The sequence below is a fragment of the Triturus cristatus genome, chromosome 4_2 (genome assembly GCF_964204655.1).
Source record: "Triturus cristatus chromosome 4_2, aTriCri1.1, whole genome shotgun sequence".
Lineage (NCBI taxonomy): Eukaryota > Metazoa > Chordata > Amphibia > Caudata > Salamandridae > Triturus > Triturus cristatus.
Genome location: NC_140586.1, coordinates 334,834,703 through 334,978,881, shown reverse-complemented (window position 1 = coordinate 334,978,881; position 144,179 = coordinate 334,834,703). Strand labels below are relative to the sequence as shown.

Genomic DNA, 144,179 nt, shown 5'->3' with positions numbered 1-144,179 from the left:
TGCAAATCGTGTTTTTTAACAGTTTGGCATTTTGTTTGTGAATTTCACACCTTGATTTTATTTGGTGTGCTGTGATCCCCCAGTGCTTAGTAGCGCCTAGAATTCACTCCTACCCCTTCCCTGCAGCTCCAGTCCCGCTCTCGGCTGAGTATTGACGCCGAGAGCGCTGGGTGCCGGGTTTGGCGGCCATCTTGGGTCGGGCTGGGTGAGTGAGGCCATCGTCAGCGCTATAAAAGGCGCCAGGTGTTGGTAACGAGTAACTCTGACACTGTACGCACCTTTCCCTCCTGAGGCGGAAGCCGGGAGGTCTCCTGTCTTTTCTTGTTTGCAAATCGTGTTTTTTTAACAGTTTGGCATTTTGTTCGTGAATTTCACACCTTGATTTTATTTGGTGTGCTGTGATCCCCCAGCGCTTAGTAGCGCCTAGAATTCACTCCTACCCCTTCCCTGCAGCTCCAGTCCCGCTCTCAGCTGAGTATTGACGCCGAGAGCGCTGGGTGCCGGGTTTGGCGGCCATCTTGGGTCGGGCTGGGTGAGTGAGGCCATCGTCAGCGCTATAAAAGGCGCCAGGTGTTGGTAACGAGTAACTCTGACACTGTACGCACCTTTCCCTCCTGAGGCGGAAGCCGGGAGGTCTCCTGTCTTTTCTTGTTTGCAAATCGTGTTTTTTTAACAGTTTGGCATTTTGTTCGTGAATTTCACACCTTGATTTTATTTGGTGTGCTGTGATCCCCCAGCGCTTAGTAGCGCCTAGAATTCACTCCTACCCCTTCCCTGCAGCTCCAGTCCCGCTCTCAGCTGAGTATTGACGCCGAGAGCGCTGGGCGCCGGGTTTGGCGGCCATCTTGGGTCGGGCTGGGTGAGTGAGGCCATCGTCAGCGCTATAAAAACGGACAGTGATGGCTCCGCGCAGCGGACGCGACCAGTGGACGCGCCGGACCTGCGCCGGAGTCGTGCCAGAGTCCTGCCCGTCTGCGCCCGTCCGCGCACGATCGGGCTCAGGGCTCGGGGACTCTGGCACACGCACCTGCTATACCTCAGCGGATCTCCTAGGACTGAATTCTGACAGGTACACCTTATCCCCGATTGTATGTGCTACACTCAAGGAACACAACATCTTGCACATCTCTAGCTGTAAGAACTTAAGCCGCTCAACCCCTTTGAAGCTGGCTACCCTTAACACCAGGTCACTGCAGAAACACCATTTAGAGATCTTCACCCTTTTACAGGAGGAAACTATTGATATCCTGACACTCACCGAAACCTGGTTGAGTGATGCCTCTTACCCGGATATCATCGCCGCCCTTCCCAGTGGGTATGATATGGTCTGGCATAATCGACCAGAGGGGGCCCGAGGTGGGGGTGTAGCAACGATCTTTAAAAGGCAATATATGGTAACAAAGATCTTATCTGAGACCATAAATACTGTTGACTTACTGGGGATAAAAATTACCATGAGCAATTCCTGTTTAATTATTCTAACAGTATATTGCCCACCCCAAAGTACTCCCATGTTCAATGATCTCTTTTATCCAATTATATCAGACCTATGCACACGTTATAAAAATATCCTGGTAACTGGCGACTTTAATGTCCACTGGGATAAAAGCAATCAAGATCCGTCAGTCCAGAAATTACAGACCATCATGACCGCCCTCGGACTGACACAACTTGTGGAAGTTCCAACCCACATAAAAGGCCATATTTTAGATCTTATTTGGTCTTCGACACCAAAAGCGGTCATTACAAGTATCTCACCTTGTTTTTGGTCAGACCACCATCTTATCTCATATGACTTATCGCAAGATATCTGCCAGGTCAAACTAACGTTAAAAACTAAAAAAGTGCGCCAATGGAAAAAAGTGAATTCTGAGACCCTAGCCAAAACCATGCCCAAGTACATACAGAACTTTATAATCCCCTCTGATAGTACTGATCTAGATTCAAAGTACAATATGATAACAACCATTCTTAGGCAATCAATCGATGAGTTAGCTCCTGAAAAGACACAAAAAATAAAAGGTGTAGAGAAAGGAGCCCCCTGGTTCACCGAAGGTCTACGCGAACATAAAAGAAAGCTTCGCTATCTCGAAAGATGCTGGAGGAAATCTAAAAAGGATACCGATAGGGAATCATATCGAACATCGTTTCAAGTATATAAAAAGCTTATTACATCAGCCAAAAAGGATTACTATGAGATGCGTATTAACAACGCTACTAATATTCAGAGAGAGACTTTCCAAATTTTGAAAGAGCTGAGTAAGAAGGAGGAAAAGGCAGATATCCTGATTGATTGCGACACCTTTCAAGGATATTTCCTTGGAAAAGTAGCGACCATCTTGTCTGATATCAAGAAGGATAATCCAGTCCCTTACATCGAACAACTGCCCCGCCCAGACTCTTTAACTCCAATTTTTACCAGCTTTCCTTACATTGACTCTACTACTCTGAGAAAACTCGTGGCATCAATCAAATCTGGTTCCCCCGCTGACCCCTGCCCGCCTGACATCCTTCGGATGGCAATACCGCTTCTAGAAGACCAGATCTTAGACCTTTTAAACACCTCACTAGCCACTGGATCATTACCATCTACCTTTAAAGAGGCATGCGTCAGACCCTTGATAAAAAAGCCTGGAGCTGATCCAACTAGCCTGAAGAACTACAGGCCAATCTCCCAGCTGCCACTTCTGTCAAAGGTACTAGAACAGCACGTACTAAAATCCTTGTCAGCCCTCCTGGAATCTCACCATCTTCTCCAGGAGCGGCAAGCTGGTTTCCGTGCCTACCACAGCACGGAACTAGTAATGCTGTCGGTACTGGACGAGCTAAGATGCATGGCTGACAGTAAAAAACCAAGCGCCCTGATATTATTAGATCTTTCAGCTGCGTTTGATACTGTCAGCCATGCACTGCTCTTGGACAGATTGGCTAGGTTTGGGATAGGAGAGCAAGCTCTTAAATGGCTAACAGCCTTCTTAACAAGAAGGACGCAGAAGATCCAGTTGGCAGACCAGGTCTCAGATGTGGGCATGTTAGTCTGTGGGGTCCCGCAGGGGTCAGCGCTCTCGCCGCTCCTATTTAATCTTTATTTACAACCATTGATAGAGTCCCTGGCAAACATGAAGTGTAAAGTTTTCAACTATGCCGACGACACTCAGCTGTTGCTGAGTATCGATAATACATCATCGGCACAATCAATGGCCCAAGACATCCTACGATTTACAGTGAATTGGATGTCATCCAATTTGCTGAAAATCAATCCAGACAAAACGGAAGTCCTCGTCATTTCAACCTCTGCTTCCCCCTGGAGCGACTTGTTCTGGCCACAAGAACTAGGACCTACTCCAAAACCATGTCCCAATGTCAAGAGTCTTGGGATGAAAATTGATCAGGAACTCTCGATGGCCAACCAAGTATCCGCTGTAGTTGGCTCCTGTACCAATCTGATCAGGCAACTACGTAAACACGCCCCCTTGCTCTCGAGGAATATGCTGCGAACCATTGTTTCAGCCACAATAGTGTCTAGAATAGACTATGGCAATGCGCTGTATCTCGGCCTTCCAAAGAACTCCATCAACCGTCTTCAGGTTATTCTGAATGACGCAGCACGTCTGATTTTTGGAATGCCGAGGAGAACCCATGCTTCCCCTCTGCTCCACGGGCTACATTGGTTGCCCGTGGTGCAGAGAGTGGAGTTTAAAAGTATGTGTATCTGCCACAAAGCAATCCACGGACAGGCGCCAGCTTATATAAAAGAAAGGCTCGAAATATACGAACCTAAACGCGCCTTGCGATCGTCCGGATCTTTTTTGCTGTCTCGACCACGTTTCAAGTTAACAACAAAAGGAGGCAGATCTTTTTCAGTGCAGGCTCCTATCATTTGGAATAAGCTACCGGAGGTGCTTCGTAGAGAGCCCAACCTTCTCCACTTTAGGAAGTCCTTGAAGACCTTACTCTTTAAAGACTCATTCCCGCTTCAATAGTCGGTTGCTAGACCTGATATCCATATATTCTCATTCCATCTTTGTTCTGTACTTGGTCAGTAGCGCTTTGAGACCTGTCGGTGAGTTGGCGCGATACAAAACCCAGTTACAATTACAATTACAAATTGAAGTGATCATAAACGCCCTTAGGGCTAGCCCCAAACTGACATTAAGCCAGACAGTTGCAATGTCCATGAGAGGAAGGGAATGGTTGTGCAGTGTTGAACCAATGGAGGTCTGGCGAATGCAGCATCCTGGTTCCCTGGACTTCTGATCAGTGAATTTACACGGGTGTACGTACGATTTGCCAGACTTGGCCATTTCTTGGTTTGATCCTCCCTGCTTCCCAAAGTGAGACTTTCAGGCTTAGGTCACATTGCATTTTCAGAACACACACAAGTCTGCTACACATAGCTCAGCAAGATGCACTTCAAAGGGACCCAGCGGAGGATGAAAGGCAGCTTGTTGAGGGGTACAGAGTAGGGTGGTGTAATATAGAATTTCTTGACAGAGAAGGATATGTTTCGAGGTGAGTATTGGGACTGTTTGTGTTGACATAAAAGCTGTAGCTAGGTGCCAGCTGATCTCGAAATCGACCATGCTTAATACACTTGGGTGCATACTTTCAAGGAAGTGGTGGAGCACTGCGTTAGCCTCCTTGGACACCTTCCTGCACATAAACAATCAATGGCGTTTTGCTGTTTCTATGTGCGCTGCACAATGCAGCACACATGGAAACTGCAAAAACGAAGAGAATTAAAAAATGCCTCCTTGTTGCACCAGGGTAAGACCAGGTTTTCACTGGTCTTAATTTTGGCACTGCCCCATATTTACGCCACTCTTGTAAATATGGGGCAGTGTCAAAATGAATGGGTGTTGCGGTGGAACGCCCACCACAACACCCATTGCCATCCCCTTTCACGCTAATTATTTTGTGAAAGGGTGCGTTATTCACAAGGCAGCGTTAAGCCACGTTAAGTGGCTTAACGATGCCTTGAAAATAAGGCAAAGCCCATATCGCCACCAAAACGTCGGAAAAAGTAATGTTGTGGTGGAGATAGGGGCTTGTAATATGCCCCTTGGAGCTGTATCCCGCAAAGATCTTAAATCATAATTAAGGTACCTGGGTCGTGGATGAAATCCACGAAAAACATGAAATGACATAGACAAAGCTGAAAACACCTCACTCAGACTACAACAGGAATACTATATTGGATGTACTACGGCTGGCATGAAAATTACAGGACAAAATAACAAAAGCCAGCATTAGAGCAATGAGAGACTTCTCTGGCACACTATTTAATGGAGACAGAAATATTCCCTAAATCTCTAGCGCACTATAATCAACTCTTCGCAGCTGATCCCATTAGGTAGAGGAATCTTTTAGCAAAAACTGGGCTCAAGACCTTCAACACACTGAAGATAGAGTCTGGAATACTGGAATCTGACAGATCCGGATACCTCTAAATAACGCATAGTCCTTTGCTCGCTTTCATCAAACCCTATGCATCCTGAGCCATCACTCCTTTCGAGAAATGTCTCTCTATGAAAGGGTTGACATGAAATTGGTTTCCAACATCTATTATTTCCTGAAGAATGCCTTAAAGCCAGACAAATCCCCAGGTCAGCGTGTGTGGAAGGAGGAACTGGAGTGAGTTTTTACCCAGCGGAAATTGGAAGACATATTCTACAGAACAGCCTCCACAGCCAGAATAGTGATAGGGTGGAAAACCGCAGTGAACCTCATACTCTATGGGTACAACACTCCTGTAAGACTGCACCGGTGGGACAGCCCAAGAACCACTGGCTGCAGGAAGCGATGAGGTGGTGAAAGTATCTTAAACCATGTCCTAAGGGATTGCCTGAGACTGCAAATGTTGTGGACAGAAATTCTCAATTTAATTGATGACATATTTAATAGAGCCATTCCTGGATTTCCAGTCTTTACTTTTGTTAGGGCTACTGAACCCTCAAACTTAGGCAAACAAAATGCCGGAGTGCGGTGTTACGCCAAAATTGGTAATGCCCCTCTCCAACATTTTTAAAACGCAGGGACGTACTGTATTTATAAAATATATGGCGCACCCCGTGTGTTTCCCATAGCGCTGGCACTTATAAAGTTGCCTAGCGCCAGCACAGCTAGCCTTGAGCCATGGTGCAAGGGCACCTGCACTGCAGGGGGGATTGTTTCTGTGGAGGAAAGGACATCTTCCTGCACCTAAACAATCTTGAAAGGCGATATGCTCTTCCCATATGTACTGCAGAATGTGGCATACAGGGAAAGAGGAAAGAACGAGGAGAACTTAATAATTTCTCCTTGTATCGCCAGTCTAAGACCAGGTATTCCCTGGTGTTAGTTTTGTGCGCTGCCCCAGTGCTGTAAATATGAGGTAGCATCAAAAAGCAATGGGTGTTGATTCGGAGCGCACACTGCAATACCTATTGCACGCCCCTTTCACGCTAAGTGAAGCGTAAAAAGGGGCCTTATATACAAGGCGGCGTTAAGCCAAGTTATGTGGCTTAATGCTGCTTTGTAAATAAGGAGAAGAGGATATCGCCCGCAGAACGTAGCTACAAGTGACATTCTGGTGGCGATAACCCCTTGTAAATATGCCCCTTAGGCTCTAAGTTAACCCTGAGGGAAACATAATCCATGACATTTTGCACAGCAAAACAGGTGACCAGCGCTAGCAGGGGGAGAAAGATATCCCCAATAGGAAACACTAGTTCTTTCATATCTGGGAACTTCTGGGAAAGGAAAAATTAACAATGGCTTTGGAATAGGAAAATTCAGTATCGACTGTGTGCCATTTCTAAAACATCTGTCCTCAGACGTTAGACAGCTTTATGTCTCTAACCAATGTGTTACTGCATATGTGTCATAAAACAAGATTTCTGAGTGTGCCGTCAAGTATAAATATCCTCCAGGTAGGGACAGGAGATACAAATGTGTGCTCAATTTAATGGGTGTGTGTTGTCCCATACTTTAAGGACATAGGCCCACCGGCATTAACTGAGAACTATGATAAAGAAGTGTAAAGAAAATGATTGGTAGGTAATCAAAGCATCTAAATAAATTCCGGGTGACAATGCAGATTATTTCGGCTCAGTCTGTGGTAATACTCAGTCTCTATTTCCTGAGGCAAGCATGCTTTCTCACCCGACCCTGTATTCTCACAGTATTGAGTTGGTGCCTAAAAGTGAATACACACTGGCAGCTGAACAGGGAACAGAATAGTGTGGTGGCTATCTTAAAGATAGTGAGATGATGCGAGGAGCTACAATTAGAGATCAGTATCTTTAAAGATGGTGAAATGATGCGAGGAGCTACAATTAGAGATCAGTATCTTAAAGATGGTGAAATGATGCGAGGAGCTACAATTAGAGATCAGTATCTTAAAGATGGTGAGATGATGCGAGGAGCTACAATTAGAGATCAGTATCTTAAAGATGGTGAGATGATGCGAGGAGCTACAATTAGAGATCAGTATCTTAAAGATGGTGAGACGATTCGAGGAGCTACAATTAGAGATCAGTATCTTAAAGATGGTGAGATGATGCGAGGAGCTACAATTGGAGAACAGTGGGCACTATTATACCTCATGGATCCAGAACACAGTTTAGTGAATGACAGAAAAAACAGTAAAAAGGGTCAATGTTGGTGAAGCCACCATACACTCTCAGAATAAATATCTCCATGGCTGATATTGGGGCCGCAATACAGTTATCACTCAGCAAGGGAACATTTGTATTGTGATCCATTCCACATACAATCGGTTATCAAAAGAACCTCCAACTTGTCATAAACAGGTGCAAGCAAATCAGTTAGAGTTCAGCACTCCAAGCAAATCATTTGTTCTGACTCAATTTCAAATACCCTTTGCTTTGAAGACATTTTAGGTCTAAAAATTCTTCCACCAAAGATGTATGGAAAACATGCAAGGCTTCTAACTTGTCCATTTTTGCCACAAGAGGACTTGTTGAAGTAATGTACCACATTAGGCTGATTTGATATATTTCCAAAAACGTTCTCAGTAACAGATAATTAATTGACACGCAAAATAGCAGAGGTGACTGCATTAACCTAAATTCTGCACAGTATTTCACGAATTATTTAACTAAAAGTTATAAAGTGCCTTATACCCTAAGGTTTCATGGCACTGCTCCAGGTCATATAATGGCCTAAAAAGTAAAACAGAGGAGAACATAAGAAAAGGGAAGGAAAACAAAGAAAGAAGATAGGGGCATATTATCAAGCATGGCGCTAAAATTATCGCCGCTTTAGCGGCAGAAAACTGCCGCTAAAGCAGCGATAATGGGCTTGATAATATGCCGCAGAGAATTCCCATAGAAGCTCATGTTGACACCAGAACATGGGCTTCTATGGGAATTCTCAAGGGCATATTATCAAGCCCATTATCGCTGCTTTAGCAGCAGTTTTCTACCGCTAATGCGGCGATAATTTTAACGCCTCTTCTTGATAATATGCCCCATAGAAGGAGGTGTAAATGTGTTCCACAGAACATTTATGACCAGAGCTTAAGGGTATGTATGAGGCAACTCTGAGTTCCAGGGGCCAAACATAAGCTGCAATAAAGCAGGAATTACACTTGTGATGTAACTGATCCCGTACCCCCATCGCCTAGCCCCTCCCCCCACATTCAGAACTTGTAATGTATAATTTGTGATTGTGCCCACCGCTTTGTCGAATATGGAGTCCAAGTACACATTTCTGTCTCATTTGCAAAGAACTTAGGGCCTAATTATGATTTTCGGCGGTGTGGGAGCGAGCGGTACACCACCACAGCTGTCCAGCACTGCCGAAAGTCACTGTTATCTGCCCGCCAGATTAAAAGTTTAAAGTGGTCTGCTGGGCAGGCAGCGTTGGTGGTCCTGCAGCAGTGCTTTAGAAAACAGGCACCCCAATGTGACCGCACAACAAGGTTCCTACACAGCATGGATTTGAAAGTCCATGTGGTGCAGGAACTGGGGTGCATGCACACAGGGGGGCACATAATGTGCCCCCCTGCATGCATCCCCATGCAGAGGAGGCACACTTTGTTTCCTCTCTGCCACTGTGTTCATGGAGTAAGAACCTCCATGACACTGCCGGCGGAGAAGAAACCCATAATATGCTTGGCGGGATCGCAGCAGTCCTGCCAAGCATATTGCGGCCTCAAGACCGCCACAACACCGCCACGGGAATGCGTATCCCTGGCTGTGTCGGGGCCAAGGTGGTGTGACCATTAGAGTCGTAATACGTCGGTCGGACCTCCGGTTCGGTGGTGGCTGGACCGCCACTGCAAGTCAGGCCGCCAGACTCATAATCAGGCCCTTAGAGTGCAGAAACATGAGTTCTTGAAGAAATAGCAGAGCAACAACTGAATCTCTTGAAATTAGCCATACCCAATTTTTTCGACTCATTGAGATTTATTTTCCCATATTAGAGTCAGTGGACTCAATTCTCCGGAAGTATATTGCTCCACCTGAAGCTGATAGATGCAGTTTCATTGACCCCTCTGGACTTATGAGACCTCCTAATGTTTCCTGGGTTGTCATAGGCTACCTCCTGTCTAGACAATTCTGGACCAGGCAGCAGGTCATGGCAACCTCTCACTTCACCCTCATGCGACAACCATCGTTGCAATTCTGCTTTTCTGCAGCAGTGTCAGGCATCAGAGAGGCTGGTACTCCTTGTTCTTTTGTTTGTTTACACAACCCGAAACAAGAGAAAAGGTTTCACAAAACCCAAACTTCCTTTCAGCTTTTGCTGTCGAGCACATAAGCTTTAGCAATGAAGAGTGGCTTCTGACACTGGGGTCAGGCATTTTATATTCTAATGGAACTACGTCACCATAAAATGAGAAACCAATCTCCACTGGTATAACACTCTACTTCCAGGGCACAGCAGACTCTGCGCATTTTTTAAATTATATTTTTCTATAGCACTGACAGCACATAGTCCAGGAGGATGTTAGAGGGCTTTGCATAGAATATATGAACGTGAGACATTTGCAAATGTACTTTTTGCGAAGAGTCAAAGCCATGAGTTGGGTGCATGCAATGGTATTTTTGCAATATAGAAGCAGGTTAGGAGTGCAGGGCAATAAGCAAGCTTATTTACATGTTTACAGTTACAGAGGTGTTTGCAGTAGCCATTAGATGAGTTTCTATTGAGCTGAGAGCATTTTGTACTTATAGTGGTAGTTGTTATTTATGCCAGGGGAAGGCTAAGTACTTGTCAGTAGGTGACCATCATTTTCAAAAGTTGGTGATATTTCCAGCGGTTTGTGAAGGATGTGAAAGATGGTGCATCTCTGATGCTAAGAGTGGACCAGATTTCAAACCAATATTTTCTGCCTTCGCCACAGCACCCCCAGTACCGAGGACATCAGCTACAGCGATTTTGCTGAATAATTTCCCGGAATCTACGTTTTTACACCGAATCTTGTGAATTGTCCAGGTGAAAAACTCTGGACCTGTGGTATTACCATGGATCTTGTAATCCAGATGAAAGCCATCACACTACTACCCGCCTTGATATTAACAGGGCACTCATAAGAGGCCTTTAAAGGGACGTAATTTCACATCTTCTGAGCACACCCCCCAATAAATGTGGGTTTGTAGGGAGTGTTTTTTTGGAACAAACTATCTGCCTGACACCCCACTTGAAGCGAAAAGTGCTACGCAAACAAATGATGGACGGAATACTGAATAAATCATGCATTTAACCCCATTCAAGGATCTGGGATAAATCCATTGTTTTTTGCTCACCATGCCACCCCAGTTTAGAACTAGCCATAGGCAAATCAGTCTTGACCCTGTTCCTCATGGATACAGTCCAGCCCGGACTGCCAAACCAGGCCTTCCCTGGACCGGAAACAAGAATCCTGGGACCAGAAACCGGAGTATTTCCCTCATCAGCCAGGCTAACTTGAATCGTCAGGAATAGAAAAGAAGTAGCTCTGGTTTGATATTCCGTTTCTCTTGTAGGATCACAAATGTTGTACCTGTGGTCCACGTGATCCTTCTCTCTCTAATCACTAGTGTGCACAACTCCCTCAGCAATAAACAGGAGAAATGGACAGGTCTTTACAACACAAATACCATAATGCCATAACACCTTACCAAAAGGATCACGGGAATACATGGTGTAAATGAGAGCTCCCCTAAACCCCTGCTTTTCACCCCTTGCCACTTCTTTGTGTAGCTTGTTAAACCCAAAGGGCAGAAGCTGCTGTTAGTGTTGGGGAAACATTCTGTGAAAACCAGGAATGGGAAAAATATGTCCACGGTAGATACTGTCTCCAGTTCATGGTCAAAGGCCTCAACCTCTGTGCTGTAGGTACAGAGATGGAGGTCACTTGACCACGTCCATACTCACTTTGAGCAGGACATTGCCACAAATCGTGCCTGTCTGCCCCTAGTAGGCGCAGCGGACAGAAGAAATGGTCCAGACCCTCCACTTTGTGCATACTGAAGTTAACCACTGGCCCAGCCCTGTACCCACTCGCCTCAGTACATAAGTGGCACAGTGCATGACTTAGGGCCTTGTTCTCTGTGTGTAACGTAAGAAGCATAGCACTAGCCATCCCCTGTGTATATTACCCTGTATGAAGCGCAGATATCTTTGCCTGTGTCATGTTGCCTATTATTTGTGACATAATGAGCAGTGCATTGGGGTTTAATGGTGGTGAAGCTAAGCATGATTGGCAAATTACAATGTTTTAGGGTTTACATTGTAACCATACCATCTCTTTAACTGAAAAAGTTTCATAGACTTCATTAAGGGTGGGCAGAACTCACGGAATTTCATGCAGCGGAGTTTCACTCTGCAGAATTCCACAGAGTTATTTAAAAACTCTGCGAGATTCTGCAGAGTTCCGCCAATGGTCTCGCTGCTCGCACTGCAATTTAGCATCGGCAGCATGAGGAGCGCTAAAAAATCAGTGCAAACCGCACCATGCATTGTGCAAGAGCACGCGCCCATTAGTTGATTTTGCTGCCGCTCAAGTAGAAAATCTACTCGAGCAGCAGCAAGTCTACTCAAACGGCACCCTTTGACTACGGCTGCCCGTGTTAAAAAATCAAACCAAGGGACGCCAAATCTCACTCCCGCTCGCTCTCACCAGCTCGCATTTCCTGGAGTCTCACAGGAGAAATATTCCGCCACAGGGCAAATGGCTGAATTTTGATAGAACTCCACATTAAAGAGTAACGCGAAGTGACCAAAACTCCGCCAATTCCATGGATGGAACTAAACATTCCACCCACCCCTAGTTTTTATAATGAAGCCTAGTGTGCAGTCTCAGTGGAAAACTGTAATGTCCATTTCATGGCACGTTGGGCCTTAATTGGCATTGGACAAAAAGTGGAGTATGTCTTGTCAGCCCTATGTAGAGTTCAAAAGATCTTTTTGCACTCTAAATAAAGTAAGCAGGACATGAAACTCTATGTGGCAGGCATTCGACATCTACCAAACTCTTAACTAATGCCCTATTTACTCGTTTGTCAAAAATCCGAATAGACTTTATTTGACTATAAAATGTAGTTATAAAAGAACAACATTAAAAACATATTCAAAAGTTAAAGATTAAAAAAGCATCGATTTATGGCATTTGAGTACTGATTTTAAGAAAGAGCCAACTGCAATACATGCATTATTCCTTTTTAACATCTGTAAAAAAATACAGAGCTTGTCTGCATTGAGTAAAATTATACAGATTCAACAAAGGCATTAAAGAAAATTTAGAAAAACCAGAATCAAATTTACAAAAAAATACAAAGTACAAAAGTGTTTTTGCCGATTGAAAATCAATAGGGCATGTGCAAATACTTGAGTTATTGCATTGGCCCAGAAGAAAACAAATCTGAGAGAGAATTATCCCAGTCCTAAAACGACTTAAGAGGCCCTTTCCCAATGCCCTGTCACTTTAAACAAATAAGGTCCAGTCCCCTGGTTGTTTGTATCATAACATATTGCCTTACAATATTTCTCAGCATAACCTCCCTCTATCTGTCGGTACGTTTTTTTATCCAAGAATGGCAGCATCACCCTCAATTTATCTTTTTTGCAAATGGTGGAAGGTTTGGTGAATGGATGAGGTCTTTCCAGGTTATCAAAGGCTGCCCTAAAATGAGAAATCCAAGTTACAGTATGGCTCTTGTTGCTTAAGCAATCACTAATAACATATCGGTTAAAATTCACATGCGAGTTGGACCATATAAAAAGCCAACAGTGCCAGCCCCGCTGCAATGGCAGAGCATCATTGCCCCCCTGGCTCGCCAGCAGCTGAAAAATAAAACAATTTTTTATTTTTCAGCTGCTAGCTGAGAAAGGGGTGGGGCAGGGCCATGGGAGGGTAGGAGGAGTGGTTGTGCACTTTTAAGTGCGCATGTCAGTTTAAACAGATCACCTTCAAGCACAAGCTACCAAACAATATCAATAATAAACTTTAAGATGTAACAGTTGTCTTCGTCTTTATTTATTCTGTTTATTTTAATTCTCTTGTTAGAATGTTAAAATCTTTTAGTCTCATAAGCCAACATGTGTTTCGTCGCTCATAGGGAAATATCCAGTGACTTCCTCAGGGCTATATTCCCTTCCAAGTTTCCTTGAGATCAGTTGTAATTCCGTCCCGCTCTACTTCCATGATAGGCATGTACTATTCCTTTTCATTGACTCGGTATAGGTCAGTTAAAAATTATTAGCTTTGTCGGTCCATCATTGACTTGTTCCATATGTAAGGTTTTTCATTTAGGTTTGACCCAATCCGGTACGGTGTGTAAGGCTCGGAGTGACCCTCAGCGAGTACGCTGTCCCCCGACCCATGAATAATGTCCGGCTAAACTGACATGCACACTTAGGTTTCTCCAACCCAGCTTTATTGCACAGCCGGGTTGGAGAACCAGCACAGGCTCCCTGTGACTGAGCGAGCGTTAATCCAGCCTGCTCAAGCCAAACCAGCCTGCTCAAGCCAATCCCCACGATGCTCCCATGCTTGAGAGCAGTGCAGGGATTGGATAGGAAGTCCTTGATGCTGTCCCAGAGAGTGCTGGGACTAGGAACTGGATGCAGAGGAGCGCAAGGCAGCCAGCAGCAACATGTAAGTTTTAAAAAAAAAATTTTTATTTTTAAACCCCCTCGCCGCTTGTTCCCCCCACGCCCCCGCCCTGCTTAACCCCTCCGCCCATCCCACCACTCTTTATCTTTGTCGGCTGCCACTGAAAGCCAAAGCCTCAATGGGGCAAGTTTAATTGAATCATCTGTACACAAGAGGCCCGGTTACTCATGGCGTTTAAAACTAGGACAAGAGGGGGGGAAGGGATAAAAGACGAAGGCAGCATCAATTCTCTTCCATCTGGAGGGGGCACGTATTGGGGTATCCCAAACACCAGCACCATAAAATGCTGCTGGCATGCATATATTTCCAACAATAGTGCAAGAGGCTCACTTCCAATCAATGATGATAGATTGAACAAATCGCCCACAGACTGTCGAAATTTCTGGCACCTAATAGAAATATTATAGTTTCAGGAATTTGGTGACTCAAAAGCAATCTCCAGCTACGGAAATTGGGAAGCCTTAAGAAGTATGTTGACAATAATAAAGAAGGCATACATTTTAAGGCTACGTGAGCCACAGCCCATTGGTTGAGATTTACTGAAATTAGGGCCCGATTAGGATGGCGGGCAGACTTACGTCGTCCCGCTACCCTATCAGGGATCGGGACCGCTCGACAGGCTGTCGGCGGTCCCGCAGTAGGCATTACGATGCGACTGCCACCACGGCGGTCGCAATGCATATATTTTGCATTGCGGCGGGTGCTGCTGGCTGCAGCACCAGCCGCAATGCAAAAAAGGGACACTGTACATATCCCGGCACTATGTGGCATTGTAGGCATTACAGACCGTCAGCCTGCTGGATTAGTGTTGGACAGTCTTTCCGCCCCTGACCGTCTGCACGCCATCCTAATGTGGCGGACAGTATTCTATACTGCGAAAGTCGGTGGGATCACCACCGACGGGCTGTTGGTGGTGGTCCCACTGTTATCGTAATCGGGCCCTACGTTTCTAAATCCTGCTCGGACATGAAGTTTGAGAAAGCATTCACTTGCAGCTCTAGACTCTGCGTGTGAGAGCCAATAGAACAACATTGTCAAAATATAGTAAAGCTCGGACCAGAAAAGATTGGATTAAGGGCACACCCAAACCACACTGCACCAGGTACTTGTTCAAATTATTTATTTATAAAATAAACAAAATGGATGTCCGGATGCAATCTTGGCGACCGCCTCTCTGTAATCTAAAGGGGACAGAATTCTCTTCATTGGGGACAATGCACACTCTGGCCTCCAGATCCATATAAAACACTGCTAGAAAACGCACCAAAGTAACATCTAGATCCAGCTCTAGAAGGGTTTGTTGAGCTTTGATCAATTAACTTGATCAAAGGCACAGGGGTGGTCCATGAAGGCCAGGTACAAGGGGCAACGCTTAGCTATATTGTATTTGCCCAGAATTAGATGGAGGTTCTAGTATTGCTCCTAAGAGCCTAGGGCCTCTTGTATATAGTTACTAATACACCTAGGTGTTACGCTACACTTTTTTGCTATTCACTGTTTGAGTGTAGGGTTGCACCTAGGTATAGACTTAGGTGTCTCCATCCCACAAACCAACAGGTAAATCCTTTTACAACAGGATTTATGAATGTTAAATTATTACCAATTTGCATATGTACTTTGAAATCTCTGCCACTTTAGTGAACATTTCTCTATTGGAAAGTATAAAGAAAGTATTAAAGTTTATATATTTTTTTAAATATGTAAAGTATAAATGTTGGTGCAGAATACTCCGTGGCAAACACAATTGAATGCCCTGTCTTCCAAAGCCTCGGTCCGACAGCCTCATTTAGAGATGGGCAGACTTTCAGTTTTCTGTCACCGGAGCTCCTGTTGACTCTGTTGACTCAATACTTCCTCCGATGCCCAACGGAGTATGGCCGGTTGGAGGGAGGACAGTATTGCACACCTCCCATTTAGCGTGGTTAAAAACAGATTAGATGTAGGCTGAAATAGAGGTCAGCGCTAGACAGTATATCAGTCCAACGGGTAATATAGTAGTAGGACTGTTGCCCTGTATGGTGTTATATACGATACAGAGGCGACTAGTCACTATAGTTCACTGTGGGGATACACCACTTATTAATGTGTCCTGTTGTGCCCCGACGCTTCAGAAATCACCACTGATTCATGCTAACTAGGATTTATGAGTCACTTCGAAGGCTGTTTTCCATTTGTTTTGTCTATTGAAAACCTATATATGATTGGTATAACCTACCTTCCTTTCTTTACAGGTAGTACCAGACTATGACAGGTATTTTAGTCATGAGATACTGACTCGCTTTAAACCTGTTTTCACTGAGAATATTAATATCATTAAGTTCTCTCCTTTTGTAGATAGTTTTTTAGGTCCTGAAGAATCGCGAGTGTAATAGCTCTATGCGAGAAACATGTTAAACATCAAATACTAATATAGATCACTCCTACACGAGACATTATACTCTGTTGAGTGCTACACACATGTTTTTAATCAGGGAAGGAGGCCCTCAGAATAAAACTAAATTCCTAGCTGGCACTTTCAACCCTGTTTTATAGCACATATTCACATCTACATTAATTAGGCCCCCATACCCGCACTTCACCACACGGCAGTTGGATTGAAGATCTCCGACAAAGTGCCCCTTTTTAAGGGAGCCCGTTAGGCATTGCACCGCCGGCCCGACGAGGAGCAGCCCATATGATGAAGCATGACACCTGAAAGGGTGTGTGAGGGTATTATTATCCAACAAATGGATGACCAACTATATACTCATTCTGTATTCAGTTGTATCCAGCCTTCTTGATGACTCCTCCTTTCTTGTCTTGAGGAACAGCAGGTATACTCCTTCTTGTTAGTCTGCTCTTCAATTTTGCCTTCCTGCCTTGCTCTTGGATATTTGTCACTGTTCTTAGGTTCCTTTCTAGTGCTTGTTCTTTCATTCGTTCTCTAATTTTTCCCTTTTGTATGGTTAGTCCTATGGTTAAGTTCCAGACTCTTCGGCCTGTGCTAGTTCACATACAGAAGTTTTCTTGCTGCTGCTGAACCTTTTACTCCACTTAGGGTCATATTTACAAGGCGCCAGCGCCGCAATAGTGTCAATTCTTTTTACGCAGCAGTGGCGCAATCAGTGCTCCACACTGCTCCATATTTACAAACTGATGCATTGGACCCAATGCGTCAGATTGAAGAGGCCTGCGTCACATTATACCTGCGCCAGGTATAATATATGCAGGGTATGCGTTCCCTCCATAAAAGTCATGTAGAAGTGACGCAGTGAAATTTACAACTTTTCACTGCGTCACTCTACAACCTGACTGCATTTAAAATTCTTAGACCTTCTCATACCAGGCGTAATGATTGACCCCGGATTTTTAACATGGGACTCACCTCTGTGTTCTGACGCATTGCTGGAGTTGCATCAGTCTTACGACCAACTCCAGCAATGCGTCATTTTAGCGCCAAAAGATGCGTCAGAATTTCATTGAGACAAGGAGCACTGTATTGTAAATACAGCGCTTCCATGGCGTCATTAGGGCATTTGTGGCAGGTGCAAGAAATCTGACGCATCGATGCTGAAGCATCAGTTCTTGTAAATATGCCCTTAGTGTCTAGTTGGTTGTACTGTGTTGTCCTCGCCTGTGTAAAAGTGTGTTTTTTTATGTTCAGAGGTTGGCTCTTGGATTCCACGCCAGACCCTTTGTCTTATGTTATATGTAGTCTTAGGCGCTCTACTTGCGGCAGTGCGATATTGCTATTTTCATCGGAATCTCCACTGTGTCTCTATCTGGACTCAAAGGGGTTTATCTCATGTATATAAGTAAAATCCATCTTTGAGTCTTATGGTCCAGGCACAGAATCACTTCTGCTGCCTCCTTTATATGAGGCTTGTAGCGTGACTATCTGTAAAACAAAAAACTACACAGAGATTTTGACATTTCCTATTGATGTTGGAAGTTCTGAGTCTGAACTGTGTATCACCCTATTTGTCTATTATTGGTTCCATTGCCTGTTTGTACACATTAGGACACTAGGGTTGTCTTGTCTTCTCTTTCCTGCTCCTAAACCTGTTTCATATCCCATTTGTGCCTATTTTTGCCTGACTCTCAGCTTTCAAGCCAGATATTTCATGCCCTCCCAGGCCCCATAACATCGACATCCAATCACGGCTCATGGACTCAAGCTTAGCTTCCGGCATAGGCCCAGAGTGCACACAAGATTTCATGGATGCTAGGCCAAAAGAAAGTAAGGATACCAGATTTACTAGTAGTTGGGTAACTTAGTACCCGGGTGCACGTTTATCTATCATGCAGGGGACATTCCCATCCCAACCAGGGGCCGTATTATGCATTGTGATTGTTTGCACCCGGTGTACCTTTTAAAAGGTCGCCGGGCGCAAACAATCACAATGTGCCCTATTATGATATACGTGCTGCCCCCAGGGCAGCGCATTCATGTGAAAACACGGAGCAGCTGCTCCATGTTTTCACAGTGCAGGCGGCACCCACCTGCACTCTTACAGGGTAATAGAGATCCCCTTGCAGGCAGTTGCAGTCAGTGACTTTGCCCGCCTGTGAAGGGATGTCTGGGGGGATCCATAGGACCCCGTTTACCCTCTGCAGAGGGCTGCTCTCAGGAGGCGCACGGACAGTGTGCCACCTTTTAAATGGCATACTGTCAGTGCGCCTCCTGAATGCTCCTTTGACTCTGCACCCGCTTCTGTAATACGGCACGGAGGCAGAGTCAAAGGAATTCCCTCATTTGCATAGGGCACGCCCCTATGCAAATGAAGGAACACTCTATGAAGATGGCGCTGGCGCTTTAAGTGCGCCAGCGCTATCGGGATTATAGAAGGGGTTACAAAAGCTTCTGCGCCCCCTTCTATAATACCAAAGTGCCCCAGAGGCGCGCAAAGTGGGTGCAAACGCCCGTTGCGCTCGCGGGACACTTATCGTAATACGGCCCCTGGTGGTAATAGAAAATGCTTCAGTGGATTCTCTTACAGATTTAGCATTCTCTCCAGAAATCAAAGAATTCTCCTTTACCACCCAACTCTAAAACTGAGCCATGTCTCCGCTGACATGGCAAGCTACTGAAACAAATGCATTAGAAAAGATCCGCTGACCCCTCACTAACATTTTTTCCACTTCTTCCATTAGACATCAATACCCAGACGAGAGTTGTCAATGCACAACAAACTTAAAAGTTAAAACCTGATCACCACTTCAGGCACCAGTTATCAATCATTCAGTGCTGTCATTATCAGGTTATTCAACTCTCGTCTTAATTACCAGCCACAAAGAGGAAGACTAGAGACATTTCTCCTGTTTGGCACCAAAAGGCCAGCAAGTAGTGAAACCACTCAGTTCTTGGGCATTGCGAAACTACTGTATGGTGGTGTGCCCTGTTTTAAAAACCCTTCCAAATAAAATAAATGTAAGAAAAGGGCACTCTGTTTATGAAAAACCCTAGGTTCTTTTAGAATCAAATAGCTTGAAGACAACTGTGCGGGGAGTTTGAGATATGAGTAAAAGAACGCCCGCACTCGCACCCTGACGTCTGTCCCTTTTTCCCACCCCATTGACACCAGTCTGAGACTTCAATCTTCTAAAGAAATTTTCCATCACAACGTTCGAGTTTTGTTTGAAATTACTTACAGGTGCAGTGCATTGATGTTTCCTCCTAAACTTTCAGGTTTCAAACCCTACAGGGACTATGATAGGCAAATGTCCATCAGAGATCTTCATGATATCTGTTTGTGATGCCGGGTCAGGGCTTGTGCCTGCCGCCGAAGTATACACTACAAGGCCAAGGACTGATAAGCCAAGCACTTTATGGCTCGGGCTGGGGTCGATCATCGAGCCAAATGTAAGTCTAAGCACAGGGCGAGGTCGCCAGAGTCACCACCTTCGTTGTTGAAATCATCCAGGAAGAAGCACAAGAAGAAGCAACACCATGGCACTGAGTCGTGCCAGTCTTTGCAAGATAAGTCTCCACGTTCTTCCCCTCAGTGGCGTAACAAGCTGCTGTGCCGCCCGTGGTGGTCCCTGCGTTTACTGCCCGGCTGCCGAGTGTAAGAGCAGAGGTGGTTGGGTGCTGGCACTTCCCGCGACGGCAGCAGGTTAGAGCGGGGCGCTGCCCCCAAAGCATGTGCCACCCAAGGGGGCCGCCCCTCCGCACCCTCTTCCCCTGCCTTTTAAGACTCTTCTTCAGAATCAGAGCTGGTTGAGCTTCCTACACAGTAGACCCTGCGCCTCCAGCTCCTTTGGACCCCACACCAGTCAAAGACCCGTTGACACTTGGGACACAGATTCCCCCAAACTGTTTGGCAATACCTGACTTCCCAGCCCGTGAACAGACCCTGCCACATTCTTAAACACCATGGGCCTTATTTATGACAGAGGAACAGTGCGGTGCCGCAAGCCATTTGGCTGCGCCGAGCTGCGTTACTTTGGAAGCAAAGGGATGCGTCATATCTTCAACGATATGACAGATCCCTTTAATCTCCACTGAGCTGGTGCACAATTGGCAGCCATGCATCGATGCAGGCACTCTTGCACCATGGTTCAAGGGTGTCTTTGTTTTAGGGGTGTGCAGGAAGGGGCACCTTCCTGCACAAAAACAATCATGAGAGGTGATTTCCTCTTTATATGTGTGCTGCAGATTGCAGCACGCTTAGGAAGAGGAAAAAACTAGGAGAAATTAAAACATTTCTCCTCGTTGTGCCTCGCTACGCCCCCCCTGGGGAGGCATAGCATTCTGACACATTCCCAGGTTTACGAAAGGTTGTAAATCTAGAAATGTGGCAGAAGCCATGGGTACTGCGTGGGAACACCCACAACACCACCCATGGCACACCCCTTTCCCGTAAAGTGCTGCGTGAAAAGGGGCCATATTTACAAGGACACAAAAAGCCATGTGTCCTTGTAAATATGGAGCAGCAGATTGCTCCACCATTGCGTCACAAAGAGTAATGCGCCGGCAGCGCAAGGGGCTTGTAAATAAGCCCACATGTTTGATATTTTGCATCATATGCTCCACCATCATTTGCACTGTTCCACCTGCTGCCCCCAATAACGTTGGGGTTGACATCGATGTCCACCTAGCTTCAACTTCATCAGCATGTCTGACATTGCCACTTCCTAGCAGCATCACCCTTGGCGCCAGTTCAACCTTCCCCACCGCTACTGACCTCGCCAGTACAATTTTCTACCTTGGATCCTTTGCCACTAATGGAAGAAACCCCTTGGCAAAACAGATAAAAAAGGGAAACACAGTGTCTTATAGAAGAGAGATGCTATTTTTGGGAGATTCTGACCCCATAAAAGAACAGTCACAGCACTGATCAAAACAGTAATGGACAATCTAGCACCATGGACCCAGACTTCACGGCACTGAAGGACGCAAGTGGCCTCTATACTTAGCATGATTGGGAACTCTACTTCCCGACTGCCCTCCTTACACCGGAGGTCTCATCTTACCATAAAGGCTGCCAAAGCTCTTGACCGTCAACTCTTACAGCAGAAACCAAAGCCAATCTTCTCATTGAAGTTCTACACCCAACAGCTCGTGATGTAGAACCACTGCTACCCTTAATGAAGTTCTCGGAGAGTCCACACTCGCAGTGTGGGAGAAGCTCACTACTTCTTCTGCGCTAAATAGAGTAGTGGCAAAGAGATATAGATGAGCACCAGGTGATCCAGCATTCCTCTCCATGTCTAGGATTCCTGCTAAAAAAAACTAGCACCAGAAGCCTTCCACACTATGCCCTCGGACAGAGAGTCCATGAAATTTGAGCAAATTGCAAAAATCTTTCTCAGCCAGCTGTATGGCCCTCAAGTCCTGTAATGCAACTTGTTTGATGGGGTGTTACACTCACACACTATGAGCTATGGCATAATTGATGATCCCGAACTTGTCTGACCAACTTCAGCCCCACTTCATGGGGTTAGTGAGGGATGGAAAAAGATCCGCAAAGCAGGTCATCCAATCAGTCTGGATATGGCAGACTCAGTGGCATAAGCCATGGGCACATCGATATACCTGAGCTACCGCGCATGGCTCAGAAATGTGGGAATTTCCCAAGATGTACAATCTACTCTAATGGATCTTCCTTTTGATGGGTCACGCTTCTTCTACACAAAACTGTACTTAGCTCTTCAAAGATTTATTGAAAGCAAGGACACAACCCGACCACTGAACCTACAGACTCAACAGCTACAGGATTATCAGAAATTGCAGAGATTTCAAGGCTTATCTAAAGGTTTCTGTTTTTGAGGCAGCAAGTCTAAATTTCACAATACAACCGCAACAAGCCATCCTGTTGGACGGCCAATATTGGAGATATGTGCCATTCCTTGCTTCTCCAATCCCTCTCTTCCTTTTTCTCCTCTCCTGCTACTGCAGGGAAACAGCCCTAGTTCTCTCTTGTTGGAACACAGGGGGCCGGTTGAAGAACAGATATCCTCCTTTCCATAGGTCTTGAGGGCCAACCTTTGCAGACCAATGGATCTTACAGATTGTGAAAATGGGGTATGCCCTACCCTCCCAGCAGGCCCCCACTACCATCCCCCAGCTTTGCTCCAACATCCCCCAGCAGACCATCTTCTGATCCTTCAGCAGGAGGTAGAGATCTTCCTACTACAACAAGGGGTGGTGGAACTGGTGCCAGAGGTGCCTGACCTGCTAGGTTAGTTTGTTGTACCTTCATGCTCTAGAAATGTTGGTCCCGGGGGGAAGGGCACCCTGACATGCTCAGTTTAGAAAAGTCTCATGTATTTTATCTAGAGCAGGTTTAAATCTTATTTTGTTTATTAGAGGTTATGCTTTGAAACATAATCTACATTGGTCTATGTATAATGTTCTTCCAAGAATCTAATTTTGTGTTGCCACTTTCATGCTTGCTATATAGTGGGGGTCTCACTATGCTGAAGATTTCCAGCGTTGATGCAAAAGACTTAAATATGCCAGTCATGTAAACGGCAATCTTAAACATGCTACACAATAAGGGGGGTGGGGGTGGCAACGTTTGTCCTTTTCAAGAAATCTACCTTCTTGAGAAAGACAAGATCCATCTTCAATCCAAGTGGTATCCTAGAAGGTTCTTCTCTGTGCCATCTAAAAAAGGAGTGGCCATACTGCTAGCATCTAGTAACACTTGCAAAGTGCTTGCCATCATTTCACATAATGCAGGCACTCGCTAACACTAAATATTCCGTGGAGCCTTGCAATTTACACAATCTCTATTCTATACATGTCCAGCTGACACAGGAGAAAGCCCTTAAGACCTTCATTAAAGATATATTAGAGCGAGCAGAAGGGGAGCTGATTATCAAAGGGAAATTGAAGTGGTCATAGACGCCCTTAGGGCTAGCCCCAAACTGACATTAAGCCAGACAGTTGCAATGTCCATGAGAGGAAGGTAATGGTTGTGCAATGTTGAACCAATGGAGGTCTGGTGAATGCAGCATCCTGGTTCCCTGGACTTCTGATCAGTGAATTTACACGGGTGTACGTACGATTTGCCAGACTTGGCCATTTTCTTCCTCCCTGCTTCCCAAAGTGAGACTTTCAGGCTTAGGTCACATTGCATTTTCACAACACACACAAGTCTGGTACACATAGCTCAGCAAGATGCACTTCAAAGGGACCCAGCGGAGGATGAAAGGCAGCTTGTTGAGGGGTACAGAGTAGGGTGGTGTAATATAGAATTTCTTGACAGAGAAGGATGTTTCGAGGTGAGTATTGGGACTATTTGTGTTGACATAAAAGCTGTAGCTAGGGGCCAGCTGATCTCGAAATCGACCATGCTTAATACACTTGGGTGCATACTTTCAAGGAAGTGGTGGAGCACTGCGTTAGCCCCCTTGGACACCTTCCTGCACATAAACAATCAATAGCGTTTTGCTGTTTCTATGTGCGCTGCACAATGCAAAAACGAAGAGAATTAAAAAATGCCTCCTTGTTGCACCAGGGTAAGGCCAGGTTTTCCCTGGTCTTAATTTTGGCACTGCCCCATATTTACGCCACTCTTGTAAATATGGGGCAGTGTCAAAATGAATGGGTGTTGCGGTGGAACGCCCACCACAACACCCATTGCTATCCCCTTTCACGCTAATTATTTTGTGAAAGGGTGCGTTATTGACAAGGCAGCGTTAAGCCACGTTAAGTGGCTTAACGTTGCCTTGAAACTAAGGCAAAGCCCATATCGCCACCAAAACGTCGGAAAAAGTAACATTGTGGTGGCGATAGGGGCTTGTAATATGCCCCTTGGAGCTGTATCCCGCCAAAACCTTAAATCATAATTAAGGTACCTGGGTCATGGATGAAATCCACGAAAAACATGAAATCACATAGACAAAGCTGAAAACACCTCACTCAGACTACAACAGAAATACTATAGTGGATTTACGACTGGCATGAAAATTACAGGACAAAATAACAAAAGCCAGCATTAGAGCAATGAGAGACTTCTCTGGCACACTACTTAATGGAGACAGAAATATTCCCTAAATCTCTAGCACACTATAATCAACACTTCGCAGCTGATCCCATTAGGTAGAGGAATCTTTTAGCAAAAACTGGGCTCAAGACCTTCAACACACTGAAGATAGAGCCTGGAATTCTGGAATCTGACAGATCCGGATACCTCCAAATAACGCATAGTCCTTTGCTCGCTTTCATCAAACCCTATGCATCCTGAGCCATCACTCCTTTCGAGAAATGTCTCTCTATGAAAGGGTTGACATGAAATTGGTTTCCAACATATATTATTTCCTGATGAATGCCTTAAAGCCAGACAAATCCCCAGGTCAGCGTGTGTGGGAGGAGGAACTGGAGTGAGTTTTTACCCAGCGGAAATGGGAAGACATATTCTACAGAACAGCCTCCACAGCCAGAATAGTGATAGGGTGAGAAACCGCAGTGAACCTCGTACTCTATGGGTACAACACTCCTGTAAGACTGCACCGGTGGGACAGCCCAAGAACCAGTGGCTGCAGGAAGCGATAAGGTGGTGAAAGTATCTTAAACCATGTCCTAAGGGATTGCCTGAGACTGCAAATGTTGTGGACAGAAATTCTCAATGTAATTGATGACATATTTAATAGAGCCATTCCTGGATTTCCAGTCTTTACTTTTGTTAGGGCTACTGAACCCTCAAACTTAGGCAAACAAAATGCCGGAGTGCGGTGTTACGCCAAAATTGGTAATGCCCCTCTCCAACATTTTTAAAACGCAGGGACGTACTGTATTTATAAAATATATGGCGCACCCCGTGTGTTTCCCATAGCGCTGGCACTTATAAAGTTGCCTAGCGCCAGCACAGCTAGCCTTGAGCTATGGTGCAAGGGTACCTGCACTGCAGGGGGGATTGTTTCTGTGGAGGAAAGGACATCTTCCTGCATATAAACAATCTTGAAAGGCGATATGCTCTTCCCATATGTACTGCAGAATGTGGCATACAGGGAAAGAGGAAAGAACGAGGAGAACTTAATAATTTCTCCTAGTATCGCCAGTCTAAGACCAGGTATTCCCTGGTGTTAGTTTTGTTCGCTGCCCCAGTGCTGTAAATATGAGGCAGCATCAAAAAGCAATGGGTGTTGATTCGGAGCGCACACTGCAATACCTATTGCACGCCCCTTTCATGCTAAGTGAAGCGTAAAAAGGGGCCTTATATACAAGGCGGCGTTAAGCCAAGTTATGTGGCTTAATGCTGCTTTGTAAATAAGGAGAAGAGGATATCGCCCGCAGAACGTAGCTACAAGTGACATTCTGGTGGCGATAACCCCTTGTAAATATGCCCCTTAGTCTCTAAGTTAACCCTGAGGGAAACATAATCCATGACATTTTGCACAGCAAAACAGGTGACCAGCGCTAGCAGGGGGAGAAAGATATCCCCAATAGGAAACACTAGTTCTTTTATATCTGGGAACTTCTGGGAAAGGAAAAATTAACAATGGCTTTGGAATAGGAAAATTCAGTATCGACTGTGTGCCATTTCTAAAACATCTGTCCTCAGACGTTAGACAGCTTTATGTCTCTAACCAATGTGTTACTGCATATGTGTCATAAAACAAGATTTCTGAGTGTGCCGTCAAGTATAAATATCCTCCAGGTAGGGACAGGAGATACAAATGTGTGCTCAATTTAATGGGCGTGTGTTGTCCCATACTTTAAGGACATAGGCCCACCGGCATTAACTGAGAACTATGATAAAGAAGTGTAAAGAAAATGATTGGTAGGTAATCAAAGCATCTAAATGAATTCCAGGTAACAATGCAGATTATTTCGGCTCAGTCTGTGGTAATACTCAGTCTCTATTTCCTGAGGCAAGCATGCTTTCTCACCTGACCCTGTATTCTCACAGTATTGAGTTGGTGCCTAAAAGTGAATACACACTGGCAGCTGAACAGGGATCAGAATAGTGTGGTGGCTATCTTAAAGATGGTGAAATGATGCGAAGAGCTACAATTAGAGATCAGTATCCTAAAGATGGTGAGATGATGCGAGGAGCTACAATTAGAGATCAGTATCTTAAAGATGGTGAGATGATGCGAGGAGCTACAATTAGAGATCAGTATCCTAAAGATGGTGAGATGATGCGAGGAGCTACAATTAGAGATCAGTATCTTAAAGATGGTGAGATGATGGGAGGAGCTACAATTAGAGATCAGTATCTTAAAGATGGTGAGATGATGCGAGGAGCTACAATTAGAGATCAGTATCCTAAAGATGGTGAGATGATGCGAGGAGCTACAATTAGAGATCAGTATCCTAAAGATGGTGAGATGATGCGAGGAGCTACAATTAGAGATCAGTATCTTAAAGATGGTGAGATGATGCTAGGAGCTACAATTAGAGATCAGTATCTTAAAGATGGTGAGATGATGCGAGGAGCTACAATTAGAGATCAGTATCTTAAAGATGGTGAGATGATGGGAGGAGCTACAATTAGAGATCAGTATCTTAAAGATGGTGAGATGATGCGAGGAGCTGCAATTAGAGATCAGTATCCTAAAGATGGTGAAATGATGCGAGGAGCTACAATTAGATATCAGTATCTTAAAGATGGTGAGATGATGCGAGGAGCTACAATTAGAGATCAGTATCTTAAAGACGGTGAGATGATGCGAGGAGCTACAATTGGAGAACAGTGGGCACTATTATACCTCATGGATCCAGAACACAGTTTAGTGAATGACAGAAAAAACTGTAAAAAGGGTGAATGTTGGTGAAGCCACCATACACTCTCAGAATAAATATCTCCATGGCTGATATTGGGTCCGCAATACAGTTATCACTCAGCAAGGGAACATTTGTATTGTGATCCATTGCACATACAATCGGTTATCAAAAGAACCTCCAACTTGTCATAAACAGGTGCAAGCAAATCAGTTAGAGTTCAGCACTCCAAGCAAATCATTTGTACTGACTCAATTTCAAATACCCTTTGCTGTGAAGACATTTTAGGTCTAAAAACATGCAAGGCTTCTAACTTGTCCATTTTTGCCACATTAGCCCTATGGTCTTTGGGAAGGTGGATAGTTCACCAAGAGGACTTGTTGAAGTAATGTACCACATTAGGCTGATTTGATATATTTCCAAAAACTTTCTCAGTAACAGATAATTAATTGACACGCAAAATAGCAGAGGTGACTGCATTAACCAAAATTCTGCACAGTATTTCACGAATTATTTAACTAAAAGTTATAAAGTGCCTTATACCCAAAGGTTTCATGGCACTGCTCCAGGTCATATAATGGCCTAAAAAGTAAAACAGAGGACAGAATAAGAAAAGGGAAGGAGAACAAAGAAAGAAGATAGGGGCATATTATCAAGCACGGCGCTAAAATTATCGCCGCTTTAGATAATGGGCTTGATAATATGCCGCAGAGAATTCCCATAGAAGCTCATGTTGACACCAGAACATGGGCTTCTATGGGAATTCTCAAGGGCAGTTTTAGCGGCAGTTTTCTACCGCTAATACGGCGATAATTTTAACGCCTCTTCTTGATAATATGCCCCATAGAAGGAGGTGTAAATGTGTTCCACAGAACATTTATGACCAGAGCTTAAGGGTATGTATGAGTCGACTCTGAGTTCCAGGGGCCAAACATAAGCTGCAATAAAGGAGGAATTACACTTGTGATGTAACTGATCCCGTACCCCCATCGCCTAGCCCCTCCCCCCACATTCAGAACTTGTAATGTATAATTTGTGATTGTGCCCACCGCTTTGTCGAATATGGAGTCCAAGTACACATTTCTGTCTCATTTGTAAAGAACTTAGGGCCTAATTATGATTTTCGGCGGTGTGGGAGCGAGCGGTACACCACCACAGCTGTCCTGCACTGCTGAAAGTCACTGCTACCTGCCCGCCAGATTAAAAGTTTAAAGTGGTCTGCTGGGCAGGCAGCGTTGGTGGTCCTGCAGCAGTGCTTTAGAAAACAGGCCCCCCAATGTGACCGCACAACAAGGTTCCTACACAGCATGGATTTGAAAGTCCATGTGGTGCAGTGACTGGGGTGCATGCACACAGGGGGGCACATAATGTGCCCCCCTGCATGCATCCCCATGCAGAGGAGGCACACTTTGTTTCCTCTCTGCCACTGTGTTCATGGAGTAAGAACCTCCATGACACTGCCGGCGGAGAAGAAACCCATAATATGCTTGGCGGGATCGCAGCAGTCCTGCCAAGCATATTGCGGCCTCAAGACCGCCACAACACCGCCACAACACCGCCACGGGAATGCGTATCCCTGGCTGTTGTGTCAGGGCCAAGGTGGTGTGACCATTAGAGTCGTAATACGTCGTTCGGACCTCCGGTTCGGTGGTGGCTGGACCGCCACTGCGAGTCAGGCCGCCAGACTCGTAATCAGGCCCTTAGAGTGCAGAAACATGAGTTCTTGTAGAAATAGCAGAGCAACAACTAAATCTCTTGAAATTAGCCATACCCAATTTTTTCGACTCATTGAGATTTATTTTCCCATGTTAGAGTCAGTGGACTCAATTCTCCGGAAGTATATTGCTCCACCTGAAGCTGATGGATGCAGTTTCATTGACCCTTCTGGACTTATGAGACCTCCTAATGTTTCCTGGGTTGTCATAGGCTACCTCCTGTCTAGACAATTCTGCACCAGGCAGCAGGTCATGGCAACCTCCCACTTCACCCTCACGCGACAACCATCGTTGCAATTCTGCTTTTCTGCAGCAGTGTCAGGCATCAGAGAGGCTGGTACTCCTTGTTCTTTTGTTTGTTTACACAACCCGAAACAAGAGAAAAGGTTTCACAAAACCCAAACTTCCTTTCAGCTTTTGCTGTCGAGCACATAAGCTTTAGCAATGAAGAGTGGCTTCTGACACTGGGGTCAGGCATTTTATATTCTAATGGAACTACGTGACCATAAAATGAGAAACCAATCTCCACTGGTATAACACTCTACTTCCAGGGCACAGCAGACTCTGCGCATTTTTTAAATTATATTTTTCTATAGCACTGACAGCACATAGTCCAGGAGGATGTTAGAGGGCTTTGCATAGAATATATGAACGTGAGACATTTGCAAATGTACTTTTTGCGAAGAGTCAAAGCCATGAGTTGGGTGCATGCACTGGTATTTTTGCAATATAGAAGCAGGTTAGGAGTGCAGGGCAATAAGCAAGCTTATTTACATGTTTACAGTTACAGAGGTGTTTGCAGTAGCCATTAGATGAGTTTCTATTGAGCTGAGAGCATTTTGTACTTATAGTGGTAGTTGTTATTTATGCCAGGGGAAGGCTAAGTACTTGTAAGTAGGTGACCATCATTTTCAAAAGTTGGTGATATTTCCAGCGGTTTGTGAAGGATGTGAAAGATGGTGCATCTCTGATGCTAAGAGTGGACCAGATTTCAAACCAATATTTTCTGCCTTCGCCACAGCACCCCCAGTACCGAGGACATCAGCTACAGCGATGTTGCTGAATAATTTCCCGGAATCTACGTTTTTACACCGAATCTTGTGAATTGTCCAGGTGAAAAACTCTGGACCTGTGGTATTACCATGGGTCTTGTAATCCAGATGAAAGCCATCACACTACTACCCGCCTTGATATTAACAGGGCACTCATAAGAGGCCTTTAAAGGGACGTAATTTCACATCTTCAGAGCACACCCCCCAATAAATTTGGGTTTGTAGGGAGTGTTTTTTTGGAAAAAACTATCTGCCTGACACCCCACTTGAAGCGAAAAGTGCTACGCAAACAAATGATGGACGGAATACTGAATAAATCATGCATTTAACCCCATTCAAGGATCTGGGATAAATCCATTGTTTTTTGCTCACCATGCCACCCCAGTTTAGAACTAGCCATAGGCAAATCAGTCTTGACCCTGTTCCTCATGGATACAGTCCAGCCCGGACTGCCAAACCAGGCCTTCCCTGGACCGGAAACAAGAATCCTGGGACCAGAAACCGGAGTATTTCCCTCATCAGCCAGGCTAACTTGAATCGTCAGGAATAGAAAAGAAGTAGCTCTGGTTTGATATTCCGTTTCTCTTGTAGGATCACAAATGTTGTACCTGTGGTCCACGTGATCCTTCTCTCTCTAATCACTAGTGTGCACAACTCCCTCAGCAATAAACAGGAGAAATGGACAGGTCTTTACAACACAAATACCATAATGCCATAACACCTTACCAAAAGGATCACGGGAATACATGGTGTAAATGAGAGCTCCCCTAAACCCCTGCTTTTCACCCCTTGCCACTTCTTTGTGTAGCTTGTTAAACCCAAAGGGCAGAAGCTGCTGTTAGTGTTGGGGAAACATTCTGTGAAAACCAGGAATGGGAAAAATATGTCCACGGTAGATACTGTCTCCAGTTCATGGTCAAAGGCCTCAACCTCTGTGCTGTGGGTACAGAGATGGAGGTCACTTGACCACGTCCATACTCACTTTGCGCAGGACATTGCCACAAATCATGCCTGTCTGCCCCTAGTAGGCGCAGCGGACAGAAGAAATGGTCCAGACCCTCCACTTTGTGCATACTGAAGTTAACCACTGGCCCAGCCCTGTACCCACTCGCCTCAGTACATAAGTGGCACAGTGCATGACTTAGGGCCTTGTTCTCTGTGTGTAACGTAAGAAGCATAGCACTAGCCATCCCCTGTGTATATTACCCTGTATGAAGCGCAGATATCTTTGCCTGTGTCATGTTGCCTATTATTTGTGACATAATGAGCAGTGCATTGGGGTTTAATGGTGGTGAAGCTAAGCATGATTGGCAAATTACAATGTTTTAGGGTTTACATTGTAACCATACCATCTCTTTAACTGAAAAAGTTTCATAGACTTCATTAAGGGTGGGCAGAACTCACGGAATTTCATTCAGCGGAGTTTCACTCTGCAGAATTCCACAGAGTTATTTAAAAACTCTGCGAGATTCTGCAGAGTTCCGCCAATGGTCTCGCTGCTCGCACTGCAATTTAGCATCGGCAGCATGAGGAGTGCTAAAAAATCAGTGCAAACCGCACCATGCATTGTGCAAGAGCACGCGCCCATTAGTTGATTTTGCTGCCGCTCAAGTAGAAAATCTACTCGAGCAGCAGCAAGTCTACTCAAACGGCACCCTTTGACTACGGCTGCCCGTGTTAAAAAATCAAACCAAGGGACGCCAAATCTCACTCCCGCTCGCTCTCACCAGCTCGCATTTCCTGGAGTCTCACAGGACAAAAATTCCGCCACAGGGCAAATGGCTGAATTTTGCTAGAACTCCACATTAAAGAGTAACGCGAAGTGACCAAAACTCCGCCAATTCCATGGATGGAACTAAACATTCCACCCACCCCTAGTTTTTATAATGAAGCCTAGTGTGCAGTCTCAGTGGAAAACTGTAATGTCCATTTCATGGCACGTTGGGCCTTAATTGGCATTGGACAAAAAGTGGAGTATGTCTTGTCAGCCCTATGTAGAGTTCAAAGGATCTTTTTGCACTCTAAATAAAGTAAGCAGGACATGAAACTCTATGTGGCAGGCATTCGACATCTACCAAACTCTAACTAATGCCCTATTTACTCGTTTGTCAGAAATCCGAATAGACTTTATTTGACTATAAAATGTAGTTATAAAAGAACAACATTAAAAACATATTCAAAAGTTAAAGATTAAAAAAGCATCGATTTATGGCATTTGAGTACTGATTTTAAGAAAGAGCCAACTGCAATACATGCATTATTCCTTTTTAACATCTGTAAAAAAATACAGAGCTTGTCTGCATTGAGTAAAATTATACAGATTCAACAAAGGCATTAAAGAAAATTTAGAAAAACCAGAATCAAATTTACAAAAAAATACAAAGTACAAAAGTGTTTTTGCCGATTGAAAATCAAAAGGGCATGTGCAAATACTTGAGTTATTGCATTGGCCCAGAAGAAAACAAATCTGAGAGAGAATTATCCCAGTCCTAAAACGACTTAAGAGGCCCTTTCCCAATGCCCTGTCACTTTAAACAAATAAGGTCCAGTCCCCTGGTTGTTTGTATCATAACATATTGCCTTACAATATTTCTCAGCATAACCTCCCTCTATCTGTCGGTACGTTTTTTTATCCAAGAATGGCAGCATCACCCTCAATTTATCTTTTTTGCAAATGGTGGAAGGTTTGGTGAATGGATGAGGTCTTTCCAGGTTATCAAAGGCTGCCCTAAAATGAGAAATCCAAGTTACAGTATGGCTCTTGTTGCTTAAGCAATCACTAATAACATATCGGTTAAAATTCACATGCGAGTTGGACCATATAAAAAGCCAACAGTGCCAGCCCCGCTGCAATGGCAGAGCATCATTGCCCCCCTGGCTCGCCAGCAGCTGAAAAATAAAACAATTTTTTATTTTTCAGCTGCTAGCTGAGAAAGGGGTGGGGCAGGGCCATGGGAGGGTAGGAGGAGTGGTTGTGCACTTTTAAGTGCGCATGTCAGTTTAAACAGATCACCTTCAAGCACAAGCTACCAAACAATATCAATAATAAACTTTAAGATGTAACAGTTGTCTTCGTCTTTATTTATTCTGTTTATTTTAATTCTCTTGTTAGAATGTTAAAATCTTTTAGTCTCATAAGCCAACATGTGTTTCGTCGCTCATAGGGAAATATCCAGTGACTTCCTCAGGGCTATATTCCCTTCCAAGTTTCCTTGAGATCAGTTGTAATTCCGTCCCGCTCTACTTCCATGATAGGCATGTACTATTCCTTTTCATTGACTCGGTATAGGTCAGTTAAAAATTATTAGCTTTGTCGGTCCATCATTGACTTGTTCCATATGTAAGGTTTTTCATTTAGGTTTGACCCAATCCGGTACGGTGTGTAAGGCTCGGAGTGACCCTCAGCGAGTACGCTGTCCCCCGACCCATGAATAATGTCCGGCTAAACTGACATGCACACTTAGGTTTCTCCAACCCAGCTTTATTGCACAGCCGGGTTGGAGAACCAGCACAGGCTCCCTGTGACTGAGCGAGCGTTAATCCAGCCTGCTCAAGCCAAACCAGCCTGCTCAAGCCAATCCCCACGATGCTCCCATGCTTGAGAGCAGTGCAGGGATTGGATAGGAAGTCCTTGATGCTGTCCCAGAGAGTGCTGGGACTAGGAACTGGATGCAGAGGAGCGCAAGGCAGCCAGCAGCAACATGTAAGTTTTTTAAATTTTTTTTTTATTTTTAAACCCCCTCGCCGCTTGTTCCCCCCACGCCCCCGCCCTGCTTAACCCCTCCGCCCATCCCACCACTCTTTATCTTTGTCGGCTGCCACTGAAAGCCAAAGCCTCAATGGGGCAAGTTTAATTGAATCATCTGTACACAAGAGGCCCGGTTACTCATGGCGTTTAAAACTAGGACAAGAGGGGGGGAAGGGATAAAAGACGAAGGCAGCATCAATTCTCTTCCATCTGGAGGGGGCACGTATTGGGGTATCCCAAACACCAGCACCATAAAATGCTGCTGGCATGCATATATTTCCAACAATAGTGCAAGAGGCTCACTTCCAATCAATGATGATAGATTGAACAAATCGCCCACAGACTGTCGAAATTTCTGGCACCTAATAGAAATATTATAGTTTCAGGAATTTGGTGACTCAAAAGCAATCTCCAGCTACGGAAATTGGGAAGCCTTAAGAAGTATGTTGACAATAATAAAGAAGGCATACATTTTAAGGCTACGTGAGCCACAGCCCATTGGTTGAGATTTACTGAAATTAGGGCCCGATTAGGATGGCGGGCAGACTTACGTCGTCCCGCTACCCTATCAGGGATCGGGACCGCTCGACAGGCTGTCGGCAGTCCCGCAGTAGGCATTACGATGCGACTGCCACCACGGCGGTCGCAATGCATATATTTTGCATTGCGGCGGGTGCTGCTGGCTGCAGCACCAGCCGCAATGCAAAAAAGGGACACTGTACATATCCCGGCACTATGTGGCATTGTAGGCATTACAGACCGTCAGCCTGCTGGATTAGTGTTGGACAGTCTTTCCGCCCCTGACCGTCTGCACGCCATCCTAATGTGGCGGACAGTATTCTATACTGCGAAAGTCGGTGGGATCACCACCGACGGGCTGTTGGTGGTGGTCCCACTGTTATCGTAATCGGGCCCTACGTTTCTAAATCCTGCTCGGACATGAAGTTTGAGAAAGCATTCACTTGCAGCTCTAGACTCTGCGTGTGAGAGCCAATAGAACAACATTGTCAAAATATAGTAAAGCTCGGACCAGAAAAGATTGGATTAAGGGCACACCCAAACCACACTGCACCAGGTACTTGTTCAAATTATTTATTTATAAAATAAACAAAATGGATGTCCGGATGCAATCTTGGCGACCGCCTCTCTGTAATCTAAAGGGGACAGAATTCTCTTCATTGGGGACAATGCACACTCTGGCCTCCAGATCCATATAAAACACTGCTAGAAAACGCACCAAAGTAACATCTAGATCCAGCTCTAGAAGGGTTTGTTGAGCTTTGATCAATTAACTTGATCAAAGGCACAGGGGTGGTCCATGAAGGCCAGGTACAAGGGGCAACGCTTAGCTATATTGTATTTGCCCAGAATTAGATGGAGGTTCTAGTATTGCTCCTAAGAGCCTAGGGCCTCTTGTATATAGTTACTAATACACCTAGGTGTTACGCTACACTTTTTTGCTATTCACTGTTTGAGTGTAGGGTTGCACCTAGGTATAGACTTAGGTGTCTCCATCCCACAAACCAACAGGTAAATCCTTTTTCAACAGGATTTATGAATGTTAAATTATTACCAATTTGCATATGTACTTTGAAATCTCTGCCACTTTAGTGAACATTTCTCTATTGGAAAGTATAAAGAAAGTATTAAAGTTTATATATTTTTTTAAATATGTAAAGTATAAATGTTGGTGCAGAATACTCCGTGGCAAACACAATTGAATGCCCTGTCTTCCAAAGCCTCGGTCCGACAGCCTCATTTAGAGATGGGCAGACTTTCAGTTTTCTGTCACCGGAGCTCCTGTTGACTCTGTTGACTCAATACTTCCTCCGATGCCCAACGGAGTATGGCCGGTTGGAGGGAGGACAGTATTGCACACCTCCCATTTAGCGTGGATGGTGTAATATCTGTTTTCCTGTCCACCAAGGATAGGAAAAAAACTAAATAACCCCCTCACCCAGGGAGAAAACTCCCAGGGTTTGGAGATCATGATTTGATGTTTTTAAAAATAAAAATAAAAATCCAACTAAAATATAAAAACTAATGGCGGCAGTAACCCAAACGTTTATTAAACTTAAAGAAATTGGTGTGATGGCTGTTCCCTTCAATGTTCAGTGGTGACTATTGGCCCGGCAGTCATCTCTAAATTTGGAATGTGGTAATCTGTCAAGATGGCGGAAGCAATGCACTCCTCCACCCTTAAACGCTGTACTGCACTAAATCAGGCCCTAGGTGATCTTATGGTTGCAAGTTCTACAAGTTCTGCAGTTCACAAAATCACGGGTTTTGTAAGTAGGGGTGTACCTTAGGGACTGAAGTTTGGTGCGGTGTGAATCTCAAATTTCCCAACTAAAAAAGCAGTGAGTTGCAGGGCGGAGGGGTGAGAAGACTAAGGGGTACAGAACTCATGAAAGTCAGTGCACCATACGGGCTGTTTTTTTAAATCGGATACACCGTTGTTTTAATCTAATAAATATTTTTTTTAATTGTGCTGTCAAATGAATTTATAAGTCCAAAATGTGTTTCATATTTTGTTGGTGGGATAACCCAATGCCTTCCTGGAAACTGTTGAGCTGTCTTTCTATGGTTGCCCAGTGGAATAAGGGGCTGATATTAAAAGGTTTTTCAGGGTTGCTTTTAGTTCACAGTCCAGCTCTACAATGTTAAGCATAAAAATACCAGAAGTGTTTGGGTTCTTTTGACCTGCTGTCTCATTTCCTGCCTCCCTCCTGCCTCCCCCCCAAAAAAGCAGAAATGTTGTGCTCCTACATCCCATAATATATTGACAATCTCTGTTCAATTTACTAAGGTAAATTTAAGACCAAATATGTATGCCTGTATCCACGTAAGGATACCTCGGGAGAGATTTACTAAGATTTTACGCTGTGTTTGCATCACAAAAGTGGCACAAACCGGCGCAAAATCTTTTTTTCCAATTTACTTTCCAGCACTTCATTTGTTTAGCATGAAAGTATTGCGAAGCAGCACATAGCACTGCTTTGCATTACTCAGCGCCAAGGGGATGTAGCATGGGTGTTGCATGGGCTTTCCCATGCAACCACCCAAGGTTTCTGATGCTAAGCCCTATTTACTAAATAAAGTAGACAGGGTTCAGCATCAGAAAACTGTGCCCTTTTGAAGTAGGCGTAAGAAAGGAGAAATGCTTTAATTTCTCCTTCCTTTTCTGACTTTGTATGTGTGCTGCACTTTACAGCACACGTACAAAGAGGGAAAGGGGTTAAAGTTAGTCTACAGGTTCTACAATCAGTAGTGTAGGCAATATAGGCTGCTCTAGTATAGTATTATCCTCAAAATATCCAGGTATAGAATAATGCTCAAAATTGACATGACCCCACTACTGAGAAGTCACATATAAAAGAAAACAAGTTTCTCACAATACAAATGACAGAGTCAAGGAGCACCACAATCCGTACTATTCAATAGTAAAGTACAGTCAAATTATTCTCAATATATATAATTTCCGCAAATTATGAAGATATGAGTCTCGAAAGTTCTTGTATTGAATTTTTTTCTCTTTATTTTCTTAATCAGGTGCAAGAATACATGCAACAGCCCAGCCAATGCGTTTTGTCCTATGCAGACTTCATCTGGGTTGGTGTTCCAGTTAATCCAATATAAGGGGAGCAATCCTCCCAGTATGACTTATCAGCAGAGAGCGCTGGGAATCCCCCGTAGCATCTTGTGAGTCAAAAGGAATCAATGCTTGGAAAATTAATTCTTCCCAAAAAGCAATAATACAGCGCTCCTTACGTAGCGTATCCCAAATGCACGCTGGGAAAAACCCCTGTGGTGTGATAAGTCGAAAGGATATTGACTATAGATTCATATCTGCTAAGTATTAGCATCGTAGTTACCCTGCCATCAGTCTATCCGTAAGTCAAGGTTATACTTCCAGTACAAAACCTATGCTAGACTCACCGAGACACCCTTGCACTATGGCCCCTCGTGTTCACTACTGCATAATTGTGCATCACAACTTCATGCACAAATGAGTTACTAAACTCTGTTCAAGAAGTGTGGAGTGGGAGGATCAACTATGATTTGCATTGAGAGTTTATGAAAGCCCATCAACGTGTGAGTTATTGAGCATTCTAAAATTCCTATCTGACTCATACCCTCTTTTGAAATTGTCGCTGATTTGCTCCAGCAAAGTGCTTGAGCAAATGCTCTTCCAGAGTGGGAAAGGTAATGGTATACCCTAAAACCCTGTGGGGTGCAGGAGCAGCGATTTCTCCAAACAGAAAAAATATTTTCCTTGTGGAAAGAAAAATACATCTCCAAATCAACCTTTCCCAGTGACAAAACGTATCGTTTGTACAACCTGCTATTTGGAAATGGTAAAATCCAAAACTGCCACAAAACTAAAATGCCACATAGCATTGCCAGTCGCAAGACTGGAAAACTGAGACTGAAACAGCTTTCCTAGTCTAGTACTGTCAATGTTTGTGAATTCCAAAATGTAGTCAATCTGCAGCTGTTCGTATGAGTGCTTCTAGTGTTCTGCTTCTTTCTTCGTGAATCAGGCTGTACATATCTTTAAGTTCCTGATCCAAAAATGGACAACCTCAAACTTTCTCGTAATGAAATGAGAACAATGAGAAAAGCCAACAGGCACCGCAGTTCAGACTCAGTGCACCTAGACCAAACTACCAATCCAAGAATGGACTTATTTGAAGGGGTGTCACTCCCCCACATCAAAAGCTACCCATGATATCAATGTACAAAAGTCAATTTTGCAAGTTCTAAAAGCCTTTTCGATTCAGAAAATTGCTTAAGAGACTCATTGTGACTGGCAAATCGGAGCCAGTGTGAAAGGGACATCCTCTTTCTATTTGTGAGTCACAATACTACACATCAATTGCTATCATAACCGACTGAAAGGAGGTCCACACTGGACTTAGGGTTGTAAACAATAAGTAAAATAGAAGCTGTCATTTGTTAAAAGTCTTCGGAAGAAAGTAGAGAATGGTCCAAAGGACAACTGCATGCAGCACCAATTTCTTTCCTTGCACATAAAATGTTTTTAAGTAGGCGCTTGCATTTTAAGATGTTAGCGATTATTATGTCGATTATTATGTCGATAATGAGATACTCTATTGTACGTACTTTAAAAATGGCATGCGAAGTGATCAAATTCCTCTTACCAAAATTAGAAAGGACTGGCGGATCAGATGTTTCATGAATTACTGTCCTGGTTTTTACTATGTTTCGATAAACTTGATTTTTTTTTCAACTTTCTTATTCGAAACACTTGTTGGCCTTGTTTAAGTTGTACATGAAGATTACTTCATAACTGAAGAACTACTTTGAAATAAAGATTATCACAACTTCTTTGAAAGATAAAATCAGGTCTTTATTGTACATTAAACTGGAAGGAAAGGACAATTCATGTCAAGCATTATTTAATCTTTTCACTTAAACCTCAAGCACTGTGTGTATGTTTTCAAATAGTATCCCTTGTCCCTTGAAGTGACAATATCTGCTTTAAGAAAATGTGCACATGTAAAGAATACAGCTACAGGGATAGGGGTCTGTTGTCCCATGCAGGCCACCATCTCTATGTTCTCAGGTATTTGTAGAGCATCACCAAATTTTTCCCGACTGATTTATATTGATGAGGCAGAGGGTTTTGTGATCTCCAGAGAATGCATATTTCACAGTGTGATTGATTAATGCATCCCTTGCAACACAAAACAAAGTCTAAGTCACAAACCAGTCAGTGAGCCAACTGCAACCCTAAGTTAAAGAGATGGACCTGACAAATCATGTCCTTTATTTTATATTATTGGATCATCATACAAACCTTGTTCTGCTAAACAACTTAATTCATAGAACTGGAGCCCGGTGACAATGTTCAAGTCTAAAGACAAGGAAATACCAACGCGATTCCTGGTTAACCTGTGGTAAATGTTTCAACACTGTGGTGACCCTGGAGAGAAAGATTTGATTCAGGAGGTAAGACTCTCTAAAGCAGCAGCACAAGCCCTGTTGCAAACATTGATGTAAGGCAGAGAACTCTTTTAGAGATAAGAATGAACCGAGATGGCCAAAAATTATTGTAACCAAAAGGGGAAGTGGTGGCGGAAAGATTTAGGAAGAAGGTGTGGGTTGTAGGCAATGTCTTGTAAACAAAGGGGGAGTTGTTTATTGCATGTGGGTGTGGATGACACAATGACTGGTGACCCATGAGGCTGCAGAATTGTCCAGGAGAGAAGAATGCATACATTTTTGGATGGGTAGATCATATCCAGAATGTATTCATGATCATTTGAGAGATAAGAGCAAAATTGGGACTTCCCTTTATATTTATATAAACGTTCTTGCATATTACGTTTTAGCAAAAGCCATGCCTTCTTATCCCAAGCCAATAAGTCCAGAAGTGAATGAATGAATAAATTAATTTAATAACTGTTTGATTAATTAAAATCATAACAGTAAAATGAAAAAATAACATTGTTAGAACAGTTCCCCCTTGCCCCCTTCCCCCCTTCAATGTATTTATCCTTATAGTCATCCTTTGGCCCTTAAACGCATTTGAGCAAATTCCCAGAATTACTTAGAATTGTTTGTTAAATATCATTAATAAAAACTGAGACTTTAAAATCTGGTTTGGAGAATTGACCTTTGAATAAGAAGGATGGACCCCACTTAGTGCCTGGCGGGGGCCACCCTACAGCCTTCAATGTTTTGTAAAATGTGTCATGCCAACAATGAGAACTGGTCATTAGTCTGTCACAGGAGTGACATCACCTTGTAACGCCTCATTTATGGTGATCCTGATTGAGTGTGTGAATTTCCCCAGTCTTGCTAGATTTCTTGTCATTGATTTGGTGGAGCACAGGGCTGAGGCCATTCTGCAGGTCCTTACCCCATTTGCAATGAGTATCGGTCGAAGAAGGCGCTGATGTTCACTATTCCGTTTGGGGCAACGGCACAGGAGTTGCAGCCAGGATTCTCTGTAAAAGGAATATAGCCTACACTCTGTGTTTTCCCCCTTACATGTCCATGCTGGATTGAAGTCAGTGATGGGTAGTGTGATAAGTCTCATGTGGAGAATTTTCTTACCGACTTGTATCGTCAATGCCTCACGTAGATAGGGTTGAGCTTTTCCCAGAATGTAGGATTTATCCAATGGCTCTGTGAACGAGCTATGGCAGAGGGCTTCTATGTCTTGAGCGAACGATGTTTCCCAAACCTGCTTATTCACCACTTTTTTCTAGACGAAAAGAGGAATTTCAGGTAGTTGTAAGCTTGCTGCCTCAATCCTCATGGTGGTTATGGCCTGGCCAAGGGTGGCATGCCAGGCTGAACCTGCCTCCTCAAAAACAGACCTTAGCTGATATCTGAGTGAGTCTGCTGGTGCTCTCAAGGTCCTGATGTATAGCTTTATCAGGTCCCCCTGGCCTGCCAAGTCCGGCCTCCCAAGGCCCTGATATCCTTGCTGACTGCGGGATGGGCAACACTGATTTATATGCTTTGGCTTGGATTGTATTTAAGAACTTGTCCAGCGCTCCAGGAAAAGCCAGATGACCATAACAGATGGCAATTAGCAATTTTTCTTTTAAGATGATCAGCATCGGCTGGCCGATGGACTTAGCGGGCGTGGCTCAGTTGTCTTAATAGATGAATGACGTTGTTGTCCTTAGAGTTAAGATGTTTTCATTGAATGTTTGAGTTGGCCATTTCTGAGAGCCAGACCTCAAGGTAATTGTAGGCTGGTGCTTTGCAGAGCAGCTCCCAGGTCTGTGGTATAAAGGTTAAACAGGAAGAGGGCTAGCACACAGCCCTGTTTGAGCCTGTTTGTAAGAATTTTAGAGGTCACTGTGTTGGCTCTTGTTTTGACCCAAACCCAGGTGTCTTCGTTTAGTGATGTTATTGCTTTTAGTAGTTTGGACGGAATTCCCCAACTGCTTAGTTTCCACCATAACCTTCTGCAATCCTCTTTATCAAAGGCTGTATGTAATCGATGAAGCAGCAGAAAAATGGGAAAATATTTTTCTTTACCGCCTGTGTTGATAAGTGAGAGAACGCTATGATGTTGTCCATAGTTGAATAATGTGACCTGAAGCCTGATTGGTGGAAGGGAATGATGCCTTTTTCTTGTGCCTATGACTCCAGATACTTCAGGAGAAGTTGAGTGTAGGCCTTTGCCTCAAGATCAAGAAGGGCAACAAGCCTACAGTTTGATACCTTAGAGCGGTTGATAGGGAAAAGTATGGAGCCCCTCCAGGAATCCGGGATCCTTGCTGTTGAAAAGATGTTATTAAAGAGCGGGGTTGAAATTGCTGCCCAGAAATCCAGCGCAGTTTTAAATACTTGTGCTGGTAACCCATTTGGCCCTGGGGCTCCTTAGTTCCTCATTTTCGTGGTGCTCCTAATAACCACATCAGCTTTTATTGGTGTGGACCTGTGGTACCCCTCTTCCAAGCTGTTCGATTCTGTGGGACCTTTGTCAAGAGGGGCAGTCAAGTGCTGTTGTTTTGCGTTATTTAACCCGCAATGTCCCACTCCCTGATTCTTTGCTTCTACGGGGCCTGTGTCAAAAGAGACATTTGAGTATAGTTGTATTACGTGGTTTGACCAATCATGCTCCTCCACCCTGTTCTCTCGTGATAGTCCTCGATTGCTCAGCAGATTAATGTGCCACCACAGCCCAGAGTGGTTCTATTCTTTCAGCAGGTAGAACACTTTGAAAAAACAACAGTTGATGGACAGAATGCAGAACAATGTCATACATTCACCCCAGTACAGAGATCTGGGCCTAAATCCATCGTTTTTTTGCTCACCATGCCATTCCAGTTTGAACCCAGCCATATGCAAATCAGTCTTGACCCTGTGACTCATGGGAACAGTCCAGCCCGAACTGCCAAGCCAGGTCCTCCCTGGACTGGAAACAAGCATCCTAGGACCGGTTTCGGGGTTTCACCCCTCTTCAGCCAGGATAGCTTGATTCCAGTGGCATGGAGAGCACGGGACTCACGTCTGAGCATACCCGTCCCACTCGGGGTGACAATCAGTTGATGAATATGGTTTGGCAGTTCGGGCTGGACTCTTCCCATGAGGCACAGGGTCAAGACTGATTTGCATATGGCCATGTCTGAACTGGGGTGGCGTGGCGAGCAAAATAACGATGGATTGAACCCAGATCTGTGACTGGGGGTGAATGTTTTGCCAATGTGCAACATTCCGTCCATCATCTTGTGTGTTTTGCTGTTCGCCCTATGTGGGAAGGTTATGCCCAGACGTGGGTCCTGTTCTCACTACGCCACTGGAGTCAAGCTATCCTGGCTGAAGAGGGGTGAAACCCCGAAACCGGTCCTAGGATCCTTGATTCCGGTCCAGGGAAGACATGGCTTGGCAGTTGGGGCTGGACTGTTCCCATGAGGCACAGGGTCAAGACTGATTTGCATATGGCCATGTCTGAACTGGAGTGGCGTGGCGAGCAAAATAACGATGGATTAAACCCAGATCTGTGACTGGGGGTGAATGTTTTGCCAACGTGCAACATTCCATTCATCATTTTGTGTGTTTTGCTGGTAGAACACTTTGAGCCATTCCTTTTCCTTGTGCTCCCAAACTTTCTTTTTGCAAGTTGACCTCAAAGCTGTGATGGAAAGGCCCTCAGTTGGTAAGCCCCCTCTTTTCTTGGCTTCCAAGGCCTTTTGTAGGGCACATTTGCATTTAAGTCTGTCCTTTGAGAGGCGTGCAATTCCAGAATTCAGCAGGGGCTTAATGCTCGAGCACTGTTGTCGTATATTTCTCAGATTTCGTTGGAGATCCCCTACGGTATTTTCCCAGTCTTTTATTTATGATGCTTGAATTGGTGGGGTTGTACCTTTCTACTTTAATTCCCGCCATGCTCGCAACCTGTCTCCAAGTTTTACGGACCATTTTATCCTTGGGAGCACCTTATGCATTTCTTCTCCTCTCGTCTCTCCTATTGGATGGAAAGTGGTTGCTGTCGGTACTCCAAGTTGAATCATGGCCCTCAAGGGCCTGTGATCACTTCGGCCCCATCTTCGACTTTAAAGTCTGTCAGTCTGTCTGCGATGGTTTCACTGACAATAAAATAGTCAATTGTCGAGACATTCCGGAAAGTTGGTTTTGGCACCAGGATGTAGAGCATGCTTCTTTAGTGTATGAGTTGAGCATAACTTGTATTTGTTAAAAAGATTGAAAAGGGGTTCTGCCCAACCCCTGCACCTTAGAGTGGTTTTCATTTTAACTAAGTCTCCCGCTGTGATCGCATTGATGGGATTTATGTTTGCTTAGGAGTTTGTCTAATGAATATGTCAGGGCATCCATAGAATCTTTCATGGTAGTCTGTGCTGGATTGATATAGCAATTTATTAGCAAAAGGCTAAGGGGTTGAGAGTTTAAATTCAAGTCTTTAATCATTAAGGCTTGAGTCTCTGGTGTTTTTGATTGAATTTGTGAAGCCACTAATCTGCAAGAATGCTTTAGGAAAATGGATGGCTGACCAAAGATGTTCCATTTGGTAGCTGCTACGTAGTGCTCATAATACCCTGCCAGGGGGGTGCTGGACAAGGAACATGTATCCTGAAAGCATTATATGTTACCCTAGGTTAGAAATTCCTGCGTTTCTTTTCCCTTAACAATCTTTCTGATCCCTGCAATGTACCAAGAGATTATTAAGAGTTTTTGCTGGGGCGGGTGTGCATCCCATTCCTCCTTCCAGCTGAGCTGGTTGCCAATTTGTTAGGAATAGTACTGCTGCATCTTTGTACTCCTGTTTGGTCTATGGCGACGTGACTTGAATGTATGACACGTTGATTGTTGTAACATGTGACCCTGATGCTAATTGGAGCATTAAGGCCGGTCTGACTACTGCAACGGGCTATGTAGTTGTTGGTCCCATGCAGGACAGACCCAGCCCCGTTGTCTCCTTTGTTCTCAGTGAGGACATGCGGATATTTCAATTGTCGGGGTGATGTAGCTTAGTTTCATCTGGATTCAGACATTGCTTTATTTTTGTGTTTCAGACAGACTGCATTTAAAATGACACGCATATTTTGGTGCAAGTGAAAAACACATGGCAAATGAAACATAAAATGAGGCCTAGTCAAATGCTTATTAAAAGTGGCACTTTGGTGCATTCACAGTGAAAGACACGAAATGAGGCCTGGTAAATGCTTTCAGTCTGAAATGCTTGTGCTGAATTAACATGTGTTTTTGCAGTGTAGAGAAAACTCGTGATTTCAGTGGCCTCTTTAGCTTTGAAAATAATCATGGAATGTGTTCTCTCTTCCCAGCTCCTTTTCCTTGTAATCTACACGCCCTGTTCCGTCTTAAGAGACTTTGGCTTTGTTGCATATTTAGACAATGCATATTCAGTTCATAACACATCTTTTTATAATGTGTATTAATTAATGCACCAACACTACACGTGGGGCTAAAGCATTTTGCATGAAAAAGCTATCTAAAACATTAGAGCATGTTGCTTTAAGTATGAAATAACTGCTTGTGCTTTGAAAATGTATTTACACTGGTGCATGTTTATGCTATGTTGTACATTGCACATTTTTGCATGTTGTGCACAAATAATAGAAAAGCTGCTTTAAATGAATAGCTTTTGCTAGGTAATAACTAATACAGGGTACTAGTTTGGGGTAGGTAAACAGAATGGGTTTTTATTTCGTAAATTAACCCCTTCAGTGCCCGCCCCTTTCCCCGCCCTGTGCCGGCCGTTGCATTAGCGGGCGGGGTTTATGACGAGCTGGTCTCGTCATGGGCACAGCGCAACCGCGGCCCATGACGAGACCAGCTCGTCATGGGCATTGAAGAGGTTAATACTCTTTTTGTGTTTGTTTTGTTTTTGGGCCTACGTTAAAATGGCTGCCTGTGAATTCAGCAAGGCTGTGAATTGTATTGAATGAGAGACGCATGCACAAAACCAGCTACATACTGCCAAGTGCCTCAAGTGAAGACCTAGTTCAAGGCCACCATGAACTGTACATTCTTGTTATCATTGCAAATGCACCAGTGTTTGTGGAATGGGTCCTTCCTGCGTGCAATGTGACAGGAAGGAGGAAATGGACTGAAACATTTTTTCCTAGTAAATGTTGCTAAAACATATAATTGTATTAAGCATTAACGCTTCCTTTGTTAAAACCGGTATGGTTTGGAATTTGCAATGAGAACAGGATGGTGAGACACTCATGTCATCGATGCTAACCATTCACAGTGCGAGTTTTACTAAAACTGCCACATTATTAGTGTAGTCAGCCAAGAATTAGAGTATAAATAATGACCACTTTGGAGGCATGTTGGCATTAGGAGAGAGGAGAGGAAGCAGATGAGGCCAGACATCATATGGGTTAGGTACGTGAACGTCGTGGGTGCAGCCTGGGAGGAGATTGCGTCCAAGGAGAGACAGAAGGAGGTGGGGGCCTTTGCTCATATTTTTCAGAGAGTTCTTGCACATCATATTTTTGGCAGGTCAGATCACATTCCTCTGTGGTCTGTGAAGGAGGGGCCTTTTCAGGAGCAGCCTCTCTCTGTGAAGCACAGAGACGCAGATGAACAAGACCAGGGCAGAGTATGCTGCTGATAGAAAGGGTTTAGATATAAATGCTAATACTCTAAGTTTATGCTTTGACTAATTATCTAGTTTGGAAAAGATTTATTTGTCTTATGCATTTATTTCTCTTCATGGGAGATTTTTACCAATTATTAAATATTGATTAGCCTTGCAAACTCACTCTTGAGTTATAATTTTCCTAAAACTCTTTAAAGAGTTCTGACTGACATAGAATTAGGGGTTTTCCCTCCTGTATGCAACCTATAATATGTTTGTATTAATTCTATTTTTCCTATTTTCAATTTCTGTAACCCTCATTGATATTTCACTAAAGGAATAAAGGGTCAGAGAACTTTAACTTGTAACTAGAAAATAAAACCCTTTAAAAATACTCACAACTCTCTTTATTGGCTTAAATATTATTTGCATTTTTGATTTTTCATCTTTATGTAAAGTCTCCTGAAGGTAAAATACAGTGGCAAGGGTCCAGTACCTTTACAGCGGTAAATGAGAGGTAAATGAGGTTTTGCATTGAGAAATTACCGTGAAATTACCGCTGGATCAGGACCTGGGCATCTATACCCCACTCGGCGAGCTGTTGTCATTCACCCAGTACCGCTTGTTGGAGTCTCTTTTGCCTTAATCCCACCAGGCTTGAATCACCATGAGTGTCCCCCTGAAGTTTCCTTAATCTGACCCATTCTAGGTCTTCTGATTGGATTTTTCCAGTGAGGCAACATGTTGAAATAGGCGGAGGATGTTGCTCCTATTCAGGATATCGTGCCGTCCTGTGATGTGATATTTAGGAGTGAGTACCATCTCATAGATGTTTGTAATTGCCTCCGAGGTTGGTGCTTCTCCTGTTCCGAGATCTTGGTCTTCTAGGCTTGGCACAGAGCTTAGGCTAGCTGAGTGATTCAGAATGCAGCGTTGTTGGTTGCCTGTTTTCCTTCCCAGTGTACTTGGCACTCTTGTCTACTTCTCTGTTCCTGGCTGAGGTTGCGATGGTACATCAGTATTTATCAGTAAAGTTTCTGCTGTTACCTGGGTGTTGATGTCCACCATTACGGGGCGTATTCCCCCTGCTGTTTTGGGACTTGGAGTAATGCTTGGTCTGGCAAGGGACAGGGAATCCTGTACGTAGTTATGAATTATTGGAGCTGCCGGCCCTTGATTTTGTCCCTCTGACGAGCCCGGTGAAACACCCAACTTGACCACCCATTTCACTGTGAATATTGGATAAAGCTGTCTGTCTTTAAATTTGGTTTGTGAGAGGGGTTAGTTTGTAATCAGTGGTTGTAGTTGTCTACTTTCTGCTTTGGACTTTTTAAATTGTTCTCTCATCTTTTTCTTTGCTCTCCATGATAGGGGAGCGTCTGGCATGGCTGGTGAACGTAGGGCTCCTGAAACTTGGCTGTTCCTTATGGGCACATTCCTTTCACTGTTATTGGCCCTGAGTTAGCCGAATGTGACATCAAGCCCTTGCACGGGGCTCCCAAGCCCTAGCACAAGGTCATTTTCTGGTCCATCATTTGATTGCGGTCTTGGTAAGGCTGCTTCCTTCTCGCTTGGAGCCAGACAATAGTTACTTGGTACTGTCAGTTGTACTGTGTGTCAGCATATCCCTTCTCCCTCTGTCTATCTCTACTATATCCCTTAAGACCGTCGGCAGGAAAGCCCACTTGTCAATGATTGTTGCGTAAGAGCATTAGCAAGGTTTGGTGTCCAAGTTCTTGACAATCTTACCTTCCAGAAGTCCGGAAGTGGCTGACATCTGCCATAGTGATCAGTGATGCTCCCATACCCAGCTAGTTATCGACCAAATGTTCTGCTCTTCTAGGTGCAGAGCAAACAAAAAACAACAAATGAATTCACTGCATTTTGGGATGCAAAGCACTCTAAAATATGCCAGAGTATCAACATGCCACATTGTCCAAAGACGATACTGCATTTCCTTGGACAAAGGAACTGGCAATCATTCTGTGGAATGTAACAGTGTTTGATTGGATATCAGAACCAACAATCCCTATGAGAAATGTGACACAGGATTTGATTCAGTATCAGAACTGGCAATCAATATGAGAAATATGTCACAAGGTTTGATTGAGCATTGGAAACTGAAATTCAGTATTGGAAATGAGACAAAGAGCTGTATTGTATTGCATCTCTATAGCACTTTTATAGGCTGTTTTATAAAACAGCTTATTAGGGCCTATTGCCTGGGTTGATGGGGCAGGCTATGCTGGGATCAGCGCTGGGACACTTTTTGAGTAGCTGTGCACTTCAGAAATGTATGATTGATTGATTGACACCTCCTAACAAGATGCTGAAGAGCATTAGCAGATGTGAAGCCCTCTACACATGGAGGAGTTGTTGCTTGGAATATAGAGGAATTGTAGTGTGGGCTATGTGGAAAGATATTTGCTGTAATGCGTACTCGACCAGTGTGGCACTTTTATTCTTACTTAAGTCACTGTGCACAAGAGCACTGAGGAAAGATCTTTACATTTGTTTATCTTTGTGCCTGCCTAAAGGTGTCTCAGCAGACTCCACTCAGGAGCAACAGTGTTCCAGCCCATGGCAGCATGAACTGGATGGAGGCAGTCATGCAGAGTATCTCTATAGCCCCCAGCCCTTTGGTGTGATAGGTGGGGATCTCATAGGCATGCTCTGGATGCAGGCAGTTTTGAAAGATGATCTATACAGAACCCTTCCCCTCTGGGAGTGAAAGGTGAGAATCCCACAGGCATGCACTGGATAAAGATGGTCTGGTGAGTGACCTCAACAGTCCATCAAGGTGGGACATTGGAGCAATCCACAGACATCTACTTGATGTTGGCAGGAATAACAAAATTACCTAAGCCGTCCATAAAAGAGAGATGAGGTGTAAACCACCAGCATGCTCAGGAAAACTGCTGCCCTTGTATATGGTCTTTCGAGACTAGCCAGGAGTGAGAGAGGACCAATCCACTACCATACGCTACTTCCAGGCACCCAGGATAAATGGTTTGAAGAGTTAATCTAGGACTGAGGGAGAATTAACCCAAAAGCAGGTTCAGGAGAAACACAGCTATAGTAAATGCTCTTGAGAAACTACCCAGAAGTCACAGAGGAAGAACATCTAGGCATGCGCTGGTTGCGGTCAGTCAGGTCACGAAGTTCAAGGTGAGGCATACAGGCCCATAAACAAATAAACAAATGAAACTAAGCAACCTAGGAAGAAAGAAACATATGCAACTTGGTAAAATTTAAGGAGGCCATTGTGCAACCTGGGGGCAACAAGACAGGGTGCACCTCTATTGGTAGCAGGCTAGCAGGATAATGCTGTGGAAGACATATAGGGCCTTATTTATGAGGCGTTGCAACAGTTTTGCACTGCTCTTGCATCACTTTTTGTGATGCATCTGTGGCTTAAAACTTGCTCCCTGTTGCGCTCTATTTACAAAGTGACACATCGAAGCAGATGCATCACTTTGTAAACCCCTGCGCTACATTATACCTGCGTCTAGGAGACAAATGCATCAAATCTTATGCCTGGGGGGACGCAGTGCTATATAACTAGCCCTCCCCCCTGCATTGCTGGAGTTATGTCATGCTTGTGACACAACTCCAGCAATGCATAATTTTTGTGCTGACAGATACGTCAGTAAAACTGACGCATCTGTCATTCCTTGCGACGTGATGCGTCATACAGTAAATATGACAAATCCATCATGTTGCAAGTAGGGCACACTGAAAAGTGACGCATCGCTGTTTTCACGTAGCGATGCGTCATTTTTCATAAATGAGGACCACAGTCCGTAGATTAGGTAAACGGCCCAAAGAAGCCACAGAAAGATGCTCTTAAACATTCAACCCTTTACTTGAACACTCACGCTGCTCTGCCTGAGCCTGAGAAAAGATGGAGGGTTACAAGCCAAAGTGAGCAGATAGAGGACAGCTGAACTATACTGGGGGGAGGACTCAGGTAGTTTCATTGGGAGAGGGAAGGGAAAGTGGTGAAAAGGGCATACCCTAAGGCTGATGGTCCTGGCGGTAAACATAAATAAAATACGAGGGCACTTAAATAGCTGAAATATCTACAAAAACAGAAAGACACAGGAAATGCATCAGAACCTAAATACCACACCCAGTTTGTTTCCTTTTTAGGTCTCACTACAGACAGCTTTAGCTGCCTAAGAAGACCTTTTGCCCCACTACACACTCTGTGCCACACAATAAATTTACCACATACGCCAAACCAAACACAACCACATATTCCCAGAAAGAGGAAATTGGTCAGTCCTCTTGATCAACAGGTTTGGGTGAGCCGCTTTTAATCATTGGCTGAATGGGCTGTCCATTGGAGTGTGAGTCAGCACACATCTCATGAATGTTTCCAAGTGAAAAATGTAACACCTTTGCTTCTGCTTCCAGGTGCTCATGTCAAATTCAGAGCAGCCTGGCTGCTCTTCGTTAGTAAGGTTTGCCTCTTGCTGCTTCACCTGGTGTAAGCTAAGAGGTTAGGTGCAGATATCGGCACGCATCCTCTCTGACCAAGGAGAGCGCAGAGCAGCTTGGGTGATGCTCAGTTCATCACAAGTCCAGATGACGTCACTACTTGCCAAGCTGCAGTGAAAAGAAGTGGCTGCAAACATGGGAAACGCAGGCAAGAAGTAGGAAGTTGACTTTGCTGAATATTACATGCGTGAGTGTCCATTCGCGCTCATTTAGTATTAAATATCCTTACAACTTCAGGTGGCAAGACCGGGGGAAGTGGTACATAGGGTGAGATCTGTCCAGACCTCACCCTGTGCAGCCTGCATCATCAGCGTTGGAACAGCTCCTGCTGGACCTCGATGTAAGAAGTTGTAGAGGCTTGTATTATACCTACTAGGAGGTGCATCTTATCACTGACCCCACCATAACTGATTTTTCTATGAAAACAAATTCAATAAACTATGTCCTGCTTTGAAGAAGTAGCATCACACAGGACTAAACCGACAGCACGACGGGCCCTGCTAATGGTAGGCTGTGCTCTATACAAATAACAATTTTCCAATATGAGCTATAGGCACTGTGAACAATTCCAAACATACATGTCATTCTAAGTACTTAGTAAGCCGGTTCCAAGCAAGCTCCCAGTAAAGCAGCCACAGCAATGGGCTGTTGTCGCTTCGTCTTGTCAAGAATACTTTGGAAAATGTTGGCAAATTAGCTAATTTTTCATACAACTTCCATGTAAACTGACTAAAATCCATTGGTGTTGCAGACAATTCATATAATCTTGTCTTGCTATGTCACATGGCGTAATGTCTCAATTTGTTCATAGTATCTTTTCAGTTGTACATTTGCTTCCTTTCATTCCACGTCCTGACCTTTCCAAGTACATTCTTACTTGTATTATATTACTAACTACCTTTTTAGAAACTAGCAGGTGGCCTGTCAACCTGCTATGTTGGGAAAGGCCCTGCGTCCACCTTGTGGAAGATTGTTCGCCATATCTTGAGATCTCCACCTATCTGTTTGGGATCTCACTGACTGCAGTGCTTCTGTCAGTGATTGCGTTTCTTAGATCTCACAATCTCAAGCAGAGCAAAGCAGATCTACCAGGCTGATACGGGATGTGTCAGACCTGTTAGCTTTAGGGTGGTATTCCCCCAAACATTTTTGCCTTCTTACCACCAATTTTGCTGAAATAGTTTTTGTTGGCCATAAGACTCTGTCTTTACCACTGCTAACCAGTGCTAAAGTGTTTGTGCTCACACCACTAAAAATGGTTTGATTGGCCTATACCTAATTGCATATTTAATTTACCTGTAGGGCCCTTCTAGAGTGGTATATCATATACCGAGGGACTGTAAATTAAACACTACTAGTGAGCCTGCAGCAATCATTGTGCCACCCACCAGGATAGCACTCTAAATGTTGTCCCAGGCCTGCCATTGCAGCCTGAATGTAGTGTCACACTGCAATATCAACTTGGCATTTAAAACCTTTGCCAAGCCTTAAACTCTCATTATATTACATATAGGTGTCACCCCTAAACTAGGTCCTAGGTAGCCCATAGGGCGCAGGTTGCTTTGTAATTAAGAGGTAGGACATGTACTTTTAAGTTTTACATGTCCTGGTAGTGAAAAACTCCCAAATTCGTTGTTCAATACTTTGACTCCTACCCCTCGCATAGGATAACATTGGTGATTCCTTATTACATCTAATATGCTGTAATTCCTATTCGGGAGAAGGTAGATCTGTCATGTTTACTACCTATGGAATTGTGATCATAAATCCTATTTAATGGCAAAGTTGAGTTTATCATTACAATTTAGTAAATGCCATTTTTAGAAAGTTGCCATTTCCCTGCTCTTAGCCCTGTAGGCCTGTAGTGTGTCTCTGACACACATCTGGGGAGGTTGGCAGCTGGGCTTTGAGTATTTCCCCAGACAGCTGACCAAGTTAGGAGCTTAGGTGAACTTGATGGGCCATCCTGGGAGGATGGGACAGAGGAGCTGGGCACAACCTCACACTTACACCTGAATAGGATATATCATCACTTAAGTATCAGCTTTAAAAACAGTTGGCAGATGCAATCGTGTGGCCCTCCAGAAATCCACTTGAGTGTTTTGAAAAGGTAAAATATTTTAAATAAAGCCTTTTTGTTAAACAAATTAACATGTGTTTTTAAAAATATATGGTAAGCACACCTGGAGTCGTGTATTCAATGACCCAGGAGACTTACTGTGTTTTTTAATGTTGCAATGTGACTGCTGCACTCCCTGCAGCCGTCCACACCCTTGGTGGTTCACCTGCCCCTTTTAGGGGCACAACCAGACTCCTAAAAATATTTTAAAGAAGTCCTTGCAGGGCATTATGATGCACTCCTGAGCTGGAGCTGTAAATTTGAAATGAATGGCTACTCCGCTCATTTCACATTCACTTATGACTTTTTTTTATTTATTTGGGAAGTGGTGCAAGTGTCTATATCTCCCGAGACTTCTATAGGCCCTGGGGACCCGCTGACTAATATTTTTGGGGCTGGGAGGTATGTGGCTCCTCTTCCAGAGTCGTTTATAAGCCTGGGGCTGATTGCTAGTTTTTTAGTAAAGAGGAGGGGACATGGGGTACCCTCCCCTACCACTTAAAGCCCGTGGGATCCCATCCCCTGGTGGATTTTGTGGGGAGGAGAGTATGGGCCCCTCCCTCGGGCCTAAGCATTTTTGGCGGGGGGGCCTCTCCCCTTGCCATCCTCTGGCTGCAAGGACCCTAACCCCTGGACCGATGGTGTCCAGGTGACCTCCAACCCCGGGATACTGCAGTTCCATGCCTGTAAGAGCGTGGGAAGGAAAAACCTAAACTTCCCAGAGTCAAATGTTTGCAATTCCAGCACTGCTTACCCCAACGACATATTCACCCACTTTGGTCCACAGCCCCCATTAGTAGTTTTAAACTGGTCCATCAGTCTGGTGTGACATGAAGTCCTACTGGCAGCACTGGGGCATTCGGTAGCGACAGAGAACTGCTTTTTCCTACCTCACACAGGCATGACAGCCATAAAGGCGTCATCACACTGAGCAAGGGTTGGCGCGAGCCCATTCTATTGTGTAAAAGGCCTGTCCTGGGCCTCGCGCTCAGCAAGATTTAGCAACGCACGCGGAGCTTTCCTCTGAAACGCCGGAGTTGGGCAAGTGTTGGTCAGCTTGAGGCAAGTCCAGTCCTGTGGAAATCACCCGCCTTCTCCTTTCTTCAGAAGTTTTTCATAACAGGACTTCCGCAGAGCGACGGGAAACGGTTGCATATTGAAATGGCTGGGGGCGGATTTCCCTGTAAAGAGGATTAATATACTCACCTACAATTGATACTGACGACTTGTGTAGCGCACACTGTACGATGTGCTGTCTCTTGGCGCTCAAATAGAATGAGTTATTTATTCTTGGACGATGGATGTGTCCTAGCAACCTCTGAAGGATGAAAAGCCGAGCAGCCCTACTGGTTGCAAACAAGTTCCGCAGCGGTCACTTGACCCGCTAGTCTATCTCAGGAGCGTGATGAGATGTAGCAGCGGCGTGCAATGTCTGTTCAGATTAAAACCCCGGCAGCTGATTGGTCGGAGCTCGCTCCTTAGTCAGTGCTGGTGCCAAGTACGAAGATGGCCTTCTTCAGTGTCACCTAATAACATTCGAAGTCGGGGTGCCCCCAGACTGCGCTGCTGGTTATACTGGAGGGGGCTCACTTACTCTGTTAGTGTACTCATGTGAGGGTCGCTTCCTCGGTTTGAGTTAACGGAGCTGGCCCAGTCCATGTTGGTGTAAGAATGCAAGATTCTCATTGTCTGTGTTGGTAAGAATGTTTAGTGTCAGACTATGATAGTAGTTCCCTCAGTCCATGTTAGAATCAGACTCCCAAGAGAGCTCCCTCCGATTGTGTGAGAGTCAGACCTCAAATGACTCTCCAAAGAGAGTTCCCTCAGTCTGTTTGTGTTAGTGTTAGACTGTGAAGGGTGCTCTCTCATTCGGTGTTAGAGTCAGACTCCAAAGAGATCTCCCTGAGTTTGTATCAGTGTCAGAGTGTGAGGGAAGATCCCTCCCTCTTTTCTAGAGTCAGCCCCTGAAAAGCTCAGTCAGTGTCAAAATTCAGGCACCACTGATAGTTACCCAGTAAAGAGAAGTCCCTCACTCAATCTGTTCATCTGAAACTGTGAGTAGTTCTCACTCATTCGACTTCCATTATATTTCCTATTTGCAGCCTATGTTTTTATTACTGTAATAAAATATTGGTTTAAAATTAAATATGTAACAAACAAATCAATTGAAAGGGTATCTAAACGCGAATCGTGGTATACATTTATTTGGGAATGGGAAGATGAAGTAATGTAACTCAGTGAAATGTAACATGTCTGTTTTTTAAGCAGCCCATGTCCGTTAAAGGGGCAGACGGTGCTTTAAAAATCTGTTTTTCCTTTGGGGGTGCATGGAGTGACCCCTAGACCACTGCATGCCCCCACCCGCTTCCAGACACTATTCCCAAAGGGGAAGCTGCCCCACAGGGGCAGCTCTGCTCACTCCCTCATCAGCTCAAGCCCTTATTTGTTGACATTTATATGTCTATATGTTTTGATGTGTGATGTAAATTTCCCTGTGTTGACAAAGCTGCCTCAAAGCCCTGAGTGTGTTTGTACGGGTAGGTAGGTACTCTGGGGCATAGTATCAAGCACGGCGTTAAAATTATCGCCGCTTTAATGGCAGAAAACTGCCGCTAAAGCAGCGATAATGGGCTTGATAATATGCCGGAGAGAATTCCAATAGAAGCCCATGTTGACACCAGATTTAACGCCGTTTCTTGATAATAGGCCCCTCTGTTGCTTACAGTCCAAGACTTGGCACCTTCTTGACTGTTATGTCTCAGAGGTGCAAACATGGTAAAGACAAGACACCTCACTAACCATCAGCTGTGCGGCAATCCAGGCTTCCGGTCCTACAAGCTGCAGCAGTCTTTTACGGGGGTTAATGTGTAATGCCTTTCAAAACCCTTCTCTCTTGATATCAGGGATCTCTTAGAGGCGTGCTAAAATGCGAGATTCTCAAATCTATAAATCCTGGAATTACAGAGTGGCTTTATTCCCAATTCTTGACGTCCAATCGATTCTGTGTGCTCTGTGCTAAGGGTCGATGAGGGTTTTACCTCAGGCTCCCTCTGTTTTTAAGGCTTTGAACCAACCCAGCTGCTGAGTTCTGCAGGTTGTTTTTTCTGTTCCTTCCATGGGCCTACAGAAGTCGAGTTTAGGATTAAGGAAGGTAATAGGTCCATCGTTTGTTAGCTTTGAAGAGTGGTATTCATTTTCCTAACAGCATGGGATGACAATGAGCCTCATTGGTTACCTGATTTAATTTGAGTTTTATTTATGGAAATGGGGCAAGTACCAGCCCTACATTTCATCCTCATGCACTTCTCGTTTCATTATGCCTTCGACGTGGGCCTTGCACCCATGCGCTCTCCATTCCTGATCATTGGCAGCCTTGACCATATCCGCTTTATGATTTGTAAAAAATAAATAAATCATAAGGGCAGATGTCCAACGCTTTTCTGCCACCAATGCTGTCACATGCCGAGGTACCAAGCACCATGTTTGCTTTGGTTTGATTCCACCCATTTCATCTCCCATCCACCATCAGCCACATCCTGTCTCTTTATATGTTTCTTGCAGACTTTTTTCGTCTGTTTTACACCTTTTCGCTGTTTTTCTCTTCTTTCTTCTTGCTACATTTTCTGTATTTCTCGCTCTTGAACTCAAAACTACATTTTGTTCACCAAAAACGAGTGCCCGTGTCTTCCACCTGCAACCACTGGCACAAAGGAAGTCCAAGCATGGCTGCCTTTCATCTGGGGTTTGTGTAAACTAAAGCCTGCATAAGCCTCTTCTGGTAACTCCCCTATGAGATTCAGGGATGACCTGACCATACCGGACTGAGAGAGAATCCAGGTAGGCTGCGGATCAGGGGGCTGGCTTTAGGAATGTATGACAGAGGCATCGTCACCCATCTAGCCTGATGGACAACCCTAAGTGAACAAGCATCATTTTCTTGTAGGTACGAATACCCTTTGCCCTCTCAAATTCTCCTGGAGATGTGGGACTCACTTGCTACACTCACTTGGTACAATGTGGGGTTAGTATGAACCCATTTTCCGGGGCTGCTTTTAGCTTCAAATCCAACACTGATAATATTGCAGAAAGCAAGTTCTTCATTAGAAAAATATGGGGCTAAAGCGTATTAACTATGTTAAGCAAATAACTGGTTTATTGCCCTTCACCTCGTCTTTTTATCTCTTCAAACTCCATCCTGCTGCTTTTCAGATCAGGATTTAATTGAACTCAATAACCAGTAAAAGGTTTGGTCACCTTCAGGGCCAATTTATTGGCGATTTTTTACACACAGCACAAGAATATAAATCAAACCGATCACACAGTAGTACAGTAAACAGACGTAGGTTACAGAGGTTGGACACTTCCTGCTGATTTTTAGGTCTCGCCTAGGCAGAGCATGCGCTGCTCTGCGAGGCATGCTGTTTTCAGGTAGGGACTTGAAGCTCTGCCCACTCTCCGCCCATATTTTTCATTGGCTTGTGTCGTTGTCCTTGGCAAATGCTGGCTCCTGATTTGTTAATAGGCTTGCTAGTCCCTTCTTAGTACCGCTTTGTCTCATTTTGTAACCTCCCATGGTGACACCCCCTGTTACATGTGCTGTTTCTCAGTAGGCTTTAATTACAGTCTCCGAGCACTATTTTCTCAAATAGCGTTGTCCTGCCTGCAACGCTCTCTCCTAATGCTTTTTAAAAAATGTATTGCACAATGCAATAGGTCTTGCATTTGTGAGAGTTTAAGCTATTGGCATTGTAAATGACAATGCCTTTTATTTATCTGTTTTAAAAACAACACATAAATAAAAGGCATTGTCATTTACAATGCCAATAGCACAAACTCTCGTAAATGCGAGACCTATTGCATTACAAATACTTGTTTTTACAGTAACTTACTAGGAATTCAGCTCTTTTGCCCTCAGTGGGATCCAGGCCATGCGGTAATCCTGTTGTGTACTGCTTCAATGCTGTCTTGCTTTACTTGACACCGGGATACAACATACAGGATCTGGACAGCCCTCCACGCACAGGATCCACCATCCTATCAATTTCCCTCTATTAGCAGTACAAAACAAGGCAAGAACACAGAGCCCATACTTCCCATGTCACAAATAAATGAACGAATCCCCACGGCAGGAGTGATTACTACACATTTGAGATTGGCTGAGTTGCACTTTAAGGCCTTGTTTAAATACAACGATTTAGTGCTGTGTATGTAGTAATATTACAGGATGATTGATAATGTCATAAATATTGTATTGATTTTTAACTTAACTTATACAATAAAATCTTACCTATCTAACATTTGAGAGTGTCTGTGGTAGGAGTAAATGAAAAGGTCCCCTCTCACAAAACTGAATGCATCATGGGGTAGGAAAAAATGAAAAAACATCACACCCCTTCTTACAGTGATGATCACATCCCCATCTGAGGGTTACTATGTGACAGATCAACGGAAGAACCCCCATCTGACATGGATGAGTGGAACATGTGAGGTTTCCTTTCCTAGGAGTAAATTAAACACATTCCTCTCCGCGCTGTGAAAAAAGGAACACACATCATCAACTCCATCTCACAGAGCTGAGTACCTCAGTATCTTTAGTTTACTATTTCACAAGTAAATGAATGAGTTGGATGAGTAGAACAGCTGAGGAGTTCCATGCTAGGAACAACTGAATGAGCCACCTCACAGGAATGAGTTCATCCTCATCTGAATCTTCCTTGGCTGGAGATACATTAAAAACATATATCTCAGAGGCCTGCGTACATGATAGTCTGAGGTCTCATTTGCTAGGGTTAAATAAACAGAGAGCCCTACTCTCTCAAGGATGAGTACATATTTGCTAGTAATACATATCCCTTCCCACGGCCCCCGAACATGCACAGGGCTGAATATGGCATCGCTGGCACTTCCAATCCTTAATTTTTGTCGGTGGTTGCAAGGGGAAAGGAATAGGCATTCATTTTTGGGGACCAGGGTTTATTTTTTTATCATCAGACTTTGCTCCAGGGCCAGGGAGAGAAAAGCAGGAAAGGGAGAACAAAAGAGAAACATGGGAAACAATGACAAAGGAAGAAACCAGGGATTAGGAAGAGCGTGAAATAAAGTTATATGAATTGGGGGTGGTGTTAGAAAGAGCACAGGGTGGATTGAAGACTAGGTAGCCCAGACATTCAGCAAACCCAGAATTAGGCATCCCTAATGTCGACCTCCTGAGAAAAATCAGGCCTCTGCACTTGTTTATTTTTTACAAATTAAACACTGCCCCATTCCATATGTAGGAAATATATGAATGTGCACCCCAGACAGGACTGAGCACACATTCACCTGTTGTTCTCTATGGCAGAGTCAGATAAAACAGCAGGCGTTTCACTGACTCAGCATCACATTCAAGAACCGAGGTATTGTGTCCCCTGTCTTTTAGGGATCAGGGAACCACCTAAGAAACAAGATGAAGAGATTCGATGCATGCAATATCCTTCCTGCAAGGGGTTGGGTATACTCATTCAAAAAGTATCATGGCCCTGATGAGATAACAAAATGCCGCCCCCCCCCACCCCCGGAAGAACCGCCTCACACCAGACACTTATATAATTTTTTCCTGCTTTGTTAAAGACAGATTTTTATAAATATTTTATAAATACTAATGCAGAACAAGAATATAGTGTTCCACAATAGTGCAACACTGTACCGAGGGATTGTTAAAACCATGCTTTAAGAAGGTGCAATATTTTGTAATTTAAAGAATTCTTTCAGTTTTGTGAATAAGGGAACATCTTAAATCTGCACCCATGATGAATGGTACTTCTACTATGGCCGATTTAAAGTTTTCTTTGTGAATCGCCCAAAGACCGAAAGACCAGAAAAGATGTCTTGTTAATCGTCTCTCTAGTGTTTGACTTGCACAAGATAGGAGTAATACTGCAGGAATTCGCTTTTCTTTTAACTGGCTTGGGTAAAAATATTTCTGGGCATAAAAGCAACTTAAATGAGGATCCTCATTAGTGCCTTTAACCCGCTATTTCATAGAGCACACGGCATAGGATACCTTTGAACTGTATTCCTCCATTCTTCCTTCTGTACCTTTCCCACCTATTGTGCCCTCCCCAGCATTCAACCTCTTCCTTTCACTCTCTTTGATTTGCCATGCCTTGTCCAGTTGGTTAGTACTTTTATGTAAGACTTTGCATTGCATTTATTGTTATCTGTATAGAGCATCAATACCTTTGGTGACCATGCAATATATAAATCTGTAAAATAAATAAATAATAAACTACTGATCTTGAGGGAGGTATGAGAACCCTCTGGTTTCTTGGTCCATCAGGCCTCTTGATTTATGGTGCGTTCTGTGGAATAGAGCGATGTGTCTTGCACCCCTACGTTCGGAGAAGGAGTGAAAGCCTCTTGGCTCCTGCCCAGCAATATTTCTGGATTGAGACATGAAGCTCTGTATTTGGTTGAAAGGCTCTTGTTGGTGCTGTTGCTCGCTTTAGCACCATGGATTGTGGGGTAATATAAGATATTTGCTGTTACTCACAACATCCCTGGATTAAGGGGTAAAGTGCTGGATTATACAATGAGGGTAAAGCACTCTTGTGTGGGACTCCAGACTATCACCCCTCGTGCACATCGACTTCACAAAACCTTAACAAACTTTGAGGGTTCCATTAAGCAACACAGTCATATACAACATACACTACACATAGGAAGCGTATTGGTATGCTAGTCACAAACTCTCAGAAAAAGACACAGTTGGGATGGTGTGAAGACTCCCCCAAGAATGTTTAGGTGTGATAGGGTGTGGACCCCTACAAATGGCAGTCTCAGGAAATAATGCTGATCCCCCCTCAAAAGGCAACTTCAGGAAAGTGAACAGACCCCAGAAGTGGCGCCATTTGATGTGGTGCAAACGAAAGAACAGGGGGGAATATTTACAATCCCTCACTGCCAGCGGAGCATCATTTTTTTTACGCTCTTGTGTTGCAAGTGCCGTTTTCCATATTTAGCCGCTTTGTGTCGTTTAACGCCACCTTGTAAATATGCCCCTTTCTGCCGCAGTCCTCTACGACAAAGGGGCGCGCAATGGGTGTTGCTGCGGGCGTATCACCGCAACACCCATTGCTTTTTGACGTAGCCCCAGATTTACAAGGCTGAGGCAGCGTCAAAAACTAACGCCATGGAATACCAGCCGTAAGAATGGCGATACGAGGAGAAATTATTAATTTCTCCTTGTTTTTTGCTCTATCCATGTGTGCTGCATTCTAAAGCCCATGTAGAAGGTGCAAATTGCCATTATTGATTGTTTATATGCAGGAAGGGGTCCCTTTCTGCACATAAATAATCGTCCCTGCTGCGCAGGCACCCTTGCAACATAGCAGCATGGTGCCTGCTCTGGCACCAGGCAGTTTTTTTGTGCCAGCGCTAGGGAAAATACAGGGGTGCACCGTGTTATTGTGTATACGGTGGATCCCTACATTTTGAAAATGTCGGAGCGCGGCGCTGCCAAATTTGGCACAGCTCCGAGCCCTGACATTTTATTGTAAATATGCCCAGGGTGTGAACTCCTCAAAATGGGGCATGGAGGTAAGAATGCAACTGCTGGAAAAGGTGTGGACTGATGCAGGAGGCACACCCACCAGAAGAGACATTTAATTGGAGGGGAGTGACGGCCCACCTGTCACTTTTATATGATGTCATTTGATTGACAGCATGAATACCCTTATTGTGGTATATTTTCCAGGCCTGTTGGTGGGGGCATTTTGTCTGGGTCATAGTATTTGGCTGCTTTTGCTCTGGACTGAGCCAGGTGTGTCATAGTGGGAAATGGGGCTGCAAGGTTGACCTAAAGTACATCAGCCCACTGACATCTTGTAACATGACTGAGATGCCCTCACAGAGCAGTAGTTTGTTCCATTGCTCAAGACCTGGCTCTTCGATGGAACTCAGTGAACCTGCAGGAGCTGCGGACCCCCCCCCCCCTCCCCCCCCCCGCACCCCCTTCCTCAGCGCCTTGAGACCCGTTCCGGGTGAGTAGGTCGCGCTTTACAAACCCCACGATTGGTTGACTGATTGCTCGAACCACCTTTGAATCTGACCTGTGTAATCTTCACCCGTTCTCTTTCATAAGAAATAGGTTCACCGATTTTGCTACAAATAAAATTAAAACAAAAATATACAATGATCGCATTCAAGACAGAAACAACAATCTGCCTCTTAACTTGTAATGCAGAGTTGTGACGTGGCTGACGTCTGATTATTTCGTCTCCATAGCGACAAGAAACTAAGGCACACGCTGAACTTTATAAACATTGTTATACAGTTTATTTTTCATTTTGGCGTCGCTGCCAAAATGAACTTGTTAGGTCTGGCATATGGACAGCTTTATTCATATTTGCCTTTCTCGTAATAAAAGTTTTTTATAAATAAATACACATAAATAAATACATTGGTAAAGGGCTTTGGACAAGCCTCTTTGTCCATTGGTCTGTTCAACTGTTCATAACACTGTGCTTTCGCCCACTGCAGCATATAGCATGGGGCAATGATACAACCCACTTCAGCCACTGGTGCTCTTGCACTAGAGTGATAGCAATCCCCTGATCACAGGTGCACATCCGCCTACAAAGAAGGCCACCAAAGTCCTAGGGTTGGTGGTTTGGAAATGCTCTTTTGCCCATGCTTTATTCTTTTTGATTTTTTTAGCTGCCCTTTTGTATTGAAACAATGACGTCAGGTTATAGTAATTTATCACCAATTGTACGTTTTCTCTGTGCCATTTAGAATCTTTTTTATTTTATGATATGTATAGTGGCGGTCGGCACGGATGAGGGCTGGTGAGCGGGGGTGAAAGGGGATAAATAAATAAATAAACGTACCTCCTCGCTGCATCCTCCTCACTGCGTCCTCCTTGTCACGTCTCTCCTCCTAGTCCCTCCAGCCAGAACATGGAACCAATCACAACGCAGCAATGCAGCTTTGTAATTGGTCTGAGCACCGTGGTTCAGCGTTCAGACAGGGAATGGGAGCCTGGGTATGTTCTCCACCCAGGCTGTAATTCAGCCTGGGTGGAGAACATGCACAGTGTGCATAAAAGTTTGGTCGGCCCGAGACAGCCGGCAAAACATGCATGCGCACTTAGTGAGTGAAAAACTGTTCTCCCCTCCCCTGCTCTGTCAGCAGAGCAGCCCCGCTCCACAGGGCAAAGCTGCCGCGCCTGCAATAGGAAATAATTAAATGATAATAACATTGAGTTACTATAATTTTACTTTTCCTTACATTGTTGAAAAGCAGTGGGGTGACGCTCCTATGCTTTGACGGAAGATCCGCCTCTGGATATGTATAATACTATACCTACCTACTATACCTCTGCCTGTTTGGAGGTTACTGTACAGTCCTATTAAAATTCTGTGATAGATATATTTTTTAGGTTTCGCCTGCGTTGGTGGATGCGCTCTCGTTCGTGAGAGATATTGTGTTGTACAAGGGGCTTGTGCCCACCCGTTGTTCATTGTCACTCTCATTTGGTGCCTTCTAAATTGGCAGTGTGAGCCGGCTTGACATCTTCTTTCGGTAGGTGGACAAACCTAGGGGCATATCAGCAAGCTAGCGATAGAAAATTATCGCCGCTTTAGCGTCCGTTTTCAGACCAAAAGCTGCGATAATTTCATCGCTTAATCAGCAGGGTCACGCTAACGCGTGATTCCTTGCTTTAGCTCCCTTTCCCATAACGCCCACCTTTGCATCTCTAATGAGATGCAAAGTGGGCGTTCCGTCTCAAAATAACTGGAGAAATGTCGCTAACTGACATTTCTCCAATTATCAAGGGAATCGCTAACAGGCATAGCGATAAGAAAAGTAGCGCTAACCACAGTTAACGCTACTTTCCTTACGCCTACTTTCACCCTGACTTAGCCATTATATCCAATGTAAGGTGGATATAATGGCTAAATATGCCCTGCCTTATCAGCAAGCTAACGCCAATATGTGTGAGATTATCGCTGGATTTCCAGCGATAATCTCACCTTTGGCTGTTAGCGCGAGGAATTTTATCGCTTTTGAGATAAGCGTTGATGATAGCACGCTCTCTCAGCGATAAAATTCCACGATAGCTGGCGATAATTATCCTAGTGCTAAGTGCACTTAGCGATAATTATCGCCGGCCCTTGCTGATATGCTCCAAGTATTGATTGTTTGACATGGATTGTGGTCTTTCTACCGCTGGCGCTGAGATTGAAGTAGTATTTTTTAAACTTTTCTTGCTTCTTCATCTCCCAACCCCTGTTTGAGTGCTTCTTCCCCATCCCACCTCCTTTTTTGCTTCTTTCCCTCCAGCCCTGTCCGCATTGTTACTTCCTCTCCAATCCAACCCTTTTTTTATTCATTTCCCACCCACCTACATCAGATTTCTTATTACACTCCCACACACCCCGTCAGTGTTTCTTATTCAATGTCTGTGTTTCTTATTCTCCAACCCTGTTGGACTTGGACCTTCTGGCAGGTTCACCCCTAAACTTTTTGCTTTTATTGGTGACCTGGTGATTTTTGGTTTCTGCGCACTTTCCCTGTGTCCCAGAGTAAAGTGTGTGTGCACTCTGAGTGCATTTGGTGAGATAGCCCTGCCCTCCCATAGGAATGCATGGGGAATGTATGTGTCCCTGGTAGTTCCTGATGCGTGGGGTGTGCAGGCTCGAGTTTGGTATGTGCGGATTCGTGTGATCGAATGCTTCGCAATGATGTATAATGCGTGATTATGTCATGTGCGGAAGTGCCACTTCTAGGAGTTGGCATATTAGGATAAAATGTGCAGTGGCTGCCTGTCGCGTGATTGGCTGGCTGAGGTCATGTGACGGGCTAGGGAATCCCCAGAGTCAGGAGGAGTCACCCAGTGGTGAATAGGGAGATCAGCAGCTAGATGGGTGGGAGGAGTACACCTGGGTCCTGAATAGGGCTGGGTTTCCCCACACAATGCTGGCTCCGCCCCCTGTGGTGCGACTGATGACCCTGGCCTGCACTCTGAATAGGGAGAGGGGCTGAGCAAAACAAAGTGCTCAGGAACCACTTGTAATTGGTTCGCCCCTTCCCTGCACCTTGAGACAAAGAAAAGCTATGTATAAAAATGGGGCTGTGTCCCCACAGAATCTGTTCTCTTCCAGGATCCTATCTGAGGGGGGCTGCTGCTGGAGGCCAGGAGGAACCGCCACTTGGGACTGCCTTCCTGCCCTGGAGGGCCCAGTGAGCTGGCCCCTGGCCCAGCCTTGCCCCCCTGCCTACCTTCCTAAAAACTTTGCTGGACTTTGTGCTTATTCATCCCTAAAGCGCCTGGGAGCTTTTATTGGCCTTTAGCGCTGAGAGCGCTTTCACTTTTTATCCCTAGCGCTAGGAGCGCTTTATTTCTGGAAGCCGGTGCACACCTGGCATTTGCAGCGTGTAGGCTGTGCTGATCCTGAAGTCCCCTGGCAGGTGCCCACCCTGCCAGGGACATTGCCGTGTTCGTTGGCGGGTGCCCACCCCGCTTATTTCCGTGTATTTTATCTGTAAACGACTGGCGGGAGCCTACCCCGCGTTATTGCCGCCTCAGGGAATAACTTTGCTCGCTGGCGGGTGCTTACCCTGCTTATTAAGGAAATTGATATCCCTAGCGGGTGCCCACCCCGCCAGGGACCTTGCTGTTTTTCTTATTGGCTCGAGCGGGAGCCTACCCCGCTTAATTAATTATTTTTCACTCCGGGAGCCCACCCCGCATTGCCGCGGTACTGAGGAGCTCACCGCCGCTGCCTGCGGCGACCCGGAAGCAAAAAGAAGTCACGCCTGGTGGTGGGCGGGACATTGACGCTGCGCTCTGGTTGGTGGAAGCGGACGGGAGCCTACCCCGCGCTTCCCGGACGAGAGAGAGGAAAGCCGCGTTGTGATCCAGGGAAGCGGACGGGAGCCTACCCCGTGCTTCCCCGAAGAGGAGAGAAGGACGAGAAGCAGCGCCGTGACTGCCCCAGTCCGCCGCGAGAGAAGTGCTGCTGGAGTGTTGCCGGTCCCGTGGAGCAGACGGCTGGAGAGCGGAGGCGACGCGGAGTCCCCTGAGAGCAGCCCGGTAAGTGCGAAGGGCTGGGGGACTCCGCGCATGTGTTGGGGGTGCCTGTCTGTGTCCTTGAGCCCGTGAGGCTCCAACGTACTCGGGGCATTCTGGTGTGCAGAGCCCCGTGGCTCCAACGTCGGGGGGTGATTGTTAGTTGCCCAGGCCCCAGAGAGGGGGCCCCTACCTACTTGTACCGGCGCATTGTTTGTTTAGAGCGCTGGTGCGCTCCAACGTTAAGGGGGCAGATTGCTGAGCACAGAGGTCGCTCCAACGACGGGGCAGATTATTGTTCCAGAGCCCAGAGAGGCTCCAAGGGCGACAGATTGGGTTTAAAAGGCACAGTGGTGCCCTGGCTCATTTCTCTAGCTGCCCAGCACTTAGTGGGCAGCTGCAACGTTTAGGTTGTGGCCTTTACGCTTTTGGCTTGTGCAGCTGGCGCAGCCTTGCTGGACATAGGGCGTCCTAGCCCCGACAAGGCCAGTTGGCCTAGGGACTGCCACAGGTGGTGGCTAATGTGAATTTCGCGCTATTGTTCCTAACCTGCACCTCTGAATGTGTTTTTATGCGTCATGTGCCTTGTGTTTACACCTCTGAATGTGCTTTTATGCGTCATGTGTAATGTGCTTTTACCCCTACAGGTATTGTGATACTTAGGTGGTTGTTTTCTCCTAGTACAGGTGGTGCTAGTGAGGTCCTGATTCCCTGCGTAATATTTTCCTAAGGTGGTTAGGGTTGCGTAGGTGGTACTTACCTGTTACCAGTAGTTACTGGTTGTGTGCTACATGTGTAATTTTGTGCTACAGTAATTTCATATCCTATGTTCTAAGTGCTAATTTCTACAAAGTGCTAATTCCTGACAGTGGTCCATGTGGCCCTGTCCCCTGTACATATAATCCCTTGTAAATTCTGCCCGTGCTTGTTGGCACATTGTGAAGTGTGTGTTTTTATCTAATGTGTTTTGGTATAATACAAAGGCTATTTTTATATAAGACCTTGTGTGGAGTTTCTTTTGTGGTGAGCCCTGGGTGTTGTTGCTGGGTGCGACAGACGACGGACAGGGTTAAGGTAAGTAATTAAATAAATAAAACAATTTACCTTACGCACGCTGCATTGCCAACTCGGCGATGCAGCGAGCGTAAGGTAAATGGCATTATTTATTTCGGGGCATATTATCAAGCACGGCGTTAAAATTATCGGCGCTTTAGCGGCAGAAAACTGCTGCTAAAGCGGCGATAATGGGATTGATAATATGCCACAGAGAATTCCAATAGAAGCCCATGTTGACACCAGAACATGGGCTTCTATGGGAAATCTCTGCGGCATATTAACAAGCCCATTATCGCCGCTTTAGCGGCAGTTTTCTGTCGCTAAAGCGGCGATAATTTTAACTCCGTTTCTTGATAATATGCACCTTAATTACTTACCTTAATCCTGTCTGTCGTATGTCGGATTCTACTACCCCCCCACCCTGCCCCTCCCCTGCCCCGCCCCACCGCCCGCAGCACTCCCACGGCAAGCCACCAGCCACTGTGCTATACTGTTACTATTTGGCAAGTTGTTAGTCATTTCTAGCCATTTTACCTGGTGTATTCACACCTGATTTTTCCAGGTAGATATGTGCTTAGAAATATGGGCCACTTGCAATCAAGCTTTTGATGACAACAGGATAGGTCGGCCTGAATGGGAGTCCCGCCCCCTTGTATGGAGCACTCAGTGGGTGCAAAACTGCATCACAAACATTATCTGTCAAGCACTGAGATTAAGGCCCAAAATATGTTCTTGCTCCAATGTGTTCTTTTCTCCACTACCACATAAGGTATTAAAGTATAGAATTCTTTGGATTGCAATCTATTACTATAATTTTTTTTTTTTTAGTATTGAATTATTAAAGGATTTAAGCCAAAGCCTTCCATTGTCATCCTTGGCTGCTGGTATAATGAGATGATGGAGCATGGGTGATCCACACCCCTGGATGAGCTAAGGTGCTGGTGCAGTCATGCAGTGTGGTGTTGAAGCACTCCATGTACTTGTGTTCTTGGTGATGAGTTTTCCTGAGTTTGAACCTCTCATAGTCCGGATTGAGCTGTGGATTGAAGTGAGCCTCAAATGCCTTCCTGCTCTTCCTCACCTCCAGTGCCGGAGAGGTTTTTAAATAGCTTGGGAGAAAAAGTATTTGGCATAGTCTGAGTTTCACATCATTGTATGTTGGTTTGGACGGTTTAAAGTGATTGTCCAATTGAGCCTTCAACTGTGCCAGCGTGGCATTGCCAGGGTTGCCACCTTTCCCAGAGAGAAATACCGACCATTTGTTCACATTTTAAATTTCTGAAAAGGCCCGGACATGATATTTAAACAAAACTCTAAATAAAATTGTTTGGCCATCTGTCTTTGTTTACTTTATCAGTCACAGGTCATGGAGGAAGATCTGAAACACATTCAAGTGTTTTCTTCTTATAAGTACTGTTCTGTTTAAAGTATGTACGTATGTACTGATAAGAGGAAAGAATACTGGCCTTAGGTGATTTTCCTAATTTTTGTACCGGCTGGATATTAAAATACTTTTCATGCCACTAAAACGGTCAGGTGCCAACCCTAGTTTATTGCTGCTACTGGCGCGATCAGTTAATTGAATGGCGTTAGAGGAGACCCTGGGGCAGATTTACAAGCCCCTTGCGCCACTTTGTGTCATTTTTAACATAGGAAAAGTGACGCAAAAGTGGCGCAAGGGGCTTGTAAATAAGCCCCTCTGTGTCTTCCACATGATAGACAGTGGTCCTATTCTCCACACCGCCTGCGACACGCGGCAGCACTTGGGCCTGGCCTGCTGCCGGACCATCATTCGCATTTTGTACATTATCACCCTTGGTGGTCTGCCCTTAGCATGGTGCACGGTGTATGGTCCTGGGCTGTTTACCGTGTGCAGAGCTGACCTTCAAGGGTTGCCCTAGGTGGCTAGCCGTGGACTGGAGCTGTCTAGGGGGTCGATTGGTGTTCTTTCGAGGAAGGGTCTCAGATGTGGTGCTCCCAAACCCCCCTAACCTCAAGATTCAGATGATGGCGTACATACTGGCAGTACCTGCGCTGGTGTTCTTCCCTTCAGTCGCAGTCCGATGTTTGGTTGAACCTGTTTCCTTTGTAAAATTAACCCTTTTGCCCTTCTATCTCGGTGTGTGCTTCATAAGAGGGTGCTTCAATAGTGCTGATTCCACCCTGTGTTGCCAATTATCTCCTGTGGGGAATGGCAAGGGCGTAGCTTGGTCAGTATGATTGGGGGGAAGGGGGGCTTCAGATTTCCCAACAATCACACCGGGACAACTTGGTAAAACCCATTATATGAGAAGCTGGACATGAGGGGGGCTTAAGGGGCAGTCGAAAGAGAGAGGAGTGTGGATTGTTAGGGGTACTTAAAACACTTTTTACCAAACTAATTAACATTTTTTAAAGCCTTCAATGCATAGACGAGAGAGTTTGTGTGTTTTGTCAGTGTGGGTATGCAAAAATCTCTGGTGAAATCCGACTGACTCTTTACATTGCCCTACTGAAAGCGCTTGTTCCCAACTATTTACTACAGAATACATTTTTGGGGGAGTGTAACACCCCAAACACCCCCCTGGAGCTATGCCCCTGACCAAGGCGTAGAGATCCTCGTGGTGGTAGGTTGGGGCATAGCTACGGTGCTTACGTGACAGAGACTATCTGTAGGCAACTGCCAGCGTCATCAGCGGTGGTTGTGGTGTGTGGGTGGTGACTTGTAGGAATTCCACAGCAGCTTTCACTGAGCCTCAGGTATGGGCTATACCTAAGATCTCATTCACTGTACCAAGTACTGAACTTCCAAGACAAAAACAATGAACATTTCAAGGAGAAATCTTTAAAAAAATATGTAGGGTCTTATTTATGAGAAGAGAAGTATCGCTTCGTAAAAACAGTGATGCGTCACTTCTCAGTGCACCCTCCTTGCGACATAATGGATGCGTCATATTTACTGTATGATGCATCATGTCACTAGGAATGACAGATGCGTCAGTATTAGTGACGTATCTGTCAGCGCAAACCTGACGCATTGCTGGAGTTGTGTTGAAAACGTGATGCAACTCCAGCAGTGCAGGGGGAATGCTATGATTATAGCACTGCGTCAGCCTTACGCCTGCTATGAGGCAGGCGTATGGATTTGACACCATGGCGTCCTAGTAGTGATGCACTGAAATCTTATAGATTTCAATGCACCACTTCTACGAGGCTTTTTGCGGGGGAACGCCCACCCTGCATACATTATACCTGGCGCATGTATAATGTGGCACAGGGATTTACAAAGTGACACATCTGCCTAGATGCATCACTTTGTAAATATGGCGCAACATGGTGCATTTTTTACATCGCCGGTGCTTCACAAAAAGTAACGCAAGGGTTCATAAATAAGCCCCGTAATGGTTTGCATTGTGCCAAGTGCCACAGTTTTGCATTGCAGCTTCAAAGTTCTGTAAAGTAGAAGTGATATTTTTACCCAAATAAATAGCAATAATGTTAATACTGGGACAGTCATTAGGGATTTGCAGTCACCAACATCTCTGTAACAGGTGCATTAAACCACTGAATTATGGTACTGTAATTACAATATATGATCTGCATACAGGCCCACTGGAATTGTGCGATTTGGCAGCCGTAGCGCTTTCTGCATAATTATGGATTTTCTCTATTTGCCACATAATCCATCATCTGCTACAGAATCTGCAGATTATTACAAAAAATATATTTCTAGCTCAAATTGATCAAGATTTACTAAAACGCTGCTACATGTGTTATACCACTGCGCAATGCTCTTCTCAAGGGCTGACTGGGTTCCCTTTAAGTTGCTTATTATTGTATTTAGGTGTCAAACTGGTAAAGATTTACCCAGACTTTTAACATGCAAAAATGACACAATAATTAATTAATTCTATCATAGAAAGTGAAGCATTACTCTGCATAACTTGCCTTTCCTTGCCACATAATTCGGCCCACCCCTGTCGTATAATTCCAGTGGCCCTGTTGGCCTGTCTGTAAATTACAACAATATCTCTGTAGTTTTATTCGCAGTGCAACTAACTCTAGTTAATGTGCATTAACTCACTGACCTCTCTCGGTAGTGACCTTGGGGTGTGGAATAAACAAACGAACCAATGCAAGGGGCGAGAAGTACTGTCAGCAAGGCACGCCATTGGACGTCATTCTGAGACGAGGCAGCAGTTCCCGCCTTCCTCGTTCACCAACCAGTCTTTCTTCCTCCCCTGCCTACGGACGTCTCTATAGCAACCGTCATAAACAGAGGCTACTGCTTTCTGCATGGTCCGAGGAAAGGGGGAAACTCAGCAGGCAACTTTAAAACGTGCATGCAGCACAGACCAGCAGAGGCTCACAACTCGAAAAGTTGTACAGACGTGGTCACCAGACTTTGCTGTCCAGCCCCTTAACCCGGCGATACACTTGCCCATCGGAGAGCAACTCACCCCATCAAAAGGCGCTAGATAGGTGAGTGTGAAACTTGCCCCGAGGAAAGAAGCACACACCCTCCAAAAGGCGCTAGATAGGTGAGGGATACGTATTTTGAGGCCTTTTACAAAGTGCCACTGCTGTTCAGTGCCGAAATAGTTCATCAGGGTCTTGAAAACGTACTGGTTTACACGCCCCATGGGTTAATCTGCGTAGATTGCTTCCCAGGATTTCCCGGCCAATGAGACACTTAATTTGTGCCGGTGCTTGGAGGTGGTGGGCACCGCACTTCTATTTGAGGATAACCACTTATTTTTCATCATTAGACTTTGATCTAGAGCAAGAGTGAGAAAGACAGAATAGGATTCAAGGAGGATGGACAGAAAGATAGGCAACACTGTGCAACTGAGACACTAGGTGTGAACTGGCACTGTCAAAACCAATAGGTCTGGCCTTGTGAAGCTCTTGGGATGGTAAATTTTTATTGCAAAGCATGCGCCACAAAAATAAAAAGAAGACATCAAGAAAACATGCCTTCCACTAAATGCAGCAGCCATATGCATTCAGTAAAAAAAGTTAATTTAATAAAAAAATAACCATTGTAAGAAGAACATTATATGTGCTTAGTAGGAGACTGTATTACTTAAAAGAGGTATAGCAACCCATTTGCGCTTTAATGCCCATCACAGGAAAATAAGATTTTGATTGCTCAAAGAAAACATTCCATTGGCTTTGAACTACTGTAACCTGAATACGTAGCTTAAAAACACAGGGATGACTAAAATATAAAAGCGGAGAGAATAGAAAGAAAACAAAATTGCCAAAGTCAAATGTTGACACACCAGCCTGACACAATAGGTCACTTCCCTATAGACAGAAGTACATGAGTGAGCACCATAAACGGTCAGTCACTGTGCAAGAGAGCCCGCTTCTGGCTGATGTGGTCTGGGGTTGAAAAAGGTTGGGCAACATTTTTATTAACCTGAAGTAATCAAAGTCATTTTGGTAATTACACATTACTGGTTTGACACACAGTTACTAAAAATTATGCAATTACGCCTGTTCACGAAATGATGGGTAATTTGCCACAAAAATCCTTCTGAAAGAGCACAGGATCAACAAACTTGGCAAAAGTGAGCTGCTGCTTGCTGCTGGTGTTTGTGTTCTGTTGCATTTACTGCTATTTTCTTTGCACAAACTGCATCCTCAGATTCATTTTGTACATTAGGGTGTTTTTTTGCGCTAAGAAAATATAGCTAAATGCTCGGGAACGTTCCTTGCGTAATTCTGTGTAAACTTTTGTAATTTTGTTATAATTTCTCATCATTACACTACAGCAAACTACTGCATCTATCATATATATATATATATATATATATATATATATATATATATATATATATATATTCCAAAAGAAGTGCCCGAAAGGCGAAGACACCACACACGTCGTTTGTTTGGCCTTTTATTAGTAGACTGCAGCAACACAGAAACGCCCTTCCAGCATGGCATCCTCGCCAAACGCGTTTCGGGTTACAATTCCCCTTGTCAATGGCTTAGAGGAAACAGCAATCTTTATTTGTTCGCATTCGTGATTTGAAATGTCAATCCCGCCCCACTGGGCGTGTGCTGCCACTGCACCTTGGTCTTTGTAGTTCAGGTAAGTTATAATATCCATAGTTGGTGCTGCTGTTAGTTCTCTTTTATGCTTTTTTAGAAAATTTCTTACGATTACTGTCAGATGCGAGACTCAGCTGCTGCTTCACTTATGTCATACCAATACAGCCACGGCGTTCCATCGCACCCAAAGATTACGGGCGCAGGATCTGCTCTTTCTGCAGCGGGGCGTCTTCTCGGCCAGGGCAGGCCGTTGCAGATTCCAAAAGAAAGTGCCCGAAAGGCGAAGACACCACACACGTCGTTTGTTTGGCCTTTTATTAGTAGACTGCAGCAACACAGAAACGCCCTTCCAGTATGGCATCCTCGCCAAATGCGTTTCGGGTTACAATTCCCTTTGTCAATGGCTTAGAGGAAACAGCAATCTTTATTTGTTCACATTCGTGATTTGAAATGTCAATCCCGCCCCACTGGGCGTGTGCTGCCACTGCACCTTGGTCTTTGTATATATATTTAATGGCTGGGTGCATGGGTTCGAAATAAATTAACTGCACCATACCTGGGTTCGCTGTGTCTTTGTTAGAGGAAAAGAACGATAAAGAGACATATATATATATATATATATATATATATATATATTATCTACTGGCGGTCGCCAGTAGATAGTTATAGTTAGGACCGTGTTTCCATAGGAAATCCGCAACATTCTATTTGGAATAACTTTGGCGCCGGTTGACGAATCCTCGCGAATTTTTCAAAACTAATGGGGCGCTACGCTCCGCTCCTACCCTGAAAGTCTCGGGGGGATTCGTCAAGCGGGGGCTGAGAAAAAAGGGGGGTCCCAAAACGCGTTTTCCCCATGCATTTTCCCATAGGACCTTTAGTCCGAGCTACAGCCCGAACGGCTGAACAGAATTACTTGAAATTGGGCAGAGAGGTAGTCCTCAGGTCAGGGATGTGCCTTTTGCAGGTCTGGTGTAAATCTGTTCAGTAGGTCCTGAGAAAATAGCATTTAAATCAATATATATATCTGTAAGCGCGCTCCGTGCGCTTACGGTAAGCTTACCGTACGCGTACGGTGCCGTGCGCGAGCTCAATTCTGATTGGTGGTTACATGACTGTAAACATTCGAATCGGTCGAAATCAGAAAGTATCGGCCGCCATTTTCTGTCTCTCGCACTGAAAAACAAAGGTTGATAACATGAAAAGGGGGCAACGAATAGAGTTGCAGACCCCCTAGCGTTCGTCAGGGGGTTCACGAAGGACCAAAAATATGAAAAATAAATGTAATAATTTAAAAAAAAAATCGCGGAGTGCGCGTACGGTAAGCTTACCATACGCATACGGTAAAAAAAAATAAAAAATAAAAAAAGAATTAACAATCACATTTAATATATAAATCTAAGGACCCCCAAGGGAGAAAAAAACAATTGATATTTTGTAAAAAATGGCGAGGCGTGCACGGTACGAAATGCGCAACGTGGGCGCTCGGTGCGCGAAGCGCACTGAGTGCCCACAGCGCGCGCACGGTGCGTGAAGCGCACCGTGCGCGCAAAAATTCAAAATAAATACATAACTTAGCATTTAAAAAACCGTACAAATTCACTGAAAAAACCATAGGTTTCACACACGTTATAGTTAGGAATTAGCATTTAAAAAACCTTGCAAATTCACTTAAAAAACCATAGGTTTCACACAAGTTATAGTTAGCTGTACATTTCACTTGTAAAAAACCAATGAAATTCCACGTTATAGTTAGATCAGGTAACTATAACTTGCGCGACCGCAATGCACAATGTGTCATTTCAGATGTCATCATTGATGTCATGAGTGATGTCACTGACCATGTCATAAGTGATGTAATATGTGACGTCATCAGCAGTTTATTGTGGGCGCGCAAGTTATAGTTACCTGATCTAACTATAACGTGGAATTTCATTGGTTTTTTACGAGTGAAATGTACAGCTAACTATAACTTGTGTGAAACCTATGGTTTTTTAAGTGATATATATATATATATATATATAAAATTACCTACTGGCGGTCCCCAGTAGGTAGTTATAGTTAGGACCTCGTTTCTATTCAAAAAGCGTTTTTTCTTTTCCCAATAACTTTGGCGTCCGTTGGCGAATCTTCGCGAAATATTCAAAACTGGTGAAGCGCGGGATTTGGGACCCCAACGCAAATTTCGCTGAAATTATTTTTAAAAAAATCTTTTTTTGGCCCTGGGGGGTCCTTCTGGGACCCCCCTGAGCAGGCCTAGGGGGTCAGGGTGTTTCTACCCTGCCCCCTTTTCTTGTTTTTCATTTTTTTTCACTGTTTTCTTGTGACTCGGTTCTACCGAGTCATAAGATGACTGCCAACACTTCCTGGTTTGGAGTGTTGGCAGCCATTGAGAATGAAACTCATGCTCGGGTCGGTTCGCGAACCCACCCCGCCCACAGATATCGATATTTTTCTTTTTCTAATTTCTCAGGAACTACTGAACGGATTTACACAATTTAACGAAAAGGGATCTTTCTGAACCAAGACCTACCTTTTTGCCCAATTTGGTGTAATTCCATTCAGCAGTTCGGGCTGTAGCTTTGTCTAAAGTTTCCTATGGAAAATTACATGGGGAAAACGCACTTTAGGACCCACCTTTTTTCTCGGCCCCCACTTGACGAATCACCTTGAAACTTTCAAGACAGTAGCTGACCGGAGCGCCCCACTAGTTTTGAATATTTCGCGAAGATTCGCCAACGGACGCCAAAGTTATTGGGAAAAGAAAAAACGCTTTTTGAATAGAAACGAGGTCCTAACTATAACTACCTACTGGGGACCGCCAGTAGGTAATTTTATATATATATATATATATATATATATATCACTTAAAAAACCATAGGTTTCACACAAGTTATAGTTAGCTGTACATTTCACTTGTAAAAAACCAATGAAATTCCACGTTATAGTTAGATCAGGTAACTATAACTTGCGCGACCGCAATGCACAATGTGTCATTTCAGATGTCATCATTGATGTCATGAGTGATGTCACTGACCATGTCATAAGTGATGTAATATGTGACGTCATCAGCAGTTTATTGTGGGCGCGCAAGTTATAGTTACCTGATCTAACTATAACGTGGAATTTCATTGGTTTCTTACGAGTGAAATGTACAGCTAACTATAACTTGTGTGAAACCTATGGTTTTTTAAGTGATATATATATATATATATATATATTCACTGAAAAAACCATAGGTTTCACACATGTTATAGTTAGCGGAAATTTTACTGATAAAAAACCAGTGAAATTCCCCCGTTATAGTTAGCGCAGGCAACTATAACTCACGCGACCGCAATCCTCTGCTGATGCTAATACTGTATTTAGACACTTATTTGCCCATGTCTTCTTCCATACATTTTTAGCTATACATATATTACAAATATTTTTTTTTCATAAAGACACATATGTCATCAGCAGAAGATTGCAGTCGCGTGAGTTATAGTTGCCTGCGCTAACTATAACGGGGGAATTTCACTGGTTTTTTATCAGTAAAATTTCCGCTAACTATAACGTGTGAAACCTATGGTTTTTTCAGTGAATTTGCAAGGTTTTTTAAATGCTAATTCCTAACTATAACGTGTGTGAAACCTATGGTTTTTTCAGTGAATTAGTACGGTTTTTTAAATGCTAAGTTTTTTTCCCTTATAATAAGCCCTGTACATTTGGTGGCCTTCGGCCACCAAAAGCACAGGGGGTGGGGTAAGTGTGGATAGTGTTTTTTGCCCTTAACATAAGCCCTGTACATTTGGTGGCCTTCGGCCACCAAAAGCACAGGGGGTGGGGTAACTGTGGATAGTGTTTTTTTTATTTTTATTTTTTTACCGTACGCTTACGGTAAGCGTACGGTAAGCGTACCCCGCGAAATTGCCGAAAAAAAAATAAAACCGTTTTTGCACTTGGGGGATGTTTGGGGACTCCCTCAACATGACTATGTGGGAGGGAGTTGTCAAAACAGCCCCTTTACATGTTTTTGGGCTTGATATTTTAAAAATCACTCTCAGTGCGAGAGACAAAATGGCGGCCGCCGCTTCCTGGTTTCGGCCGATTCGAATGTTTACTAAGATCTAAGAGCCAATCAGAATCGCGCTCGCGCACGCCACCGTACGCTTACCGTAAGCGTACGGTAAGCGTACCGTAAGCTGGCTCAGATATATATATTGATTTAAAGGCTATTTTCTCAGAATCTACTGAACAGATTTACACCAAACCTACAAAAGGCACTTCCTTGACCTAGGGACTACCTCTCTGCCAAATTTTGAGTAATTCTGTTCAGCCGTTCGGGCTGTAGCTCGTTCTAAAGGTCCTATGGAAAAATGCATGGGAAAAACGCGTTTTGGGACCCCCCTTTTATCTCAGCCCCCGCTTGACGGATCCCCCCGAGACTTTCAGGGTAGGAGCGGAGCGTAGCGCCCCACCTATTTTGAAAAATTTGCGAGGATTCGTCGACCGGCGCCAAAGTTATTCAAAATAGAATGTTGAGGTTTTCCTATGGAAACGTGGTCCTAACTATAACTACCTACTGGCTATCGCCAGTAGGTAATATATATATATATATATATATATATATATATAAAATTACCTACTGGCGGTCCCCAGTAGGTAGTTATAGTTAGGACCTCGTCGTTTCTATTCAAAAAGCGTTTTTTCTTTTCCCAATAACTTTGGCGTCCGTTGGCGAATCTTCACGAAATATTCAAAACTAGTGGGGCGCTCCGGTCAGCTACTGTCTTGAAAGTTTCAAGGTGATTCGTCAAGTGGGGGCCGAGAAAAAAGGTGGGTCCTAAAGTGCGTTTTCCCCATGTAATTTTCCATAGGAAACTTTAGACAAAGCTACAGCCCGAACTGCTGAATGGAATTACACCAAATTGGGCAAAAAGGTAGGTCTTGGTTCAGAAAGATCCCTTTTCGTTAAATTGTGTAAATCCGTTCAGTAGTTCCTGAGAAATTAGAAAAAGAAAAATATCGATATCTGTGGGCGGGGTGGGTTCGCGAACCGACCCGAGCATGAGTTTCATTCTCAATGGCTGCCAACACTCCAAACCAGGAAGTGTTGGCAGTCATCTTATGACTCGGTAGAACCGAGTCACAAGAAAACAGTGAAAAAAAATGAAAAACAAGAAAAGGGGGCAGGGTAGAAACACCCTGACCCCCTAGGCCTGCTCAGGGGGGTCCCAGAAGGACCCCCCAGGGCCAAAAAAAGATTTTTTTTTAAATAATTTCAGCGAAATTTGCGTTGGGGTCCCAAATCCCGCGCTTCATTTTAATGAAGCCCCCGGGTGGGCCAGGTCCTGGGGGCATTGTGAAAAAATAATAGCGGGCCCCCCACAGCCCTGGGGAGCACCACCTACCATGCTCATGCTCATTATGTGCGGGGGGCACACGGCCCCCCTGCAGCCCTGGGGACCGCCACCTCCCCGGGGCTTTTTTTTTAACAAATAATGCGTGGGGGGGTCATGCCCTGGGGGATGGTGTCAGGGCCCAAAAAATGGGAAAGGAAGGGGGGCCACACAGCCCCCCTTCTGAAAAAAAAAAAAGCTGGCATTGTGCCGGAGGCCCCCCTCCCTGCAACACTCTGCAAACGCGCCCCCTGGTGCGTTGTAAGTTGGGGAATTAATTACCCTTGAATACTGAGGGTCCCTGAGGGCCAACTAGCCCACCAGAAACCTCCAGTATGCGCCAGGTAGTTGCGTTGCAGAGAGGTGTCCAAGGCCTCGCCCCTTTTTACACCACTCTGCAAAGCAGCTCTGTGGCGCTTACTGGAGGTACATGGTGGGCTAGTTGCCACCCAGGGACCCTCAGGTCTCAAGGGGACTTAATCCCCCAATTTACAACTCGCCAGGGGGCGTGTTTGCACAGTGGTACAGGGAGGGAGGGGGCCTGATATTACAAGTGTGCAAACACACCCCCTGGCGCGTTGTAAATTGGGGGATTAAGTCCCCTTGAATCCTGAGAATCCCTGGGGACCAACTAGCCCACCAGGTACCTCCAGTAAGCGCCACAGAGCTGCGTTGCAGAGAGGTGGTCCGAGGCCACACCACTTTTTACACCTCTCTGCAACGCAGCTCTGTGGTGCTTACTGGAGGTACCTGGTGGGCTAGATGGCCCCCAGGGACCCTCAGGATTCAAGGGGACTTAATCCCCCAAATTAAAACGCACCAGAGGGCACATTGGCACAGTGGTGCAGGGAGTGGGCGGGGCCTCATATTACAAGTGTGCAAACACACCCCCTGGCGCATTGTAAATTGGGGATTAAGCCCCTTGAATCCTGAGTGTCCCTCGGGGCCAACTAGCCCACCAGGTACCTCCAATAAGCGCCACAGAGCTGCGTTGCAGAGAGGTGGTCCGAGGCCATGCCCCTTTTTACACCTCTCTGCATCCGAGTGATGTCATCAGTGATGTCACTGACCATGTCATGAATGATGTAATGTGTAACGTCATCTGCAGTGCATTGCGGGGGCGCGAGTTATAGTTAGCTGAACTAACTATAATGGTGGAATTTCTATGGTTTTGTCCGAGTGAAATGTTCAACTAACTTTAACGTCCCTGAAACCTATGTTTTTTTCAGTGAAGATACATATATAAACACACTCAAAACTGCAAGCGTGTACACAACACAACATACATACATTAAAAAGCATTTGTTTTACTTATCTCTGCTGCCAGGGAAAGTCATATTCCAGCTAGTTGTACTCCATTTTTATTAAATTAATAGCAAATGATGTAATACTATTCACTATTAGTACAATAATCCCCGGCCCCCCCAGACATACACATACCGTGCACAACACAAGAGCCACAAAAAGCGCATGATAACGCACATTGCCAAAATAAATCACACATGTGTGGCCAGAAGAACGAGAAACAGTCACACAGCACTGAAGTAACAACCAAAAACGTTATTGAAATACAACACAAAACACCAATGCGGAAGACTCCTGTCGGGTCTGTCAGGGACAATCTCGACGTCACAGCCTGGAAAATAAAGCACAAAATCAGGATGTGAGTCATGCGCACATCAAAGGAGTGAGACACAGAGAAACAGAGAAGGAAAGAAAGCCAGAGAGAGAAAGAGAGGGAAGGAAAGGAAGGCAGAGAGAGAGAAGGGAGGGAGAGTGAGAGAGAAGGAAAGGAAGGGAGAGAGAGAGAGAGAGACACCGCCGCCCCTGCGCACCCAGGCCCCACTGTTCACCTGCTGCCACCGGTGTGTCCACCAGTGGGCACACCTCGTGCCGTGCAAGCTCCAGGCCCCGGTCCCGCCACCATATCATGGTCCACATCATGCAGACCCGCCACGCTGCCCAGTAGGTCCCACACATGACGTTGAGTTCTGAGTCATCGATGGCGGAGACCACATCAGTGCACACGTCATCATCACAGGCTGCACACCCGCTCAGCTATTTCAGTGCCACTAACCCTGTGCAACGCCAGTCAGCGCCACGTGGTGGTAGATCCGTGATGGCCACAAGGCTTCGGGTGCCACTGACCCTGTGCAACCCCAGTCAGTGCCACGTGGTGGTAGGCCCGTGACGGCCGAAAAGCTTCGGGTGCCACTGACCCTGTGCGCAACAACTTATGGGCCCTTTATGATTGAGAACCGTGGAGCATTTGTCATACAGACACCACCGGCAGAGGGGAATGTGAAGTTGTTGGTCCCTTATATTGGCGGGGTCACATCACCTGTGACGCCTGTGCCGGATGGGTGTGGTGTGCGTGCAAATCTGTCCTGAGGGAGTGGCCGTGACATGCTGACAACTAGACCAGTGACCTGCACACCATCAGCGAGTACGCCTGCGACAGGTAGCTATGTGGGCACCCCCTCGGAGCATGAGCGGAGTGGTCTGGCCTGGTAAACGCTGGACCAGCGCAGGGCTCTGGGCGTGGTTCAATCCATGTCCGGACAAGGAAGTGACTAATGCGTGTGTCCCTGTTGTAGTGTCCATTGCACCCGGAACACAATAGGCAATGTAGCACACTGTGACTGGCATCTCACTAGATGAGCATCATTGACGTAAGGGGAATCATTGTCCCTACATTCATCCACACATTCATACATGAATGATGAAAGACATGACACAGCAGTGCGTTACTGGATGTTTATTGCACATCCAGTGGAGTTTTGCAACTGGAGTGGTACAGGGACATGCCAAGCACACTTCACAATATGGGCCCGTGGAGGGCCAGCCAGAGTCCATCCGGAGATGACAAGTACTGCGGAAGAGGAAGGGTACAATCCGCAGTCTGGTCGCCGTGTCATTGGTCATCAAACAGGATATGGAAGTCCATGTCGCAGTCCAAGGTGAGTGCAGCGGAGTGTATCGGGGTCAGTGCAAGGTCATTGGGCCATGTGCGGCACCAAGGAGAAACAGGCCAGGTGGCGGAAATGAATGCTGGTGCCTCCTTCTGAACTCAAACCCATCCATGTCCTCGTCCTCGGATGTGTGCTCTGCCCCACCTGTGGGTGTTGCAGTACCGGCTGCGGCACTGTCTGCCACTGACACATCAGGGGCCGGAGGAGGATTGTCGACCACACTGTGTGGCAGTGACACACCAGGGGGCGGAGATGTGGATGGTGTGGGGGCAGCAGCATTCATCAGTGCCACGCCTTGTGGCAGCAATGCCATGATGAGGATCTGCAGGGCATGGTAGATTCCAGCTACATTTCGCTGATGTGCAGCAGTGGCTGCCATCTTTTTCGCCTCCATCCGCACCATGTCCTCCATGAGCCTTCGCATGTGTGCCAGCTTATGGCTGGGATAGCTGGAGCCACTCTGAGCGGACAGGTGTTCTTCTCTCCGCGTCATGACTCCAGCGATGTCAGTCAGAGCTCATTGGAGGCCATGAAGCGGGCCGTGGGTGTCCGTTAGGGACTGGAGCTGGTCCCTGGTGGGACCTAGACACCCATGGATGGCGTCCAGTTTGGTAGCCATGATGTCGAACCCCACCCACACCTGCTCAGCCATCTCCCTCTGACACTCCAGCACATGGCGTTGGAAGGCCATGTGTTGTTCCTGGGGTCTTGAGAGACTGCCGGGCTGTGGGTGCCTCCTGCTGGGTGGTTTGGGTAGTGGGTGGGGTCTCCTCGATGCAGCTGGGCTTCCCTGATCCTGGAGGTGAGTTGCAGATGATGTCAATGATGTCTTTGAGGGCTTGGGTGTCGATGTTGGGGGTGTCCTCCTCGTCATCAGTGAAGGGTGGCTGGGACTGCTCTGCAGTAGGTGTTGACGGTGCCCCTGCAATGTGAAGGGGAGATGGTGTATTACAATGTGCCCACATGTATGTAGCCGCATGGTACATGTTGACATTCAGACAGCATGGCATTGTACATTGTGACATTCTGTAGCACAGGGCCATGACCCAGAGTCATTGTGGGTGTGCACTGTGCTCTGCTTGATTGTGCATGTAGGTCATTGTGGCCACCTCCACCTGTCCCCCCAGTAACTGGTGGTCACTCACCCTGTTGCGGTTGTGTTGTGTCCTGTCGAGCAGTGTCCGGTCCCCCGACTCCGGCCACAGTCTCCACACTAATAACTGTCGACACCAGCTCCTCCATGTCATCCAGCACGAGCTGTGGCGCTGGGCTCCCACCTCCAGTCTGCATTGCTGCCTTCTGGTTGGCTGCAAGTTTATCCTTGGTCTTGTGCTTGATGTCAATCCATCGCCTCTTGGCCTCGTCCATTGACCTCTTGTGCTCTCCGACGGCATTCACCTTGTCCACGATGTCCCACCATATTCCATTTTTGGTGCCCAATGACACGTTGGAGTTGACGAACAGTTGTTGATGGTGTTCCATCACCTCCGTGACTAGGATTCTGTTTTCCTGCGGACTGAACTTTGTCTTCCTCTTCTTCTTGTCCTTGCCCTTCCCAGTCCTCGAGGTCCCAGGCTGGTCGTCCGGGGTGCTTGTGGGGTTGCGCTCATCCTCTGTGCCTGCTCCGGCTGCCTCCATGGTGCTTGGGTGTTGGTCAGTTTGTGTTTTGTGTGTTTTTTGTACTTTTATAGTGATTTTTCCCACCTGCCATGTGTGTATTGCAGGCCTGGCGCTGCTTATCGCTGATTTCCTCACCGCGCTTTGGCCCATCGCATGTTTTTTCGCGTTGAGGTTTGTGTTTTTATCTCCGTTGAGGTGGTTGTATCACGGACATTGGCCGCAGTTTCGGCAGACTATCGCATGGTACTGCCTTGTTGTGAATTCTATGTTGACACAGGCTTATTTTACCGCGATAGGCTGTGATATGTAAATTTGTGTTAGCATTTTTTTGTGATGTTTAGCACACGTTCTTGTGTATATCCCCCAGTGTGTATTATGTCAAATTCTAAATGTAAAACACCATTTTAAGTAGATTAAAAATATATTTTAATATGAGATTTATTTCTACTACATCGATACAATAGAGTAGCTCCTTATTTCCAGAGCGAAGCTTTTGTGCGCCTTCCAGTTTCTCACCTCCAGCCCTTGTATGACACGATAATACACATGCTGCAGGTTTGACACCATGAGCCTACCCATTGTTGCACCCTCTCCAAAATCAGAGGCCCTCACCTGAAAATATTGGTGGGTCCAGAGCTCCAGTGTCCCACAGACCTTGGAGCCTGTGAATGCAATCCAGGAAATCGGAACACCCCATGCCCTGGTTTGGCAGTAAAAAGCAACCACTAATTGGGGGGAAGCAGGCCCCTCACTCCTCTAGGTCCTGGTACCACTTTACCTGATGCACCATTGACAGTTACAATTCTGTTAAAAAATTAATTAAATGCATAGTTCTTTAGAGCCAGGCTGTAGAAAGACTGCAGAATAACATGCTTGACAGCTCCATGCACTCTTAAGAATGTCAACATCGTAGTCGTTGACTAGCTCGTCCAATCTTACGGGCATCCCTGATTGGAATGTATTGGCACTTGGACCCAAATTCTGAAAGTCGTCACAGAATGCAGCACAGCAGCCAACAATTCTGCATTATGTGACAGGGGGGGGGAGAAGGAGAGTGCCACATTCACAGAGACATAGCTCTCTCCTCCCCTCTCCCTAGCGCTGGCGCTGATTTCAGCTGCCGTGCGCCAGGCACACACCTTAGCGCCATAGTGTTAGGGTGCATGCCTGAGTCTACCATAGGTTTTGTGCAGGACGGGTACCCTCCATTTACAAAATACTATGGCTAGACACACTTTAAAGCTTTTCCTACTTTGTATGTGTGCTGCACTCTGCAGCACACATGTAAAGTCAGAAAAATAGGAGACATGAAAAATATCTCCTTTAATTGCCTGCTTTCCAGTAGCGTTAATCTTTATCGCTAAACCCTGTATACTCATGTAGTAGATAGGTTTTTGTGTCAAACAGCGTGGGTGGTTGCATGGGAACATGGAAAGGGGCACTATTATATCGCCCTGCAGGCACAAAACAGGAGTTCTCACAAACACTAATGGACTTTATTGCACCCTATGCCTTGGCTTCTGCGAAGTTTCTCCTACTGGGTGACTTTAACTATCATGGCGAAAACCACAACGATCCAGGTGTGATCCAACTCTTCCAACCCTACACATAAGGCTGGACACATGTTGGACCTTATTTTTACCAATAGGAATGAAGTCTCTTGTGATTCTCCTCTTCTGTTCCAGGTTACAACGCAACTGGAAAAAAGTTACCCCTGCCGTTTTCATAGAGGCCGGCTTTGTTTCCCTGCCCATTTCTCACTGAGACGTGGACACAGCTTTGTCTGCTTTTCATGACTCCTTGACCAGTGTTTTTGACTGGTTTACACCCTTTAAAAAATGCTTTCCGTCTCTGTCAGGACAAAGTAGACTATCGTTCCATGCTTAGAGTCTAGCATAACACCATAAGAGCAGAGTGGATATGCTATCTGGCTTGTACAATCGCCAATGCCGGTAATTCCACCAAAGAGCTATATAAAGTTTTAAGTAGCTTCAGGATGTGCCTTTACAATCATGGCCTCACAAGAGCTGTGCAATGAATTAGCTGTTTTCTTTGAAAACGAAATTGAGCTAATCTATAGTAACTTCCCTGTGATTTCCCGAGTCTTCCAAGAATCAGTTTGATCTTACTATTCCACACCCTTTAGCCACGGGTAACCTGTGTGACTTTGAACCCTGCATGGAAGCCCAGATGTTGGACTCACTTCTCCATATGAAGTTGGGTTCTCTGCTGGACCTTTGTCCGCCCAAGACAACAGCCAGCCGAGCAGTATGCCTGGCTTTTATGGTTACAGACTTATTCAACCTTTCGCTCTCCACGGCTAAAGTGCCTGGGGAGTGGAAGGCTGCCTCTGTGTCTTCTGTACTCAAAACTTCCACTGCTGATCCAACAGTTCTCTCCAACTACAGACCTATCTCACTATTACCCGTCCTTGCAAAAACATTAGAAAGGTATATTAATAAACAACTTTCTGCCTTTCTTGAAGCTAATCGTGTCCTGGATACCTCACAGTTGGGTTTCCGAGAGTTCCACAGCACGGAGATTACGCTATTAGCTGTGTCTGATAATATCAGGCTCTCTCTTGATGTGGGAATTCCAGTCATGTTGGTGCTGTTGGACCTATCAGCAGTGTGCTACATGGTCTCCCATTCTATTCTTACCCCCAGGCTGCACAAGGCAGGGCTATATGACAGGGCGCTACACTGGCTCATGGACCTCCTTGTCCATAAAACACAACAAGTTTGCCTGAACTCTTTTGAGTCGCAACTGATGCATATGGACAAGGGGGTCCCCCAGGGATCGAGTCTGAGCTCCACTTTGTTTAATATCTAAATGGCGCCTTAAGCCAGAATCGTTAGAACCTGTGGTGTAGGCATTATGTCATAGGCGGATGACACGCAACTTCTGCTCTCCTTCGGCCCTGATCCAGACACGGTAAAGAGCAAATTCTCAAACTGCATGTTGCTGTCTGGATGAAGAACATCTGCCTCCACTTAAACAGCGACAAGATGAAAATCATGCTGTTAGGCAAGGGTGCCGAGATATGGTCAACCAATTGGTGGCCAGCACACTTGGGAATGGCCTCTGCACCGAAGCAGGTGGTAAAAAATCTGGCAATGAGGCTAGATCAATCTCTCTCCATGAAAGATCATATCAGCTCTACCTGTGACATATGCTTCGCTACCTTGAGGCTGTTAAAAAAAATTCCCTGCCTTGGCTTCCCGATACGGCTAGGAAAACTCTGGTCCAGGCTCTTATCACCAGCTGCCTGGACTATGGGAACGCTTTGCTGACTTCGGTAAATGATACGCTGCTGGCAAAACTGCAGGTGGTCCAGAATACCACAGCGCTATTAATCTGTAACCTCCCTTCACGCGCGCCTTCTGCTCCGCTCCTCAGAAAGCTGCATTGGCTGCCTGTTAGGAAGCATGTCATCTTTAAACTTTGCTGCTTGACACACAAAGCCCTCTTTAAGTTAAGGTCAGTGTACCTTCCATCCTTTCCAAAACCTTATCACCTGTCTAGATGCTAGAGACCATCGGACAAGTGGTTCTTGGTGATTACTCGCATCAGTACCTCAAGATATGGGGGCAGATCATTATCCTACAGTGTTCCATATCATTGGAACAAGCTTCCTTTTGGCCTTCACTCCAACCTGATTTGACTTCTTTCAAGAAGGGGCTAAAGACCTGGCTATTTTAGATCGTCCTTTTCCCCTTTGTGCAGCGCAGCACCGAGATGCTCTTTCTGGAGTGATTTGTGCACGATACCAAGTGTCCAAATACATAAATAAATAAATGTATCACCCATGTAACGACCCCTTGATGCAAAGGAATTCAAAACTGCGTTTCGCACTGCTTTGCATTACTTTTCCATACAAAAAAGGCTAATACTAATTAGCATTGGTTTGTTAATTTACAAAAAGGTTTAGCGTTAAAAAAGTAAAGCTAACCCGATGCTTATCCTTTGTGAATCTGTGCCTTAATGTAAACCATTCTCAATCGCAAAATCTGCCCAGTAAACTTATCCGTCTCCTGTTTTATTTTCATCTTTTCTTCTTCTGACGGTGTCTGTCTCCATCACTCCAGCAAGGAGTGCTTTCCTCTTTTTTCTTCTGATGGTGTCTACCTCTATCACTCCAGCAAGCAGTGCTTTTCATACTGGGATTTTATGTCCCCGCGGCTCGGTGTAGTGATTTCTTCAATAATGCATCACCAGGGACACATGGCTCCACGCACAGATCTTCAGTTTAGACCAGGGTTGGATTGGTAGTGCGGGCATTGGGCAATGCCAGAGGGGCCGGTGTCCAGTTCCAGCTGTGGGCTGCTTTTTTGAGCAGTCTGGGGGCGGTTTGGGTAGTTTCTGCATTGTTTGGATACCGCCAGCGGCCCAGTGGGTGCCTGAGTGCCTTTCTGGAGGCAAATGGGAGTCCATTACCTCCCTTTTATCAAGAGGCAGAGGTGTCACTCCCTTTCTCTCGCTGGGCCGGCCCATTAATATATGCATATTGAGCGTTGTCAGGGGGCCTGAGCAGAAGTGGCCTCACTTGCTTTCAGGTGTGTTTCACCAGTGTAAACTAATCTGTGCACTTTTTTACCCTCCCCACTTTTTAAATACATTTTAGTAGTGTTTTGTGGAAAGACAATATGCAAATGTGGGCCACTTTTTTAACGTGCCTGGGCTGCTTTTGAATCCCATTCCAACCCTGGTTTAGATGGGCGCCGTCAAATTCCACTTCCATTTCAAATTACCTGGCTGTGTCTCATGATTGCTGCATGACCAGTGGCATAACAGTAGCCCCCGCTCCAGGGGACCCCCTTCGGCACTGTGCATGGGCTGAGAGCTTCTAATTGGGTCTGGAGCATGGGGGCCCCCTCAGATGCACTTTGCATGGGGGTCCCCTCAAGTTTCATCATACCACTGTGCTTGATATGGTGTGAAGGGGCAGGCCTGAGTTGCTGTGCTGCTTTGCATGAGAGAGCAGGACAGAGCAGTATCTACTAATGTATGGCACTGCTGCTCCCTTCCCTAGTGCTGATGTACTTTGTTGCTGTGTTGTACCACACACACCCCTTGCAACATAATACAACGGTGTCCACCTGAGTCTAGCATAGTATTTCTTACTGGAACTGTATACTTCCAGTACAAAATACTATGCATAGACTTACTTTAAAACTGTTCTCACTTTTCTCCTTTGCGCCTTCCTCAAGGAAGCTGATTTTTTGGGCACAAAGCCCTGTCTACAAACGTTAATAGATACGTTTTTGTGTAAAAAAAAAAAAATTTAAAAAAATGGGTGGTGGCATGGAAACACCATTGTATGGTTATTGTTTTGTCCTGCAACATTTGTGTAGTGCTTACTAACCGTACGTGGGGAGCTAAACTGCTTGCATACATGGATAAAACGCTACACTGTGTAGGGTGTTTGGTTGGAATTGTGCTGCCTTTGTTTTTAGGTCTCGCCTAGCTTGCAAAGCGAGGGTGGAAGCTCCACCCACACTTCTTATTGGTGCGCCTGCCAAATCCGTGCTTTCTATTGGGAGGAAAGCATGTTTGGTTCCCTCCCTGTCTTTGTTCGGCGTGCCTGCCCGGACAGGGCATGTGCATGCACCCGGACAGGCGAGGTGCACATACGGCTTGCGGCGTTTCAACACAGCGCACGCATGGCGCGCTTTCACTTTCCCTCCCTCGTGCGAACAGGAGATGTGCACGCTCACGGTGCGCACTTGCTGCAAAGGGGTCTGTGCCGTTTGTAAATTTTCACAAACATTTTTTGAGGTCTCGCTGAGCCCAGCGCATTCGCTGGCTCGGAGAGACATTTTGGAGGTGAGTTTTCAAAGTGCTGCTGGCTGGTTGGCCTAGTGCTTGCGTTCACGCGTGAACGCCAGCCTTCAGCAGCACTTTGAAAACTCGTGCTTTAGTGCGTCATCGCGATCACTTTCGCTTTCAGAGCAATCGTGATGACTTTCGCTTTTACGGCCGCGCGGCGTTACTTTTACTGCCGCGCGGCGTTACTTTTACTGCCGCGCGGCCAATGCTTGTCTCTCTTTGCCATCGCCCTTCTCTCCGATTTTGCTTCCAAGCCTTCCCTCTCTATACCAATCTCTTTCCTCACTTCATCCTTTCATTGCCCCTTTCCCTCTCTCCCCCATGTGCTTTTCCAGAATTATTTCCCCTCCTGACTTTCCTTTTTCCTTCTCTTCTCTCCCTCAGTAATCATCTCGCAATTAATTCTTAAACTCTGCCAAATTAGAAGGTTGCCTCAGGCCGGTTCTTGGTCGCCAGGGTTTCACTTTCAGAAAACAAACCTATACATTTTCACAATGGTGGCAGTGTGAGCAATGGAAACGAACTAATTTCTGACTTATCTGTGCGGTCGTGCATCGTGAGCAGAAGGCACCGGAGTTCTTGATAGGAACCTTCAGTGACCCAGACACTTACTTTCTCGCAACCCAGAGAGGCAATTAAATTCATAATATGCATTGTTCAAAATAGTGCTTCGCATTCCCTTTACACCACTGTGGTGTCACGAGAACTATATAACGGAACGTTCTGCACCCCCAGGCAAAGATGGAGCAAATCCAGAATCTCCACCCTACAGAAAAGGAATGGAGCAAACATGGGTTGCCCCAAACGTAAGCTGGAATACATTACATAAGGTTTTGCATCGAGAAAAAAGGGAGCCGAGTGTTAATCCATTTTTCCTGTCCACTTTCCATAAACATTGGAGCACATAAACATGTATCCACATTCAAATGGGAGAGAGAGCAGACTGTAATACTCGTTATTGACAGTGCCCCACGGATGACAAAAGTACTGTGCGAGGCGCTACATGACAAACGAATTATGAATCAGTTTCACGCGAAATCAGTTTTCATTATTTAGCTATGCCTAAGCAGCTAAAAAAGAGCAACATATGTATGTTTAATTATTTACCAAAAGTTATTCATGGGCCGTGCCTTCCTTGATATAAACTCTATCCCACAACTACAGTGTTGTGCCACATTTTTGGAATGTTTAACCATCCCTTTCTGCCAGTTTGCCGTTGTGCAGATTTGTTCACGTAAAACTTCGGACTAAAACGTGTTTTTGGTTCAGTCCTCGTTACAAAAGCAACACAAAATATGGGGCAAATAAGTTGCTGTGACGTTTTAGAAGTCACCTACCCATCGATCACAGGGGTCGTAGCCATTATTCTTAGCGCCTGGTCTCGGAAGCCGTCTGCATTAATGAACTTAAGGAAGGCGCAGAAGACAAGGAGGCCGCGCGGCATCATCTCCCCTCAGGACGGGCAGTTAGTTGATGCGATGGGCCCGGACATGGCGTAGGCCGTAGAGTGTCACCTCACCTGCCCCGGTCGGCGCGCGCTGCTTCTCTGGCACCTGGGCTACAGGTCTGTCACCCTCGACAGCATGGAGGTGATGCCTCAGCTGAGCAGGGGCAGTTAATATGCCACTATCTAGGCGGAAGCATTGCTTCATCGTGACACTTTTATTAACTACAAATACACACTGGAGAATGATTTCCTTGAAGTGGGCGGAGCTTTGGACGTGTGGCCCCACCTGAGCGTCACACCTACCCCTCCTCAGCAGCGGAAACAAATACATCTGTGCCTGGCCCCAATGATACCTGCAATTTGAAAATCCTACGTTCTCTCCCGGTTTTTGCCCTATCTTGTTTAGCTCACTAAAAAAGCAAGCATTGGTAAATGCATTAGGTTTCGCCTATGTGAATAATAATAAGTTGTTTTTTGTTGTAAGTTGTAGCTTGCTGAGTAGTTGTACTATATCAACTATAGAAAGTTTGTGGAAGTGTTATGTCCTGTTTATGTACAAAAAAGTCACTATATCGTGCTGTTACTAGTGGAATAGTGTGGGTAAGTAATAGCAAAATGTTGAAAAATGAAATGAAAAAGAGGAATAATAGAATGAATTGATGTAATAGCAATATTATGTGTTACGAGGAGTTCTGACAACTTTTGACTTTTGGGCCATGTGCCATTGAACATGCTACACCATTCAAATCATGATCCCATTGTCTGCAAGGTAACTGCACTTGTGACCGCCTGTTTAGTGGTAACATTTAGCAATTTTAGGTGTTTAGTGGGGTGCCTAGAGCTTTTGCTCCTGGTGTCACTGCTCCTGCTGCACTATTGAAATCATGACCCTGTTATATGTAAGGTAACTGCACTTGTGACTGGCTGTTTTGTTTTAAATTTTAGCAAAAATCTGGGTTTAGTGGGGTGCCTGAAGCTTTTAGCCCTGGTGCCACTGAACCTGCTGCAACATTCAAATCAAGTCCCTTTTAACTGCAAGGTAACTGCAATTGTGACTGCCTGTTTAGTATTCAAATATAGCAATATTATGTGTTTAGAGGAGTTCTGACAACTTTTGACCCCAGTGCCACTGCACCTGATGCACAATTAAAATCCTGACCCTGTTGTCTGCAAGGCAACTGCTCTTGTGACTTCCTGTTTAGTTTTGAATTTTAGCAATAATCAGAGTTTAGTGGGGTCCCTAGAGGTTTTGGCCCCGGTGCCACTGCACCTGCTTCACCATTCAAATCAAGGTAACTGCAATTGTGACTGCCTGTTTAGTAGTCAAATATAGCAATCTTATGTGTTTAAAGGGGTTCTGACAACTTTTGGCCCCGGTGCCACTGCACCTGCTGCACCATTCAAATCAAGTCCCTTTTAACTGCAAGGTAGCTGCACTTGTGGCTGTCTGTTTAGTAGTAAAATATTGTATTGTATTCTATTGTAATTGCATTTATATAGCGCTTACTTTAGCATATGTCTTGTATATGAACGCTATTTTTAACCTGCAATGTTTATTACAATATTTAGAATTTGATGATAACGACCAAATAGATTAAGTCGGAAAAATCATCTGATAATGCCTACAAAGTGTGAAGAAAAGTACTGAGGCATGAATAGGAATTTCTCCAAACCTTCTAAGGCTAAATCATTTGCTTTACACAACTAAGTAATAAACATTGGTATAGCCAATAGGTCTCGCTTTTGGGACCTTTTAAGTATTCAGTTATGCAGCACAATATCCTTGGTGCAATAACATTAACTCTTGCATGTCTAAAAACTTATAAGGTCCCAAAGGCGAGACCTATTGGCTATGCCAATGCTTGTCTTCCGTGTGTCCAGAACTGTGTTCTTGTCACAAAAATATTCCAATCCTCCTGATTCTAGTGCTGCAGGGCGTGTCCGATGCTAACCCCCATTAGGACGCGACACTCATGCCCACCCTGTAACGTGCCTCTGCCAGGAAGCGTGAGTCTGCCAGTAACAGGATGACACGTACCTGACCCGCCGGCCCCCTAATGGACGTCTTACCAATATCTAGACACGCTAACTGGCCTAGGGGCTTCTTTAAGAGCAGATACACTTTAATTAACATTGGAGATCAGTGATGGGCGCGCGCCCGGCTGTGCGTGTCTTCAGCCACTACTGCTAAGTGAAATGAAAGAAAGAGTAAACCTGGAGTGCACCGTCCAAGCCTCTCCCAGGAGACCTGCGGGGTTTCTGCAATGACGAAATGGACGTTATCAATGTGACATTGACTGCTATTGCATTTGGAGCCAGGCCCTCGTTTGATTTAATGTTCTGCCTTTTATAGATTGGTCTTGCAGTAATTAAGTATAGGTTATTCATGGTAAACGACTATGCCTTGTGCAGAGATTGATTAGCATTGACAACCAAGCAGGCACTGGAGTAAAATGTGGGGGTTGCCTTCCTATAATGGAGAACCCCTTGGTGTGCAGTTGTTAGATCTCGCCTGGCGTAGACTGCGCAGACATAAGCAGTCTCGCTGGCGAGATTTAATGAGTTACGGTAGATTTCTCTAGTGGGCTTTAAGCCCCGCCCCTCTTTTCCATTGGCTGGCATCACCGTTTATGCTAAACGGTGGCCAGCCATTGGAAAAGAGCGTCTAGTGACGTACACTTTTCTCTTTTAGAGCCGTCCCAGTTGGAGTGGCTGCCCGGACTTACTGCTGGCGTAAAAGTTTTTTTTATTTTTATGGGGCCAAACACATGGCCCCATAAAGATAAGAAACCTTTGGGACGGCTCTAAAAGAGAAAAGTGTAAATTGCGAAGGACAGCGTCGCACACATGAGCCTTGTTTTATTTTAGCGAAAAAGCTTCTGCATGTGGCGTTTTCCTTCCCATATCACAATTCAAAGTTCCACATTAGAAGTTGTCTTATTTTAGCTGCTGCTGAGTCCGCTATCGTAAACATCCCTGGATTGCGCGTCTCTTTTCTCGCGAGAGGTCCTCCGAGCTATGTGAATTCTCTGGGCGGAAGTTCTTTGTCTTTCCGGCGGCGGCCCCCTGCTTCTTCGCACTCCGTATCCCAATTCCTAGGTACGCTGCGGCGAACCACGGACTACCCAGCATGGCGAGCACCCTGCCCCAACTGATCCGCGGCAGACAACGCAGCCCTCCCCGGGGCCCCCATGTGAGTCACTATTGTGTGCTGGTGGGCGGAGGAGGGATGGCGAAAGGGTGGGGGCTGTGGAACCGGTCTGTGGCACTGGACGAGGGGGCGGGTCTGCCACGTCTGTTTGGGATCACGCCGATGGGCACCATGGCTTCTAACGTGAAAAACTAGACCACATATTTGCCTGGCCCCATTGTTAAACAAGCATTAAAAATGCAATAGGTCTCGCCTTTTATTAAGTTAAAGCCATTTGTTTTGCGATATAATACCATTAGCAAAGCAAATGGCTTTAACTCAATAAAAGGCGAGACCTATTGCATTTTCAATGCTTGTTTTGCTATACCAATAGTATAGTATGGACGGGCGTCTTCTAGCCGTGAACAAACCGGGGCTGTCTTCCAATATAAAATTCTATATGTGCCCGAGTTGCAGTAGTCTCGCGTGATGGGTCAAAGTTGAAGATTCTGGACCTACTGGATCTAATGTGCAAGAATTTAAGCTCAAGGGCTGACCATTCTACATTTTATCCTCGATATTCCCGACCTACACGATGTATAGGTAAATAATTCCTACAGCTACTGTTCATATTGAGTGCATGTATGTATCATGTTGTCAGTTTAGACTCTGTAGTGTAGACAGTCACCCGGACAACTTAGCAGAGGAGTTCCAGTGATTCTGCATAGAGCTATGTCTTTTGAAGTCTTCAGATAGACATTACAGACACTTGAAATTCTTTGCACTTTAAGAAGTGAGCGTGTGCCCTTATCTGTGTGTCATGCAACATGTGGCAAACTGAATCTTTTCAAATATCTGAGGTGTCTAAATTTAAATCGGTATTTTAGTGTCACGTCGCCAATTAATGCAATAGGAAACAAGCACTTGCAATGCAGTAGGTCCCGCATTTACGCGAGTTTAAGCTATTGTCAGTGGAAATGAGAATGCCTTTTATTTATGTTTTAAAAACCAAAACATAAATAAAAGGCATTGTCATTTACAATGCCAATAGCTCAAACTCACGTAAATGCGAGAACTATTGCATTGTAAATGCTTGTTATTCTGTGTGGAAAGCGTTGTACCACTTGTGGCATGCCCCCTTGACGTAGTGCAAAGTAGCTCATAGTGCTACTTTGTGTTGCTTTTAGGCACAGTTTGCACTGGAAAGTAAATTCCAAAACAACACTTTGTACCTGTTTGAGTCACTTTTTTTGCACTGGCTCGAAGTGTTGAAAAATCTACCCCAAAATGATGGTTTTCTCAGATTTCCTTTGTCTTTAAGTCAGTGGCCAATGAAAGAGGCTACAGTGGCCTCTCCTGGGCAATACACGTCATTACATGAACCTAGTTTTGTACTTCACCCCCTCTGCAGTTCTCTTTAGTCCTTTCAGCCTTCAAATCTGGATTCAGCTCCATCATGTGTCTTTCTGTACCTGCTAAATTGTGCATGGGATAAGGTGTTTTTTCAAATCTACGGGCAAGATTTATCACACATTGCATTGGATTCGAGAAGGGCATTAAATGTCACAGTGCCATATTTACTCTGCGATGTGAGCCTAAGTCGTTGGCCACTTTTACACGAATATACTTCGGGGCAGATTTACAAGCCCCTGCACCACTTTTGCGTCACTTTTAACATGGGAAAAGTGACGCACAAGTGGTGCAAGGGGCTTGTAAATCTGCCCATGTGTGTGGTTCTGCGCTACGGTGCAAATGCGAGGGAGCGAAGCATCATATGAGATTTGCACCCATGAATGAATGATTACAGTCTTATATAGCGCATAGCTACCCGGAGGCATCCCAGTGCTTAACTCAACTAGATCTTGGAGAAATCAGGCAAACAGGAAGGTTTTTAACCTCTTCCTGAACCTGAGATGGTTAGCTTCCATTCTGATAGAGTCGGGGAGATTGTTCCAAAGGGTGGCGGCTTGGAGGGAGAAGCGCCTGCCTCCTATTCGCACTCTCCTGGTTCTAGGAATTGCAATCAGCTTTTTATTATCAGACCTTAGAGCTCGTCCTGGTAGAAATAAATGGAACATAGATTGAATCAGGGAAGGTCCTATTTTATTAATAGCTTTATGGACCGTAGTCAGCGCTTTAAACTGTACTCTTTGCTGGACAGGCAGCCAGTGTAGTTGACGCAGTGCTGGCTTAGCAGAGGTCCAGCGAGGAATATTCAGCAGCATTCGGGCCGCGCAGTTCTGTACCCATGGCATATCCTCCAAAAGAAACATCTACACACAGAAAATCACCCAAGTGTTTACTCATGTAATGTGTCATTTCGTAGCAATTACACATATTACGCATGGGAAAATCACACAATTTTAGAGTTAGAATTCCATGCAAAGTTCGGTTGTGCTACTGTGTGACTTAAGTTGATCTGACACGGCGAAGAATCCCAGAGGTGGTTGTGGTGTTCCCTCTCTGTGGGCCCACTTTGTATACATTATCAGGCATTTGGTGCTGGGCAACCAAAGCCATTTAGCACAAAAAATTCTGTCAACGTTTGGTGCAGAATTAATTTTAGCCCATTTGTTTGTAAGTACTGCTGTCTGTGCCACATTGTGCAAGTGTCCAAAGTGAATCTGGCCTCGTGTTTTTTTAGGTCTCGTCTGAGCCAGCGCATGCGCTGGTCTGGCGAGACATTTAGTGAATGGGCTTCAGAAATCCGACCACAAGCTTTTGCTTGTGACCTAAAGCTTGCAGTTATGCACGTGCACAGACGCCATCTGGCTGCGCCCTCTGGCTTTCCTCTCTCGCTCGCGGGCACCCTTACACTCGCGGGACGCTGCAGCTGCTTTCACTTTTGCCGCCGCGCGCGGGCACCAGGCTTAGTGCTTTCACCTGATATTGTCCGATTACATTACATTAGGCCACACCCGCTTGCCTGTCCCACATAATTATATTGCAAACTTGAACCAAGGGCATTATAGTGCTTGACACGGAAATCAGCTCCCCTTACACAACAGTTTTCAAGCACAGTGTAACAACGCAATCTGCACGGAATCACAAGATGCTGCGCCTGAGCCGAGATTCTAACCTAGTTACCCAGTTCTAACATCCGCAGCCCTAGCCGCAACGGGTGTGATATTCGGAGATTTGTCATAAGAAGAAGCACTCCCTGAGCTGTGAATACGTGGTGCTTTCACCTGATATTGTCCGATTACATTACATTAGGCCACACCCGCTTGCCTGTCCCATATAATTATAGCGCAAACTTGAACCAAGGGCATTATAGCGCTTCACACGGAAATCAGCTCCCCTTACACAACAGTTTTTAAGCACAGTGTACCGAAGCGATTTGCACGGAATCACAAGATGCTGTGCCTGAGCTGAGATTCTAACCTAGTTACCCAGTTCCAACATCCGCAGCCCTAGCCGCAATGGGTGTGATATTAGGAGATTTGTCATAAGAAGAAACACTCCCTGAGCTGTGCATACGTAGTGCTTTCACCTGATATTGTCCGATTACATTACATTAGGCCACACCCGCTTGCCTGTCCCGCATAATCATAGCGCAAACTTGAACCAAGGGCAGTATAGCGCTTCACACGGAAATCAGCTCCCCTTACACAACAGTTTTTAAGCACAGTGTAACAAAGCAATTTGTACGGAATCACAAAATGCTGCGCCTGAGCCGAGATTCTAACCTAGTTACCCAGTTCTAACATCCGCAGCCCTAGCCGCAACGGGTGTGATATTAGGAGATTTGTCATAAGAAGAAGCACTCCCTGAGTTGTGAATACGTAGTGCTTTCACCTGATATTGTCCGATTACATAACATTAGGCCACACCCGCTTGCCTGTCTCGTATAATTATAGCGCAAACTTGAACCAAGGGCATTATAGCGCTTCACACCGAAATCAGCTCCCCTTACAGAACAGTTTTTAAGCACAGTGTAACAAACTCAGCGCCACCACAGCATCACTCAGCACCGCCATAGCCTCACTCAGCACCACCACAGCATCACTCAGCACTACCACAGCATCACTCGGGGCCACCACAGCATTACTCAGCACCACCACAGCATCACTCAGCACCACCACAGCATCACTCAGCACCACATCAGTATCACTCAGCATCGCCTTTGCACTAGTACACCACCACATCATCATCACTCAGCAAGACCTGAGTATCATTCAGCATCACATCAGCATCGTCTCCGCACCAGTCGTCACCACCACCACCACCACCTCAGCATTCCTCAGCACCACCTCAGCCTGCTCTCGGAATCTGGCATCTGTTGATTCTCCCCTAGCGTCTGGCCGCTGCTAGTGTTATAATACAGGTACTAGTTCCCAACCTTCACCCTCCGATTGTTTATGCCCCCTCAAAAAAAAGCTTTAACAAACAACCATTGGAATAGGCAGAAAAAAGTTGCCAGCATTGCAAGAACAAAAGAAAACTGAGGACATTTTTTATTGTAAATACATTTTTTTAATATGGTCGTTCAGTTGTACATAATGCCTTCTTGGTCATATACAAGGTAACAAAAATGCTTCTGACACTTTTTAATTAAAACTTTTCAGCAAGCTGCACAGCAGCCACACTTCTCTACAGCACAGCTTAAAGACATTGGCAAAGTCAATAGCTCTGGCTAAACACTTATAAGGCCCCAAAGGCGAGACCTATTGGCTATGCCAATGCTTGTCTTGGTTTGAGTTGTATCTACGTCATCTATTTGTCATATTCACACCTGAGGCACTGTGGGTGACATGTCTGGTTTGTGCCAACACTGCCTGATGTTCACAGCTGGAAGAGTGTATGTTTATAGTATAACCTATGAGGGAATCGTTGAGCGACATGCATTAAGACTCGAATAGTGCTCTAGTCTTGCCAGTGCAAACCTGGTGCTGTCTACGTCAGTGAAGCAGAAAAGAGTGAGGTTGAAAGGATAAGGCTTTTTCTTTGGTTTGTTCGTGGAGTATTTAACAGGGGGCAGGGGGCAGGGGGAAGTTCAGCATTGATGACGGATGCAGGTGACAATCAGACAGCGGGGACCGCACAGGTAAATATTGCTGTGTAACACTTAAGTTGGTTAAGGAGTTTCCTGAATCATGCTGGAGGGGAGGGGTGCTGCAGAGTTTGGCCGCCTGTACAGAAAAGGCAGCCACATGGACAACAGACTTTATGAACCCGTAAATGGTCAGAAGTGGTGCCCATCTTGAGGTGGGGATCGATTTTGATTCGAATTTGGGATGCTGGAAATTGTAATGGCCCATTCCAAAAGTTGGATGGCTGATGGCTGGAAGAGCAGGAGGAGTTCTGCTAATTAGATCGATGTCTGCATATAACAGAAAGTTTAATAGTGGATTGATGAGCAGGTTCTCCTAGCTGTTCTCTGTTGACATGTTTCGACCACTCCGTTTATTCCAGGGTCTCATCAGGACTGTACTGGGTCCACTTGTAAGTGGACCTCCTGCGCTACTATCTCTGTGACTCTTATAATGGGGTAATTACATTAATATTTGGACTTTGATCATTGCCTCTACTCTAAAATTATTGCTGGTGCCCAGATTAGCTATTCTCTTGCTCTTAACACTCGCACACCTTTTTTCTTTAGCACTTTGCACTTTCTAAACCGTACTGTTGGGTATAGTTAATATGATTACACTTTCCTGTGCATGAAAATAACCTTGTTGTAGTGTTTATGAATATATTTTATACTAATGGAGATATTTAAGAGAGCATTGCATCACATTTGCACCACGCAAAGTGGTACATGTACATGGCAAGGCTCTGAGTCAGATTTATGAAGCCACACAAAGCCATATTGCGTGGCCTTGAGTGGCCTCCTCAATCGTGAGTAAGAAAACGCTGTGCAAATCATGGTGTTGCCTTACTCTGCGCAAGGGAAGCTTTCCATGGATGTTGCGGTGGGTGTTCCCTCGCAACTCCCATGGGTTTTGATGCATTCCCAGATTTACAGGGACTTGTAAACCTGGGAATGCGTCAAAATCTTACGCCTTCCCAGGGCAGGTGTAATGAGGAGAAATGACTATTTCTCCTCGTTTTTTCCTCTTTCTGTATGTGCTGCATTCTGCAGCACACATAGGAGGAGGAAAACTCCACTAAGGATTGTTTCCATGCAGAAAGGGGCCACTTCCTGCATTTAAACAATCCTGCCTACACCTCAGGCACCCTTGCACCATGGTGCAAGGGTGCCTGCATTAGTGCTACGTTCCTGAAACGGCGCTAGCGCAAAGGGAAAGGACAGAAATGCACTGTGTTGGATAAATACGGTGCATTTCTGCCCTTTCACTTTAATGTAGGGTAGCGCAGCAAGGTGACTTCCTGCTGTGCCCTACCCCAAATCCCCATAAATGAGGCCCTAAGGCCCTTATTTTTGGGGATTTGGCATAGGGCAGCGCAGCAAGTCAACTTGCTGCGTTGCCCTACGTCAAAGTGAAAGGGCAGGAATGCACCATATTCATGCAATACAGTGCATTCTTGTCCTTTCTCCCTGCACTGGCTCCATTTTGGCTGCCTAGCACCAACGCAGACACCCTTGGTGCAAGGGTGCCCGTGTTGTCAGCAGGATTGTTTTTGTTCAGGAAGGGGCACCTTCCTGCACATCAACTATCCTAAGAGGCATTTTCCTCTTTCTATGTGTACTGCAGAATGCAGCACACATAGAAAGAGGAAGTAACTAGGAAAAATAAAGATATTTCCCCTTGTTACACCTCACCTTGAGAGGCATAAGGATTTGGCACTTCCCCAACGCAACACCCATGGAACGTCTCCCAAGTGCATAGTAAGGCAATGTAGCGATTTGCGCTGCCTTGCCATACTCCATATCTATGATACCATCCATTTGCATGGCCTCATAGATATGATTTAGTAATCTGCGCCACTGGAGCGTCACAAACAGTGACACTCTTGAGGCGCAGCAGGCTCGGAAATATGCCCCTAAGTGTATAGCTATGCCTGTGTGAACACAGGATGCCACGAAACATGAAAATTAGAATTTAGTAGTTAAAATGATTTACAAAAGCGTTGTGGTGTACATTGATTGTATGATGTGGGAGAAATGACTATTCTGTTTTTTTAATAGGCATTGAGATTGAATATTATAGCCCAGTAGGGGTATTTTCTTTTTCAGGCTGTATTTTTAACACCTTCAATTGCTCCCTGTAATTGATGGCTGGTGTGATTTTTAACGCCTGTTGTTCCTTGTAGTTGATGGCTTATGTGATTTTTAACAGCTTCTGTTGTTCCCTGTAGTTGATGGCTGATGTGATTTTTAACAGCTTAATTTTTTCCCTGTAGGTGATGGCTGGTGTGATTTTTAACACCTTCTGTTGCTTCCTGTAGTTGATGGCTTGTGTGATTTTTAGCAGCTTCTTTCCTTCCCTCAGATATGGCTCCTAACAGTTTACTTTCTTCTGCTGTAGATGATGGAGGTTACAGTGGTTGTGGTCAGCGCTGACAGCAGGGAAGGACAGAGCGTTGCCAGTGCCCTGGTCCAGGACGGAGGGTTCAAAGTGAGGGCTGCTTTCCGGGACCTCTCCTCTCCAGAGGCCATTAAGCTGAGTGCATCTGGGGTGGACACAGTGCAGTTTGACCCAGAAGATGGCTCCAGCGTGGATGCAGCCTTGAGAGGCATGAGCTGCAGTGTTATTATCACTACCACAGACTTCCAGGAGTCTGACCCTTTGAAGGTGAGATACCACAGCCGGGGGATGTCGGTCATTCAGAGACTTCTCAAGTTTACCTGTTGCACTATGGGCTTGAGCGGCAGGTTCTAAGCAGTGGCGTAGCTAGACCTTTGGCCATCCATGGCGGTGCCTGCATTTGCTGCCCCTCGCCAGATGCAGGTAAGAATGGGAGCTCCTGGCGATCCCTGCTTTGCTGCCCAGCAACTGCTGCAGGTAAAGAGTGGGCGCTGCACCCAAAACTCTGGTCCCCCCCACCCTTTGCTATGCCATTGGTTCTAAGCCCTGTTAGAATCCGGCTGGCTTCATGTAATAATCATGATACACACAGATGGTAAGTGGATTATTAGTAGGGGCAAATGTATATCTGCCACTGGCAATAAGGACACTAACACAGTATAGGGCTCAGAAAAGGTCTTAGAAAACTATTCCTATGCTCAACCCTTGGTAGCTTGGCTGCGAGCAGGCAGGCTTATCTTCAAAGACAGGAATGTAAAGCATTTAAAAACATTATTTCAGTAAATAATTAAGACCTAATGCAACATGTACATCCAACAGCAATTTATAAAAATAGGACATATTTTTCTCCTTAAAATGACACCAAAACGACAAAAATCCAGTCAAAGTTTCAGCCCAACCACGATGGAGCCCTGGGCGGCTACCCCTCACGGTAGATCTTGGTCACAGTTTTTACCTTCTGACTTAGAAACTTTTCTGGAGCTTTTCTTCCCGGGGTCTCTCGAAGCTCTCAGCCAGTCCGGATTCGGTGAGGGTTTGCCGGATTGCCTTGCGATGATCTCCCGGTCCAACTTCTGGAAGTCCGATATCTGGAGCGTTCCAGTGGAGCAAACCAAGGATCCAGGCCGACACGTGGTTGAAGGCAGGCGGCTTGGCATCTGCAGTTACTCCCAGTCACCTTTTCTTCATTCGGACTTAGAAACTTTTACTGAGCTTTTTCTCGAGGGACCCCTTGATGCTCTTCACCAGGCCGGATTCGGTGAGGGTTCCTCGGCCTTGAATTTCTTCTACTCCCGGTCAAACCCCGGAAGTGGGACCTACTGAGCTTTTCAGCGGGACAAACCTGGACGGCAGGCTAGCTCGCAGTTGAAGGCAGGCACCTTGGCTGGCCAGGTTGAGCCAGTCCCCTTATAGAGCTTTTTTCCAAAGTTGCTTCAAAGTTCTCCAAACTTCTGGAACATCTTCCTGAAGTTCCCCAAAGGGCCCCAAAGTGTCTCAAGCGCACTCCATGGGTCTGGAAGCTCCAAGATGGGCCTTCAAAGTTGAGGACTTCAGTTCCCACAATCCACTTGGACAAAACCATTACAAATCCACTGGTAGTTCTCCAGGTTGAGGATTCTTGGTGGTGATGTTCCAGGTGAGCTCTGTTAACCTGTAGCTTGCAGGGAGTCCATTCTTAAGTCCTTTTACAGCAAAGTAATCCCCAGGCTGTAGTTGCAGATGGTGCAATCTTCAGAGTGCAGGCCTTTAGAAACGAACATCAAACTTCCAGCATGGCCGTCTTGCTTTCTTAGGTGTCAAGCAGCAGATCTGAGGGGCTCTACCCTTCTCAGATACTTATTCCAATTTCTCTAGGTCAGGCAGAAGGTCACTCTTGTCCAATGGGCTTCAGGGTTACACCCAAAGGTCTGACCACTTCCTGCAGAGTGTGGCACTATTTTGTCCCAGAGTGCACCAATTCTTCCAAATTCATAATGGCTGATTTTCCAGCAGGGAGAAAAGAGCTGGCTAAACACATCCCTTGGATGGCTGATCTCCATAGTGTCTCCCCCTTGCATCTGCTCATTCCTTCCTTAATCCTATCATCTGGCTGGGGTTCAAGAGGGTAAGGTTGTAAATGACACTGGGGTCCTCCCCTTCCCTTGAAGTCCATTGTTTACGACTTCTCCCCCTGCTCTGGCATTCCTGTGCAACAGGACACTGCCCTCCCAGCAGAGCTGTTCAACCTCAGGGGCTCTTTATCACCTCTTCAAAGAAGCCTGGCTAATCCCCTTAACTCTAACCAATTCAGGACAGACCACTGGAAGGCTGAATTCGGACTTACAAACAAGAAAATCATATAACTTCTTGTATATACATTTTAGGAGAAGTTCAACAATATCATATTGTTGGATTTATTAATAACATTCTGGGAAGTTTTTGAATGGTACTTGTAACTTTCTCCTATCAAGAGTTATCAGTTAATAACTTTCTCCATTGTTAACCTATGTGGCAGGGGGTTTGCAATGGGAAAAATGACTTGGGCCATTTTTCCAGCACCAGCGCTTATAAAAACATATGTTATTAGTACTCTGCCTAGATCTACAGGACCCCCAGTCCTGGTATACCTAGGGGAGACTTTAGAGGTTCTTAATATGCAGAAATATTACAGATCCTCCCTACACAGTGCTCCTACCACCAAAGTCGATTTTGGGCAGCACTTTATCACAATGTGGGGAGTGAAATGTGTAATTTCACTTCCCCCAGAGCATATAAAACTCCTTTTATAGAGGTCTACTTTATAGATACCTGGCCTCCCACTCATGGGACACCTAGGGGGGACCCTGGAGGTACTTAATATGCCCAAACATTGTAGGTTAACCATTTTAAGTGCTCCAAACACAAAAGTCGAGTTTGGGCACAATTTACTTTTTAAAGGCAGTCCAGCATCACAGGGCTACTTTTAAACTGACCTCAGGCCCGGCAGTGCACACAAGCAAGTGCAGAAAAGGGCTGCTGACCTCTAAACTACCATGCCCTATTATATACGAGAGACTGAGAGGTAGTTTCAATCCCCCTGCCCTATTATGCACTTGGGCCCTATCGGGTAGGTCATGCCAATCACAGGGTTACCCCAACCCTTAGTGTACTCTAGTGTATGTATGTGCTTTCACTGTATTCTAAGTGGTTTTCAGCACAGCACTGGCCCTGGGCCTGGTTAGGCAGAGCCCTGGGTCAGTCACCACCAGTACCAGTCAGCAAAAAGTTGGGGGATGCCCAGGGCACAAGGTGACTTTCCAACACACACGAAATGCCCCCTACAACTAGCTTTCAAATGGAGAACCCAATTGCAGATGCTGAAAATAGAAGAAAACCTCCCATCACTTAATCTCTGCTGGTCTTTGTTAATCCCTACTATTCTCTGATGTGTTTTTCCTCCGCAGCCAGGGGACTTCTCTGTTGGACTTGCCTAGAGTTCAGCTCATAGTGGGCTCATGAGAAGTAGCTAACATAATATAACCTAACACAGAAGGCAGTGCCAGCCCACACACACAGAGCCTGTAACTCTTGAAACATGGTTCAGTCCCAGACTTGAGCCTGAAATCTTTCAACAGAGTTAGCATAATTACATATATCCCTTTAGGACCCTCATGCAGTCAAGGAAGGATGCTCCTATAGCCTCTTCACGCACATCCCTTCCACGTAAGAGTCCAAGTAATAGACCCTCACACAATTCCCAACAGTGCAAGCTGTATGCCTCAAAAGACCATTAAATCCAAACTCGAGCTTTCAACAAACAATCACATACTCCACAAGGGGCATATACCCATCAAATACCAACTCAGGAGGTCAGAAGAGATCCTCACATACCACCTGTGGACTTACACACAGCCCTTCAACAGACATGCACACTGCTCACAACCATCATCTAGCCTCACCACCCACAACATAGTTGCCAATTGATGCTAAACTTTGCTCTGACAGACACAAGGATTGGATAGTTAACACTTCCACTACTGCTCCTACCTTGAGATAAACAGCAATCTCCTCTGCCCTAATGGACATATTGACCTAGCCACAACTGCCACACCCTGGGCTGGCCTTTAGCGTGGGTGAGCTGGGCCCAGGCCTTGGGCGCCAATTTTCTGAGGGGCGCTTGGAGCTGTGTGCATAAAGGATATGCCAACAGTGGCGCCATTCTCATTTTGATCCAGCCTTGTCTGTGTCCCTGCCTGTTTTCGGTCTGATTTGCCAGTTTAAAGTGGTTTTAGTCCGTCATTATCATACGGAGGGCGATGTATTTTACACCCCTTTAGCCCCCTTCCTTCCCCTCACTTCACCCTCTGACCCATGCTGGCACATATAAACAAAAACATCATCTGCATTGGGCAGCTAATCTATTGGTGATTTAGGTCAGCTGGGGGAACTGGGGGTGGTCCGGGGATGTTTGTGTTCAGGGGCCAGTGCCTGCTCATCCAGGTACTGGCCTGTGAATGCAAAAGGGACCCCCTTCTGCCTCATTTAATTCACCATAAGTAGCAAAGCACTCCTAGAATGGGCACACATTTCTGCAGTGGACAGAAGGAGAATTTTGTGCATGTGCAACATATTTCTGTTGAACCAAGCTTTCCTGCCTCTGTGCCTCCTAGACCTAAGTCCTGCAAAATTTCAGTTTGTTTTTTTAACCTTTTACTCACACACTAAAGGCCTCTGGGCTGTTGCCCCCTGCAGTGCTTTAAGTGGGATCAAAAAGGTGGGGTGGGGTCTCTAGAAGGGGTGTGACCAAGATGAGTAACTAAGTATCTTCCCTAAAAGGTGTGGCCTATGTGCTTAAGGGTGTGGCCTAAAAACATGTAAATTAAAATTCTGTGCTTCACACAGCATACAACCTGATCAATATTTGGCTTCCACTCTTGAGTTTTCTGTATTGCATCCAAACATATAACACTACAAATGGGCAGATGCCTAAAATCAGTCTGACGTATTGCTTTTACCAGTGCTTGTTAGAAGTATCAAAAAAAAATATTGAATTTTGAATAAGTGCGTTTGATAAGGTTTTAAATATGAAAATACAAGGCTGTGAATTAAACTACACAAAGGGCTATGTAAGGGGTAGAGGTCTTAGGAGTGTTTTTCAATCAATCCTGTTCACGTTACTTTTCATTATAGGGGCCGAGTACAATGCCAGATGGACCCGAGTCCGTCTGGCATCGTTCTGGAACTGGAAGCGAACGACCTCTAGTCATGGTTTCCAGCCCAGGAATTAGGATATGATTGCAATGCTATACTTTGCTATGAGAGTATGCATTCAGAACAGAATGCATACTCTCATAGCAAAGAGCTGAGGTGCAGTTCATCCCTGCACCCGGTGGCAGGCACCTCAAATACTTTTCATTCAGAAATCGCTGAACATAATTTAAAAAGAAAAAGGAAGTGTCAAAACGTAAAACAAAAGGCTTGCCTAGGCCAAATTTACTTTCTACAGCTCTCCAAGCTGAAATATGGCCAAGCCACTTGGTCCTCTGCACTAGCCCAGGGAGCAGATGAGAGAAAGCACATTTTTAGTCTTGCTAAGTACACCTTCTTCCTCAAACGCTAGCTGAGTGAGTGCATCACCCAGTCTCTTTCCCAGCATGATAAAAGCATTTGTGTGCCAAGGCCTGTTCATTCATGCAATATGTTGAATGCAGGAGATAAAACAACCCTTAAAGTCTGCTCTGTAGCCATACCTCTGCAAAAAATATACCTGTTGCTTTGCTTCTACAGACAAGCTTGGAGAAATAGGAATTAGTAGCAACATCACAGCCCAGGGTGGGGGAGTGGCTATTTAGGAGGGATCAACAACACACAAGAGAGAGGCAGAAAACACATGTACACTGATGAGGTGATGAACGAAAACGTAGTTCCCTGAATGTGAGCAGTGGAAGGATACACCAATTCAAAAGGATGGTAAAGAAGATGTGCATTAGAACTTATTCAAGTAGAAGAAGGAAAACCATTGAATAAGAAGCAAGTAAATGAGGGTGACAAAAAAGCCAACCAATGATTAGCAAGAGACAGGTTTTCAGTATAATCCTCAAAAGGTCTTTCACAACCAGGGAGACCTAAAAAGTGTCCTTAGTACCCCATGTTGCTCTCCCCAGAACAACATATTAAGTATACAGAACCATCAGTCATCCATGAATGTATTCCAACTATATTAGTAAGAATTCAAGTCTCACTGAAGTTTGTTCTATGCTTAATATTATGTTTAAGGTGCATCTTCAACGAACATTAATAGCCAGATTACATACTCTTGCTCCCCAGAGTAACAGCTCTTCCCTGCTTGCAGAAGCACTTCGATCTTTAGGCAAAGTAAGGTATTTGTGCTTGAATGTAAACCCACCTTGCACCTCCGTCTGTCCTTCTCTGGACGCCTTTCCCTACTGGATGCTGTGCCAAGGGCATTGTATCAGTTGAGAAACAGAGAGGGATATGGGAGAGTCCCTGTGGCTAAAGGGAGTGGGTAGGGTGGCAAGAAAAATTCTGCAAGTGCTTCATTGGTATCTCATTTTCAGGCGATGAGATCTCTTTTGCTCTAAGGCTATGTAGCCTCCCTATATCTCACCTTCTAATTCCTCTCAACCCTGGAACAGGCACTGTGCTTCCCTGACCTCCTGCTATCAAGAAAAGATTTGAAGACTCACCTCTTTAAAGACCACTACATCAAATGCATTAACTGTACACAACCTAACTTCCTCTCCTAACGCTTGTTAACTTTATGCTTGTCTTTGACCGTGTACCGCGCTCCACTGCCTTTTAGCCAGGTTTACGTATAGAAATGTCATATACATACATACATCACTGATCTCAGGAGAATGAATAGAACCTCCCAATCAATATGCAATGCCTTCTAGCTATATCTCAAGATTTCATCTCTATACAGCAGTCAAAAGCTAAAAATCTGTCTTTCCAATAAAGTTGGTTTGTAGTCTTCTCTGGAAAACTGAACCCCAGTAAAACACCACCCTACACCTTCCCACAAAAATGTGGAAAGGAAGCAACTTGATATCATTTCAATCTTAGGTTAATCTGTCAAGTCCTAGCCTTCACTGTGAGCAATAATCTGTTCATAAATGTCGAGGGTAAACTATTTCTCTAGTAGTCTTCGCTAGCAGGCCTATTAACCCTCTGCACTACCTTGTGATGAGTCAGTACTGCCACTAGACAAAACCCGATCTCTCTACAGAAGGAACATTATTCACAAGAGTTTTCTTGACATTTTTATTGTTGCCTGAAAACTGTCTGACACACAAGGAACTCTGCAGCGGATGTTTTTAAACCCATAAGATATTTCTAAAGACAGCGCCCTTCCCCAGGTGAGCTCCAGGTGCGGCTGCATCGGTTCCAGAGCGCTAGAGCCAGTCTTACCGCCAATTTCAGATGACTTGCAGAGCTCCCAATCATTAGCTAATTGTCAGTCATGTACTCGCCATCTAAATGGCCACCTCATCAAGGAATCTTATAGCGGAATCAAAGGCAGTCTGTGGCGTGGCTTGAGTATTGAAAATACGAAGAATAAAACAGATTTTGGATGTCCTCCACAAATACTTTATACCACATGTAGGAAGCTGGCTCATTATGTGATATACTACAAACAAAGAGAGGAGGTAGAGGCTAGGTTTATCCTCCTTAAAGATATGTATCACACAATAATCAAAAGATTTGAAGAAAACCTGCCCAGGGATTCGGTGTGTAGGATACAGCGTGGTTCAACTGTAACCGCTCAATAGGAAAAAACCTTTTTCCTTGAGACCCCTCACCCACCAGGGTTGCTTGGTGGCATGCTTCATCATTGGGGTTCATCCCAATCCTCTACAGATCGAGGCATGCTGCGACTTGTTGATTACGCATGAGCACTTATTGGTGTGTTAAATAATAATGAAAGTAGGGGGGAGTGGAAAAATTGGAGTTTAAAATACCTGACTCGTTGGACCAATATTTTATTCCTGTCTCTAGTCGGTAAGGTTAAAATCAGGGGTTATGACTGAAAGACACTGGCCTTAATGAGTCCGTTGTTTCAGTGATAAGCTGTCAACATGTTTCGAACCGTTCCCCTATTGGCTCTTCCTCAGGACTAAAAGGGAACCTAGTTCCATTAGTACCACTCCTCTATATCCGCTAATAAGGATACACTAGGTCGCATGCAATGCTCATGCACTTAAATATACATACGGTTACTTTTGAATCATCCCGTATCTGAAATGACAAAAGAAAGTTATTTAAAAACACTGGCTCATAAGCCAAGCTGATCAACCCAATTACAATGGAAAACCATTGATATGCAACACCTCTATCATGTGTGTGCTTCATAAAGTACACCAAGTGGTCCTGCATTGGTTGTGAGAAAATCTCACCCGTGAGGTGAGGCTTTGTGAAACAAAACAAGACAACACATTTAATTTAATTTAATTTAATTGTGGGTTTATATAGCGCTAGAATCGACTCCCGGAGGAGTATCTCCGCGCTTCGACCGCTGGGGAACCCGTCCTGGCTCACCCTGAGAGATGGTCCCTAATGGGTATCTCTAAGGTGTGACCAAGCATCCCCGGCGGTCTGGGGGGGCCGTTGTGAAAATGAGGCAAGCTAATGCCCAGAGTTGCCGAGTGTGGTCCCTGACTGGAGTAGGCACCGAGGCGAGAATTATCGAGCCCGCTGACCCTGGTCCACGACCCTGCTGCGTCGGGAATCGAACCCTGGTCCCGGGCCGTCCTCTGCTTACGGGTCTGCCGCCTCTAACCAGTGAGACACACCTCTCCAACATGTAATGAATTGTACATCCAATTTACATACTTTTAAAGGTGCTACACTAGCATCATGGTCTATCCAGGGGCGAGGAGCCTGTAGTCAAACCCTATTGAAAAGAAGGAAGTATATCCTAACCTTGTTAGATATGATGTTGGGTATAAACTGGGTAAAGAATTGCTAATCGTGGTCATCACAGAGTGCGTCCCACAATGCTCCCCCCGTAACTTACTGCATCAAGGCCAACCTCGGTTCAATCACCTACAGGATTCCCTGGAGACCGCATCTTAGCGGTGTGTGTCTCTGGCTCCTATTATTGACTCAGCTCATGCTGGGATGGCGTGTGCGTACCGGAGAAACAGTGTAAAGACTAGACCGCTTTGCATTTCCAAAATTTCAGCAGAAATCGGATATATCGTGTAAAGAGTCCAGGGGTTCCCTTATGAGTGTACAGGGCTTGCTAAGCAATCCCAAAGTGCTCTGTTAGGGGGTTGTGTGGTCGAGCAACGTTCGGCATAACACAAAGGAGTGCAAGACATCTGCAAATACACACAATGATCAATAAATGACACATACGACTCAAGGACGAGATGCACACCAATTTATAAAAATAGAAAGTATCTTTACATATGTTTAGGCATCAGAGAAAAATCGTTCAGGTATGTTCTTAAATGTAAATTCTTTTAAACTTTAAAAAGTTCTGCAATGTTATCCTGTGGAAGGAAATATACGTTCTGCAAACAGGCATAGTATAGCGGCTTACAATCTCCAGGAGTTAAGGTGAGTGGTGGGCAAGGTCCATGGCAGCACCAGCAGTGCATCACCAGCAGCACAAGGGCGGCCATGTGCAGGGTGCAGAGTGCAAACCAGCTTTGGGAGCCCAATGTATTTCAATGGAGATCAGTCACTGTGGAAAGAGGCTGCAGGCTCTGGCCAGGATGCCAGTGAGGCTGAACAGCAAGGTGGCTCAGGCCTTGTGATGCACAGAGACGGGGAGACACCTTTGGTCCTCTTCTCCAAGACCCATAGGCGACGGGTGCAAAGGTGTCCTTAGGCATCTGGTTTTTCCTTACCGGAGCAGTTAGGGCTGAGGGGGGCCTGCATGCAGAGGCTGCAGGTGATGTCAGGGAGTCCAGGAGGGGTGAAACCACGATGTACTCGAGGTCTGGAGGACTGGGGCACCTTGTTGACACCATTGGCCCACTTCAACTCAGGCCTGAGGCGACGGGGGCAGTGGTTGCTTCAGATGTCGAATTTGGCAGTTAGGTCCCACAGTCTTTTCTTTTGGAGTTTCTGCAGGATTCAGGGAACAGTTCTGCTGTTCTTCAGGAGGTCTTGTTTGTTATAGAAGGCAGGCAGTCCTTCCTGGTTTTGGAAGCACACAGCTGCAGGACGAGTCACCTTTGGCACAGGTTGAACAGAGGGTGGCAGACAGAACAGCAGGGCTCGCGTCTAGTCAGGTGCTCTCTTCAGTCTTTTGCTTTTACGGCTCTTTGTCTCCTTCTTCTTCATAGGTCCTCAGGATCTGCTTCTCCCCTAAATTCTGAATTTAGAGGCATTAGGGGAGTGTAGGGTAGTAGCCAATGGGCTACTGACCCTTGGGGTCACTACGCCCTCTATATAACCCCTTTCTGTGGGAAGTGGGCATAACCCTGTCCCAGAATTTCTAAGTATGCCCTCACAAGGATATTTACTTCAGAAAAATCGTGTCCACCGTGCTTTAGCCCTAAGCTTAGGGGTGGTACTACCCTGGAGGTGGCCCGCCTACCTGACTAGCTCAATATCCCACTTGTCCAGGGGCCAAGGGGGCTCTGGACGGGGGGGGGGTGGCTTCCTCTCCAGTGAGGGGAGCTAGATTTGCATTCCAAAGGTGGCAGCTCTTAGAAGCTTGCTGACCCAGAGAGGCTAATTCACAGGTCATCCTATCGGAGGGGGTGTGACACCCTCTTCACTGACAGGCTTTTGTTCTGGGTCTCCTTAGAGCAAAGGCTCTCACCCTAGGATATCAGAACAGTTTCTCAGGTGGCAGCCTGACAAAAACCAGCCAGCAAGTACAACAGAGGCTGGTGTGTTTCCAGGGGACCTCTCTAATATGCCTTATGGGTGCATGTGTTAGTAAATACTACACTGGTATCATTGTGGTTTTACCAATATTAGATGTTTGATACCAAACATCCCTATTGTCAGTGAAACCATCTTGTAGCTGGGGAACTAGTTTTCTCTAGTGTCCAGCTCATGTCTTAAAATGGCTTCCCTGGTCACTTGTACTGGCAGTAATAGGACTGGCCAGCACAGGGGCATATCTGCTCATGCAGGTATTTCCTCACATGTAATATTCAGCATCCTGCCTTAGGGCTGTCAGGCCTGCAGTAGAGGCGACTTACAAATATGACATGCAGTGTGGGGGACATGGCACACAGGGATGTGTGACATGTCATGTTTTCACTTTTGTCTGCACCAGGTCACAACTTGCAATGGCAGTCGTGCATGTGCTTGGTGAGGGGTCCCTTAGGGTGGCAAAATTTGTGCTGCTGCCCTCGAGGACCCTCTTTATTACCTCAAGCCCTAGGCACCGGGGTACCATTTACTAGGGACCTACAGAGGGTGCTAAAGGTTTTGTCAATTGGGGGAACAATTGTACATTTTTAGGGAAAGAACACTGGTACTGGGGACCTGGTTAGCAGGAACCCAGTTCACTTCAATCAAAGTTGAATCAAATACCAGGCAAAAAGTGTGGGGCACTGCAACAAAAACCCAGTTTCCTACATCACAAAATACCTTCCTGCATATGAACAATCACTACAGGCGATTTTCTGTTTGTGTGTGCTGCAAAATTCAGCACACAGAAAAACCGCAAAAAAGAGGAGAAATTAATCATTTTTTTCCTCGTTGCGCTAGGTTAAGAACAGGTTTTCCCTGGTTTTATCTTTGGCGCAGCCCCATATTTACGCCACCCTTGTAAATGAGGGCAGCGTATAAAGCAATGGATGTTGCGGCGGAACGCCCACCGCAACACCCATTGCCTTCCACTTTCACGCTAAGTGCTGCATGAAAAAGGGCCTTATTTACAAGGCGATGTTAAGCCACGTTAAGTGGCTTAGCACTGCCTTGTAAATAAGGCGAAGGGCATATCGCCATCAGAACGACATACAAAGTGACGTTCCGGTGACGATAAGCCCTTGTAAATATACCCCAAAGTATCTGAAGGGCATGTCTGGATGAGGGGTCTTTTGAGCTGCAGTGTGTGCTACAATGCTCTTTGAAAGGCTGGGCTTCACGTACACCATATGGACCAGTCTGACCTAATTGTTTGAGTTGCAGCAGTATTTTCTTGGAGAAGATGGCAGCCAGTAATCCTAATGAAGTAAAAAAAAAAAAAAAAAAAAAACTGCCAGTGAAAGAGGCGGAACAGCGTGGGCTCCTCTGGGAGGGCAAGCCAACCCGCATTTCGACCAACAAACTACCAAGAGGATAGTATGACGGAGGAATAGGACTCCCAGATGTTAAAAAATACTATTGGGCATCACAACTAGCAGCCATCAACCAATGTATATATCGGCCACAAGATGACCCGGGATCCCAGATGGATAGGTGGCTCCTTCCAAACGGAAACTTTGCAAGAATACTCTACTCTAACCCTAATAAGGTGCTGTTAACAGGCCCAACAGCACATGCATCCAAATATGGCATGCAGCCAATAAAAGCTTGGGATGGGCAGGGAAGATCACACTGGCAACCCCTCTCTGGGACTCAGAATGATTGGGCACCCTACGCAATACCAGGGGCTCTGACCGTTGGGATTTGATAGGCATTTCCTGGGTGGGGAACTTGTGGAAAAAGGGGGATGTTATTCCCTTCGCACAGTTGCAAATGGAATTTGAAATGGCAGAAAAAGAGAAATTTAGATATTTACAGATAAGACACGCCCTGCTGGCGGCTATCCCGAAAGGAACGTCGCTCCATGAACTCTCCCCACTCGAAAACAAAATCCTTGCTGAACATATGCCAAACAGAGCCATCTCCCTGACATACCAGAAACTAATAAACAATATGCTCGAACCCCTCCTACAGTTCCGTGCACATTGGGAACAAGATGTTGCGGACCTAGAGGATGAAGAGTGGCAAGGAGCCTTGGCATCCCCCGAAGAAGTTGCGAATTCCTCCAGGCGTAGATTGGTGCAACTAAAAGTCCTGTACAAAACATACCTATCTAGCCCAGTATTGGTGAAAATGGGATACAGAGACGACCCGGGTGTGGTAGACAGTGTGGACGAGAGGGCACATTCATTAATATCATCTGGGAATATCCACACATTAACAGATACTGGTCAGCATTAACTCAATGCATGGAGGAAGTTATGGGGTCAAAATTTGAACCTGGGCCTGTTTAATGTATGGGGCCCATGGACCTAAATAGCAAAGAGAATATGGGTGACGTTGGGAATGTGTATAGCAAAACGTAACATCGCCAGACTGTGGGCTGCGTGGGAGGCACCAACAACCACTGCATGGAAGAGGGACATGGACTGGTGCATGCTAATGGAACTTTCAATATATGAACCACGGGGCTGTCCCAGAAAGTGGTCACAAATATGATTGTAGAGGGGGTATTTGGGAGCCTCCGAGGGGGGGGAACAATGCCATATCACCTCACAAGAAGAGTAAACCGGGCTGGTGTTGTAATAACAAACATAGAATGTTAGACCCCAATAGAATGATGCATGTCTCACTTAATAGTACCATTCAATGTACTGACTTGCTATCTGTTTGTAAAGTGCTGAAGCTGTCATCAAAATGCCAGTGAAAAACCAGACCGTACACAAGCTTATCTACCCTGCTCAGGGTTGTGCAAACTTTTAATAAGAAGTTGGAATATTGTGAAAACGCCCACACAAAGTGATCAGCAAGAAGTGTGTTAGTGTTTCAGTTTCCCCGCGTAGCTCCCAAGATAAACGTATCTGTTGATTGGTCTCTGTACTTTACCTGTCCAAGGAATTGTAATCACAGTTACAGGTTTAATTCTATCTTAACTGCAATTTTTGCATAAAACTAAGGCCCTTCCTAAAAACTATTTTCTTGTTCCCAGAGCGAGATTCGTCGTGGGTACGCTCTGGCAGACGGGTGCAAGCGGCAGGGAGTCCAGCACGTGGTGTTCCTTGCTCAGCACCACGTGCACCGGAAGTACGGCCTACCCGCCAGACACATGGATGCCAAAGCCAGCGTCAACGACTACATGAACGAGATCTCCCTTCCCAAGACCGAGGTCATCCTGCCGTATTACTTCGAGGACCTTGTCGCTGCATTGAGGCCGTCGGCAGGTGGCCACAACACATATAAACTAGGTGAGAGACAGCCATGACAGAAGGGAACAGAAAGGGACGAGGAAGGAAATGGTAAATCACAAGCACCACAGCTGTTCTTCTGGTACCCTCTTACTGACGGCTGTGTGGACCCACGCGCAAAGCTTGCCCTTTGACGACCTGCAGCACCATGTCTAGTACTGGACATCCAAGTGGCTCATACAATCCCCTTGAAGCAAGGTCTGCAGATCCCCTGTCATTCCACCACTGAGACACACACAGAGCTGTGCCAAGTAGGGTTGCCACCTTGCCAGATTTCTAGTGGCACCAACGGTATTTTAAAGTCCTGACTGGTCCAAAAATAAGCAAAATCGCCTAAAGACGGTATTTTTAGCCCTCATCTGTACATATTTTAAACACCAAATCTAAACAGAAAGCGCTTTCAAATGTGTTTTGGAGCTGCATTAACAATCCCTGATTAATAATCAAAGTAAACAAAGGCAGAAAAGTCATGCTACAAACATACAAGCGATTTTCTTGAAAGTACTGTCTGGGCTTTTGAAACCTCATAAAACAACAACAAATGGGTGCTATTTTTCCCTTAGAAAGGTGGCAACCCTAGTGCCAAGTCACCTTACCCGGAGCACACATGCCTTTTCCTGTGCTAAAATCAGGGTCACTGAAATTAGGCGTATCTGTGACTGCACGGTTTTCACATACTCAAGCAGTTGCCACATAGTCTACCATCAGCTGCGTAATTGGGTGTTAAAGTGACAAAACAGCAAAACAACACCGCCAAAGAACGTGGACATATTTGAATCTACCCTGCCCCATAATTTGGTCCTCACTTGCCTCATAATTCCTGGGGCTGTGACTAAATGCCGCACACAACTTTGCAAATGCTCCCCAAGCCTGACCACCGACTCTCGCCATTCTATTTATGTGACCCACACAGAGAACCTCAGTCCTGGTTTTCATTGTTTCATACAACTAGCAAACCACACATGCCTGGGAGTAGTTCGCAGAGTTTTGCTAGGCAGAACTCCGTAAAGTTACAAAAATCTCTGCAAAGTTCAGTGAGTGACGGAGTGCAGTGCGAACTGCAGTTTGGGCTGGTATTCCTGCCGCTCGGGTAGAAATTCTACCAGAGCGGCAACGGGGAATAAACTCCGCTGCACATCGCAAAGGGGAGTTTTCCGCACTCCGTGAAGTGCAGAAAACTCCACAAACAGAGCCAAGTTCATCGCCCAGGCTTATGCTGAGCTGTGAACAATTAACTACAGCCAGTCCTTTATGTGTCAGCATTTCTTTAAGCCATTGCTGAAATCTCTAGCAGCAGGAATTACCACTAGAAGCGGCAAGCAACACCAAAAGCATGTACTAGCAGCAAAACAAGTGTCCATAGTCATATATTTCAGTTTAAACTTTTGAAAACTTGGCATGTCTAGACGTGAATGGATGAATGGGTAAATTAATTGATCCCTCTTAAAAAATGTGAGCTTATCCGTTCTCCGTCTCCCCCTGCAGCACTCCCCATGGGAGACACCGCTATGGATGGGATCAGCGTAGCCCAAGTAGGCCCGGCCATCGCGTCCATCTTGAAGAACCCTCGCCGGTGGACCGGGAAGAGCTGCTCCCTCTCTGCAGAGCGCCTGACGATCAAGGAGTACGCCATCAGGTTATCACAACTACTGCACCCGGCACAGTTCCAGGATGATAGGGTGAGTGCAGGGCTGCAAACCAGGGGCTAAATGTATCAACACTTGTGACCAGTGTAAAGTCACCAAAAGGGATGCATAGTGTTGATTTGGGATTCTTTTTCCAGCGCAAAAACTTGCACATGGGCGTTGTCAAACAGCCACCCATGCTTTTTTGATGCATTATCTGATACACAGCCTTATTTACTTACATCTATGGACAGGGCTATACGCCTAAAAATGGACACCTTTGAGGAAAACGCAAAGTTGGAGAAAAAAAATTATATTCTCTTATATTTTCTAATTTTGCACGTGTACTGTACTGTATAGCACAAATACAAAGTTTGTACTGGAATGGTACTCATTCAAAACAAAACATACGCTACAAATGACTCACACACCTTTGCACGGTGGAACAAGGGTGTGTGCGTGGTGGACAGCAAGAAAGTGTGGCAGCGCTGGGGACGACAGAAGCAGCACCATATCTCATACATCTTTTACTATTCAAATCTCCCAAACAGGCATTTCTAAACCCTTACCTCTGACTCTTTCCCCTCCACCTCCCCTTACTCATCCCAGACCCCCTCCTACTGCTATGAACTAAAAAAAAAATAGAGTCTAGACCTTTGCCTCTTATGTCCCTCCACTATTCCTTTTCAATACAAAAAACAGAATATCATGTCCACCACTCAAATCAATTTTATATTTCCCTATACTAAATTCCCTTTACTCATCCAAACCCCCTCCTACGGCTATAAACTCCCCCAGAAAAACAAGAAATCTAGACCCCTCTCTCTTTTATCCCTCAATTATTTCTCCTCAATCCAACTAACAGACTAACATGCCCCCACTCAAATTAATTGCATATTTCCCTATACTAATTCCCACTATTTCTGTTTGGGTTCCGGAGTAGCGGGCTACTCAACAAAAGGTGCTTCAACACCTCATCGGGGTAGCAAACGTAATATAACTGCAAACCTTTTCCCTCTTCTGTCCCTCCACTATCCTTCTCAATCCAAATAACAGACTAACATATCCATACATTTCAGTGAATTTCATTGTTTTTTCTATGATGTTCTTAATTTCCTACTTTGGCTGCGAGGGTTGGCCAGAACGCCTGGTCAGTGCCAAACCTCACTGCACACAATCTTCAGCCTGCACAATGGTGGCTGGATGCAGGGCCTGGCCTGCTGTCATGCACAGCATCTAACCTCTTCTTCACAAGGCCTCTGGCCATGTGCAGTAGTGTTTGGCCGCAGGGCCTGACAACAGGACAGGCCGTACTTCCAATTCACTGCAGGTGGCCAGCCTCCATTGTGTATAAAGGTTGGCCGATAGACCTTTGTCTTTTGCCCGATTTCTTTTTGTTTCTAAATCTTTTTTTATAATTTTTGGATCCTAATTTTGTACCGCAAACTCAGGGCAAGAATCATGACCAGGTACGGCGAATCCAGGGACCGCCTTTTTGAACTATGTCTCACCCTCCTAGGTTTCACTCTTCTGAATCCATGACAAGAAACCCCATATGTTGATACATGGGTTGCTGAAGCTTTCCCTGAGTTTGCGGTATTCAGGCATGAGGCTTGCCCTGTTTGTGGATGCTTTTCAGGGCTTCGCGGTACCAGACACCCAAATGTAACAGTCATTGGCTGCCATTTTACGTGTCGGTTTTCTGAGGACCTGAAAAAGCATATATAGACCTTGCATGGTTTTTATTTTTATTTAAATCAAAAGACCTCCCTACCCCCTTCAAATCCCCCTCCATGGCCAGGGAGAGACAGGATGTGCTCACCAAATTCTTTTATAAGGATCAAGAGGGTTGTATTCTCTCCCTTCTTTCTAACCCAAAATACTCTTCCACCCTCCAAGGGTTTTATGACAGGGCACACATGGCTAACCCACATGTGCCTCTACTACGCGGTCCCAACAACGAAGGTGTCTAATAATGTATTCCTTTACAACACATGCCTTTACTATGCATGCCTTTACCATGCAATTTCGTGGTAAAGGCATGACTAGTAAAGGGCAATGTGGTAAAGATCACCCCCTGAGCCCTAAAATTGACCGATCCCCCTGAGCCCTAAAAACTACCCCGCCCGAGTCCTAAACTCTACTCCGAGCCCCTCTAAAGCCCTAACTACTACCCCCATCCCCCCAGAACTCTAAACACTACCCCAATCCCCAAGCCCTAAACACTACCCTGACCCCCCGAGCCCTAAACACTACCCGACTCCCGAGCCCTAAACACTACGGACCCCTGAGCCCTTAACACTACCCCGAACCTGCGCGTACCGTAAACACTACCCGACCCCCCCCCTTCAGCCCTAAACACTATCCCGACTCCCCTGAGGCCTAAACACTACCCGACCCTCCTGAGCTCTAAAAACTAGTGGTTTATGGTGAGTGTAGTCATTTAATGAGTCTATGTCCCTTGCACAACCCTGTACACACATTGAACAGAAGCGTAGCTCATCTAAGCTATGTAGATATGGCTATGATGTGTCAAAAGTTATTAACTGTAGTGTGGGATGTACCAACTGCTGCGCGTAAAGTGCAATTCACAAGGCTGTTTTAAAACATGTTTATATGCATGGATACTAATAAGGCATGTGACCTCATGCATTAAACGTAGCCAACTGAAAGGGCTTCAGCCTGATAAGGGCAATATGCAATTAATTGGACTGCAAAGCGCATTTGGGTAAAAGTCAGAACTGGCAGAAAGTGTAAATTGCTCGAGAGAAGGCCATTTGGCAACTACTACCTCACCTACAAACACAAGCCATGCAAAATATAAACCGTGATTCTCAATGACATTTCCCCACCCACAGACAGAGGGTATTTCAAGTATTCACAAATTTTTATTTTCTTAAACTGAACCTGCAAACGTCAATGTATTGTTTTTATCCTGCCACGCATGCACTGGATCACTACAGTCAAAGGGGTGTAGCTGAGCCAAATTTGGCAGCACCCACTCCGACATTTTCAAAACGCAGGGATGCACCGTATTCACAAGAATACAGTGCACCCCTGTCTTTTCCCTAGCGCTGGCTCTAACTTTAGCTGCCTAGTGCCAACACAGGCACCCTCACACCATAGTGCATAGGTGCTTGTGTTGTAGGGAATGATTGTTTATGTGCAGGAAGGTCTCCCTTCCTGCACATGAACAATCCATAATGGCAAAATTGTTAGTTCTATGTGCAGCACACATAGAAGCAGCAAGTCGTCATTATTTCATGATAGTTTCTGTACAGGAAGGGACATCTTCCTGTACATATGGAGAAGGGCATATCGCCACCAGAAAATTGCTTAAAGTGACGTTTTAGCGGCAATATCCTCTTGAAAAAATGCCCAAGAGTGTGTAGTCACCCCATCTACTTGGCCCAATAATCTTATCAGCAGCTACAACGCAGTTCTGGAACACTCGATTCCTGGTTGGGTAAGAGATCCTCTTCTCAGGTGCTTATGTAACCATGCCAGTGTGTCAGCAGGGCACTGATGGCTGTTTTGACCAATGGAGCATGTAGGCCTCTGCTGCGGCCACCGCTCTGCATCACCATCAGACATTGGAATTCCCAAGAAGGTGCTGTGCTGTGGTCTGGGTCTGACCTACCTGACGGTCACTCTGGCACTGTTTTTCAGTCTGACTGAGCCATCGGCCCATGCTCGGAAGCTCCAGACCAAAGTTCAATATCTCTGCACACAAGCCAGATTCCTGCAAAGTCCTTGGTGTTGGACGTATCTTACAACTCACGCTTGTACGTACTTTAACGCAAATCAGTGGCCATAGGAGGCTGCCTGGTCAGCGTGAGCAGCCCACGTAATAGCACAGTCCAGTCAGGGCTCAACCTGCTGCATTATAACTTACAAGGCCTTCAATTGGTTGGTTGCTCCGAGGAGGGTGTCACTGACTGACAGCTAGGTGAAGAGAGTAGAGCCATCCACCACAACACAGGAGAAAAAAGAGATAATCCGCTTAGCTTTTAGTTCATCTGGTGTGCATGACAAATTAGCGATCATAGCTTAATGAGGGGAGTTGAGTTAAATTGCGTTACCCTAACATGAGATGCGTGGCACTTGGCAGTGCTGCGTGTCTCATCCTCCTCCCCCAGTGCAGGAGAGGGGGCATTTGTTACTGCATCTGCCATGGCATGGGTTGAAAGAAAATAGATATTCTGGAAACCTCACAGAAATCCAATACATGTTTAAAACCAAAAATGTAGCTGGAGCAAAAATATCCTAATATTCAGGGCCTTACTTATGAGGTTTTGCAACACTTTTACGCTGCCGTTGTGTCACTTTTTGTGACGCACCAGCGGTGTATAAAATGTGCTATGTTGCGCCATATTTACAAAGTAGTATAACCGTGAGGGAAAGACCCAATATACCCTTGAGGGCTTGGGCAAGTTTAAATGAAAAAGTAATGTGCCAACAAGGGATTTTGTTTGAAGAAATTATATCTTTTTTTTAATTTTAGAAAATTAATTTGAAAATGAGTTCAGAACTGATACTCAACAACACATTATTTGACTGAATTGATCAAATATGTAAAACACACACGGGGTATCTATTTCGTGAAGAAATCACAGATCTTTTTATATATACAATCAATAAAAAGGAGTACAAATAGAAAATTACAGCATATAATAAACTCATATATTGAAAGATTGTAATATGGTAGCTTGTTTGTGAATCTCTTATCGAGACCTACCCGATCTTAGTTGGATGAAGATATTCCTTCCAGATATCTATGAAGGGATAATAGAACACTGCAAGGCAGTACTATGAGTGTGGTACTCTTGTGCGTCAAAAGGAGGAGACTATCCTTCCTGGTTTAAGGTTCTTTATTGGGAACTCTGTGATGACACTGGAAAGACAACATAATATCAGTCTAAGTTGTCAGAAAAAATCAATGTCGTAGTGTCAGAGGTTTGGCAAAGCATTAGCATAATAAAGTCGGGGTAGTCGGACACTATCGCAGAGGGGTCTAGGACAATGATTCCAAGCATGGCTAGTTATTTCCCATTGTTGTTTGGGCATTCGCTCGAGGGAAATTACTTTGCACAATATCTTATTCTGCTCAATAAGGACTTAAACACGATGGTCAAGGAAACAGGTTCTGAGACGAAATTCGTCAATCATGCCACAATGTTTCTAATTTTGAACGAAACGGGGACGTTTTTTGATAATTAATCCCAGTTACCCACTACATATCCAGTTTGGTAGTGTTCGAATTTAACTATTACCAGAGGGGAAAAAAAACAACAAAAAAAACAAGGGAAACCACAGCTTTTCAAGACGTTATTTAAACAAAAGCGGCCCATTGTGGGAAGGGAACACGTCGAGTGTTACTTACATTTCTATCCGAGAAGAAACGAATTCAACACCCGTCCGCAGGCAGGAACCCGAACAAAAGTTCAAGATTCGTGGCGTTTATTTAAAGGGCATTGGCAGGCTACCAGCCAGCTGTTTTCAATTAGGAGGAGGGGTCAAAGCGCGAGTTTGCTGAAACGAAGCGGACATCTTGGAAAGTCCACTTTAAAGGTTAACTTCCACGTTCAAAAGAGTAGTGTACTAACCGGAGGTTGAACACATTACAATTTGTGACCCTAATGTAGTAATCTCGTTGCACCGCTAGTTTCTATGATTTCCGGTGTCGAGATCTTGGGTGCAGGGATGTTTTCTAACTTGGCGGCCATGTTGGAATGGTAGAATACATAGACTTTCGTATTCTATGTGTGTGATGGTAAAGTTAATTTCATGGCCAAGGGAGATGGAATGAGATTTTAGTAACATTCCAGTGGTCGATTAAATACTAATTCATGAACTTTGTGAACAAACTAATTAGCTTCTATAGTATGCCTACAAGTGGCTAGAATGGTAGCTTTAGTTCGTATCAATACAGAAGACAGTTACAAGATGTAAATCAATAAAATCACAGTTAACACATCATATTGGTTTCACTTGTTGGTACATATAACATTAGGAGTTTAGAGTTGTCGTTATACAGTGTATTTTCAAGAAGCACTACATCATACAATCATAGAATTCCCTTGTCGTAGTTTAGGTCGACTTTTGGCTACTTCAACAACATTTTGAGCATCAATGCATGGCATGTGATACAATATAATCTCATAGTGCACATTTGGTAATACAATTTTACACAAATCAAGATTTTATTCAATAGAAAAAGATGCATGTTTCGGAAATACAGGCAATTTCTTAACTGAAATAATTCAAAATCAAGTAAGGCATGCCAAAGTATGCCATTCAGTCGCTGTGTTTAAACCCTGTTTAATATTATCAGTTTTACAGATCCATTGATTTTCTTTGATCGTGAGTGTACGATCGACGTTGGACTGTCTGATCGTGGGTCTCACCACTTCTATCACCCACCACAGCATCTCTTTTTCTGTATGTCCCAGACGTGTGTAATGATCAACAAGTGGGGCATTCTCAACTTTACATCTAATTCTAGACTGATGTTGTACAATGCGACTTTTTGCCATTTGTGTTGTTTTGCCTATGTAATTCAAACCACACGGGCATTGGATACAATAAACAACATTTTTGGTGTTACAGTTAGAAAAAGATTTTGACCACACCTTTTTTCCATTTAGGTCAAATGATTTAAGGTTAGTAGTGCTTGAGCATGCTGCACAATTGCTGCACTTATAATGCCCAACCAAAGGTACAATTTGTTTCATGTTGTCAATTAAATGTTGCTGTGGCATTTTATACGCATGGACTAATCGATCTTTAAGATTTGTGCCCCTCTTAAACGAAAATAATGGTTCTTCTGACAATTCAGGAAGGGATGCTAGGAGGGTCCAGTGTTTTTTCACGATTTTTTGGATTTTATTTGTGGCGGTCCCAAAGGTGGTGACACATGCCAGCATGGATTCTGTCATCTTATGTTTAACTTCTAGCAAAGCATTCCGATCATTGTACCACGCTCTCTTTAAAGATTTTTTGAGTAACTTATTGGGGTACCCTCGTGAATGCAGTTTTTCTTTGAGTTTCTTTGCTTCAAAGAAGTAGTCCTCTCTTTTGGAGCAGTTCCTCCGGAGACGGAGGAACTGTCCAAAGGGAAGACCATCCTTTAACGACTGTGGATGGTGGCTCTCATATTTTAAAAGAGTATTACGTGCTGTTGGCTTAGTAAACAAGGTAGTATAGAGTGTGTTGTCTTCACCTACCTTGATCGAGATATCAAGAAAGTTCATGCATTGATTGTCAGAGTCAAGTGTGAATTGTAGATTCGGGTTTCTGGAGTTGATCCAGCTATGAAATTCAGTAAGAAGTTGTTTGTTGCCCTTCCAAATTAGGAAGACATCATCTATGTATCGCAGCCAACATGTGATGTTAGCTGCAAATGGATTAGACAAATCATAGATGTATCTCTGTTCGAAGTCTGAAACATAGATATTCAGCAAACTCGCGCTTTGACCCCTCCTCCTAATTGAAAACAGCTGGCTGGTAGCCTGCCAATGACCTTTAAATAAACGCCGCGAATCTTGAACTTTTGTTCGGGTTCCTGCCTGCGGACGGGTGTTGAATTCGTTTCTTCTCGGATAGAAATGTAAGTAACACTCGACGTGTTCCCTTCCCACAATGGGCCGCTTTTGTTTAAATAACGTCTTGACAAGCTGTGGTTTCCCTTGTTTGTTTTTGGGTTTTTTTTTTTTCCCCTCTGGTAATAGTTAAATTCGAACACTACCAAACTGGATATGTAGTGGGTAACTGGGATTAATTATCAAAAAACTTCCCCGTTTCGTTCAAAATTAGAAACATTGTGGCATGATTGACGAATTTCGTCTCAGAACCTGTTTCCTTGACCATCGTGTTTAAGTCCTTATTGAGCAGAATAAGATATTGTGCAAAGTAATTTCCCTCGAGCGAATGCCCAAACAACAATGGGAAATAACTAGCCATGCTTGGAATCATTGTCCTAGACCCCTCTGCGATAGTGTCCGACTACCCCGACTTTATTATGCTAATGCTTTGCCAAACCTCTGACACTACGACATTGATTTTTTCTGACAACTTAGACTGATATTATGTTGTCTTTCCAGTGTCATCACAGAGTTCCCAATAAAGAACCTTAAACCAGGAAGGATAGTCTCCTCCTTTTGACGCACAAGAGTACCACACTCATAGTACTGCCTTGCAGTGTTCTATTATCCCTTCATAGATATCGGGAAGGAATATCTTCATCCAACTAAGATCGGGTAGGTCTCGATAAGAGATTCACAAACAAGCTACCATATTACAATCTTTCAATATATGAGTTTATTATATGCTGTAATTTTCTATTGATCTTATAGAACCAGCATAATCCATTCGATGAGGGGATGAAATTGCCTCTACTCAGACTGAATTCAATGAGTCATAAGTAAGCAATGTATTATAACGTTAGACTCCAGCGAGCTATTTACAATATAGCATGCTTTCACTCTTTCACCTTAACTATGCAGAAATTATAATGCTGTAAATATTGATGGATCTTGGTGTCTTCTCACAACAATAATTCAAATGATTGCTCTTCACACACGGGCTATCTCTTTTTTCTCTTTCTAGCAAGAAGAGAATAACTTTGTTTACGTTGTTGTAATTAATTGACACTATGTTTATACAGGAGTCCTTTTTAGAAATCTCCACTGTCCTGAAGATGGTCTGACGGATTGACGCCATCACAGACCGAAACGTCAACTACATTATCTATATCCATAACATCTATGTACAGTTGATTGCTCTCCTAATATGAGATAGATCTCTGTGTTTTCGTGTGGATTGGATATTTTGTTTCATGAAATGTGGATAACATTAATTTTTTTCTCTCTTCATGTTACACTGCACATTCAATTGTTTATTTGTACTCCTTTTTATTGATTGTATATATAAAAAGATCTGTGATTTCTTCACGAAATAGATACCCCGTGTGTGTTTTACATATTTGATCAATTCAGTCAAATAATGTGTTGTTGAGTATCAGTTCTGAACTCATTTTCAAATTAATTTTCTAAAATTAAAAAAAAGATATAACTTCTTCAAACAAAATCCCTTGTTGGCACATTACTTTTTCATATTTACAAAGTGACACATCTACGTAGATGCGTCACTTTGTAAACCCTTGCGCCACATTATACTTGTGCCAGGTATAATGTATGCAGGGTGGCGTTACCCTGCAGAAAGCCTCGTAGAAGTGGCACCTTGAAATCTATAAGACTTCATGTCGCCACTTCTAGGACGCCATTGCGTCAATATCTGTCATGATCCTCGCGAGCCATTTGGCTTCCAGACAGAAGATCGGCGCCACCCGGGGGTATCTAACAGCGCGGCAAAGGAGCGTGCTTCTAAGACCGACTACAAGTCCCAGAAGACCTCGGGACGTCCAACGGCGGCGCAACGGAAGCGGGGTTGGTCACATGACCACCGCTATAAGACCATCCCCCTCTGGAGAAACGGCGCTTGACAATCCGAGGAGGTTCCCTGAAGACAGCGCTTAGCGGATGGTATTCCCCGCTGGAGGACAAGCGCTCGTTCACTTTTTCAGCATCGTGACTCCCATGTCCCGAACCCTTTGTCACGCCGCTCCTGAGGTCTCCCTGGTTCCCGTTCCTGCCTGAGGTACCCAGATCCGGTATCAGGTAGGACACTCCGTTGGGAGGAGCAGGAGCACCCATTTGCTTCGTACTCTGCTAGGCAGTGACGTAACTGCCGTAGCCCAGCGTCTTTCCCGAGGAATTCCCGATTTCCGTCTACTTCGACAGCGTCCTGCGCAGGCAGCGCGAAGAGGCGTGGAAGCCCTGCCGCTTGCTTCGACATTTACTTACAGAGAGAGAGAACACCTTTTGTTTAGATAGGCATTGCTGGTTGCTGCCACGGTAGTGAGATTAACTACCGCTTGCGCAACAGCAGAACAAACTAGTTCTGCGCAGACCATACCCTATCTACCGTTTCCAAGACCGTGAAGCCAACGGTCTCACCGACTGGGAATCGAAGTTAGCGCCCGCAGTAGGTGAGTGGTGGCCCTTAAGCAGGGAACAGGGAGGTAAGGGGTTAGTGGTACTTCCTTCCATAATCTGCCTTGTCTGTCTCCTCCTTACTGCAGCCTACTAGAGAACTACCCGTCAGACCCTCCGGCTCCCTGACAGAAGAAACAAGCGGACCCTATCCTTCCCTTCATTCGTTCCTCTCTTTTTCCCCCTAAGTGCCTCTACCACGCATTGGTTGTTTTGGTTCGCCAGCGTGGGGTTGCACCAGTGGGAAGGGAGAAATATTCTACACGCCATCGTTCCTGCCGATCGATCAGCAGGTTAGTAGGAGCCTAGAGTATACGGCTACTGCCGGCCTGACAGATTGTCAAGCCCACGTATACCTTTCAGCCTGAACGATGGACTCCAATGTCGTGCTGTCCTCTCTGTTGGAAAGCATGACGGCTTTACAACAGGAAGTGCACGATTCAAGGTTAGAGAACCAGGACATGAAAAGGGAAATGAGTACCTTGCGCAGGGAGGTTGCAGGCATTACGAGGCAAGGCCCTAGCAAGAGTACATACATAAAAGATTGGACCCTTCCCCCTCCTGCGACACGCACAACTCCGGTAATGGGGGGTGGTGCCACTGGTACAGGGTTCTTTACTCCTTCTGGCACGCCCCAACCTCCACAGGATTCTGCTCCGACAGTACACGTCATCCAGACTCATGGTATACCATTAGCTCCCCCCGAAAGGTTCTTTGGGGACCCAAAGAAATTTGAGACCTTTCTGAACCAATGCCGGCTACATTTCCTTTGCAAACCAACGATCTTCCAGGAACATACCGCAAAGACTTCCTTTATGATGTCATACATGGGGGGTAATGCAGCCAGCTGGACCATTCCATTGATGGACAGAAACGACCCGGTGCTGCACAATTTCCACGATTTTTGTACCGCAATGAGAAGATTGTTCGACCGCAAGTCACACATGCTATCCTTGGATCGGGAATTGCTCACTCTGAGACAAGGCTCGCAGGACCTGCTATCATATATCACGACCTTTAATCGATTGGTGGTGGAAACCGACTGGCCTGCCGAGAAACGCTCCACTCTCTTTTACCAAGGTCTTCGAGGTGAGCTGAAAGACGTGTTATCGCAAGTGGTTCAGCTGCCTCCCACTTGTGAGGAGCTGATTGATCTCACGGTACAGTTGGAACATCGCCTACAAGAACGGAAGACGGATAAAGGCCGAGGTGAGAATCGCTTCCCGTTGCCCAGAATGAGATCGCTCCCCGAAGACCGTCCAAAGACCATAGATCTCAGCGAACCTATGCAGATCGGAGGAGTGCGAGGTCCTCTTACCCCCGAAGAATGGGAAAAAAGAAGGCAACAGAAGCTGTGTCTTTACTGCGGAAAGAGTGGGCATTTTATCAGGGAATGTCGCGCGAGAGCCAAGGCCCCGGAAAGACCCGGTCCCCCACAAGTGCCTGCAGCGACCTTCTCACAGGAGTCGGAAAACTAGAGAGCCCACGACAGGAAGGGATCACTGCCATGGGTACCGATTCATCACGGATCCCCCTTGCACTAGCTAACACTATGCAACCCGCCGTAGCGCACATCAATGTGTGTGTAACTCTATGGATCACTGAAAACAGCCTACTAGACGTGGCGTCCTTGTTGGATTCGGGCGCCACCAGAAATTTTATGGATCTCCAGTATGCTCGACGGTTTGGGGTGCCATACGAAAAGAAGATGATACCCGAAATAGTGAAGGCCGTAGATGGGAAGACCTTAACCTCCGGACCGGTTAGATATCACACCATACCCCTAAAAATGAGGGTAGGGGAAGAACACTACGAAATCCTGCAGTTTGACCTGATAGACGCGCCACAATTCCGTTTGATCCTAGGCATGCCGTGGCTAACGCTACATGACCCGGTAGTACGGTGGGCAGAACGTACGGTGTCACTGACCTCTGAGTATTGCAAAACGCACTGTACTCGGCACGTCTTGCAGGACAATGGTTCCAGAACACAAGCCAGTTTCCTCGCTGAAGGTCGGGAAGAAGCCGAGTATTGCTGCGCAGTATCCTTACCCAACGAATATCTGCAATACCAACCGGTGTTCGACAAACAAACAGCGGCCACATTACCTCCCCACCGAACATTTGATTGTCGGATCGATCTACTACCTGGAGCGGACATCCCCTGCAGTCGTGTGTACGCCCTAACAGAACCAGAGACCCGCTACCTCAAGAAATATCTGGAGGAGAATCTGGAATCAGGATTCATCCGCCCTTCCTCGTCGCCCGCCTCGTCTCCCCTCTTTTTCATCGCCAAAAAAGACTGCGATGAGTTACGAGCCTGCATCGATTACCGCGCCATCAACAAAATAACCATTAAGAACCGGTACCCTCTCCCCTTGATTCCCGTATTGCTAGACCAGCTCAAGGGGGCTCGCATATACACCAAGCTTGACCTTCGAGGTGCATACCATTTGGTTCGTGTAAAATCCGGGGACGAATGGAAAACGGCGTTCCGAACGAAGTTCGGTCTTTACGAGTATCAAGTGATGCCCTTCGGGCTATGCAACGCCCCAGCAGCATTTCAATTCTTCATGGATGAAGTTCTCCGAGGTCTGCTGGAGGTGTGTTGCATAGTCTACATAGACGATATACTCATCTATTCGTCCATCTTACAGGAACACATCACCCATGTGAAGGAAGTGTTGACACGTCTTCAACGCCATTCGTTGTATGCCAAGTTAGAGAAATGCTTATTTCATGTACCGGAAGTTGCCTTCCTAGGGTACATCATTAATGCAAAAGGGTTTCAAATGGATACCGCCAAAGTAGATGCAATCACTTCCTGGAAGGCCCCAAGCCACGTTAAGGCGGTACAACGATTTCTGGGGTTCGCCAATTACTATAGGCGGTTTATAAAGGACTTCTCGAAGGTGATTCACCCCATCTCTCGGCTACTGAGAAAAAATACTCCTTTCGTCTGGGATCAAGAGGCGGACCGGTCTTTTCAGGAACTAAAACGACGGTTCACAACAGCTCCCATTTTGTTACACCCAAATACTAACCTACCGTTCGTGGTGGAGACGGATGCGTCTCAATACGCCATAGGAGGAGTGCTGTCACAAAGGCACCAACAAACGGGACAACTCCATCCGGTGGCGTTTTATTCCAAGAAACTATCCCCGAGTGAGGTGAACTACTCCATTACGGATAAGGAACTGCTTGCCATCAAACGGGCTTGTGAAGAGTGGAGGCACTATCTGTTAGGGGCAAGCCATACAGTTGAGATGTACACCGACCACAGAAACCTTTTGTTCCTGAAATCGGCCAGAGCCCTCACACCACGTCAGTTACGCTGGTCCCTATTCTTCTCTGATTATGACTTTCTCATCAAATACAGACCTGGACCCCTGAACGGCAAGGCCGACGCCTTATCCCGTATGGAAGAAACCATACACCCCGAAACGAGCCTACCCACGGACCCACCATCGATCCTGCCCAGCAAGGCGTTTGCTCATCAAGTGCAGGCTCTCGCCTCGTCAGACGAATACCTCGAGGCTGTAAAAGCGTCCTTAACCGACTTCAACGCTTCAGCCTGGATACAAATAGACCCAGCCCACAGAACACAAAGAGGGGAATTTCTGTTCCAGAACGATGCCTTATTTCTCCCACAGAAGGCACAACAACAGCAAGCGATTTCCTGGGTTCATGATTCCGCGCTAGGAGGCCATTTGGGGGAATACAAAACCATAGCAGGGCTCGAAAGATCCTTTTGGTGGCCCACATTACGTACAGATGCCAAAGAATACCTGAAGAATTGTGCCATCTGTGCGCAGAGTAAGGTCAGCCATTCGAAACCAGCGGGGCTGTTGTGTCCCATACCCATCCCACCAGCCCCATGGCATACGGTGTCGATGGATTTCATCGTTGAGATGCCACCCTGTGAAGGATACACCACCGTGCTAGTAATTATAGATCACTTAACGAAGATGGGCCACTTCGTCCCTCTCAAAAGACTACCCACGGCGGGCGAACTGGCTCTGGTATTCCTACAACATGTGGTGAGAGCACACGGACTACCAAGGGTGCTTATAACAGACCGAGGATCCCAGTTTACCTCACGCTTTTGGAGAAAACTATGTGAAACCATGAACATTGACGCCCGTCTATCCACAAGTTACCATCCCCAGACGGATGGTAAAATAGAACGTCTGAACCAGACGTTAGAACAGTACCTGCGCTGCTTTACCCTCCAAAACACCATGGAGTGGTACCCCTTAATATGGTTGGCAGAGTTCGCCTACAATAACGCAGAACACACCACCCTAGGGTGTTCCCCATTCTTTTGTCTTTATGGTTTCCACCCCGACATTCTTCCATTCGAGTGGCCTGTAGTCACTGCACACCCAACAATTCAAGAACACCATACACATCTCCGCACCATTCTCAGAGAAACCAAACTCCATTTAGAGACAGCGCAAAACACACAAAAACTATACGCTGACCGAAAGAGAGCGCCAGAACCCGAGTATAGGGTGGGAGACAAGGTATGGTTATCCACCAAGAACTTACATCTAAAGGGGGTGGGTAAATTGGCACCCAAGTACGTGGGGCCATACAAAATAGACCGCGTCCTGAATCCCGTTGCGGTGAGACTAAGCCTACCTGCCTCCTGGAGAATACATCCTGTTTTCCATGTTTCCCTTCTCCGACCATGCCCTGCCAACATGAGACTGCCTCTGACTCCCCTCCCCGTGGAGGTGGAAGGGCAAGAGGAATATGAAGTCCAAGCCTTATTAGACTCCCGACAAGTGAGGGGAAGAGTACAATACCTGGTTGAATGGAAAGGGTTTGGGCCGGAAGAACGGACTTGGGAACCAGCAGCTAACTTACATTGTCCAAAACTACTCCGACAATTCCACGCCAAACATCCTGGTAAACCAGGACAACCGCCGAGACGGCGGTCCTTGAGAGGGGGTACTGTCATGATCCTCGCGAGCCATTTGGCTTCCAGACAGAAGATCGGCGCCACCCGGGGGTATCTAATAGCGCGGCAAAGGAGCGTGCTTCTAAGACCGACTACAAGTCCCAGAAGACCTCGGGACGTCCAACGGCGGCGCAACGGAAGCGGGGTCGGTCACATGACCACCGCTATAAGACCATCCCCCTCTGGAGAAACGGCGCTTGACAATCCGAGGAGGTTCCCTGAAGACAGCGCTTAGCGGATGGTATTCCCCGCTAGAGGACAAGCGCTCGTTCACTTTTTCAGCATCGTGACTCCCATGTCCCGAACCCTTTGTCACGCCGCTCCTGAGGTCTCCCTGGTTCCCGTTCCTGCCTGAGGTACCCAGATCCGGTATCAGGTAGGACACTCCGTTGGGAGGAGCAGGAGCACCCATTTGCTTCGTACTCTGCTAGGCAGTGACGTAACTGCCGTAGCCCAGCGTCTTTCCCGAGGAATTCCCGATTTCCGTCTACTTCGACAGCGTCCTGCGCAGGCAGCGCGAAGAGGCGTGGAAGCCCTGCCGCTTGCTTCGACATTTACTTACAGAGAGAGAGAACACCTTTTGTTTAGATAGGCATTGCTGGTTGCTGCCACGGTAGTGAGATTAACTACCGCTTGCGCAACAGCAGAACAAACTAGTTCTGCGCAGACCATACCCTATCTACCGTTTCCAAGACCGTGAAGCCAACGGTCTCACTGACTGGGAATCGAAGTTAGCGCCCGCAGTAGGTGAGTGGTGGCCCTTAAGCAGGGAACAGGGAGGTAAGGGGTTAGTGGTACTTCCTTCCATAATCTGCCTTGTCTGTCTCCTCCTTACTGCAGCCTACTAGAGAACTACCCGTCAGACCCTCCGGCTCCCTGACAGAAGAGACAAGCGGACCCTATCCTTCCCTTCATTCGTTCCTCTCTTTTTCCCCCTAAGTGCCTCTACCACGCATTGGTTGTTTTGGTTCGCCAGCGTGGGGTTGCACCAGTGGGAAGGGAGAAATATTCTACACGCCATCGTTCCTGCCGATCGATCAGCAGGTTAGTAGGAGCCTAGAGTATACGGCTACTGCCGGCCTGACAATATCTTACACCTGCCTCACAAGACTGACGCAGGCCTTGACACATTTCTGGAGTTGCGTCTGTTTTCAGACTCACCCCACCAATGTGCCACTTTTGCGCCTTCAGATACGATGTACCTGTAACTCCTTGCGACATGGAGCGCCGTACATTAAATATGGTGCATCTATCCTGTCGGAAGGAGGGTGCAGTGAAAACTGTTGCATCGATGTTTTCACGCAGCGATGCAACAGTTTTCATAAATGAGGCCTTCAATGTCAGTGGGCCTCTGCTTCACCGTCTGAGCTGTTGGTGCACATAACGCTGTTATATGCATGTTTATTCTTCTTTTGTGCATTTTCTTCAATGCAGTAAGCAGAGGAAAGAGCACATGATTAAACCAAAAGAAATTGAGGAGATTCAGTGGGGTAAGGTAGAAAACCTGACTTAACGAAATCCACAACTCTCATCTGGCTACGTCAACTTTCAAACGAGGCTACGCTTACATAAACAGTCATGCTAAATATGTAGGGGCTTATTTACAAGCCCTGTGAGGTGCAGGAGCTTCACTTTTTTATGTTTCTGGCAGTGCAGAGCCATATCTACGAGGCCACGAAAAGCCACCCTTAGTGATTTTTCATGGACTCATAGATATTGTGCATGGCAACGCAGCGCAAGTCACTGCGTTGCCGCACACTGCGTCGGGGAGGCATTCTATGGACGTGCAGTGGGTGTTCCCACTCAACGCCCATCGATTTTGACACATTCCCAGGTTTACAACATAGTGCGAATCTGGGAATGCGTCAAAAACGTGCATCACCCCAGGTGCGCCGGCGTAACGAGGAGAAATAACTTTTTTTCGCCTCGTTTTTTCTTCTTTCTGTGTGTTGCATTCTGCAAACGTATCCATTGATTTTTTTTTTTGTGCAGGATTGTGCCACTTTTTGCACAAAAACAATCATATCTACAATGCGGACACCCTTGCACCATGGCGCAAGGGTGCCTGTGTTGGCACAAGGCAGCTATTTGTGCGCCAGGGCAGATAAATGAGATGCATTCCTGCCCTTTTCTTTTGACACAGGGCAGTGCAGCAAGAAGCCTTGTGGCGCTGCCCTGCTCCAAAATGTTGTAAATGAGTGCCATAGTTTACAACGCTGAAATACAAATTGGCTTTACATTTAAAATGAGCTTTAATGTGCAATAATGCAAAGTCTTTGGTGGTACTTTAAATCGGTATAAAAACACATTTTAATATAAGCAGATACAATATACATTCTCAAGGGTTAGGGTTTTTTGTCTCAAAAAAACATAATATACCAGGGAACAGAAGTTAATTGCTATGGTACTCTTTGACCAACAAAATGGTGTGGGCTACGGTAGACCACAGTGCCCATGGGTCACTGGGACAGAGGTCGGCTATTCAAAGACTCTTTAACCCTCCAGAATTGATGGCAATGGTGTCCCAGATACAATTAACTGCTGCCACATAGTCCTGTTTGCAATTGCACACTGCTCCACTAACATTCTGTAGCTTGCATAGGTAGGCACAGTGGTAGCTGACAACTGCCTCAGCGCTGATATGACATGGGGCCAGAGTTACCTGCAGCATCACTCCTTTTTTTTCATATGCTGACAGCCCCTGCTCCTGAGCAATGTAGGAGGTGGCTAACAAATACTGCCCTCATGGTTTCATTATTTTCAAACAATCCTCCATCGCTCTTGAATAAGATGAGGGAGGTTTGTAATACCCCCTGCCCTTACAAGAGTAGTGTGGCGCAGTGGTGGCTGCTGTGACATAAAAGTGGTGGGCAGCAGAGCAGAAAGCGGGGGCAGCACGGGAGGGGGGCAGATAAAATATAAATAAATAAAAAAGGCACAGACCTACTGGCCGCCACTTTGGTGCTCTTCTGCATCTCTCCTCTCAACTCTCAGCAGTCCATGAAGGGCTCCCAGTCCCCTATGCCAATCAGGGGACTGCTCTCATGCTGGTAATGAATGAGAGCAGTGCCGTGATTGGCCAGAGCGGGCTGCTTTAACGCTCAGTTAGTAGGGCCTGGGAGCCTGTTCTTGTTCTCCACCTGCCTGTGCAGCACAGCTTGGGTTGCAGAGATCTAAAAGCGCATGACGGTTTGGCCATCCTAAGACGGTCAGCCAAACTGTCATGCGCACTTGCAGCAGTGCCCACCACTCCTGCCCCCTGTTGCAGATGCTATCAGAATAGCCCAGCCCTGCCCTTGTCTTGGCTCAGTGTGGAAAAATAAAATGATAATCTGTATTATTATCAATTTATTTTTCATGTTTGCACTGTTGAGAGAGCTGTGGGGGGACGCTCCTCTGCCTTAACGGAGGAGCTGCCACTGGTGTGGAGTAGCAATCACCCTCCACTCTTGCCTACGGTGTTTTGGGGGAAAGAACCCTCTCACCCTTATGTTTAAACAAAATACCACCTTTGCCTTTAATAAAGGTGAAGGGGCCCCAACAGCCCACCCAATCCTTATGCAACATTGTGCAAACTTGAAAAATAGAAAACCTTTCCCCTACCCCTGGGCAAGGCTGGGGGCAGAGGTGGTCCTCACTTTCTCTTAGCTAAGGCCTGTCGGGGAGTGGGTGGATGAGGATAATGATCTCCTGGGGTGATCTGATCCTGGTCAGTAGGTGACAATTCATGGCTAAGGTAAGAAAAACATTGGGCCGGATGCGCATCTGATCCCGACAATGACAACTTCTCTGGCTGAAGTAGACAGGGACCTGATGGTTCTGCCTTTAGGCCATCAGATCCATTCCAAAAGCACCCTATGTAAAAATCACAGCGTGAGAGAACCTGTCGGTCCAGCACATAATCAATGTTGCCTACGAGAAAATGAGATTGCCAGTTTGCAATAAGATTCACAGGACTAGGAACATGGTCTGCCTAGAGGGAGAGATATGCCTGTCCAGATAGTAATCCTTCACGATATTGACAAGAACAATAAAAGGAGGATCTTACACATAATTGACAGTCAAAACATTGTCCCTGCCTAAAAGGATACAGGAGCCCCATATCTCTGGGGCTAGACATGGCATAAGAGCCAGAAAGAAGCTGCAAAGCACTGGTGTACACGGACACCTCTCTCTCACTCTAAAGTGTTCATTATCTTGAGCAATTTGGACGACAGGAGGCTCAACTTAAATAATGCACTATTGACGGAAAAACACAGGAGGGCAGATTTACTAAGCACTTTAATCACCATTGCATCGCGCAAGGCAATGCAAGGGCTTAAGTGAGATTTACTAAGCCACGCAAAGTCACCTCACGTGACTGTGTGGCTTCGAAAATCCAGAGTAACGCAACTGTGAGGTTTGTGGTGAATTATATGATGTGGTTGTGCGACCTTACCGTATAATACACTTGCAAAGCTGTCGTGGGTCCAGTCAGGCTCGTTTGTAAAACCTTTAGCTCAACCCTGAAGAGCAGTGACTTCAAGCAGCGAGGCTTAAACAAAAGAACTAGTGCAAAGTATTTAGAAGCACCAAACAATGGACGGTATATGAAAAGTAATGCAACACAAAAGAAATCCAACACCAATTTATAAAAATAGGATATATTTTTATAACTTTTTATACACTAATAGCAAAACCCACTGGAGATATAGATTTTTACTCCAAAATGCAAACAAGCATTAGTAACCATAAAGTTGAAAAACTTTTCAAAAGTTTGAAAGAGTTGTGTCCATCTACTCCGGCCTGGGATGGGCGATCAATTCTGACAGGGAGAAGGTCAGGGGGCCCAATAAGGAGTTTTGGGACAGTTACCAGTTCACCAAAGCAGTCGTAAGCTCAGTTCCACACTTTACATTAAGACCGCTGTAGACTACAATGGAGGGGTCTTGATACTGGGGATGCAGTATGCTGAGGATGCTGAAATATGCTCTGGGTGCTGTCTGGTCCATGGGGGTGCCCTGGCTGTTATTCCTTGGTCCACGGGTAAGGTGGAGCGACTTTGACCACCAGGGTTGGTGTCCCTTAAAGTCCTCTTTGAGCCAGTAGAAGGCTAGCTGCGGCTGGACTGTTCATCTCTGTACAAAGCGGGTCCAACAATATTCTTAACTGAAGGCTGGTCTCCAGGTTTGGTGACAAATCTGGACTCAGATGACATTCTTGGGGCCAGCAGTCTTGAATGCAACCTTTGGGCATCAAGGTTTAGTCTTTTGGCTTGTCCTTGGCGGGTAGTGGTGATTCGAAGAATGTGACTACTGACTTGCCGGTTTGGGCTACATCAGCTGTGATGGCCCTGGTGTTGGTTCCAGGGGGTCAGTCGGCTGAGCCTTCAGAGTCACCTCTTTGGTCTGAGGCATGAGTGACTCTTCCACAAGCCAGGTAGCGCATGCACAGTCCTTTTTTTACAAGCCCAAGGTGTGGCTGGTGCAGGCTAGTAGTCAGTGCAACCTCTCTTGCCAGGTCGAGGGGGCAGCAGGGCAGTGCATCTTCTGTCCTTGCTCCAGTTCGATATGATGTTCAAGGTGCCAGAAGAGTCATTTTTGCCCTGGGGGGGATGATGCAGTCACCAGGATCCCTCCTACCCTGTGACAACTTCTGCTATGTGTGGCATCTAGCAATCCCAGAGCGCACTATTCTTCCCACTCTCAAGATGTCTGAACCCTTCCTTGAATGTTAGAAGCTTGGTCGCCTAACCTAGAGGGGGGGCTGGCTACCTGTGGGCTACACGCCCATAGGAAAGCTAGTTTTGCCACTGGTTTCCGCTCTCTGTTCCTGCCGCTACCCTGTCTACCTGGACAAATCGGCAACCCTACATGATTATGATCATGATTTAACATGGGGGATGCCTTTGATTACTGATGTAACCTGTGATAGTTTAAGTTGTTGGTTAAATATACATATTGATCTACGAATTACACTTGAGATGATGTAATAGAGTGGCATAGGGAGCAAAGAACAGGGGATACTGTAGAATTAATGAAACCGGAGAAGACGAAGGCAAATGTTTATTCTCACTATAAATTTTACAATTTCTATGTTTTTGAATGTACTAATCTATGGACCGTGTTGCTTTACTTGATTATAGCGGATTGCCGACTTGTTAAATGGGCAATGTACACGGCAAAAGTATACAGCTGAATTACATATTACTGTAATGAATAATATAAAATGTCGATAAAAAGATCAAACAAAAAATTAGTGTGATCACGATTTACTCACCAAAGGTTGCTTCACCTTTGAAGCTCACCTTTGGGCCACCACCCATGCAGCTTCTTGCAAGAGGGAGAAGCCACCTCTCTCTGTAGTAGGTTTCTATTGTTTCTGGGCCTGGAAACCGTTCACACAACTCCCCAGGAGGGCAGAATGCTGTCTGGTGGCTAGCAATTGTGCCAGGCTGCTGTAAAAACGAGGCAATCAAGTGGCAACTTTTGAAATGTTGCCTTTCCTTAAAAGTGACATTACATTCAAATTGGGCACCGAGTCGAATTTAATGCCACAATGAAATTTGATACCTTGAAGTACCATTTTAGTAGCACCATTTAGAAGTTAGCTGGACTGAGAGGTCAGCCGGTAACTTTGTGTTAAATCAATGGGGCTACTTACGTTTCCACAGCAAAAATGACAATTTGGAAGTTTATCTGATAAGATATATAAAAAGTATAAGTCCTACTTAATAATAAACAGCTCCCTGCCTTAGGGCTATATAGCGCTTCCTTAGTGGAGACTTACATATATTGTTAAGATAAGTGGGGGCTTTGCAATTGGTTTCATTGGCAAAGTTGAACGCGCAGTTTTAAAACTGCTCTTCCAGGCTGCAGTGGCAGGTTGGAAGCCATTTTGTACTTTGTCACACACAGAGTAGCAGAATAGGTGCTACAGCCCTGGGTGGGCACTCCAACTTACGTCTTGGGCACCCTGTGACCATATACCAGGGGCTTATAAGTAAGTCAGCATATGCCAACTGGGGGTAGCCAATTCAACATACACCCTCAGAATTGAACAGTCAGCAGCATCAGTCCAAAACTTTGGGGTTGATCAGGCAAAAAGAGGCATTTCCTTCGAACAAGGTAGCACAATTCTCTGCCTTCTGTCCCTCTGCATTGCGAAGGCGTTCCATGGGTGGAGTCTGGCCATTCCCATACATACACCCATGGCTTTTGTCTCAGTCCCAGATTTACTAAAGATCACTTACCAATGTGTGGGATGCGTCTCAAAACAAGTAAACTCTGAACTAAGGCACAGCACCCTGGTTCCACAGAGAACTGTATGTCACCAGAAAGGGAAGGATAGGGAATGTGTGGACATTGCTTCCTACAAGGCAGCAAGCTATGCCGTCAACACAGGGCTGACTTCTCCCCGTATATTTTATTTATTAGACACAGTGAATGTGCTTGCCTTAATTAGAGTAACTTAAGCAGCTCTCTAGGATGGTCCCAAAAGGCTTTCACGAACACCTCTACATGTTAAAGCCTGGTATTCAGTCCATTGGACCGAATCGTTGCTGTGTGTGAAATAGTTCAGGTCTCTGATTTCTACTGAAGTGGGAAAGTGAGATCCCTTATCCTGTTTATGAAATACATTGCCATGTTTGTGTCTAGAACATGTACGTAGAGGAGAAGCAGATTTTGCAGTGTCACGTCAAAGGTGAGAACCCTGGTACATAGGGATAGACCTATCTGGAGAAGCTCTGTCACAGGTTGCAGAGAAGGTGCCCCAGGATATGCATAATGTTAGCCTCCATACCTTGCAGTAAAATTGTTATTTCATAATGTGAAAAAAATATGCAAAAATGTTTATATGATTAACACATTTTCAAAACACGTCTTTCTATTTTTTTTATCAACTAGAAGATCATTACAGCACAAGTTTATTGTATGGAATGACAGCAGTACATATATTGAAATCGCCTATCCACAATGTCATTAACAATCTTCCCATTATATAAAAAATAATGTAACAATTTTCCCATTATGTAAAAAAATAATCCTAACATTCTGAAATGTGTGACAGGGCTATCTCATGGTCCTCTTCATATAGTCTATCAATAATTTCACGCCATTCTTCCATGTCTTCCTTCAGTTTGTTGTCGTTACTTACCATACTGATTCGATTTTTGCCAGCCAGATGTCATTTTTATGAGTCCTTTTTCCAAAGGCCAGGGAGGGGCATTATCAATACTGCAAATCTAGAGGGGTTCTTGGCCTTTTTGGGATGTATCCCAATATACAGTATGTTAAGGAGTGTGTCACCCCCAGCGCCTTGCCCTCGTCAGGACAATAGCACGTGCCCCAGGATTCATTGATCACTGGACCAGACCATACCACAGAAATGAACAAGAATCAAATGTAACATTAATAGTAACAGTGTTACTGGGGATCAAAACTGGAAAAAGTTGATTTCCTGCTGGTGATTAACAAATTCCTTATAATTATCTAGAGTATGTACATCCTGAAATAGCCCCTATTTCAAGAGTTTGTAAGATCATTATGAGAAGGCTTCACAGTTAGCAGTCATATGGAAAATATAGAAGCAAATGATGGCTCCTGCTTCAAACGATGAATTTGTACCACATTGTACAATATTGCATTGTATTGGGATATTTAAAAAAAAGACGCTGCACCTCCCTATGTAGGCGCGCCGAATCTTCTTCTGGGTGGGTAGCATACTACAGAAAAGAGAGTGTGGGATTTAAAGACTGTTGTCCTTTGAGGTGTGGCAATATAGGAAGGATATGGGTGCTGGACATGATAATATCAGTTATTGTCAAAAATTACATTGAAAAGAAGCAATAAACATGGTGGCTTGCGGGAACCATGACATTCCTATCTTCTCTTCCCCATTAGATTTCTGTCCGTGCCTTTGTGGAGTCACATGGAGGTCCAGCGGCCCAGGATCTTGGAAACATGTTTGAGTTCTGGAAGAAAGGCAGCCAGCAGATGAGCAAGACTCTGACCTCAGAACTCTGCCCTGAGGTGCAGACATTCCACACATGGGCTTCCCAGAATAAGGATCACATCAGGCGTGCCCTGAACATTCCCTGATGGACAATGCTCAACTGTTCCTCCCCAGATATTCATGCAGTTATTTCTTAAAATATGTTGTGTAAGTGATCAACAAATGTATCTATTAAAAAAGGACATCCTCATATTCATCCACTCAAGAAATCAAAATTATCATTATATAAAAGCCAGCATTTGTATCATGTAGTAAACATCTTCATGCTAATTTAACAACGCCATTCATACCTAATAACTATTTAATATCATCAGTTTGAATATGTGATCTACAGACTGAATTACATATTCAACAACTTCATTATTCTAAGCCTAATGTATTATTTAACAACTTTATCAGTCAGCAACTAACGTTTAATAAGGTTAACTCATAGTTTACAAGTGTGTCAAATAAATCACTTTATTTTAATATAAATGCTGGAAGGATACATCTTCTTCAATAAATTTATTAGCCACAACGTTTATTTAATGTGTAACAACTAACCTAACATAAAGTAACAGTATTGTATATTTTATTTATTAACAAACAAGTTTCAATACAAGAAGCTATGGATTCATGTGAAGATGAATCCAGGCCTTGTTCAGACAGGACCAGTCAGTCAACCTGAGTAGTGAGACAGTCAGAAATCTCAGAGGCGCCCCTCCCACACCGCAATATAACTCCCCCTGGCCTGAATACTTCTAAGAGAGGAGGTAGCCTTACGGCTAGAGCAGTCGACGTCGAAGTTGAGGAACCTGGTCCGAGTCTCGGCAACGACGCTCAACATCCTGTGATTCTGAGCAAATCACTTAATCTCCCCGTGCCTAACAAAAATGAATGTGTTCTCATGTAACGAAACTGGTGCTATGTAAAGCGCTCTGATACCAGATATCTTTGGGTCTAGATCGCATGGTTATCTGGTTCACGTTGAATTTTCTTTTTACTGAGTTGCCCAATCTGGGTCACCCTTTTCTGGCAGCTCCCTTTCTCATGATAGGCGCATACATTAGTGGATAACTAACTGCGCATAAATCCATCACACGCCCTAGAACACTACATCACAATGGTGCCACACGCGGAAACCCGCTCATATGTCTATAGTACCAGTTGGAACATCATTAAAGGTAGTAACGGGTTGCTCCCTGTCAAATGTATACTGAACAATTTGGAGTAATGCACAGTTAAACAATGTTATAAACTGTATTACATGTAAATAATATTATGAGCTGATATGTGAGAAGATGGCTAACTCAAAGGTTAATAAAAATATGTTTAAAAAAAAAAAAGAAGCTATGGATTCATAGATATGGCTTTTCTTAGGTTTCCCAGATGCATGGAATTATGTAGGGCAGCCATAGCATAGGTACAGTTTACATTCTTGTTTCAATAAAGGCATTGATGTTTGGTAACTAAAATAATTATTAGCTGCAAGAATCAATTAACATATTATATAATGAAATAAATAATTGTTGAAATTGTCGAGATAAAACGGAGTAGCAAGGTTTTAACGTATTAACCAGCCTCCATATAGCATACCTCCCGGCACCTTGTACTGTAGCTTGGGTGGCCTGCAGTTTCATCTTTGCTGGTTATTTATAGCATGCTTTACTCTGGGTAGTCTTTCCAGCTATGTTGTTTCCTCCCCCAGGCTTTGTATGTACTTCTAGGAGGTGTCCTATCTCAAACTGTGCAACCTGTCAGCAGTTCTCAGTGCTTCCTTCCATGGAGGCTTTGACTCAAGTTTCTTGCATTTATTTCCTATTACTAATACAATACCTCTGTTGAGCAAGGTGTGGTTTCCAGAGTTAAGAAATCCCCTGAAAGAGGTCAGTTGTTCGCTTATATATGAGCCCTAAGCTCTGGAATACAATGCCTCAGAAAGCTGGGAGCCAGAGTCTCTCCAAATTTTTCGTAAACTGCTAAAAACCTGACAGTTTCTACCACCTAACTGATGATTTGTGTGACATTTGGGAAAATCTGGATAGGAACCTGTAGGAAAGTGTCTGGCAATCCTCCCAAGAGTACAGATCACACAAAAGCGATTGGTAGTTGTAGCCCCAAGGTTTATTCCATGTCCTCACTCCCAGCTCATCCTCATAATCATCCACAACCGTAACATTCCCACCTCGAGGCAGCATACTTGAAACATTACAATACACATCATCTCCACGAGCGTGAAGAACCGCTCGTGGGGATGACGCTGCACAAACAATATGATTGATGTAAATACCACACATCTTCCCCCTTTTCATTTCTTATCATTTTTCCTTCTCTTTTTTTTTTTTTTAAAACATAGCATAATCTTTAAACCTCCCTGGATAACGATGTTCACGTTTCCCTCTTGAATCCTCCCCCCAATTTGAACAATGAGGATGCTGTCCATTATGATCTTCACTTAATTGTCGACTCATACCAGCATCTCTAGCTGGAGGATGAACCCCTTTGAACAACGAAATTCTATTCAAATTCCAAACACTCCCCCCTTCTACTCGCACAGCGCTGTTAAACACTTCTGTAACTTTCTTTGGATCTGACCAACACTGTGAACCTTTAGGAACACCTTCCTTCCTCTTCACCCTAACCAAATCACCAACTACAACTTTTGCTTTAGTACTAACACCTCTTTTCTTATCCATAGATATTTTCATTTTTTTTTTTGCACATTAACTCTTTGTTTCACAATTTCATAGTCAATGGCATTGAATTTCTTATCACTCCAATCCTTTTTTAACCACCATGGGACTAGACTGGTACTTGGTTTGCGTCCCCTTAATAATTCAAATGGGCTAGCTAATGTTACAGAATTTGGAGACGTCCTGTAAGACAGTAACATAGATTGCAATGCAACATTCCAATTTAAGCCCCCTTTCAATGACAACTGTATCGCTTCTTTCATAACACGGTTAAACCGTTCCACCTGACCATTTGCTTCTGGATGGAAAACAGATATTTTCCTGTGCATTACATTACATTTCTTTAGAAATGCTTCCATCTCTTTGCTGATAAATTGTGGTCCATTATCCGTGACTATTTCCTGCGGGATACCTTCCCTACAAAATATTTCATCCAAAAATTCAATAACACTTTGTGAGGTTACTTCTTTTACCATCTTAACTTCAGGCCACTTCGAAAAATAATCAATGAGCACAATACCAAAACATTTATCCTTTGGCAAGACTTGAAAAGGACCATGAAATCCAGGCCTAATTTCCTCCACGGACCGTTAGGATAAGCTACCGGATGGGATTCTACACGTAAAGGAACAGCAGATTTATCACTACTAGAACAATTACTGCACTTTTGTACAAATTGTTCAATGGAAGAATCTATGCCAGGCCACCAAAATGCCTCCCTAACCTGTCTTCTAGTAAATGAAATTCCAAGATGGCCCTCATGACCAATCTCCATAACTGTATTTCTAAGTCCAAACGGAGGAACCATTTTGTCTCCCCTCATAACCAATCCGTTTTCAATTGCTA

The 144,179-nt window shown here is 45.2% G+C and overlaps 1 protein-coding gene across 2 annotated transcripts; it reads left to right on the top strand.

The window, feature by feature from the left end:
• The first annotated feature begins 71,338 nt into the window (after nucleotides 1-71,338).
• On the top strand, nucleotides 71,339-141,951 carry LOC146833827 (nmrA-like family domain-containing protein 1). 2 transcript variants are annotated; one of them, XM_085600096.1, is made up of 5 exons: nucleotides 71,339-71,530; nucleotides 100,921-101,187; nucleotides 114,770-115,025; nucleotides 116,511-116,704; nucleotides 140,550-141,951. In XM_085600096.1, exons 2-5 carry the CDS (start codon nucleotides 100,921-100,923, stop codon nucleotides 140,745-140,747), a joined length of 915 nt encoding a protein of 304 aa, XP_085456222.1. In that variant the 5' UTR covers nucleotides 71,339-71,530; the 3' UTR covers nucleotides 140,748-141,951. The 2 variants fall into 2 exon arrangements, with proteins under 2 accessions (XP_085456222.1, XP_085456223.1); XM_085600097.1 differs by lacking the exon at nucleotides 71,339-71,530 and adding an exon at nucleotides 71,575-71,589.
• The last annotated feature ends 2,228 nt before the right edge of the window (nucleotides 141,952-144,179 follow it).

What these genes read in the sequence shown, in the direction of transcription:
- LOC146833827 (XM_085600096.1), top strand. Translation starts at nt 100,921, where the DNA reads ATGATGGAGGTTACAGTGGTTGTGGTCAGCGCTGACAGCAGGGAAGGA. An exon ending in AGGAGTCTGACCCTTTGAAG is followed by an intron (nt 101,188 to 114,769) that starts GTGAGATACCAC and finishes TCTTGTTCCCAG; the next exon opens with AGCGAGATTCGTCGTGGGTA. An exon ending in CCACAACACATATAAACTAG is followed by an intron (nt 115,026 to 116,510) that starts GTGAGAGACAGC and finishes CTCCCCCTGCAG; the next exon opens with CACTCCCCATGGGAGACACC.